At 41.8% G+C, this 144,179-nt stretch overlaps 6 protein-coding genes across 9 annotated transcripts; 3 read left to right on the forward strand and 3 right to left on the reverse strand.

Annotated features, from left to right (window-relative positions):
* Window positions 1-10,033: 10,033 nt before the first annotated feature.
* LOC117449469 (N-glycosylase/DNA lyase-like) lies at window positions 10,034-15,105 on the reverse strand. Its single transcript, XM_034087172.2, has 8 exons — window positions 14,724-15,105; window positions 14,543-14,654; window positions 14,052-14,419; window positions 13,269-13,448; window positions 11,009-11,187; window positions 10,774-10,921; window positions 10,610-10,659; window positions 10,034-10,525 (listed from the first exon to the last, which is right to left on the reverse strand). Exons 1-8 carry the CDS (start codon window positions 14,737-14,739, stop codon window positions 10,325-10,327), a joined length of 1,254 nt encoding a protein of 417 aa, XP_033943063.1. The 5' UTR covers window positions 14,740-15,105; the 3' UTR covers window positions 10,034-10,324.
* A 229-nt stretch (window positions 15,106-15,334) lies between these two features.
* On the forward strand, window positions 15,335-23,533 carry qars1 (glutaminyl-tRNA synthetase 1). The gene is made up of 23 exons (XM_034087705.1): window positions 15,335-15,542; window positions 15,878-16,028; window positions 16,223-16,332; window positions 16,413-16,488; window positions 16,579-16,643; window positions 16,762-16,815; window positions 17,178-17,241; window positions 17,342-17,416; window positions 17,535-17,620; window positions 17,716-17,802; window positions 17,880-17,979; window positions 18,069-18,147; window positions 18,233-18,472; window positions 18,575-18,667; window positions 18,767-18,904; window positions 19,108-19,195; window positions 19,290-19,436; window positions 19,567-19,668; window positions 19,776-19,868; window positions 22,368-22,495; window positions 22,583-22,649; window positions 22,730-22,855; window positions 22,953-23,533. The coding sequence occupies exons 1-23, from the start codon at window positions 15,432-15,434 to the stop codon at window positions 23,001-23,003; spliced, it is 2,331 nt and encodes a 776-aa protein (XP_033943596.1). The 5' UTR covers window positions 15,335-15,431; the 3' UTR covers window positions 23,004-23,533.
* An 88-nt stretch (window positions 23,534-23,621) lies between these two features.
* Window positions 23,622-32,932, forward strand: LOC117449275 (transcriptional regulator QRICH1-like). The gene is made up of 12 exons (XM_034086846.2): window positions 23,622-25,421; window positions 26,043-26,316; window positions 26,406-26,495; window positions 26,589-26,729; window positions 26,841-27,602; window positions 27,709-27,880; window positions 27,986-28,140; window positions 29,388-29,502; window positions 29,782-29,890; window positions 30,123-30,271; window positions 30,356-30,446; window positions 32,135-32,932. The coding sequence occupies exons 2-12, from the start codon at window positions 26,062-26,064 to the stop codon at window positions 32,319-32,321; spliced, it is 2,226 nt and encodes a 741-aa protein (XP_033942737.1). The 5' UTR covers window positions 23,622-25,421; window positions 26,043-26,061; the 3' UTR covers window positions 32,322-32,932.
* Window positions 32,933-33,473: 541 nt separating this feature from the next.
* Window positions 33,474-38,714, reverse strand: LOC117449276 (receptor-type tyrosine-protein phosphatase V-like). Its single transcript, XM_034086847.1, has 11 exons — window positions 38,641-38,714; window positions 38,054-38,115; window positions 37,719-37,818; window positions 37,538-37,628; window positions 37,362-37,438; window positions 37,101-37,235; window positions 35,562-35,684; window positions 35,270-35,430; window positions 34,655-34,790; window positions 34,160-34,221; window positions 33,474-34,030 (listed from the first exon to the last, which is right to left on the reverse strand). Exons 2-11 carry the CDS (start codon window positions 38,056-38,058, stop codon window positions 33,817-33,819), a joined length of 1,104 nt encoding a protein of 367 aa, XP_033942738.1. The 5' UTR covers window positions 38,059-38,115; window positions 38,641-38,714; the 3' UTR covers window positions 33,474-33,816.
* Window positions 38,715-46,589: 7,875 nt separating this feature from the next.
* LOC117449727 (periphilin-1-like) lies at window positions 46,590-53,018 on the forward strand. Of its 3 annotated transcripts, none has more exons than XM_034087581.2 (8): window positions 46,590-46,872; window positions 46,953-47,012; window positions 47,680-47,760; window positions 47,851-47,951; window positions 48,057-48,253; window positions 50,366-50,421; window positions 51,124-51,261; window positions 52,188-53,018. In XM_034087581.2, the coding sequence occupies exons 2-8, from the start codon at window positions 46,974-46,976 to the stop codon at window positions 52,368-52,370; spliced, it is 795 nt and encodes a 264-aa protein (XP_033943472.1). In that variant the 5' UTR covers window positions 46,590-46,872; window positions 46,953-46,973; the 3' UTR covers window positions 52,371-53,018. The 3 variants fall into 3 exon arrangements, with proteins under 3 accessions (XP_033943472.1, XP_033943473.1, XP_033943471.1); XM_034087582.2 differs by having other exon boundaries at window positions 46,590-46,868; XM_034087580.2 differs by having other exon boundaries at window positions 46,592-46,762.
* Window positions 53,019-54,182: 1,164 nt separating this feature from the next.
* On the reverse strand, window positions 54,183-99,279 carry LOC117448877 (prickle-like protein 2). Of its 2 annotated transcripts, none has more exons than XM_034086177.1 (9): window positions 98,857-99,279; window positions 67,437-67,621; window positions 60,151-60,264; window positions 59,898-60,035; window positions 59,184-59,387; window positions 58,187-58,373; window positions 57,403-57,557; window positions 56,387-57,179; window positions 54,183-56,300 (listed from the first exon to the last, which is right to left on the reverse strand). In XM_034086177.1, the coding sequence occupies exons 2-9, from the start codon at window positions 67,566-67,568 to the stop codon at window positions 55,336-55,338; spliced, it is 2,688 nt and encodes an 895-aa protein (XP_033942068.1). In that variant the 5' UTR covers window positions 67,569-67,621; window positions 98,857-99,279; the 3' UTR covers window positions 54,183-55,335. The 2 variants fall into 2 exon arrangements, with proteins under 2 accessions (XP_033942068.1, XP_033942066.1); XM_034086175.1 differs by lacking the exon at window positions 98,857-99,279 and adding an exon at window positions 78,997-79,050.
* Window positions 99,280-144,179: the final 44,900 nt, after the last annotated feature.

Here is a 144,179-nt window from a genome sequence, read left to right on the forward strand (position 1 = left end):
TACCACACATTTCAAACTGCAACAACGACAAGAAGGTGCTGGATAATAAGAGAGTGAAGCTCAAACAGAAAATGAACTATGACAGAGTGACAAGGAGACTGGAACCTCTTCGGGAAGGGGATGTTGTGAGAATTGAGGGTCCTGATTCCTGGACCAGGAAAGCAACTGTCCTCAGTGAAGTGGGTCCCAGGTCATTCACTGTGAAAACGGAGAATGGTCAAGTGCTTCGGAGAAACAGGAAGAGTCTGTTGAAGACTCAGGAGAACATTGAGGAAGTTGGTCAGGAGACTGAAAAGGGAGTTGAGGAGACATCAGACTTGCAACATAGTGAGCCTCCTTCACCTTCCCCAGTAACTGAAGCACCAGATTTGAGAAAATCCACAAGACATAGAAAACCACCTGACAGACTTATAGAACAGTAAACTGTTGACATGCAGTTATAAGTGACTTTAAGAAAAGAGCATGGTTGGCATTTATTTGATATTTGTGTCATAAGTTTTGTTAACAATAGATATTTTATTTGGAGTAAATAGCAAGTTAAAAACTGCTATACTTTCTTTACAGTATATTTAGACATTTTGAATGTTGAAAATGTTTACATTTGAAGACTGTACGTTCCAGAAGCTTTATAATTAAGAAATGTGTTATACTGACTTGTTTGGAAAGGGGATGATAAGTGTTTATGCTTTAGTTACAATGCACTATGTTACCACTAGGCGGCCGTATAACATCTATGGACATAGATGTTAGCAGAACAAGATGTGATGTGACTGCATGTTGGCTAATAAAGTTGGCTAGTAAAGCTAGTCTAAAGATACAAGAAGTCTTATTTATAACCAATAAGAACATTACAGGTGTGTGATTGGTAATGTGATTGTAAACCATCTTATGTATGCTGATGATCTGGCAATTGTTTCTCCTAGCAGTGCTGGTTTTCAACAGTTGCTAAATGTTTGTTCTGATTACGGAGTCAAATTTGACGTTAAATACAACGCTAAGAAGAGCGCTGTAATGATCTGCAGAGCAAAAGGGGATAAGAACCTTTGTTTTCCAACATTCTATCTGTCAGGACAGGTGCTGTCTGTTTGCTTTAACACTAAGTATCTGGGACACATCATCACAGATGAAATGGCTGATGATGATGACATGTACAGACCAAGCCCCCAGGAAGTGCGCCGGAGTCTGATGAGAATATTCGTGCTGGTCAAACGGCGGTACTACACTTCCTTTAGGTTGCTGGGCCCGGAAAGACTTTTTCCCATTGACTTACATGGGGAAAGAGTGGTCTGTAACTCATTGGATAATTTTTTTAAAACTAAATAAACTACCCAGTATGAACGTTTGTATAGCCCTTATTAAAAACATTCGGTCCTCAAGTTGTAAAATGTGCTAATAACGTTATTCTGAGAGTTATTTCCCTCGGCATTATGAACGCGCATCTAACCCACGGGACCGCGCCGCCCGGCACGTTCATGTTACGTGTTCAGCACTACATGAGTTTCTCTTTACCCATGGATGCACAATAACAACGGACCCATATCGCCTTACTGCCCACGGAGCTGTAATAATGGATATATTGCACATGTTTGCTGTAATTCATCATTTGTAAAATATTATACTACATGGGCTGTAGGCCTATGATGTAAATCTTGTACCGTAAATGTTGTATTAAATAAAAATTAATATTACCGACGTAGATTAACGTTCCTGTAGTTTCTTATTGCACTTGCAATTGTTTTAGTTACTTGTGGGCTACTTAACATGAATACACAGTTACTATCCTTTTACTCCATCACATTTCAAAAAGAAATAGGCTATTGTTATTTTAACTCCACCACTGTAATCCATCATCAGCTTTACTTTTTAGATAAAGTTTTAACTCACAATTGATCATAACAGGCTTCAACATACATTTTTATATATTACCAAGTGGTTTCATGTACAACCCACACAAGTATCATGCTAAATGAAGCTATGTTGCTTGGATATCACTAGATCCTGATGTCAGCGTGATATAACAGTACATAACGATTGATGTGTAATTTAGCATAATTTACTAGCTAGCCGCTAGCTGTTAACTGCCGCCTCTTTAATATAAATACAGTACCATGCTGTCATGAACGTGCGGTGCTGTTACGTTTACGCAAATTCAGGTGCTTAATGTGAACGAGCCTTTTGGGCGGCGTGGTTAAAGTTGCGCATGCTCTATGAGTGCACATACGGGTACTTCTCAGGCATGCCGGGTAATCTGTGACGTTTCGCTCTCTCAAAAGTTGGGCCATTTTGTCATCATGCGCCATTGAGCAACTCTCATAGGAATGAATGAGACCCCGCCTCCCACGCTGTATCCAGTTCTTATTATACATCCATGGTACAGACAGCGGCGTGTCTTATATACAAGCCAACATGTTGGCTAGAAAATTCTCTTGGTGTTCAGATAAGGTTAAGGTGAACCTCTTTAGAGCTTATTTCACTCCTCTCTATACTGCCCCCTTGTGGGTCAAGTATAAGAAGGCGAGCCTCCAGGTTGCATATAATAGGCTTGTTTGAGACGTGTTGCGGCTCGTCTCGAAAGTAGACGAGAATAGCCGATCGCAGCCAGGGGAGGTCTCAAAAAGCTTGCCTGAAGTTGGACAGCTCCAAGTCGGCTTCTTCTTCTTCTTCTTCTTCTTCTTCTTCTTCTTCTTCTTCTTCTTCTTCTTCTTCTTCTTCTTCCGTTTTTTTGGCGGATTGCAAACAACTTTAAGGTGCATACCGCCACCTCCGGAGTCGTCTTGACTCGGTTTGCATTTATAAAGAATGCACACATGTGTTTAATCGTTAATGTCAGATATGTACTAAGTAAATACATTTGTTCCTACTCAAGATTAGATTAAACTGTATTGTTATTGCACATATTACAGGTAGGGTGAGTTGCCCTAATGTGGGACACGCCCTAATGTGGGACACCTAAGCTCAAATGGGTGTAGGTCTTCCGCAAACAAATGAGAGTCAATGAAACTCTTACGGCCTCTACACACGGCGGCGTGCGTTGCCGCTTCAACGCTTCTGCCCATTCACTTTGAATGGGGTGACGTCACGATTCGCCGAACTGCATTGTGGGAGCAAAGCGTAGCTTCTCTCGCGGAGCTCGCTGCAAAAGTAGAGCAATGTTCTACTTTTGCGTATGAAAATCTGACAGTACAAGCGCTAGCCAATCAAACCGTGTGTATGTTGAGAGAGCCAGACCGCAGTTATTTCCCATATGTCAAAAAATGGAGGAGAAAATGATCGTGGCGGTAGGGAATATAGTATAGTATATTTAGCCAGCATGGATGTAGCATGAATGCTTTGCTTTGTATGTCCGGGGTGGGACATTCATGTGATTGGTTGTTGGTCGCGTTGCTCGCGTTGACTCCCCAAGCTCAAGACACGCCAAGCGGCAACGCACGCCGCCGTGTGTAGGGGCCGTTACGGTCCTAATCTGACAGTAGAAGCGCTAGCCAATCAAACCGCGTGTAAGCGGGGAGAACCAGACCGCAGTTCATTTCCTCATATTCCAAACGAGAAATTACGGTAGCAAATCACCCGGTTCTTTACGACCAGAACTATTAACAGGATACAAACCGGAGGAACCAGGCATGGAGGGAGGTGGCAGAGACAGTGGGTGAAACTGGTAGGTTTTCGCCTGTTTGGGGAGTTTATATATATATATTGCTCGCATAAAATCCCCCGGGTTTTTTGCTTTGTATGTCGGGGGCGGGAGATTCATGTGATTGGTTGTTGGTCGCATTGCTCGCAAAAAATCCCCAAGCTGTCAGACACGCCCAGCTCCAAGATTTTCAAGATTTTTGAAAAGCTGCTGTGTGGATGTACCGAAACACAAGCTGTGATGTCATGCGATCAAAATCACATGACTTCTCAAATGTCCAATCACAGATGAGGGTGGGAAAACCTTCAAACAGGAAGTACCCTGTGTGAAGACCACCCAAAAGGCCAGTGACGTAGTGTTTTGACAAATGTAATGTTAAGGTTTTCAATTTCATTTAAATAAAACAATCTTGGAAGTTTTTATCAGGATGTGTTTATGATATGTTTGTTCATCAGAACATAATATAATATGGTGTAAATATACTCTATATTTTTTATTTCAATCAAATGTTCCATCGTCCCACTTTAGGAAACATGTTTCGCAAAGTGGGACAGTATGATTTGCCTAATGTGGGACAGTTCTTCAGTTAGGCAAAAATGTGTGGAGGGGCATGGATTGTGCAAGAGCAATGGTTATTTACAGGGTTTTAGTCTACTAATGCATTATTTTAGATATTTAAGGTGATGGGCAAATTATATTAAATAATTGGGGGTCTGTTAAAATGGTATGACAAAGTCAGGGAGAATGTTAGGGATACAATGATGGCAATGAATTTAAGCCCAAATATTCATAGTAATTTAATAAATCCTTCCAACACACGTTTTATTCTATGCATATTAATGATGAATTGAATGCATTTTAGATCACATTGGCAAAGGAGAGAAATAAGACAGGGAGAGAATACCAGACACAGAAAAAGGCAAAGCAGGCAAAGAATAATGGAGGAAAGGAAGGTCAGGGAAGGAAACTGAATCAGTGGAGGTAGGACAGGATGAGGGCAGCCATAGAAGAATATGGACAGATCATTGAGGATGGTGGGGTTCCTCAGCTGGCCAGGCTGGCTTTCGAGGGTCAGGGATATACCCATTCAGCCCTGCCAAGATCAATGAGAATCTGTTCATGCCATCTCAAACATCTGAGAGATGCTTTCAAGAGACTCCAGTGGCCCCAGATGAGATGCTCTTTCCTGCACCAGCAACCCTGTGTCATCCTCCACATGATGATGATGATGATGATGATGATGATGATGATGATGATGATGATGATGATGATGATGATGATGATGATGATGATGATTCCTGCCATCCACACATGTGGGAACTTCTGGAGCAGACCCCATGCCACCCTCTGCATGATGCTGTTCTCCCCTCCTCAGCGCTCTCCACCATTGTCACCCCACCACCTATGGCAGAGGAGGTTGAAGTAGTGACAAAGCCAGAGGTCTCCTTCAAATCTCTGATTACACTTCCAGTAAGAGAACGCCCAACCACCAGCCACCAGAGGGCCAAACCTCCTTCCTATAGTTTGACTAGCGACAGCCATTTTGCTTTCATCAAAGAGAAAGGGGGAAAGAAAAAGGAGAAAAAGCAAAAACCTAAGGAGAAGAATACTGTAACTGCACAAGTGATCCAAGAAGCGTGTGCAATCTGCCAGCATGCATATGGAGACGGAAAGGACCCCAAGTCCACAGAGGAATGGCTTTCGTGTGCAGTCTGTTTCCAGTGGTTCCATGAAAGCTGTGCAGAGGATAACGGGGTTTTGGATGATGATGGCTCCTTGACATGCAAGGACTGCTTGTTTCCAGACATGTAATGTTGTAAGCAATTGTTTTAGGCAGGTTCATGTTTGTGTGTGTTGTGTTGCCTTCACATATAGGCTACCTGTTAAAGGTGTATGTGTTCCCTGTGAAATAAATTGTAATGATTTTAGATTTTAGTAACATTTTAACTTTTGTAATTAACAGCAGCATGTTGTAAGCAATTGTTTTACGCAGGTTTAGGTTTTATGTATTGCCTCAATGTTTGATATGTTGCCTTCAAATACACCTGCAGTTGTATGTGTTCCCTGTGAAATACAATTCAATGATTTTTGAAAACTATTAGAATCTATTGTTATTTGATTCTCACAAAAAAAAAAAAAAATTAACATCCACACCTATAAGCCTAAATGTTTTAACAACAATAACATTATAAATAGTAAAAGAGCTGAACATGGTATTGCACATTTAGCTTTGAGTGTTACTGACCTGAGATGTTTTATTACAATAATAAATAAAAAAATATATTAATTAAGGTGACTGAGGCTTTTCAACATTTCAGTGTCCCACATTTTGCACAGAACTGTCCCACATTAGGAAAAGCAGATTGTCTGAGACAACTTGGCACTAAGAGTATTGATATGTCTACCATTTCTTTTATGAGTGTAATATCTGCATTTCTCTTTTGGTTTGATTAGGACACATCCTGGGGATTTCAGAATGGTACTGGATGTTGATTTATTGTATTGGCTTCATATCGCAATATATTCCAGAAGTCTGAAATGCAAAAAATGTCCCACATTAGGGCAATTCACCCTACTGAGACAACAAAATGCAGTTTAGCTTCTAACCAGGTGCAACAAGCAGTAAAGTGAAAAGTAATGTACACAATAGACATATTTATATACTTTATTTGCTATGAGTTATATCTGAAGCAAATTATGTTTCTGAAGATGTGTAGTCAATTCCACCCTTCAATAGCATAAATGTGAACTCTCATTACAGGAACAATACCGGAAACAGACGTAGGAAAGATCCTCAGATCGCTGATTGGATGTTTTAGCAGCAATGCACGTTTTTAAAGATATTACTGATTTTCTTTGAATATAAGAATGTAAATACTGAGTTGAGAGAATAGTCAGGGGATGTGGGTGATGGGAGACACATCTATGGAATCACTATTTCAATAACTTACCATTAAATGACGGATATACCTTTCTGTCCGTGATGTTTTACAAATCAGATATTAATGTGTAGAAGTAAAACATGAGAAATAGTATAGCAATATCCTGTACAATTATGTAAAAACATGAATAAAACTATACATCTTCAGATGTTATACATAAGTGTCCTACACTAATAATACAAAGTTATTATTAGTATGTTGTGTGTACCTTGTGTGCACCGCCTAGTGGTTAAAGCACATTATTGAATTATTTGTGTTGAATAATGTTATTTTTGTTGAATAATATTATTTGATGAAAAAAATAGTACATACTTTCATAGGGGGAAAGTATAAGGTCAATGATAGAAATATAGAATATAAAAAATCAAGAAGATACTGTAAGTGAACTCTACAATAAAACAGTTTAGTGCTGGATGTACAAAGATAAATATGAGGATGTGCAAAACAGAAAAACTAATTAACCTTTATTAACACATTAAAGAATACTTTAGGTTAATGTCTTCTTTCAAATAAGAAAAAAGCTTTGGGGGTATCTATCTACAGATAAATATTAAGCCTGACAAAGTACTTAACGTCTAATGTATTGCTTTCCTGCTATGTTGAAGCACTTATTTTAACTAATATTATACACATTAATTATAATCTTATGTATGTAGATCAGGGGTGTCGAACTCAATTTCTTCTCGGGCCACATCAGCATCATGGTCGCACTCAAAGGGCCGGTTTTATATACATACAAAAAATACATATATAAATATTTAATATATTTAAAAGAATGTATTATATTACATTATTGCCGTCTGCATTGGATTATTATCGGATAGGGTAATAACTTAAGTCTCTTCAGTGAGAATGTCACAAAATGATTTAAAAAAATTCTGGAAAAAAAGTCAAAATAAAATAAGTGACATTTTGAAAGAAAAGTCCGATTCTGAGAAGAAAAGTCAAACTTGAGATGCATTGTGGGACATGTAGTGTATGGGCAACGTGCTTCTGTAAAGTAGCATGTAACCGTATAGTAAACATATTATATTCTTTGCAGGCTCTTGTGGGGCCACATTAAATGAAGTCACGGGCCGGATTTGGCCCCCGGGCCTTGAGTTTGACACCCCTGATGTAGATAGTATAAGAAATTTGCTGAATTTGACAGTGTAATGGTGGAAGTATACACACATATTGATAGATGTCTTGTAATGCACTGTTGAGGAACCTGTGAGCCAAGTTTTTCATTCATTGCATAACTACACTATAGTTGTGTATATGATATGTCAATGAACCTTAGAAAATCTTGAAAGGGATGTGCAAAATAGCAATTATATACAGTTTTTAATTAACTATTAGTAGAGAATAATGATTAATGAATATTTTATAGAGATCTGCAGATACATGTTTAGTCTTCTCAAGCACCAACTATCAAATATCTCTCACTTGACAATCACCTTTCCCTGAATTTGACTCAGGTGTAACTAAAGTCTGATTTAAGGGTTGTTTATATTTCACATCATTAATCAGAATCTGCAAAGTAACTAAAATAAATGTAGTGGAGTAAAAATACCAGATTATCATCTAAATTGTAGTGGAGTAGAATTACAAAGTAACAATGAGCTGTCATGTGGGTATATATTAATGCTGCCCATTATGGATACAAGCGATTTCCACCCATTTAGTAATTACATGTTTTAAATTTGTACACACCAATTTGTTTCCTATCGCTTAAACCTCCAGGGCTGTACACAGTTTAATACTGGCAACTTCTAATTTTGTGAAAAACGAAAATGTCTTTTAAAACTACAATTCCCAGTTTAGACGTGCCATAGAGAACATGTTGCGAAACACAATAGCCAGCATGTGTAGTTCTCGGGGGGCGTTCAAGTCCAGTTTTGAATAGTCTGCCGTGGTTTCGTTCCATTTCAAAGAGCTTGACGCTCTTGGCGCACTGCCACTCCAACATCCAATCCCAGAGCTTGAAGATTAATCACAGGGTTTGTCGCAAAGCGGACAGGCGTAGTCACAACAATAGCTGGGGATTGTGGGTAGTGTTGTCTCTTTGGCGCTCCACATTTCCGAGAAAACAAGTTGTTTCTCAGAATTGAAAGGGAAAAACACAAAAGCATTGTACACAATTTAAACCTATCAATGTCGTTTAATTAACAAAGGTAATCTGGTGGCTTTGTTGATGAGTAGTGGAGATATCACTGTCAAATCAATCGACAGTAAGGAGAATACTTACTTACGGGTGTACAAATCTCCGTTATCCAATGGGAATGGACGCTCACATTGCCTTTAAAAGCTGCCAACATAAACGTGTGCGGTGCTTCCATGAGCATCAAATACCGCCGTTGATGGGAATACATTGCAATCAGTTGAAAGCTCTTTGCGTCCGTTTATGAAGCTGAAGGAGCCTCGGCACATCCCAACTGCACGCCACGGGGTCCCTGACCAAGCGTCGCTCCTGGACGTTTAGGGAGTGAGAGTGTGTTGCCCATGGAGGTCCACCGGAAGGGGAGGGACTTCGCCACTCTATATGAAATCATGGAAGATAGTTTGTTTGTTTCATTCTAAGCTATCCAGCAAGGTTATTTTCATTTATGTTGTTTTTTTTTTGTACAGTGTAGAGTCTTGTTGTGATGAGAGGGATGGAGGTATTTAATAAAAACATTGCTCGCTGGAGAATAGCTACAGAAGTCCTGTCACAACTTAATCGGAGAGGATCACAGCTTGCCACGGATCTCGATGATGCATTCGGGCTGTGAGTAAACAACTTGTGTCTTACTTGTAGGCTGTCTGAAGGTATGGACAGCTATCAAAGCTACTAAACATCACATTAAGAATGATGTACAAATGAAAGTCGGAGACAAATATATTATTTGAAATGATTTATTCACGTTTGCAATGTTTTGAACAGACATCCCCAGTCATCTCATTGTCATGTTGTAGTCCTCGCTGTAAGCGTCCGGATATCGGCATCGCAACAACAACCTCACACACGAGAACTGAATGTGCATCATTAGCTGCGTTCACACTGCGGTACTTTTCCCACAAAGGTTCATGCGAACTTAGTTCATGATCGCGTTCACACCAAAAAGAGCCGGTACTAAAAGTAGTTCATGCGAACCTTTTTACTCGAACATTGTTCAACTTCTGATGCCAGAGACGGCGGAGACGGACCGCTCTGCTACCCACAATTCAGTTCGGTGAAAAAGCGAGGCAACGTGACGTCACCCCATTCAAAGTGAATGGGCAGATTGGAGTTGTCGACGCTGTCGACGTTGTAGTGTAGACGGGCCGTAAGTGATAGTATCTTGCAGAAAAACATCTTCCAATAAATCCTGACACCTAGAGGCCTCTTCTGGAAACATTTAGTAGTCTAAGCCACCATGAGAGTGGTGCCTTCAGTGGGCTTAATTTAAAATGCTAATCGGGCCTTTTTCTCTCAAAATACAAACACCAAAAAATAGCAGATATTACATGTTCTCTTTATTAAAAAATAAAAACACCTGCGTGCTGTATTGTACTGTAGCAGTGAAAGCATACGAAAGAAGACAAAAAAGGTGACAGTAAACAAAAACACATGTAGACCAAAACCCTGAGCAATGTATTACAATAATTTGTTTTGTATCATGTATATAAAGTGTCCATCAATTTCATTCTGATCGTTTTTTTTTTATGAAACTACACAAAATGTGTAGTAATGTGATCTGATGTGAGTCCTGCTGTATGAAGCTTGTTTACCTGATCGCACAGTGTGATTCTAGGCAGACTTCTTTGCCTTCTTGTGATGACCTGCCTTGGCTTTTATGTTCTTCACCGTATCAATTTTTTCCTTCTTAATTTTTCTTTTCTTGCCTGCTACCGTCAGTTCCTCTTCATCATTTTCCTCTTTCTTCGGCCGCTTCATATGTAGCATTTCTTTCAGATTTTGGAACTTTTTGAGGTCAGCGCAGAACAACACCTAAAACAAATAAAATACTTAGTGGATATATATCAGACTGATTAAAAGATACAAGACAGAAATTCACAGAGAGACAACACTCACCGACTGTGCCCAACCAGCATAAGGACCCCACAGTTTTCTGAAAAAATCCCCTGTGCAAAAATATTACATTTAAACAGAGTTTTCAATCAAAACTAACCATTCTATGATGATAATGAGTGTGACACTACAAATATTCTAACGAAGTGCATGACTATTTACCGTACCAATATCTCTATGAAGTTTATCTGTGATAGTCTTCTGTCCGTTACCAGATCCATAGTTGTAGTCACGTTTAGCAATCTGCCACACGTGAGTGTCTATGGGCACGGCCTCTGCCTTATCCAGGGACATCAGACAAACACAGTCTGCCACCTGAAGGAGAAACATTGCCTTAATTGTATCGAAATAACAAAAAAATATGAACTAAAGGATTATTTGTATTGCAGTATGCTACTCTACCTTGGTGCCGACACCAGGAAGGGTGCGCAACGCATCACGGGCTTGCAGATATGGGGCACTGCGCAAACCTTCAAGCCACTGGATCCCATGGGTGTCTAAAATCTGCTTAGCGCTCTGCTGAAGGAACCGAGCCCTGTACCCAAAACCAAGGTCCCTGAGCCGTGCCTCTACGCTGGTGTCTGCCAATTACAGAAAACAACACAAGCATGGTGACAATATGTAGGCAATGTAAGTATTCAGCTGCATGCCAGACCCTCCCATTTGACATTCCTGCCCTCCCCCAATAAACACGATTTTATTATTTATACAAATAAAAAAAAACTATATCTTTTTTAAAATTATAAATAAACTGTGAACTTTTATGCTACGATGTATGTGATGTCAGATAGTAACTAAAACAAAAAATCGCAAGGCTACGTCAAATAAATTCATGTGTCTGTTGTGATTTGTGATTCGTCCACATTTAGACCAATCACAGCGTCACACTCTGCCGCCTATTCTGGATTTGTTTATTGTGCATTATGTAGACTCCCATTTCTGTTTGAATTACAAAATGGACATCAGAAATTGGCTTAAAAGGTCTAAGGATTTATTAAAACGAAATAGCGATGAAAGAACTGCAGCCGATGGTGCTGCTGGCGACCCTGCACCTGCCATTGCAGCAACACGCCTTAATGTCACAAGCTTGACCTCAGCAAACCAGTACCACGCCAGCCTCCTCCTCCTCCTCCTCCTCCTCCTCCTCCTCCTCCTCCTCCTCCTCCTCCTCCTCCTCCTCCTCCTCCTCCTCCTCCTCCTCCTCCTCCTCCTCCTCCTCCTCCTCCTCCTCCTCCTCCTCCTCCTCCTCCTCCTCCTCGGTGCCTCCACTACAGACGCTACCTTGCACATCAACAGGTAGCCTACTATTGGGCCAGCAACCGCTCAACAGCCCCAGATGATCTTGGGGTTAATAAACCCAGCCAGGTGAAACTGGATCGTTATCCAGGGAGATTGTTTTCAGGAAAGAAGCGCACTTTTGCCGCTGCATGGCAAGACAACAGACCATGGCTTGAATATTCGTTAAAAGCAGACGCAGCCTTTTGTTTCCCCTGTAGACAGTTTAAAGTAAATACGTCTTCATCTGATGCGGCTTTTACTGTCAAAGGTTTTTGCGACTGGAAACACGCATTACAGACTGATAAAGGACTGCTAAGGCGTGCCGCATCAAAAGAACACATTTCATGTGAGAGTTTGTGGAGAGAGAGAGAGAGAGAGAGAGAGACAGACAGATACGCGAGGAAACAAATAAGGAAATTAGTACTTTGGTGCAGATCAGCTGGCATGGAACCGTTATTACGTTGATATTATAGCTTTTTTAGCTGTCAACCAACTCCCTCTCAGAGGTGACCACGATTCACTCTACAGCATGGCCGAGTCAGGCAGTGGGCTCTTCCTATCGCTGTTTGAGTATACGCTGCACAAAGATGCAGAGTTGGCCAAAATACTGGAAAGCATTCCCCACAGAGCAACATACACCTCTCACGACATGCAAAATGCCATAATAGAGCTAACAGCAGTTCATCGTCTCCGTCTCTACTATTTCTCTCCGAGTGCAACGATGAGGAAGCTGCCATCCTTAACCAGTGTGCCTTGCTCGTGATTTACCAGTGTTTGTGCTGCCACGCACACAATGTTTCAAAAGTGGTTGCTATGTTGCCCTTTATTTGTGTATGTATTTGCGATAAGTGTGTGTCTTTACGCAATGCTGTTGGCCTTGCTGTTTGATATATATTGTGCCGCAGGCCTGCAGCACATGACGGTTTTGTGTGCTCTCCCATGAAAATCATATGCCCTCCCTTTAGATTTGTTCTGTCGCCGGGTCTGCTCAGCTGCATGGAATATAGAGGCATTAGTAGGAAGGAATAAACACAAACAATGTAGTAAGTAACACATTTGGCATAACGTCTAATTTATGTACCACCCAGTAATCAACCATAGTACATCTTATTCATCTTCATGCATGCAACAGAGGCTGTTTGGTAGTGAAAAACGTGTTACATGTGGGGGTTGCATTGATGCTGTTTGTGAAGACATGTTTGTCTATTCTGCAACATGACTGAAGTTGAAAATATTGTGGCAATGCAAGAATAAAAATCAAAGCCTCCTCTTTGGATGTTCTACCATTGAACCAAAAATATAACAAAACTGAAGGGACAAATTATCTGAATATCATATATCACTTAGGGGCATAGGACTGTAGGGAAATATAATAATAGAGTACCTGCGAGCGCAGACAGGGAAGGAAAGTTGTGGTAAGAGGTTTGATCCAGTTGGCACAGCGGTGCACCCAGAGACTGACACAGCCTCTCCACCATGCCCTGGATACGAGTGATGTGATTGTTGGAGGTGCAAATGAAGGAAAACAGGCATTCTGTTGGGTCCTGACGCAGCATCCTTATACCTGGGGAGAGAAAAACACAGTGGTGAACCATCAGGGCTTTCAAGGTATTCAGAGAATACCCTGGAACACTCAGATAAAACAAACAAAAAATCGATTTAATTATATAAATAAAATGTTCGGCGGCGGGGGGTGGGTGTGTCTACAGAAGGTCCAGTTGTGATGGCCACGGTTCGCCACTGGAAAAACAATAGGTGTTAGGATAATTTATTTTGTCTTACTCAAAACACAACCACTGATAAAGTAAAGAAAATACCTGAGTAGAAGAAAAGAGAGACCTTGTGATGCTTTCTCAATATTTTTAGGTGAACTTGGCTCGAAATACGGGTACTGATTTGAATATTATTTACATTTGTGTTAGAATTATCAAGTGTTTTTATTTCCATATTACTTTCCAGTCATTATTGCAATTTAGCCCAGTTTTTTTGTTTGTTCTATATCTTTTTTTCTTTGTGTAGTACATTCTGTGCTGCATCTCTTGAATTAAGAATGCTTTACAAATAAACTGTATTATTACATTTTTTTTTTACTAACCAAATACTGTCTCTGTAAAGACCTTCTGTGTAATAAGTGTATAATGCATGCACGGATTGCAAGCACTCTGACCTGTGAAGATGTCTGCAATGTGCTTGAAGTGGTGGTCTGCTGATCCCCATTCTGTGTAAAGGTCCCCCAGCTTTACATTCAGCTGGAAATAATCCCTTAGCATCTCTTCCTCCTCCTTGGTGTCCTGATGCACTGGAGTCACAGCCACTGGCTCCTCTTCCTCCTTCTTCACAGCTTCTTTGAATCTGTTGTCTGACTTGTTTTCCAGCTGAAGAGAAACACCAGCTCCCTTCTTCCTGCCACTTGTCTCCCCTTGCCTGTCTAGGCTTTGGTAAATGTGGTACCAAAGAGTGTCATCTGTCTGAGTCAGAGTCCAAACCCTTCCTCCTATCACTCCTGTCCAGTGGCCTTCTGCAGTTTCTCTCCACCTGTGGGTAGAAATGAGTTAATACAAAGATACACACGAGGATTCCAACTGTATTAGGTCTGTCCAGCAAGTCTCATGTTAATCATGATGCTGACAGACTACATCTGAGCTAGACAAAACTTACCGGAAAGATTGTCCGCATGCAAGAGTAAGATCCAGACGCAGCTCTGACTTTGCACAGGCCAGAGATCTCCACAACTTCGCCCCCGATGACAGCACTGTATGTTTAGCCATACCTGTTGTTGGGATGCTAACAGTTAGCGTGATGACTGTTCAGAGGTAAAAACAACTGAACACAGACCTACCATAATGTCCGAGCATTACAAAACCAGTTAACTGTTATTCAGTATATGTGCCTGCTCGAAAGTAAGACTACACCTTAGTGTACAATAATTGTAAGCGGAGCTACAACTTCATTCATGACTTCAGTGCGCGGTTAATGTTTACAAAAATCAGGATAAACTTTCGCGGAGTTGTCTCAGCGAGCGTCGATCATGTTGGACAACAAAAACCTTACACCGCGTTACAAAGGCAAATGGGAAACGGGTCTGACAACTGTGAATTAATTACATTTAGCGATAGTATCTGTGTTCAATTTTAAGATGAATTTCTTTAACTTAATTGCGGAAGAAAATTGACAAAAATTTCGGTTTATGTCCAAAAACATAACTTTCCAAGAATAAAAGGAGTTGGGATTGAATTGACTGAAATGACAAACTGATGCAACATTTCACAGATCCCGGTAGCCCCTCCTACACTGCTCTGCTGTCAACACAACCGCTGATTGGCTCTCTCGTTCAAAGTGGGCGGGAAAATCAATCGAGCTCATTCCCAATTGGTCAAGGCTATCCGTGCTGCGGTTTCCTATTGGCTATTATTTGTGTTCTTCATTTTTACTTTGAGGTGTACAGGAAGTTTACCCCTCCCTCGCTCTGTCTCTCCTAGAAGGAAAGTCGTGTGTTGCGACGGCGTGTCAGATCGGTTCTGATCCAACCGGTTAATAAGGTGGAAAAATGGCGGATACTTTAGCACTTTTCACTTCCATAGGTCTCAGTGAGCAGAAAGCGAAAGAAACCCAAAAAAATGAAGCGCTGAGTTCCGTTCTGAAGGAGGCAATTATTCAGGTATGACCGGCTTTTATAGGGGAAGTGGATTTCCTGGAGAGACAGCTGTGAAATGAGACTTGCATTTATTTTTAAGCTAACTCGTAGTATCTACCATTTTTTATCATTTGTTTTTTGAAGCTGCTCTATTTAATGGTTTAGAGTTACCTACCATTGTGCACGTGTCTCATAACTTTTGAGTAGTAGTAGGTCATTTTTCTTTCATTTTCACATTCTTCAGGTTGTAGGCAGACACTCCTCCCAGGGTCAAGATAACACAGTCCATCTACAGGTCATTCCCACCTTTTGAACGATTAAACTAATCATTCTGATCTTTTTCTTTTTGTTTACAATAGGCCCATCGTGTCCGTGGGGCATCAGGAGTGGACAAAGCCATGGGTACACTGCTGTACAGTATGGCATCTCGCCTTAAAGACCCTAAACGCGTGGGATTTCTTTCAGACTGTATAGTTCAGAGCAACATCTGCACAGAGCTGCAGCTAGCAGGTACATTATGAGGTCTTTGACATGTTGCAAGCTGACTGGTCAACAAAATGTAAACATGCAACATTAATCACCTCTAATGGATTGTCATTTTTTCAGACTGATCCCTAACACAAGAGAATAATTGTAGAAGTTCATTGCTTTGGATTTATTAACCACTGTGCCTTCCTGCTTCATACATTTGTCCTTTTTTACAGCTGCACTGGAATTTGTTAAGAGTCACCCTCAGGACCCCATCAACCAGAAGGCGTTTGAAGACACATGTGGAGTAGGCGTGTTCATAACACCTGAGCAGATTGAAGAAGCAGTAAGTCCATGAGCTCAAATAAGTCTTTTTACTTGCTTTTCTGAGGGTGGTGTGTTCACTGACAGTGTGATCTTGTGCAGGTTGAGTCTGTGATCAAGAAGCACAAGGAAAAGCTGTTAGTGGAGAGGTTCCACTTCAACATGGGACTGCTAATGGGTATGATATCATATTTGCGTAGTTATGTTTGGACAACATTAAAGCTTTACAAACAGATAGAATATCTCACCAAGCATGTTTGTGTTGCAGGAGAGGCACGTTCTGCCCTAAAATGGGCTGATGGAAAGGTCATCAAAAATGAAGTTGACTTGCAGGTGTGTTTTAAAAAGAAAATATTGTTAGAGGTAGTTTTTTATTTTGATTGTATATTTGCTTCTGAGGTTTGGTGATTCTCACTGTATACTGGAACTTAATACGACTTTTGTCCTGAAGGTCCTACACCTCTTAGGACCCAAGACTGAGGCTGACCTGGAGAAGAAAGCTAAGGTAACACACATCAGAACATTTAGAAAAAGTTCAGCATTACTGGAAATGTTCTTACTTATTTTCTTTCTGCATCCAACTCAGTCAGACACATAACCTACATGTTGAATCACTGCTAAATTAACACAGCACTTCCCTTTTGTGCAGACTAAACAAACTTGATACAACAGAGATTAGGTTTGCTTTATTGGCCCTAGTATTACGATTTTAATACCTTTTTGGGTGGAGCCAGGCTAGTTGTTTCTTCTTGTTTCCAGTCTTTATGAAAGCAAATCATTTTATATTCCAAAATGTCTTATTATACTATTAGTCATTACTTGTACTCTTTGGATTTAATCTGTGGTTAATATCTAACTGTTTTGCAGCCTCAAAAGGTTAAAGTCGCAGAGAATGATATAAAGGCGAAGAAGGAGGAAGGGGCAGTGAATGGTAGGTGGCTAGTAATGTAGATTGCTGGTTGAAGTGACATTTATTCTTTGTTTGTGTCTGGCAGTTTGTTTGTTTTTGACTGTGCTTGTTGTTTTTTTAGCTGAGGTGAAGACTGGGGAGGTGAAGTCACTTATGGAGCAGCTCCGAGGAGAGTCACTGAAGTTCCATAAAACAGGTGAGAAGAAACCACCTGAACAATCAGAAGCAGAAGCATCTCTGCTAGACTCCGTGAAGAGCACATTTAGGGATTTACTTACCCAGTATGTTGATCACCCCTGCTTTTCATCATACAGGAGAGAACTATAAAAGTGAGGGCTATGTGGTCACACCAAAAACAATGGACTTGCTTAAAACGCACTTGGAAATCACTGGTGGACAGGTACAAACTTTATATGTGTTGCTGTGGAGATAAACACCCATCCTCTAAAATGATGTATATTGATTTTTCTCCTTTCCTTTTATAAATTCCTTTAGATACGTACTCGTTTCCCTCCTGAGCCAAATGGTATCCTTCACATTGGGCATGCCAAAGCCATCAATTTTAATTTCGGCTATGCAAAGGTACGTCTTTATTTCCTCTTGTAACCACCACGTAATATTGTGAAGCAGTTTCGTTTAAAATAAGTATTTTTCATTAGGCAAACAATGGAATTTGTTTCTTGAGATATGACGACACAAATCCAGAAAAGGAGGAGGAAAAATACTTCACTTCTATCAGAGACATGGTGGAGTGGCTTGGTGAGTTGGATGCAAACTTTTGTGATTCAAAGCTTCTATTACACTCTACATTCATAAAAGTTTCTTATTAATATTATTGTATGGCACAGGATATGAACCTCATGCGGTCACACATGCATCCGACAACTTTCAGGAACTCTACGACCTCGCTGTGGATCTCATTCGCAGGTGAGTGTATAGACTTTGTGTATATGTTGTTAAATGTGCACTAGCTGGTTAATGATGTTGTATTTGTTTATTTGTCTTCATTCAGAGGTCATGCCTACATTTGCCACCAGAAAGGGGAGGAACTAAAGGGCCATAACGCTCCTGCATCACCCTGGAGAGATCGACCCACAGAGGAGTCGCTGGTGTTGTTTGAGAGGATGAAGAAGGGGCTGTTTGCTGAGGGAGAGGCTACGCTCAGGATGAAGATCGTCATGGAGGACGGGAAGATGGATCCTGTGGCGTACCGAATCAAATACACGGCGCATCATCGCACAGGAGACAAGTGGTACGAGAACGGTTGTACTTTTACATTGAGATTTTATTTAAATATGTGCTTTCTCACAACAGGCTGTGTTTTTATTTACATGTTCCTTGTGTTTTTCTGCAGGTGCATCTACCCCACTTACGATTACACCCACTGTCTATGTGACTCTATTGAAAATATCACACACTCACTCTGTACCAAAGAGTTCCAGGCCAGGTATACATTAATGCTCTGATGTAGCTAAACTATGAAAGCATCTTTTTTGGAGGAACATATATGCATTGTTATGTTTACGGTCCTTTTTGTTTGTGATAGGCGTTCATCATATTTCTGGCTGTGTAACGCTTTGGATGTGTACTGCCCTGTCCAGTGGGAATATGGACGCCTAAACCTCACATACACCGTTGTGTCAAAGAGGAAAATCATCAAACTGGTAGAGACTGGCGTTGTCAGGTAACATTTATATTTCTTAATTACTTTTAAGAATAATCTGCCTTGTAATAAATGGGATGCAGAAACACTCAAGAAATAGAAAGCATTTCTTCACCAGTCATCTGATCAGATTTCTTTATGGGGAATTAGATGCTTTTTATCTTTTTTTTCATGTTACAAATAATCGGTTTGGTAACTGTAGAAGACATTTCTTCTAATTACAGTAACTGGGACGACCCTAGACTCTTCACTCTGACTGCGCTCAGGAGAAGAGGTTTCCCACCAGAGGCGATTAACAACTTCTGTGCCCGGGTATGCAGAATGGAATGAAGGATCATTTGTTGGGTGGAGGATAATTAAATGCATGAGAACGGTGCGGTAATGATATGTTACATCTGTTCTGCAGGTTGGAGTCACAGTTGCTCAGACTACGACAGAGCCCCACCTTCTGGAGTCGTGCGTGAGGGACGTGCTGAACGAACAGGCACCCAGAGTCATGGCTGTGCTGGAGCCACTCAAAGTCACCATTACTAACCTCGCTGAGAACACAAAGGTTTGTACATGAATTACTAATACAGACAGTGCACGCTAAACAGCACCCTAAGGACTTGTTATATTATGTCCTTTGCATATTTACAATCTTTGGTGCTGAATATTCCTGCGGTTGTCTTCTTCTGTCTCAGTCAGACGTACGAGTGCCAGACTTTCCTGCCAACGAGGCCAGGGGCAGCCACACGGTGCCTTTTACACGCACGATCTTTATTGAACAGAGTGACTTCAGAGAGGTCAGAGAGAAAACCCAAAATTATCCTTACAGTTTAGGTTGCAGACTTTCTTTGTGCAACTTTTGGATTGCGGACAGAAGTTGATGATGGACTTCTCCTTTTTGCAGGTGATGGAGAAGGGCTACAAGCGTTTGACCCCAGACCAGCCTGTAGGTCTGAGGCATGCTGGGTATGTCATCTCTGTCCAGAAAATCATCAAAGTAAGATTCTAGATATTCTGAGGTTTGGTCCAATTTGTTTATTCTGGTTGAAACATAGCTCATAGCCGGGTATGAACAAAAAAGTTGAAAGTACTTTACTTTAACTGTTGTGTTTTGAAAGTTAGAAATATGCTTGATTTGAATATAGTTATGCAAAGTACTTGATAATTAATGTAAACCGAATATTTTTTAAATGAACGGGTCAATAAAAGTCAATTGGTTTTGTGCAGTCCAACTTGATCTGGGTATTTTACATTCTTAGCAGTGTTTGCTTCAATTCAATTCAATTCAAGTTTATTTATATAGCCCAATATCACAAATCATATATATTGTCTCAGAGGGCTTCACAAATCAACAAACACAATTGACAATGTAAAAACAAAATGTGGAAATACCAATGAAAAAGGTACATAACACAATGACACAAATACAGTTAGAGTACAATAATTAAAATTCTATAAAACAAAGGGTCCATGAGGATGTTTACTCTGTTAATATCTTTACTTCCTGGGGGGTATACTACGAAGCAGGATTTTTGCTTAGCCGGCTAAATTCAGGGAAAACTCCGGCTTTCCGGTCCTACGAAGCTGGTTCTCTTTTTAGCAGGCTAGATCTCCATAATAATATATGCTAAGCAGCTAACCTGGTCGGGACCAGGTTAGGTTGCAGGCTAAGAGCTCAACTCAGTGAAAGCACCGCCTGCTGACCAATCAGAGCTCAGTGTGCGGAGTTTAAAGCGATCAAGTCATATTACAGGAGAAAGGAAATACAGAAAAACTGCCGTCGCAGGAAAGACGGCCGGCAAAAATCACCGACTGTGTGAACGTGAACATTAATAGAATATCACCTCTCATCTTCAGAGCAATCTGACTATTATAACATTAGCGTTAAGAAAGCTTACTTAAATATCGGCCACAACATAAGTAACCGGATCAGAGTACATTAAGTACAGTCCGCGGCATATCACTTCATAATGTATCATATATCTCCTTATCTGAGTCAGCTGAGCCGTATCTGGCCGTGCAACACTCACAGTGTCACATACTGTATGCAGAAGTATTATTTTAAGCAACACATAAGTTGACGAAACACTCGAGACAAATGTAATTGAAGTCAGATCGTGTTTTAGACGGGGCAGTGATATCATAAACCTGTTAATGTACGCATTCAAACACTTTTTCTTTTGCCAGCTGTATTCACCTTGCAGGTGCAGCTATGTGGCTTTGATCCTGGATAAAGTGTTTAAGTCATGGATGTTTAAAGTTTAACTTCTTCATTTTTGACTAGTATTAAAGTTCACTTTTCATTCAGGAAGTATGACGCTGCGCTGTCAGTGCGCTTCTCCATGTTTGTGATTGGTCGAATGCTCCAAATACCACCCCTTTCATGTGAACGCGCACCTAACTAGATAGGACACGGTTGGCTTGAGCGATCCACTTGATAACCAGCGTCGTAGTACAGTTTAGCGAGAGCGCGTATGTTTTGGATTAAGCCAACCGGCTAACTCAAACATATCCAGGTTAGGTTGAACCAGCTTCGCAGTATAGGCCCCAGGTCGGGACCAGGTTAGGTTGCAGGCTAAGAGCTCAACTCAGTGAAAGCACTGCCTGCTGACCAATCAGAGCTCAGTGTGCGGAGTTTAAAGGGATCAAGTCATATTACAGGAGAAAGGAAATACAGAAAAGCTGCCGTCGCAGGAAAGACGGCCGGCAAAAATCACCGACTGTGTGAACGTGAACATTAATAGAATATCACCTCCATCTTCAGAGCAATCTGACTATTATAACATTAGCGTTAAGAAAGCTTAATTAAATATCGGCCACAACATAAGTAACCGGATCAGAGTACATTAAGTACAGTCCGCGGCATATCACTTCATAATGTATCATATATTTTCTTATCTGAGTCAGCTGAGCCGTATCTGGCCGTGCAACACTCAAAGTATACTGTATGCAGAAGTATTATTTTAAGCAACACATTAAGTTGACGAAACACTCGAGACAAATGTAATTAAAGTCAGATCCACTCGTGTTTTAGACGGGGCAGTGATATCATAAACCTGTTAATGTACGCATTCAAACACTTTTACCAGCTGTATTCACCTTGCAGGTGCAGCTATGTGGCTTTTATCCTGGATAAAGTGTTTAAGTCATGGATGTTTAAAGTTTAACTTCTTCATATGTCTAATATTATAGTTGACTTTTCATTCAGGAAGTATGACGCTGCGCTGTCAGTACGCTTCTCCATGTTTGTGATTGGTCGAATGCTCCAGATACCACCCCTTTCATGTGAACGCGCACCTAACTAGATAGGACACGGCTGGCTTGAGCGATCCACTTGATAACCAGCGTCGTAGTACAGTTTAGCGAGAGCGCGTATGTTTTGGATTAAGCCAACCGGCTAACTCAATATCCAGGTTAGGTTGAACCAGCTTCGTAGTACAGGCCCCTGGTCCACATCCTCATAACATCTTAAGCTGACTTCACCTTTATTTCCCAGGATGCTCAGGGTAAAGTGGTTGAACTGGAGGTGAACTGCTGCAGTTCTGACACTGCAGAGAAACCAAAGGCCTTCATCCACTGGGTCAGCCAGCCATTAGTGTGTGAAGTGCGCCTCTACGAAAGACTGTAAGTCACAAAAACAGCTTACTGCCAATCGCAACCAATATTCCATGTTCAAAACTCGCTAAACCAAACTTCTTGCTGTCTTTGTAGATTCCTGCACAAATATCCAGAGGATCCGTCTGAAGTGCCCAATGGCTTCCTGACTGATATCAATCCTGTGAGTATATTTAAATCAACAGAGATGTTTTAATGAGTATAGAAGTGATGTTTAAGGTTTTTTCTCCTCTTGTCCTTTAGCTTTCCCTGCATACTATCAGCAGTGCCTTAGTAGATACTTCAGTGAAGGGAGCAAAGGTTTTGGACAAATTCCAGTTTGAGAGAGTTGGCTACTTCTCCCTGGACCCCGACAGTACAGCAGATAAGGTACAGTAAGAACAAAAATACTACAGCTGTAGTTCATTCAATAATGTATTTAGACATTTGGAAACATATTGGCAATGTTGTCTCTTTCTCCCTGCAGCTTGTCTTCAACAGAACAGTCACCCTCAAAGAAGACCCTGGGAAAATCTGATTGACTGAGAACAAGCCACACTTCCTGCTTCCCATGAGCCCACAGATACATGTCCACATTGTTTGCATCATTTAATGTGTAACAATAGCAAGGGGACAAACAGCTTAGGCTGAGATTGACTCAAATCAGATATTGTATGCCGATATCCCTAAACTGAAGTTTGGTTTGTTTTCTAAAAACAAAAATTATGTTTCTTGATTGTCAGCTGTGAAAACAACTTTCTGCAGTGTCACTCAGTCAATGTCAGAATCCATTTGAACTCTTTCTACAATAGCTGCAATAATATTTACTTACAGTGTTTGTCCTTTGATGAATGTATGCATCTTTGATCATTGTTCAAAAAAGACCTGATGTTTTTTAGGTTAATATTGCCTCTAAGCTGGTGTTACACAGAAGAGATGCTCACAATAGCGTACATGACTTCCTTGCAAAGATGGTATAACACTGCCAAACCATCATGTTTTTTTTAAAACTCAGGGGGTAACATGTGTCCTTTTGACAGGAGAAAATAATAAATAATGCCAAAATAACCTGCAATGTCTCTGATCATCTGAAGTTTCCAAAAATTATTCACACACCAGTAATCATTTAGATATTAAATCTAAAGGTAGAACACAGCTAAAGGTAATGTGTGTGCACTGTCACTGAGGATATCAGTAAGAAAAGTCTGAGAAACAGTAAAATAAATTAAAGTGATGTTTATTGCCAAGTCGATTTGAACATACAATAACAACTGTTGCTGCATTGGTGCCATATCATCACCAAATTAAATAAAAATATAGCAAGTATTGCAACAAAATCAAGAAACACAAATATTGAATATACGAAAATTACAATACAATGTGTACAATAAATCGAATCTAAAATGAAAGAGCTTTACAGCTTCCAGAAGGGGTATTCTTTTGCAAACACAAAGTATGCTGAAATGTAATGCGTGGGAATTAACCCTGAACTGCCCAAGGCTCACTTAGCACCAGTCAAACATTCAGCGCATCTCTTTGGGACTACCTTAAAAGATTGAGAATCCAGTGAACCACTAGTGCCCCTTTCACACCAGCGCCTTTTCAGCTCCGGCTCGGAGCTAGAGCCTGAAAAGCGCCGGGTTTTCCAGTTCACACCGGAGCTGCGCCGGCTCTTAGCTCCGGAATCCGCTTCATTTCCAGCTCCAAAAAATTGTCGGTCCAGAGGCAAGAGCTTTGGAGCTAAGAGGTGACGTCGCTTACGTCTCTCGTCGAGGCGTGCAGGAAACTAAACCCACCTCCCATGGGTCGACTGTTATGCCTGCCTACAAGCAGTGTGCTTATAAACACACTTTATAAAGTCAGGCAACACTAACCAGGCTTCGTGTGATTCTGTTTATGTGTGCCTTACATTGACCATCCGTTCGCTGTTATCCATCATTGTGGAGAGAGGCAGACGTGTTGTTTTGTATTATTGCAGCTATCGGATGCAAGTAGCCAGTTTAGCTTCGGTTGCTATGCTAACATCACCCGTTTTATACCAGAGAAACTTTCATAACAGCGTTGTGATACCAAACAGTGGAAATTCAGACTGACAGACATTCACTTAGGCTAAGGGAACTGGGGATATGCATCAGCTGCTTGTGTGAGTCGGACAGTGATACTTTAGAGCGGCCGCTGCAGTGTGAGCTAACCGGGAGCTAACGGGAGAATAAACTCCGTGGAAGAGCAGCACTGCAGCGGTCGGTAAATGCTGCAGAAACACATTAATAAACAATGAACCACGGCACTCTGGAGCAAAGTATAAGGTTGGAGAAGTCGTTATTCAATTTATTCTGGCTTCGTGTGATTAAAAGCAACACGATCATCGACCCGACGCAGTTGTTGTTGTTGTGAGCTTCCGTTGGGGAGCAAATCAGCGATGTAAACGGTGACGTCATGACGCAGCAAGGGCAGCTCTGGGGCGCCAGTGGGCGGTGTGCACAGAGCTGAAAAGGGAAACCGGAGCTGAATCAGAAAAGCTCCCGCTCGGAGCTAGAAACTGAAAAGCGCTGGTGTGAAAGCCGCATCGGAGAGTCTGTCCTGCATAACCGGGTTTTAAGGTGGTCTGACATCTACCTGATCTCGAGAGCTACTTTGCCTGTGTGTATCGCCTTGAACGGACTATACTGTCAACACCAGTTATCGCGATATCATCTGGTGGAAACACCGCGATAGCTCGACAGAGCTCCAACTCGCTTTCCGATTGGTCTGAGGGAACTGTTGTAAAATGGCGCCCTGTGAAATATGAGTGGTTAATAAAAAGAAAAACTACAGTCAGCGATCTTACGAAAATAAAGATAAATAAACAACACAGCAGCCACAGGGTGATGTCAGTATAGGTGTCCCTGTAAGAAGAGTGCAGTTTTTTGAGGACAGAGTAGGACGGGTGGGCGGCTCGAGTCTTTGAGGAAGAGAGGTAACGCGCCTGCTAATGTTAGCATGCTAGCTTTGGTAATAACATGTAGTCGGTGGAACGTCACAGACAGCAGACTAATCCCAGTGCCTTCTGGTTTTGCTCCACTTGCTACGGAGACATTGTGTTGTTGATTGTGCTCATGCTCGCATTATTACACAAACAGAGCTGTGGCGTGTTATGTTTTGCAAACAACACATGGCTAGTTAGCCATGTCTGATCTAGTTTGTTGTGTAGCTTCAGCAGGATGCATGCCATTCTAATTTCATTGCACAACTTGCATGTTTTCATTATGCAGCAGTTTCCTTCATTGCTTTTGAATACTGCATCGGATTTGGAAAGTGGCCGCGCTTTTGTCCCTGCTCGTACACAGTCAGATAGATTTAACCCTTTCGTATTACCCTCTGTCAGTGGTGTCACTGGGCAGTGATCTGTAGCTCTGTTTGTAAACACTGTAAAGTGTAAACTGCACAACATCACCCGTTTTTTGTTACATCAATAACTAAGCAGCTGTCTTCTTAATTTTCAAATGTATTTAAGTACATTTTTTTGATACAGACATAGAGCGTTGCTACGCCTACAGCTAATTAAAAGCACTTATTGCCTCTCATCCTGCCAATAAAGGAAGACACTGTCAGCAGCAATGAATAACTCCCTGGATGGTACGGGCTCCTATGAGGAGCTTGTTAGGCAAAAAGCTCGGAGCATCCCTCAGCATCGCATGAAGGAGTTCCTGGAGTCCTTGGCCAGCAAAGGCCCAGATGCCCTGCAAGAGTTCACCCAGCAAGGCGGAGATGCTACGACCACTACCACGACTATGGTCTACCAACAAGAGCCCAACTGCATCTACACAGACAGCACGGAGGTGGCAGGGTCATTGTTGGAGCTGGCTTGTCCGGTAAATTAGCGCACTAAATGGACACAAATCAATCTGTTAGCTATATCCATGAATCACAGCTCTCTGACAATGACTGTCCTGTCATGCAGGTTCAGGTTCATGTCCAGCCGCAGCAGCAACAGATACAGGAGTCTCAGCAGCAATCTGTACAGCAGAATACAGAGCAACAGATTGTGCAGGTTGGTACTTTTATTATACCTTTTGTGCTGTGTTAATTACTTGTTCCACTTAATTCTCTACTAACATTATTTTATCGTCACTATTTTCTTCAGGTGCAGATCCAGGGTCAGCAGCAAGGTCAGATGCTTGGCCAGGTCCTTCAAATGCCCTCTGGCTCCCATCAACAGCTTCAAGGTGTGACAACGGCACAGCTGATTCAGCCTGGGGAACTCACAGAGGAGCAGCACCAACAGGTACACATAAGCACACACAATCACAGTCAGCACCATAAGTCACTTTCAAATGTTGCAAATGGCCAGTTTGAATTTAGTTACCATCTATCATTTCTCTTTCTTATATTTTAGCTGCAAGCCCAGTTGATAGCAGCTGTTGCAGGAGGTCAACAGATACAAATCCAGACAGTGGGAACTCTCTCTCCGACCCAGCAGCAGGACAATGTTGAGAGGAGGGTACTGGGTACAACCGTTGCCACATCACAGGGAGCAGGGGTCCTCCAGCCAGCCAAGAAGCGCAAGGTCGACATGCCCATCACTGTGTCCTATGCCCTGCCTGGTCAGCAAGTAGCCACAGTGCTGGCTATCCCTCAGGGACAGGGCCAGCATCAGAGTTACGTGTCCCTGCGGCCGGACCTCCTCACTGTGGACAGCTCCCACCTTTACAGTGCTACAGGCACTATCACCAGTCCCACAGGCGAGACCTGGACAATCCCTGTTTATTCTGCTCCTGCTGGAGCGGGAGGCCGTGAGCAGGTCACCCATATTGCCATCCCCCAGGAAGCCTATGGAACAGTGCAGGTTTCAGGGCCAAACACTACGACAATGACAACAATGCCAACACAAGTTACTGTTGAAAATGACAAGCTGAAAAGTCAGACAATTCAGGCCGTTTCCAGCATTACAAGCTCGGGAGGAATGGGAGGCCAGGAAGAAGTGGTGCACACTCTGTCTGCAAACACGCTGTTCCCTACCCAGCTGATGAACGGAAACATCCACATCCCAGTGGCAGTACAGGGCTACTCCAACGCGACACAGTCCCTCATATGGGATCCACAGCAGCAGGTGCTGCACACCCAGGGGCTGTTGGGGCACGATGGACAGCAGCTTCAGGTACTAACACAGGTGTTATGTTGGACTATTTTGGCCAGATACACATATTGACTTGTGTTGATTGTTTGCATGAGGTAAGAGTGTTGGTGTGTTTGTGTCTCTGCAGGGTCACACAGTGGTAGCAGAGGTAGATGGCCAGCACCAGGTGCAGGTGCAGGAGCTGCTGCTGCCCGCAACCCTGAAGCCAGAGGAGGGGCTGGAGGTGTGGCGGATATGGGCTCAGAGGAAAAACGTAGAGTTGGAAAAATCAGACACAAACAAACTGGCTCCAATTGGCCGTAAGTACATTTTGACACTGTTTGTTGTAATGTTAAGACATTGATGTGTGTGCATTACCATTATCTTTTTCCTGTAAATCCTGATTTGTGTATTTTGTGTTTTAGGACGCCAAGCACTGCGTTTCCAGGAGGACTTGGTGTCGAGTGCAGTAGCTGAACTCTGCATGGGTCTCTCCTGCATGACCACAGAGGCTCGGGGGCTGGAAGAAGAGACTTATGAGGCTGATGTTCTCTACTATGTATTTCTGTGCATACAAAAAGTAAGTTCACTATGCCCCACAATCACACACAATAGGCGCTTTCACACCGGAGTACTTTTCCCCGTACTTTTCCCTTTTAGTTCCGATAGTTCCTTGGATTTTGCATTCACACCAAAAAGAGAACTTAGTTCATGCGGACTTGTCCCCCTTTTTCAGGTACTTTCCTGGGGAGAAAAAAGTTCAAATTTCTGATTGGCTGGGCGAATTGCAAACCACGCCCTGTAAAACTCGGAAAAATGTTGTGAAGCCGCCATTGTATTTGCTGGCATTAGCATTAGCCCAGCGCACCAACGGAGAGAGAATAACTTATGGCAAGACAAAAAAAAACATGGGAGCGGTGGAGTGATCGGAAGGCTTCAGTAGAAGCTGCTGGGAGTCCCAGCAGCTTCTACTGAAGCCAGTCTATGGATGTATAATAAGAACAGGATACAACGTCGGAGGCGGGGTCTCGTTCTTTCCTATGAGCGCTGCTCATTGGCGCATGAGGACAAAATGGCCCAACTTTTGAGAGAGCGAAACGTCACAGATTACCCATCTGTGTCATCAGCTGTCAGAGCTGAACCCCTATGTGTGCTCACAGAGCATGCGCCCCTTAAGCCCCGCCCCCGAGCTCCCACTCTCAGCTCAGTAGAATGAATGGAGACAGAAAATAAATCTAGATTCGGCTTTTAGTGCATTTTACAACTTTAAGGACCGAATGATTCTAATAAGGGCTATAAAATAGTTCATACTGAGTAGTTTATTTAGTTTTTTAAAAAAAGTATCCGCAGACTTACAGACGTCTCTTTCCCAATGTTAGTCAATGGGGAAAAGTCTTTCTGGGCCCAGTGATGTCAGGGACTGATACGGAAATTGTAGTACCGCCCTTTGGACACAACGAATATTTTCATCAGAGTCCGGCGCACTTCCCGGGGGCTTGAGCCAGTCCCCAACTCCGGGGACTTCGTGTGGCAGTATACGCCGTGAAGTTTTCGGCCTGCCAGTAAACCCAAAGCAGAAGAAGAAGAAGTGACGTCAGCGGCTTCATTTGCGTAATCTTCCCTCAGGGACTTATTCCGGTGTGAACGCGATCTGCTCTTTAGTTCCATGGGGGAAATAAGTGCAGGGAACTAAGTGCTGGGAACTAAGTACGGCAAAGTACTAGCGGCTATACACACTCATCCATTCAACATCCATTTAATAATTGTGGGTTCTTGATTTTTATGGAGTTTGACCACATCTTTATTTTCAAAAAATTTCCCCTGCAGTATTTGTTTGATAACGGCCGTGTGGACGACGTTTTCTCCGATCAGTATTACACACGCTTCGCTCACAGTCTGCACCAGATCTTAGAGCCTTGGAGATCATCTATCCACCCGCTAGGTGAGAACAGAGAGTGTTATCCACATTTTTCTTGCATTTACAAAGCCTGTTTTCTGGTAATCATATCAAATAATATTATCTCAGATAATATACACAGACACAAAACACAAACCTAGCTTGTTAGGGGTGTCACCAATCACAATTTTTATATTGGGAGTCGGTTTTTGACGTTTTTGGCACAAAACATTTACCAAGAAGTGTAATACTTTTCTCAATGAAATTCAAATAATTAGATAATTTCTTGGCGGGTCTTCATAATCTACCTTTACCTCCTGCCAGGTTACATTATCCCCAGTCATGTGACGGAGGAGATGCTGTGGGAATGTAAACAGCTGGGAGCTCATTCTCCCTGGACGTTGCTCACGACTCTTATGTTCTTTAACACCAAGTAAGTTTCTTCCATCCTCACATTAATCATACTGTTAAATTGACATCCAGTTATATTGTACATTATATACCTCATAGAGCAAACCTTAATTTTAAGACAAATAATTCTCAATCTACATATAAGCAAAATACAAATCTGCACAAGACACTCATTGTCATTCCATACACTTTGGGATACCAATTAACACACACTGGCCAAATCAGTTAATGTATATACATTATATTATCTCCAGGTATTTTCACCTAAGGACGGTGGACCAGCATCTAAAAGTGGCCTTTTCTAAGGTGCTGAGACACACCAGGAAAATTCCCAACAACCCCAAAGACAAGAGCACCAGCATCCGATACCTAAAGTCAACAGAGAGGTTCATAGGACAGAAAGGTAAACTTTCACACAATTGAATTTGTGATCAAACCCCATGTTAGAATGGATTTGTATATTGCTTTTGTACTTTTCTCTGTTCAGTCACAGATGACATGTACTCGGAGCAGCTGGAGGACCCAGAGAACCCGCTGCGATGCCCCATCAAGCTCTATGATTTCTACCTCTTCAAATGGTAAAAATATAAAAGTGTTTATCAGTCAATTGAACTGATTATGTGTTTGGAGGTGTACATTTGTTTTTATGTAATGATACATGAATCAAACAGTTCATCGCTTGTTGAACTGTATTAATCTAAAACAAATTAGTAATTCTTCTTAGTGCTGCCATGTAGTGTTTTCACTCTGGCCAAGGTTAAAGTTATCAGTCTACGATGAAAGCCAGAGTCTCTGCTGCTAAATTATGTATTTGTTATTGACATGGGTTGTAAAGTACACGTTGCACTCAAGAGTTCAAGTGGTTTGAAATTGTGAAAACCTTGTTGCTAAGCAACTGACAAAAACATAGATGTTTTATAATAACTAAAGGATTTTTTATGTTTTCTGCCTCAACAATATTCAGGAGAATAAGCAAACAAAATTATCTAGCCTTAGCTGCCAGCGTCCTTCACCACCTCTTAACAGAAAGAAAGTCGATCAATCATTGAACAATGCGTAAAAGGTTCAACAGCTATTTTGATTATTTCTTACCATTCACGTTTTATTTTTTTATGTTTCACATCATTGTATATATTTTTGGGGTTTGGACTGAGTCGGTCAGTCAGCAATTTTTCAGTTTTTGACTTAGTGTATATCACTTGATTAATATAGAATTAGTCACAGCCCTGATGGCAATAGGACAAACGAAACTCTCAAACACTACAAGTAGGCCTGTCACGATAAATAATTTTGTTGGACGATATATTTTCCTGGAAATTATTGCGATAAACGATAATATTGTCGGCACAGTTGTAAGACCATTTTAGACCACTGATATAATGATAATATATAATATAATTCAAGTACGTCCTTTCAAACAGAACTTTTTATTGAACATTCAACATAGATATCTATATATATTTATATATGAGCACACATTGTCTCACAAGCAAAAAAAAACTCCTTAAAACAACAGTCAAGTGTACAGTCCACTGTCCATACAAAGACCCAGCTGCCTCAACAGGCCATATCAAATCTCTTTTTCAAAGTTTTGTCGGGCAAATGCATCTTTGATTGTAAACTGTCGGGAAGGTGGGGGCTCTCCATCTCCAGCTGCCGTGTTTGCTCCCAGCTGGGAAAACGGAATGGGGTGGTTGTGCTTCAGGTGCAGTTTAAGGTTGGTCGTATTGCTAGCTTGTGTTGCTACCTTTTTAAAACATATGCGACATAACGGCTCATTCAAGTCCGTAGGTTCGCCTCGTTGATTTGGCTTAAATCCAAAATATTCCCACACCGGAGATGTGGAATTAGCTTTTGCAACCCATTCCATTTAACTTTAAATTCCCCTCGAGTAAGTCACACGTTGTCTCCTGCTTGTCTCTATATTATTAATTTGCACGCGGAGTGACCTGGCTGTGTGTGTGCCTCGCGGCGCGCCTGGCCAGCAGCCACAGCCTGTCTGGCTAAAATGCTGGTCATATCCTTATGTAAACAAACACGCATGTAAACGGCAATTTATCGAGGTCAGAAAAGTTATCGAGTGCATTTTTATTTATCGTACGATAATTCAATTAATTGCTTATCGCGACAGGCCTAACTACAAGATCAAAAACAAAACCATCATGACAGCACACCTTTTTCAAGAACCTCTCTATTTAACTGGCAGACAAATCTGATATGTTTGTGAATCAAGGTGTGCTCATGCTGTTCCCTGTGTCTCTGTCAGTCCGCAGAGTGCTAAAGGTCGCAACGACACCTTCTACCTGACTCCTGAGCCCGTGGTGGCTCCCAACAGCCCCATCTGGTACTCCACTCAACCAATCCCAAAAGAACAGCTGGAGCAGATGCTCGCCCGCATCACTGTCCTTCGGGAAATCCAGGAAGCCATTAACTTGTCTGAGAGCGTGCACTAGTTTGAGCTGGGACTTATAAATGGACTAAACTCTTTCCTTTCTCTTCACCCAGCCTTTGACTGCTCATTATCAGTAGTTTTGTACTCTCACACCCTCCTATGGTCTTAAGGGGTGGCATGTTTATAGTCATATGTGTCAGTGTATCATACATTCACCGACTGTACATACAACAGCTGATCATTTGTTTTATTGAGGCAACCTCTCAACCTTACCACATTTATTTTCTTTTTGTTTGGCCAAAGGATGTAGTGTGCGATCTTTTAATTGGACCTAAACTCGAATTTACATTTTATTTTAACTGTTGGTTCTTTTAACCAATTGTAATTCCCTGTTGTATTTTAATCTGTAGTATATGTCCTATATATTTTCACTGGGGTTGGCCTACGCTATGCTGCTCTCCATTGAAACCCTGCTTTGTTGCTCTTCTTTCCCTCATCTGCCTTTTTCACAGTTAGGTGTCCCAGTGAATACCTCAGTGGTATTAGGACTGCATTATGTAGCCAAACATAGGCTAAAGTGATTTTTTTAAGTTGTGTGAATAATCCCTTTTTTTTTGTATTTCACTTATCTGTCTTGAGCTCAGTTCACAATACAGCGAACTCTGAAGATCACTCGCTTTTTAGTAATTGTTGCGTGCTGTTGGACTAGCTTAGGAGCATTGAATCACTTCAGCAAACAGACTTTATTGCAATACAGTCTCGCCACTTGCCCTGCAGCTATTAGCACTTGCCACACGGTGGAGACGTAGAGGAAGGGAGAAGGATGTGACTTCTGCTGGACCCGCCTTCCTCACTCCTGTCCATCACAAACCCCAAAACGTACCCGAGGAGGGATCTATTGTATCATACATGTTTATTACCCGACAAATGAAAGACTCTTAAAAGAAAAAGAAGAGGGTTAGCCCTTTTATGTTCTATAATGCTCATAGCTCCTTCATGTACTGTAATGGTCTTCTAAGGAGAATGACAGTGCCTGTGTGTTTTTGAAACATGACCTTTTTAGTACAGCCACTATACCACCATGTGTCTGCCTTTTTAGCAAGTCCGCTATAAATTATGCACATGCATTCTTGAGTACTTATGTGTGATGTGAAATAATGCACAATGATTTCAAAAGAGGATATAAAAAGATATAAAAACAGTGCATTTTTCAGCTAGCTGTACACCCTGAGGATCTAACTGTGTGCATAGGGAGCAGCTTGATCATTGTGAATCATTCACAGAACAGGTTTGACCTGTCTGGCATGTTATGCCCTTAATATTGTCTTCTGGTCGCAAAAACAAAGTGCTGCGTCTGTGGTTTCTTTACCAGCATGAATTCGCATGTTGTCAGGCCGGTTTTCCACCTGCAGGGCTTGGCGTCACAAGCACAACAAGCTTTATTTCTGCAGTCTAATTCCTTCTGAGAAGCTGTATGAGGGCATGCATAGCGCTGTTTTTTTTGTTAACCCTTAGTCTTGTTTGTGTCTGTAGTATCGGCCGTACAGTTGGTGAGTTCAGAAGGCGTTTGATCCTTGATTAAACGATGAAGAAGAAGGCAGTAACCTCCTCAGTAGGTTCCCAGGGTTTAAGATCTGTTGCATTGCGGTCTGTGGTTGGTCTGATGGAGCTGTCTGTCGGTGATGGCGATGTCTTCTCCCACCGCTGCTCCCCCTTCCTGAGGAACTGTGTTGGTTAATATTTGAACTGGCTCCCTGAATTTGTGGCCTGCTGGGGAAGAAAATAACCATAATTAAAATGTCATCTTACATTACAATGACTAATTACATGCTGCCTGTGCTGAAATTTGATTTGGCTGGTGTGTTGGTGCTCATAGGGAGCTCATTTCTGTATTCTCACCGTGCTGAGCTCCCTCCACTGAGCCAGTGCAGCAGACACTGATGAACAAATATGTACTGCTCCTGAGTTCACACAGGAATGAACAGGTAATGAGACACTCGTGAGAACCAAACAGTAGAGCAAACTGTTAATGAGAATGGAGGGGGGGGGGGTTACCTTGGTTGGTGATTTGCTAATGGTTACACAAGCCAAAACATTGTTATGACAGAAAGTGGTCAAAATCTGATCAGCTAATTTTCAGACAGGTTTTTATATAAACTTGTATCATCTCTTAACACAGAGGGAACACATATTTATGTATAGAAGGCATGAAAAAGTGGATTTTGCATAATAGCTGACCTTTAACTATCTGCAAAATGTACAGAACTTTGTGATGGTTTGTTGCTGCTAATGCTTTGGTACTTTTATTTGGTAACATTTTGAACTTTGTTGCTGTTACTTTTACTTATTTTAACACTGCAGGTGAGTAAACCACTGGATCACGACTGCACCGACCTGATTTTGGACCATCCACATTCGATGTAGCCTTAGGTCCTCCACAGCAGCCCGGACATCAGGTTTGATGCCCCTCGCACACAGCTGCATCAGCCACAACAGCGTCACAAATGTCCCTGAACGCCCAACACCTGCACTGAAACACCATAATGCAGGATTTAACTTCATCATCATCTTAGATCCATCTGATTAACATGGTTGGTCAGTTATTAAATACAAATGACATGACTATTTTTGTAGTTTGTAATATTGGCATTTAATAGCAAGATTATCTGATCTGTATTATATTTACTCACTTTTGGTTTATTTTAAAAATAAATTGTTGACAATATTGCACTTTATACTGAAAAATGGACACGAAAAATTGAGATCCACAAACACTCTTTTCTCTTTAAACATCTCAAAATTGTTTCAATGCAAATGAAATACATTTTGCATATTCAGCATATTTTGTAATCCGATAACATAATCCACATTATATGTAATCCATTGCTGACAACCCTGGTTATTGATAAACCTCTGAAAGCTCTACATGGTAGACTGAACAGGGCACAGATTTTAAATAAGTCAGTAATAAGTTTCCTAACGAAGAGGGTGATGGGCTGGAGGTCTCACCTGCAGTGCACCACGGCCGGTCCCAGGCGTGGAATCGCTTCCATTTGCTGCCGCACATACTCAGTGAAGGCACAGAGAGAGGATGAGTCTTTAGGGATGCCCCGGTCCGGCCAGGCTGGGTAGTAGTAGTGTGTGATTAGCCTGTCAGTTGGACAATCTCTCTGAAACACAAACACTTTCCTTCAACCCAAACACAAAGGCTTCTCCTTCTTCTTTGATTGATCACAGTCCACAGCAGCACTTTAAAAGGTAAAAGGTACCAAAGGAGATGATGGATGTTTCTTTTGCTCACCTGTCTGAGCTTAATGGTGGTGACAAAATAATCTGGACCCTGTTTACGGATCACTGTAGTCACTTGGATCAGTCCATGATAAACTGTCCCTTGTTGCAGAGGCCAATACTTATCACACAGCACCTGCACACATAGAAATAAAGGTAATTTCAAACCACTAATTCAACAAGGTCCTTTTTAAAAGACTTGTAAGCTATTTACTGATAGTAGGTGTACGAAAGGAGTTATTTAGTATTGGAAACTCGCTTATTCACTTTCTTGCCCACAGTTAGGTGAGAAGACTGAAACCCCTCACATGTCTTTACGGGAAATATGGAGCTTTAAGAAGTTTAGCTATAAAGACTGTAAAGAGGGAAGAACAGCCAGCCTAGCTTTGTAAACAAGATTTAAAAAGCACAACCTACCAGCAACCTCAAAAGCTCACAAATGAAGTGTTTTGTATAGTTTAAATGACTTAAACTCTGGAAACAGGTTAGCTTCATCTTTATGCTAAGCCAACTACTTCCTCCGCTGTAGCTTCATATATTACTGCCTTCTTCCATATCCGTAACATTTCCAGACTCCGCCCATCCCTTTCACAATCCAGCACCGAAATCCTGGTTAATGCATTTGTCACATCCCGGATTGACCACTGTAATGCTATCCTCTCTGGCCTACCCACAAAACTACTCAACAGACTCCAAATCATTCAAAACTCGGCTGCCCGGATCATTACCTGTACCAAATCGTCTGACCACATCACCCCCATCCTCATCCAACTTCACTGGCTCCCTGTTCAGCACCGGATTGACTACAAAAACCTTCTGCTTACATACAAAGCCCTCAACAACCTCACCCCCACCTATCTCTCAAACCTCCTCCAGGAATACACCCCCTCCCGCTCCCTGCGCTCATCCTCTGCCGGACTCCTGACTGTCCCCACCTCCCGCCATGGCTTTTAGCTGCACCGCACCCAGGCTCTGGAACTCTCTGCCTCCACACATCAAACAGTCTGACTCCATCACGACATTCAAATCCCACCTGTTTAAACTGGCCTATACTCACTCTAAAACACATTCAACCTGCTATCACAGATCCCCCTCTCACTCCGTCACTCCACACTCTTGTCTTGCCTGTTTTATGCTTTTATGCTGCTGTATTTCCTTGTCGGTTCGATTAAATTGTGTTCCGTTTTTGTTTTAGCTGTTTTAACTTTTAAATGCACTGTAAGGCGACCTTGGGTGTCCTGAAAGGCGCCTCGAAATAAAACGTATTATTATTATTACCGTGGGCTATAGACAATTCCTTTAGAATAAGGAATATATATTTCATCTCAGGAGTCAGATGTTGCACACACCACACACTCACACTCACACTCACACTCACACACACACACACACACACACACACACACACACACACACACACACACACACACACACACACACACACACACACACACACACACACACACACACACACACACACACACACACACACACACACACACACACACACACACACACACACACACACAGAGAGAGAAAGGGTCTTTCTCACTATGTCCTTGTGTTTCAGAGCTGTCACCATAACGATTATCCTGACATTCTGCTCCCACACCATCCTCCAGAAGTCAGCCATGGTGTTATTCAAAGGACCCTGGGTGCAGATAAAGTCTCTTTCTGAACCTCCTCCCTGAAAACAGACACACATGCGTTAACAGATGCAGACAGATGTGAAGGCAGATTTACAGACAGACTCAGAGGTGGACAGCAGGAGGACAGAGTAATGAAATGACAGAGGAGGTGAATGGATTCTTACAGGGACAAAGTTTGCGTTGATGTAGTCAGTGTGTGGTTGGGAGTTTTGGACTGACAGCCTCACGCGACAGTGGTCATCTATAACCAGATGGAGAACAGAAAAAATAAGAAAACGTCTCACACACTGCAACAAATAGATGATGTAATCTGTTGTAGTGTGATAATGTAGTTACTTACATGGCAATATGTAGGGGTATCTGTTCTTTTCTCTGTTTGCCTCTAAGTCCCCTGCTGTAATGGGAAGTTCTTTGCCAACTAAATCTAGCTCCTTCAAAAAGTCAAGGACATCAGAACAAATGACAAATATAATAGCTTTACAAATCAGAAATCTGATGCAAGGTCATTTTTTTAAACTCACCTCAAACTCCTGTTTAAAGCCTTTGTTGTCATTGGCTGCATGTGCCTGGCATCGCAAACGAAACTCCTGCACAATTTGCGCTCTTGAGAAAGTTTGCACCCTGTGAAATATAATTGTCTGATATTTAACTATTTTAAGGGCATTTATAGACAATATGAAGTAACCGGCATAGAAAAAATAGACCTAATACAACTAATTGTAGAAATGTGGTCTGTTTTTTTAAAGACATCTTTAGTGATAAGCCTAACGGCTCAAAGACAAACTTGCATAATGTTTTGGTCTATTCATGGGAATCAGCCACAGACTCAAAGTTCCAACAAAAAATGGCGCCTTACCTCATGTCTTCTCTTGCTGTCAACCTCGTATTTTCATAGAAATGTAGCTGGACCTCCAGGTGCTGAAAGATGCCAGTGTGATTTCAGTGTTGATAGAAAAATACCAATTCAAGTAAAATGTTCTTTTAATTTGACATCAATAAATGTATTGGCAATTTATAAAGAAAATTGTAACTGAATAGCTCAGAACATTGTGTCAAACTCTTGTTTTCCCCTCCCCCTTTATGTTAAATATTTTCCTCCTGAGCAGAGTTATGTGAAAACAGAGGAACACACAGAGAAGCTGTATCACACATGTGAGGAAGTTAGTTGCCTTCAAAAATGTATTTGCATCCATGTATACCTCATGTAACTACACTTTCTTTATACTGGTTCAAAACAAAAAAGTTGTACATTGAATCTAATCTACAAACGTCTCCTCTTTTGTATAGTAGAAACGTTGGCATACTGTACCTGACGAGCACAACCCACATGGAACCCACACGGAACAATTAGTAAAACTGGCCCGACAAGATAGAAAACCTGCTCCAACGAGTCCTCAATACACAACACAGAGTCCAACTTCAGTATGAGGATTTCAGGATTACCTTTCCAAAGGGGCCGCTGATAAATGGTTTAAACCTGAAGAGAAACAGGACAGTAATACACTGCTCCAAGTCATCTTAAGGTTGTCTGGTTTTAATAATACTCAACCCTTTCCCTCTTTCTCCCTCAGGGCAGGGGAGGAGGAAGTGGGTGGAGAGAGAAACACTAAACCTCTGGGAGGGATGGCAGTACATGATGTTATTAGATACTCTTAGCACTAACAAAATGTAAAGTAACTCTAACTGACGCTCTGAGAATTAAACTCATGTTTATTCACACTTAAGGTGTTTACTAATACAGTGGACATTTGTGTCTTGTTTAACACATACAGCTGACAAAATTCATCAGTCTGTTGTCATACACAAAATGTGGTAAAATGGCACAAAGCTATAAATGAAATCTTTTTCATAGATTATTGTTCAATTGTGTCTTATTCTCTAGATTATCAGCACTTGATGATTGAAGAGAACACCTGCCTTGTCGATTAGTGAGTTCGTTGTGACACTACTTTGCAATGCTTTTTTGTATTTTAAAATCATTGTGGTTTTGTTTTCATTTTTAGAAGTCTAATTCCGTAGGAGCATGTCATCATTGACATTCAAATAGATTTGCAAAGATGTCAGATTTTACAAAACAAATATCTTTAAAAGGGAAATGTAGCATGCATGTCCCTCCTTGAGAGCTTTGAAAGGCGCCCATAAATAAAATGCTTTATTATTATTATGAATAAACAAATTCAGGCAGTGTCAAATCACAAAAACGACAGGTTTAATCATCTAAATGACAAGAAAATACTGTATTGTGTGATTAGTGTTAAATTGAGTGTTAACGTGTCTAATTCATGTATTATTTATTATTATATGATAATCCAAGGGCAAGTTGTCTAGCTTGTGACAGAGGTCAATCATTCTGAAAAATGTGTTACTATAGCAGCAGTATTATTGGTGTCTAATTTGTGAGATAAGGAAATTCCCCTATAGCCTGCTATATTTTTCACAAGACAGATATTCATATTCATATATATTCATACATGTTACTTGTTAGACGCTTTTATCCAAAGCGACTTACATACGCAATACTGTGGACAATCCCCACAGGGGCAATTTTGGGGTGAAGTGTCTTGCCCAGGGACACAACAACATGCTGACTGCAGTGGGGTTTGAACCTGCGCCACACACGTCCCTCATATTTGTACAATAAACCACAGTTGGAAATAATCTGCATAATGAGTACTTTTACTTTTGGTAGTTTAAGTACATTTTGATGCTAATGCATTTAAACTTTTCTTGAGAAACATTTTGAATGTTGGACTTTTACTAGTAACCAGGGGCGGTTCTAGGGGGGGCCAACACTGACTTTGGACCCCCCTGTGGCCCTCTTGAAAATAAAAAGTTTATGATTAAACGATTTCTTGGCTGACAGAATAGGCGGAACTCACGATATTTGTCATTCTAGTCGGACCCATTAGACCAGGGGTCTCCGCGTAATAGAGAGGCGAAGTCACGCCCATCTACTTCCAGCCCATGGGACCCCGGAAGCGAAAAATTTACATTGAATTCAATGGAGAGAGAAAACGTATCTTTTGATCCCGTTTGAATTGTGCCACGAACTACACATATGATGTTTGTCAATCTTAAACAATAAGTTCCATGTCAAAAAAGTCACATTTTGTCGTAAAACTGTTGAAATATAAGACTATGAAAAATACGCGACTACAAAGACTACAAATCCCATTCTGGCTCGCGTAAGTGATGTCACAGGCGATAATGCTCCAAGTGGTTGCGACTCGTAATTAAAGTGAAGAAGAAGAAGAAGAAGAAGAAGAAGAAGAAGAAGAAGAAGAAGAAGAAGAAGAAGAAGAAGAAGAAGATCTCATAACTGATTTATTCCCTTTATAAATAAGAGATTGCTAAAAATAAATTCACTTTTACAAGATGCCTGTGTGCTTTGTACCAGGTTGTAATCACATAAGTGATCATACCACTTGCTCATTCTATCGATTCCCGTCTGATGAAAGGACCAGGAGTCGTTGGATCAGACATATCAGGTAATACACATGTTGTGCATGGAACACAGTCAAGCTAGCTACATAGCTAGTAGCGAGCACGTTAGTTAGCATCACATTACTTAGCCTTGTCATTTGTATTAGCCTTAACATGAAATAAACCCAAATGTTAAACAGTAAGAGTAGTCATGATGGTAAGTATTTTGTGAAACATTTGAAGAGGAGCCTATCGCCCCCTCCACCAGGTGCTAAGGGGGCGGAAGGTAGGCTAACGTCACATTAGCATCTGCGATCTTTTCTACGTAATGCTATCTGCTCAAATGGTTAACATTGAACATTAAAAGATCAGGCAGTTCAGGGAGAGTCGAAGGAAGGCAGGCAGCTTTGCATGACATTTATTTATTTATTTATAGAAGGACCATGCATACAAAAACATTAATCTCAGCAAAGAGAAGAGATGCAATATGCCAGATTATAGCTAATAGCTCATTTCCATCTGTGGTCCATTCTTCTGGACGTGTTTCATTGTGATGATAGTGAGTCAATCTGTTTGTTGGAAAGACAGTAGTTGAGTGATTACTGATAGAACATTATTAAAAGAGATAATTATTCAAAGTGTTGTTACTTTAAAGTGTTGTTACTGACCTTTTTCTCTTTTATTTCCTTTCCCTCACCTGTAACTGCTGAGACCCTGAGGAACATGCACACTGGACTGACCTGCTCTGGCAACTTGATTTCCACTGTACGTAATAGTATTTGGTTATGGTATATTATTTATATACATCAAAGGCACAATGCACCCCCCAGAGACACACATGTATTGAGTGTGATATTTTGCATAGGTCATGTGAAATCATCTTTACATACTAGAAAACTGTAGGAGCGGCAACTTGTTTTGAAATTGAATTTTTAATATCCGATAATAAAGTTTATCTGTTTTCTTTATTCTTCTCTCTTCCCAGCTCCATCCATCACCATGCTCTGTTCCTGCAGGTCCTGCTTGCTAATCAATGCTCATATTTTTTTACACAATTACAAATAAAGTCAATGTATTGTATGACATGAAGTTGTGCTTCATTCGGAGTCAATAATAAATTCATTCTGCCTTCAACTGCACAATGATTGTGGACTGCACCGACATCCATGTAGCTGCCCCCCAGTAAGATGAACCAAGCAAAGAGGATCACCATCATGCCTAAGGACATCCAGCTGGCTTAAACTGACCTGAGACCAGCACACCCAAACACAACGGCTCTTTTAAGAGCCACCTACAGTTTCAAAGAGTTGCAATCCTACGTTATTATAATTATTAAACTGGTTCATGTATCACTTAGTTTACTGAACCGTGATGAATGAAAGAAATTAGTGAGGTAGTGGTTTACTGAAGTTACAAAGACATTAATATATGAGTAACAGGTCAGTGTAAACACAAGCTTCTGTCAATTATGAATCATTCAAACTATTTATATAAAAATATGTAATAAAGTTCTAAAACAAGTATTCGGTATATTCCTTGATAGCTTTTGGAGAAGGTTGTTTTTAAGTTTACTAAAATCTATCGTTTCAACAGTTTCACTTTATAAAAAGAGAACAGGTGAGTTCATTGAGTTTCTTATTCTGTCAGTAAATTATCCAAATGAAATGTTTATCATTATTTTATTCAACCCTAAACAAATTGATTGTACCTTTTTAATAATGACCTTACATGGTCGGCAAAGTTAAATTAACTTCAGAAAATCAAATCTGTTGAGAAAAAACTAATAAATGTTTAAAGATAGGAACTTGCCATCCCACTGAAGAACAGTCCGTAGAGATTTAAAGGCGTAGTTGTAGTTCAGTCCAACATTTAATTTGGATTCATTTCGCCAACAGGCAACTATTTTCATAAAGAATATATATATTTTTCAAAGTCAACTTTATTGTTGAGAGATCAAAAAGACATTTAAATAAAATTATACAATTTACAGATATGTATACAAATATATATATATCCTATATACACCATCATGTATAATGATGGTGTATGATGTAGAAGGGAGTGTGGTAGATAACAAGTAAATATAGAGTTACATACAGATCCATGTTACAGCAAAAGATGGAATAACTAAGAAGCACGCAGTATAATAATAATGACACCCCATCACACCTACGAAACACAACGCAGAGTCTGAGGGTGTTAAGAGTATGTTTATTTAAATGTCCTCCTCTCTACTGGCCAACACAGTTCTGCTGGGTGTAGAATTGTTCCAGGAGGAGGAGGAGATTTCCATGCCATGCAGGGTCTTTGGGGATGGGGATGATGATCGCCTCCTTCGTGGTCCACACAACAAAGTAGCAGAGACTCCGGTCTGTGATGTGCAGCTGCCCTTGGACCTGGTGCCAGTATGGGTGATATATGACCCACCCTCCTCACGGAGACAGAAGGATGGTAACTGGACTGCCTCCGCGCTGGTCATGTTCATGTCACCAAAATCCTTGAATCTACACACAGCAAATAAACTCAAATGACACAACGAGATGTAAAAGGAGATCACACATACAGTATAGACTATACTGTATAGTCGATATAAAACTGGCCGCTTCAATCTGAAGAGCAACTAAAACAAAACACGGGAGTGTACCTTGTTCTTGTGAACACTAATGTTATCCACAGCATACACAGAGACCACGAAGTTCTTAAGGAGAAAACTAGTTACTGAAACAAAACACGTTAGTGTACCTTGTTAGCTAATGTTAGCTAGCTGACATTAACGTTACACATTGCACTCATATTACTCACCGAAACCTTGTAAAGCCGGTCCCGCTGCTCTTACAGAACCGACTAACTCCCCTTTCGTGTATGTACAGCTCTCAACGTGTCCAGACTTGTAGTGATGTTCACCTCGTTTTATACTTTTATTCTCATTCTGAAAGAAACAGGTGAAATTTGCTAACGTGACGGCCATCTTTGTGATGGTGACGCGTATTGTGCGAGACCAGAGACCTGTAGTTCACTCAGCGGTTTCACACAAAAAATGTGTAACTTCACAGTTTTACGACACATTTTTATTTTTTTGACTTGCAAAATATTCTTTTAAATTGACAAACATCATATGTGTCATTCGTGGCACAATTCAAACGGGATCAAAAGATAACCTTTCTCTCTCCATTGACTTCAATGTATAATTTTACGCTTCCGGGGTCCCATGGAGGCTCCCGGAAAGGGAGGGACTTCGCCTCTCTATTTCCACTGGGACAGGGGGGACATGTCGAAATCCTGTTTCCCCCACTTTACAAATATGTTTAACGCAAGCAGCCTCTGTGAGCGAGTGAGACAGAGAGCGAGCGAGCGAGCTAGAGAGAGCACACCTTTATCTATTTAATATATTTGTAAAAAATAAAGTAAGAAATCATTCCAATGTGTACTATAAGACAGTAAAAAAAAAAACCCTGTGATCATATTCCAAAGATGTTTGGATTATTGAAAAAGTATACAGCTCCCTTTCATATGAGTGTTGAGAGCTGTATCCAGAAATTCATTTTGTGCTCAAAGTGCACCAGATTGATGCATTTAACTTCAAAATAAAAAATAAAAATCTTCCCGGGGGTGCATTCCCCTGGACCCCCCTAGAGGATGTGAGGTCCACCCCCCAAATAAAGCAGGTTAAAATAATTAAATTGCATACATTTTCTTTTAGTAAACACTGAAAACGGGGCCCACAGACCCAAACAGCACACAAAGGTTAAAGGTAAGCATATAATGATGTTAAAATGTGCTAAGTATAAGTATATACCGTATATACACTGCAAAAAAGAGGAGTAAAAGTAGATCACGACGTGTTTTATTTTTTGAAAGTAGCTCTCATCCTAAAAAAGGTTGGAGACCCCTGCATTAGAGCGTAGAAATTGTAATGTATCTGAAATAAATATGTGTAGTGAAACAAATACCAATAACTGTATTGCATTGTTTTCTTATGCGCAATTATTTCATACTGTCTTTGTCTTTTTTCGTCCTGCATTTATTGTGAGTTAGAAAATAACTGGCCCCAGCCTGGCCCCCCCACTCAAATTGGTCTAGATTCTAGAACCGCCACTGCTTGTAACAGAGTATTCCTCCACACTGGTACTTCTACTTTTACTCAAGTACAAGATCTGAGTAGCCTTCTTCCACCTCTGCTTGTTACAGAGTATTTTTACAATTTAGGATTGCTACTTTCACTTTCACTTTGGGGTAGGTAAGTTTGAGAAACCGGCTCGAGATACACTTTTTGTTATTCCATGGAACGCTCTTAACATCCCGATAGCAATGAATATCTTAAGTGCTTTGACAAAAAATACATAAAAAAACGTCATCTATGGAAGCCGTAGTACTGTAAAAAGTACAACCAATCATCTGAGCCGGCCCGGCTAAAATAACTGGATGGCCTACCTGCCTGTCAGCCTTCTATCTGTGCACAAACTTATCTCGTGCCCTCATTGGTCATGTGCGCATTCGTGTGTGTTGGAGGAGGGGCTCTGTAAGGAAGTGGCAGATTTTTTCCGGGTGTGTATTTTCAAATTCTAGTGCACTCGAGCTGGTTTCTCCAAAATTACCTACCCCACCTTTAAAGTGGACCTATTATGCTATATTGGAAACATATATTGTAGGGCCATATCTATACACAACATGTCTGAAGTTTTTTGCTTAAAATACCAAACAGATGACCCATTGTAGCCATGCCTCATACTGCTCATACCCCTCTTTTGCTTTGGGTCCTGAGCTTAAAAAAAAAAAAGAGATCCTGAGTTTAAAAAAAAAAAAGAGAAGGCGGAGCTAATGCCTGATCAGAATTCTACCGGAGATAAAGTTAAATTCTGCTGTGATAAAACCCCATCCTGTTCTAAACCACATCAAGGATTATTTCTGAAACAGTATGGAGCTCAAATGCGTTTTCTCTTGCGGGTTTATCACAAGGTGAGTTCCTTTTTTCATTTCCTGCTTTTTAAACACATACTCTACAGCAGTGGTTCTCAAATGGGGGTACGCGGACCCCTAGGGGTACGTTGGAGTACTGCAGGGGGTACGTGAGATTTATTTTATGATAATGAAAAAAATATATATATATTTTTTTAGGAAAAGTAACGAAGTTTAAGCAGCGTGGGTTTTATATTAACAGTTACACATATTTCAAAACACGAAGTATAATAACTGCAGTTGCCTCCCTGTCAGAATGACAGATCCTCAGTGAAGCACAAGCCCATGTTTCTCACAAAATTGTAAGTACAACTTATTAAAAAGATCAGATCAATGCACTAATGTCGTCTTAGTGTTATTGCATGATGCTAAAATTGGTTTGCCATGAATTTAGTGATGGATTGTAAACATTTGAAATTTAGCATTTAAGTGTTTCTCAGTTACAATGTTGTTGTTTTAATAAATCAGACACTGATGGTGCAGCGCTGTACTGTACCTCTTTATATAGGCATTTTGTCCCTAACAAATAGTGTTTGCGCTGATCAGGGGTTACTTGGCTGAATCTTTTTTTCAAAGGGGGTACATTATTGAAAAAAGTTTGAGAATCACTGCTCTACAGGTTAGCTCTGAGTGTTAGCGAGGCTTGCTAATGTAAACAAAGAGGAGATTACGTCCAAAACACGTCAGGCATTGTTTCTGATAGCAACTTTCTGTGGGTCTCCCATCTGAAATTACGTAATATCGGCAGCAAATCTGTATCCGCTCATTTCCCCCGTTTTTAAAAGATTTGCATACGGAGGAAAAGAGTAAGGGTTTTATCTTCTGACGCTGCGTGAGTTCCCCGATACACCGGGGACGCATACTATTTATGTATAAAAGACATCAAAAAGTGCATTTTGCATGATAGGTCCCCTTTAAGTAAAACATCTGATCTGAGTAGTTTTTCCACCCCTGCTTTAGGTGTCTATCATAGGTTTTAACCATGTTCTAACCAGTTTTAACCTGCTTGTGCCCAGGAGTTACGCTTCATTCCAGTTTCGTTTTTGATAATGCCTTTTATAACTGTAGTCTGAATCTGATTGGTGGCTGGAGTAAAAGGAAGTAAAACACATGTTGCGTTACTTTCCAGCGGAAGCCAGAGACACTGCAGCTCGTTTGACAACAATGTGAGATTTTCAACTACAAGGTAAAGCTTTCCAACTTGTCAACAAGGTGAGACAGGCTAATAAACCTCGAAGGGAAAGAAAAATGTAAATATTTCACTTTCCAGATGTAACGAAGAGATCAGTATTGTAAGTAAGTATTGTAGGTAAGACGCGCTTCCTGGTTTATCGGACCTTCTACAGAGAATAACATTTGGCGTGTCATTCATACAGATCAATCCACGACAGACAGAAATGGACCATGCACGACCACAAGACACACAGCAGAGCAAGGTAAATACACAGTGTCCTGAAATTCGCCCTGTGCTCACAGATTGAACACGGCCGGGTAACCCCCCTCGCCAAGATAAATCTACTTTCGCTTTCAATACATCAAAAATAAAGCTCATGAACTTTACTTAGCTTTCATTTGACTATAATTGCATTCACTGCTAACTGCACTATGACAAAGTGTGATTGTATGTGTGGTTTAGGAACACATTACTCTCCTGATATGTGGTTTACAATAGGCAGCTGAAAGTATGTTTCCCTTTATTCATTTAAAGATCCAGTATACTGTTTACAAACCCTGTGCACTTCCTCTAAGCACATTTCAATCTTCCAAAGAAATCAAACGTCTCAGCCTTAATATCTTTATAAAAATAATCTGCACATATTGTACATCTATTGGGTGTTTCATCTGTGAAATGTCTAAAAAAAAGTGTGGACATTTCCCATCATGTAATCCTACAGACCAAACCAAGATTATTTTCAATATACTGTCACATAAGATTACACATTTTAGTGTTTTTGCTTAAAAAATGCTTAAATTATTAATAGATTACCAAAAGTAGTTGGCAATCATTTTGTAATGACTTAATTTTGTCCGTTTAGTAATACTCAGACACAAGCTGTACTGCAACACCATAATAACTGTGATTAACATGTTTTATTTCCTCAGGGCACCATGTTGCGACCAAGGGAACACAGTGATGAATCGGCCGACAAGAGGCCTTCTGATGACTCTGCTTCTCCCTCTCTGGTACATCATGTTCTCACATGTCTCTTGAAACCCTTTTAGACTCGTTTTAGTTCCACGGTGTGATAAATAGTTTTACATCTGTATAAACAGGATAAGAAGAGGCTGATCAGAAGAGTGAGGAGTCCATCCAGACCGAGGGCGTGGCTGGCTAATTCTTACAAACCAAAATTTGGGGCGCGAGTCCAAAGACGGTAAGACTGACGGCTTGAGTACAGCAAGTTTGTATTTAGTTTTCCTCCCAAACATTCATTTACTTTTTGCGTTTTTCCCCCTCTCAATTTATGCAATTTTCAAAGGGAGGACCACTTCTACAAACCTGGCTTTGCAAACCAGAAGTACCAACACTTAAACCACCGGGGTAACTTTCACCGGAGGGGTCATTTCCATCCTAAACTTCACCAAGCCTCAGCAAGGGACAGGGAACGGGAGGAGAAGGAGCGGTATGAGCCGAGAGAAAGCGGTGAAGGCGGTTCACCTTCAAAACAAAACAACAGTAAGTTGGTGCAGCAAACATCTGTGAAAACTCCATTAATACACCAATTATACAATGTTCACTATTGGACCAACATATGTTTATTTATGGTTTGAATTCTACTCTTTGGGTTACAATTAAAGTAAATATTGATTCTACAACATACAATCATATTTAAGACAATGCAGAGGATACACTTTCCCTGTTACAATATAAAAACTCCCCTGTGCACAAAGTGAGGTTTATAAAGAAATGGTTGTCAGAGAGGGGTGAGGAAGAACTGAAAGACTATCAAGGCCTCAGCTCTTCTTTATACTCCGTGTAGCTTGTAATGACGAAGGCCTCATTGACCCTGAGTCAGGTACATAATCACTGCGAGACATGGACTTGATAAAACACACTTTTACAGACAACTGGGATTTTAGAGGTTAGGGTTTTCACACGCCTTTCATTTGCAAAAGGGTATGATTAAGATACAATTATAAGAACTGCTGTTGTAAAACTGCTTTCTTTTAGACTATGATTCTCAGTGGTGTTGGGCAATGTGTGAGGCTACAGGACTTTATTACTGATGAAAGGTCAAACCAGGCTATTGCCCATTTTCACAGATTGCACAGATTGTGTACTTGTACTTTGACCTTGACACTAAAGACGGTCCCACTGAGCCACAAATATGTCTTGTCGTTTGTTGTTGTCCATCAACATTTAGTGTTTTAATTAAGGGTTTTGCGTGATTCCTAATGCACCTTTAAGGGACCATTTACACTTACGACAGAAAATACCCACATTTCCCAAATTGTGAAACTACTCTAAACAACTAACTACTAAAAGTAATGCCTATGTTTTTGGGATAGGCTGTTGATAATAATTCGCGCCATTACAATATAAAGCACTGCATACATCCTGAACATAAACAGATATTTATATCCTGTAAATGAACATAAGAGGACGCCCTGCCTCTCACACACACTGGCTAGACACAATAGCAGAAGCACATACACACATATAAAACAGTTAAAACATACACACTTAAACAGATTACCCTAAACAAAAAAACTACAAAAAATGTTGAAAATGTTTGTTTTTGTTGTCATCCCTCGTACATGAATAATACACTATATTGAAAAATGCACGTCACAAGCTGCACAGTTTCACTGTGCACTTTATTAAATGACCATCAGGTGGCAGTATAAGCAAGCAGGCAGGCACACAAATGCACATTTTCATGGACACTTTGCATTACAAATATTTGGAGGGCATTTGGTGGTATGTGTTGGTTGGTAGGTAGTCACAGTGATGGCAACAAACCAGTGTTATATAATGCTGACCAAAAAGAAGCTTTTCCTGTTCTAAATAGATGGATTATGTTGTGAATGTGATGTGATGTAGTAGTCCATGCTTTATTCATTATATGTCCCAGGATGTAAACAGTGTAATTTAGTCATAGGTAGGTTTATTAGATACTTGAGAATTACTACTTGACTCATTTGTCAGTGGGAGTCTGGAAGTAAACAGTAGGGGCTCAACAATTGTTACAACCATGTTCCCTTGGTTTTAACACAAACTGTGAATGTTTTTGTTGATCTTTTCATCATTACAAAGTGGTTGTTTTTAAGGACTGAGCTGTTGGTACTGTATGTTTTTATCTTTTCTTGCACCCAGGCACTGTATCCGTGCGCACACTGCAGCACTGTGGAGGTGTGTGTTTGTGTATGTGTGAGTGTGGAACAGGTTTTTTGTGTGCCTGAGTGATGGTGCGATGATGGTGACTCATCGCTGATTTGTGTGTATGAGAGCGAGAGGGAGAGACTAGCCAGCAGTATGTAATGAGCCATAACAAAACTATTTCTTCACATAGGAATAGGCTACTGCATTCCATTAATACAACATTTCCTAATATCAGCAGGTTTTGCTTAAATATGTATCGATTGTTAGACCGTGATACTTCACGACAAAACAAAAACATCGCAGGAGGATGGAGAGAAAAACGAGGCCTTTAACATCAATGGTGGTCTAAAGATACACATATAAATGCTGTAGGGGCTTATAGGCATGGTTATCAGAAAAATAAGGCCATCTCTCCTTTCTCTTGCTGTGTTGTTGTGTTGACCCTGTGGTTTGTCTGTTTTCCAGCAAGCAGATCGTTCTTACCCAGACCCAGCTCCAGCAGGGACAAGGACCTGCAGTTTGTAAGTTCACGAGAAGAAAATAAATCTGCTCTGCTTTTCCCTTCACCGGTTTACCATTTTGCAAAAAAATATTGGTCCACCATTTTTTATAATTGGAATTCTTAAATATTTTCCATTTTAAGAATTGATGTAATATAGTGCTGCACTGTCTGAACCGTGCTATTGTGATATAATGTATGAAAGCTTTAATTCAAAATAAATATGTTTTTGAAAGGGATTTTCTGTCTTGTGAAATGAACAACCTGATGAGAAACAAGGGCTGCACCCTGTGATCGTTATTGATTCATGTGCTGATTTATTTATTTGGTCCTATTTTAGCTTAAGGCCAGTCTCCCAAGACGTTTATACTGAGAAATTGCTTTTTCTAATGTCTGTTTTTGTCGAGTGATATTCAGTTTAAAATTCCATTAAATAGTGTAAGTGGGTACACCATTTTTCTTGATCAGACAGCCACATTAATAAATCATTAAAAAAAAGCCAATTGCTTAAGGAGAAGTCATTTACATAATTTAACTTTTGACTACATATGCAGTCAGAACAAATTGTGCATTTATAATAACTTGTGTTACAAGTCACCATGTGGAACTTCACTTTAGTCATCGTGTGGCCATTAGCAGCACAGTCATCATCACTTCATCATATTGGTTTTTGGCCAGCTGTCTGATTACTACGATCCAACTTCTGTCTCGGGTTTTTCTTCAGGTTTATCAGAGCGACAGGAGCCAAAGCCGAGAGAGCAAAGAAAGAGAACGCAGCAGAGAGGGGGAGCTCCCTTCAATTGCGAGCCATACGGCGACACGAGACAGAGCCATTCAACACAAGAGGAGGGAGATAGATGAGGTAGAGGAGTGTCATTTCATAAACACACACCTTAGAAGAATGGTTATAAACAGATCGAGGAAGAGGGGAGATAAGAGAAGCTGGGATTAAAGACTGACAAAGAAAATATGTTGGAGCCGACAGGAGACAAGACAAGAACATTTGTTTCCTGTAGTCTAAGCATTCATTTTGAAATGTTATTATTGTCTTCACTTTTCTGAGAACTGACAAAAAACGTCTTCTCATTATTATGGTTTGACTTGATTTATGGTGTTTTAGTTTTCTAATTGAGCAAAAACACAACATGATTCTGTTTTTTATGCATCATAAAAGGCTCCGACACGTGCCTTAATGCGGTCCTCAATGTGACGGGCATCACATAATGCTCTGCTCATTGTGTGTGTGTGTGTGTGTGTGTGTGTGTGTGTGTGTGTGTGTGTGTGTGTGTGTGTGTGTGTGTGTGTGTGTGTGTGTGTGTGTGTGTGTGTGTGTGTGTGTGTGTGTGTGTGTGTGTGTGTGTGTGTGTGTGTGTGTGTGTGTGTGTGTGTGTGTGTGTGTGTGTGTGTGTGTGTGTGTGTGTGTGTGTGTGTGTGTGTGTGTGTGTGTGTGTGTGTGTTTCCACCCACTTGATGGAAAAGATAGTGTCTTGCTTTTTCATATCTCCATGGTTGCAGGATTATAAAGGTATTCGAGAAAAGCTGGTCAGGCAACAGGTAGCCGATGCAAACACTTCCACAAAGCTCAGCCTCCAGGCCAGGCACACCATTCTTTGACCGTGACTGCAGATTGTTAATGCATTCAGTGGTAATTGGAGATGCATGACTAGACTTCTCACTTCTCTCATTTGTTGTGCTCTCTTCCTTCCTTCGGCTCCAACACTTTGTCACTCTTCAACCATTTATCTAATTTGCCCTAAAACCATGAATGTGTGTGTGTGTGTCTTGCAGGTGTATTATCAGGAATGTGAAATGTTTGGCCTTGTGGCAAAGATGCTGATCGCCAAGGATCCGACGCTGGAGCAGTCCATTCAGTCGGCGCTGCAGGAGAACCTCAGGGATATCGGCAAGCGCTGTGTGGAGGGCATGGAGAAATTCATCGAGGAGTACGACTCCAAGGAGCTGCCTCACTAATCAGAGTCACAGACGTCCCAGCATTGATCCTATTGTTCCGAATCTTCTATCGTGTGATTGAACGCTGCTTTTGCTGTTTGTTTTTGTGTTTGCTTGCTGAACTTTAATACGTTTGTACATTGTTGTATGCTGTCTGGCCTTATGGTGAGCAGCACTGGTAAAAGAAAATGAATGTAAACTGTGATAATAATTTGGAGCTTTGATTTTTTTTAAGTTTGATGATTATAGTGAAAGAATACACTGGTTGTATCACTTCAAGTGTGCTTATAAAGAAGTCAGCACATTTATTTTGACATGTAAAACTAGCTTTTCAGAATATTAAATTGTATTTAGAAAATACTTTCAATGATTTATTAATGTAAATATGTGAAACACAATATCAAGTCATAGCTAACATTGTTGTTTAGGTTAAAGTATTTAAGTATTACTAGAATGACGAATAATTCCTTTTGATGCTTTTGCTTATTGGATTGTTATAAATGTCAGCTGTAAATAAGAAATTTTCAGCACAGAAATGCCAAATGTATTTTTTAAGTTACACTCCAAACTGACAAGTTATATTTTCACATGTAAAATGTTCTGCTCTTTTCATATTGAATTCCTAAAATGGCACTCAAAGATTCTACACTTAAAGTTCAGTTTACTCACCATGATAATGTTTTCTCAGTCTGTAAAAATGGTTTCATTATTTCATCTGTGAATCTGAAAGAGCTTTGTCAAGTCTAAAAATACCTCATGATGTAATTGACGTCATTGCAGCTCAGGCCTGGTGACTACAAATCTATAACAAAGTTTGTGTTACAAACTGGTGCTGTGGAGAGAAAGATTGGTGTTATCCAGACAGAGGGTCAAATGAGAGATGGTATCCAGTTGCATTATGGGAATTATAGGATCAAGTATTTTCTGAGCCTGACACATAACAAGTAGGATGTTATTTGCGAGTACCCCTTCAAATGAACAGATTTAGCTATCCATATGGTGAAGTTATGGTGTGTATCTGTTGGGCTCTGGTTTGATCACTGGCTAACGTTACAATAACATACTAGTGGCATGGTGGGTACAACGTTTTGGTCTAGACTAATATCCCAAAATTAATATTTGAATTGCCATGAAATGTGGTACAGACATCCATAGCGGATCTTAGAACAGCAAACTCCCTTGAAATGTTTAAAAGCAAATTAAAAACCTATCTTTTTAATATGGCTTTTAATTTGGGTTAACTTTCTATTGTCACTAGTATCATTGTTCATGTTTTACTGTATTTTATTTTCTGTTTTGCTTTTATTTTACATTTTTTATTTAGTTTTTAAAATTGTTTGTATTATTATTATTATTATTATTATTATTATTATTATTATTATTATTATTATTATTATTATTATTATAGTAACCAGAGAATTAATCATATTACACTTGATTAGTATTCCTCTAACTGCCAACAGGTCAAAATGTGTCCAGTATTTTGTTTAGGACCAAATCCGCAGACATCTTGGCATGTCACAGCAGGGAAAGCAACAGGTGTGATTGATCAAATTAATCACAACAGCTGCAATCCATTCAGGTGAGCCAGTTTCAGCTTGCAGGTATTGTACATGCAACTGATGGAACTGAGCCATGGTGTTGATTGGTCTACTCCTGCTATGGTGAGTCAAAATGGCTGCCTTGAATTTGTCTTCAGTTCACAAAGTAATAGTGACTTCTTTTATATCTCAGTTGAAGCACCTGCTATAAATAATATGCATCAAGGATATGGGGCACAGCCAATGTGTCACTCCAGCCGACCAATGAGAACAATTTATAGGTACAACTTGCTGGTTGTTCATTGAAGTACACTTTATTTTCATTATGAGACAACAACAACAAATCAACATGCAAGTCTCCCTATCTCTACATCATGTTATACAAATAATGATTCTTTAGTTACAAAATATATAAATATTTAAGACCATATGTACAGAACATTTACATTACTACATCCATTAATTTATTAAGTTTATTACTATATATACATTAAACAGGTTTTAATTCTGTAATATTCTCATAATTATTATTTGCATTTTTATGATTATAAGCATTATTTGTAATTATTATTATTATTATTATAATTCTTAATCATCTAAGGGTAACTCTCAAAAAAACAAAGCATGTTGCAGAAGAGAAAACGGGACCATACCTGACGTTACTGTGCCTAAATGTTCAAGGATCAGAGGCGCTCTGTCCTTGGTAAAGCATGGAGAGCCGGCTATGTAGAGCACAAGGTTCAACAGACTATTTGTACAAGGTGATAACAGGGCTAGCGAGCCAACACTATATTCCAGCAGCATTTGGATTCCACTGAGGTAAACAATGACATAGCTTGGAATCTAGCACGTAACTTTCACTATCCCAACACAATTTCTTGTTTGTCCACATAGAATACGTTTTTCTCTCCAGGGATTGTTGGATCTCTGAGCTGCGATAGTCAGATCGCTGCACTTCCACCATCTTTACTTCCCTTTTTCAAACTGTGAAGGAAATGTCCGATCTCTCTGTACCAGGGATTCATGCACGGACGGGCCCGGAGATCGTGTTATTTACCTTGACCACATTATATTTAGTAGTCAAATTCATCAGTACTTGCTGGTACCATCAGAGGAGTTGATCTCTATCATTGTAAACATTTCTGTTGTGTAAGCCAGCTGAGCTTCCTCTTATGATTAGATCATCCTGTGTAGGTGTACACAAACACTACCCGGTGTAGAGTTGTGTAAACTCACATGCACACAAAACTGGCCTTTTCTCTCTTCCAACCTAACATACGCACGCACGCACACACACAAAATTCACTCTCGCTGACAACTGTCTCACTCTCACCTTCCCACTCTCTCTGTTTCACCTTCTTTGTTGCTTTAACCGTCTCCTTACCTCTCATTCTCTCATCTCTTTCACTCTCCTGCTCATCCCCCACCATCCCCTTGCTCTATATCTAAGAAAGTATGCAGTTTTTGCTCTTCCTCCTTTGGCGGTTGTGCATCTGGCCATGAATCGGCCCGTGCACAGGTCCGTGGTGGGGAGCTATCCCAGAGGGACTGTAACGATGGCGCAGCTCCTCGTTGTTGAGGTAGCAAAGCTGCACGGGCCGAGGAATTGGTTCACCCAGGAAATAACCTTCATCTGCCTCAGACTCGGAGGAAGAGGAGCAGCTGGAGCACCATGGGTCAGCAGCCTCCATGTGACCGTCGCCCCAGCACTGACCACCCAGCCCCGGGGGTTGCCAGCCAGCATTTTGCAGGGTGAGATCAGAGGTGGTGCGGGGGCAGGGTCGCTGGGGCTGCTGTCTGTACCCGCCGGGCTCCAGACCGAACAACTCCCGAGCGGCGTTACCAGCGGGGAAGCGATCGTAATCCTCCTGGACGCGGCGGTAGGGCAGCTCCACCATCTGGGCAGGACGGTCTGCCACCAGGTGCAGTGCGTTGTCAGAGCGGGAGCGACGGGAGCGTTTGTGATGGCGGCTACTGCGGTGCTGCCCGTTGCCGTGATTTCCACGGTGGTGTTTGCGGTGTCTTGGTTGTGGTTGCTGCTGTTGCTGTTGCTGCGTCACAGGTTCCTGCCCGTTGATGCGTCTGCGGGGCATTCTGTCGCTCATTGGAGCCATCCGCAGGTTTCCACTGCTGCCCATCACCCCAACGCGACCTTTGCCATCGAATCCCAGCGGCTGTGGGCCATCCCAGTACTGCAGCGGGTAGCCGACCCTCAGCGGACCGTACATGTTGTTGTTGTAGGGCCGGGAGGAGGACAGAGACTCTGTGCTGTGGAACTGGACTGAGGAGCTGAGGGTGCCCATGTGGCTCTTTTCAGACACGTTCACACCCGAGTCTTTACTCAGGTCGGGCATGGAGAACCTCGACAAATGCTCCTGGCGCTTAGTGACCCCGTCCAGAGAGTTACCTGCTAAAAGCATAAATCATATGTCACATTACTATATAATTCAGCATTTAATCTCATTGAAACATACTGGATCATGTACATCAATGTACCTGTAGCATTGGACATAGTGAAGGAGTCCATGGATCCATGAGGAGTCTGTTCTAGAGGAGTGAGGGGCTCGTTGAAGCTCATGGCGTTGATGGGGTTCCTCCTGGTCAGAGGGGGTCTGCCGTCTCTCTGGAATCCATGCAGGCTGATGCTCCTCTTGTCAGAAAATCCCTGATTCTGGCTGGGCATCTCGTTGAAACTCATCTGGGTGCGAAGCTTGTTGGGCCTGAACTCATCCTGGCTGTGGTGGGTCCAGTTCTCGTTAAAGGAGTGGCCCCTCAAAGCAGCCATGGGAGTCCTCTTGGTATTGCCTTGTTCCTTCCCCCAGGAGTCAGGCCTTTTCCCTGGATTGGCAGCAGTCTGAGCTGGAGGATGAGCATTTGTGTTTGGATTGTAGCCCTGCCTCGGGTTACACTGAGCCAGCAGATGTATAGGTGCAGGTGTAGGTGTGGGTTCTAACTGGGGCCCCTCATACACGGCAGGGACGTAGGGGTCATCGCGGCTCATCCACACCTGGTTAAGGCTCGGGGCACGGCTTGGAGTGCGGCTGGGCGTGCGGTTAGGGGTCCTGCTTGGGGTCTGGCTAGATGAGAGGCTTAAACGGTCCATCTGGCCGGAGAGGGGTTCAATTTCAGCAGACAGACGGTCGGGCATGGGGGGGGGAGCTGACTGGCGGGGCTCGGCACTCCGCTCTGCATTCCTGCGCTCATTTTTGCCAATCTTGGTGCTGTGGCGGGATTCACGGGAACGGGCACTTTGGAAGGCAGAGTCGGAGGAGTCAGACTCATCTGGATCCTGATTGGTTCAAATAAAACACATTAGTACAATTATTACCTGCTAATATCTAGACATTAAGAATAGATTGTTTGGGCTTTACAGAAAATACAGGCAGAAGGGATGTTCATAATGGTCACAAGTGATGATTGTGAGACATTATCTTTCAAATGTTTTTAACCTTCAATGTATGTTTAAATGATCCAATAATATACAATCCCTAGTCCTGTCTTTGGTGACCCACCTGTCCAGCGCTGCAGGATCGTGAGCAGAAGATCTGCCCCTGCTTTGGCAGAAAGGGGCGGCCCAGCAGAGAACGCTTGCAACGGGCACAACAAAAGCACTCCTCGGTGGCGTGCCAGTGCTGCCCATCATAAGTCATCTGGCCTTGGTCAATGCCTTTGGTAAGATGTAAAAACAAATATAATTTTATAAGATAACATACCAGAAGTAGGTTTATTAGTAAACGCACAAGCAGTCCAGATAGAAAATGGTAATGTGATGGCAGCTTCTCCAATAATACTGAAAATGTTATTCTACAAAGCCTGAGCGGCTAATGAACCGCTGACCACAGCCTGATATTAGCCAGTATGTTGAGCTCATTTTAGTGAGATTTGCAATTTAGTGCTGAAATGGACTTGAAAAAAAAAGTATAAACAGAGGTTTTTTTCTTCTAAAGGAAAACATTTCTGTGCCCATACACAAGAATGCTCGATTTGAAGATAGCATGAATACATTTCAGCAGCCGTGCTCCCCAAGTAATCATCTTTCACAGCTTCCATCTGGATACTGCATGGGAGCATCCACTCTTTCACTGTTACTGGAGCTTGGGATGATAATAACCATCCACATCTCACTGCCCTGACTCCGCCTCCTCACAGCTGTGGCACACAGCCTTACAAAGCGGATAGCACCCACACTTACAATAAATGGCTGTTTGAGGTTTTCTATGTTAGAGTAGGGAAATAAGTGTCAATGTGTTTTGTTAACAGCTCATACATGTTAAGAGAAATAAACACATGCTGTACCTATGTGTTCTCCACATGCGTCACAGTACTCTGCATAAAGGGACTCGAAGCAGTTGCAGCAGTGTGGCCGTCCGTCCTTCATGATGTAGCGCTGGCCGCCGAGGGTGGTCTCACACTCGTAGCAACGGAAGTGCTTCATGTGCCAGTGCCTGCCCTCCGCCTCAGTGCATTCATCAGCAAAGATAATCTGCATAACAAAGACATCACAACAGCAAGAGATTCGATTAGATTCAATGATAATAAATCAATATTCTGGTTCTAAACTAGTTTTACACATATTAAAAAAAAATGGCTTTTAATGCTGCTATAAAAAGCAAAATCATCTGGATGATGATGATGATGATGATGATGATGATGTTGTTGTTGTCTGGCGTACCTTAGGGCACCATCCTCGTCTTATTATAATTTGTATAATCATTTTAGATGGCCACTCAAACTTAACATGCCACATATTGCATTCGCAGTGCAATTCCACCAATCTATTATAATATTCCAAACCTCTTAGATTATATTATTTGGATAAATTAAGAATTTGAGAGCATTATTGGGTAGAGCAGAACAGTTTTTTTCTTTATTTAAACTGTCTATAAACTTACCACCCATCAGAATCATCTTGTGACCCTTTGGAGGGTTCAAATATCGCTAAACTAATATTAGGGATCCAATCATCTAATAACAATCTAGACATTACTCGAATTTTCTTTCCATATCTCCAGCTGGCATAAACCTTGTGGGTTATCAGATAAACATGATGTGTCGGTCATACAGAACTATAAGTAAATTACCATAATTTGTATAAAAAATTCATGAAATGGAAATTATTATCAATATTATTATCATCGCGGGCCAGCTGGCCACACATATGGTTACTTTCAGAGACATGCCAAGGGTACTAAGGTCTTTTCACTCCAGATCAATTTCAATCACATCCAAGTCTCTGAGCTATGAACCATTCAGCCATGTCCAGCCCTGAAGGCTCCAGGCCCAGACAGCGCACCTCATCACAGGCGGTGCAGCGGGGTTTCAGCCTCTCCGCGTGGTGTCGGCCGCAGAAGATCTTGCCATCCTGGTAGAAGTAGATGAGATCCACCAACAGCTCCTCACACATGCTGCAGACAAAGCAATGAGGGTGCCAGACTTTGCTGTGCCCTGCCCTCACAGCAAAGACCACCATGTCGCCTCCGTTTATTTGACCACCGCACTGTAGGAGAGGAGACAGGGAGAGAGGATAGGATAGGAGACAAGAGAGATAGGAGAAGAGTTAAGGTAAATAAAGGAAGTAGAAGTCGAGAGACAATGAAAGGAAATTAGTTTCGATGATAAGAGAGGAAAGAAAAGAAGAGAAAGGTAGATGGAGGAATTAGGATAGAAGAGGGAAAGAGAAGAAAGACAATTAGACAAAGGAAAGAAAAGGAGAGAAGAGAGGAAAGGTTAAAAAGAAAAGGGATAAAGAAGGAGTGAGAGAAGAAGCCGAGAAAAAGATGAATACAAAATGTATGATTTTGATTTGATGAGACAATTAAAAGCAACCCAGGTAAGGAAAACCAAGAGTGTTATTAAAAAAAATATGCTGAATTTTACAGAAAGAAATAGAAATGCAATTTCTTGAGACAGAAATAAGTATTCTAAGTGTTTGGGATGTTCGTTGGTATCTTCAATTAGTAAATTGGAAGACAAAAGGGCAAAAAGGCAGGATGACTAGTTTTTTTACCTTGTCACAGGTGGCGCCACTGATGGTGAGGGGGAAAGGACGGATGTTGCCTCTGCCCAAGTTGTCCTTCTTCCGCTGGTTGCTGAAGATCTTTAGTTCCCGTTTCTCCTCCTCGTCCAACGCGTTACAGTAACGCACCTGAACAACAAAGTTCATCATCAGGAATCCTCATAACGTCAAGAAAACTTCTGGAAGTCATTTCAAAGATAAATATGTCAACAAAAATTGGAATTTTCTGTAAAAAAAGTTTTACCTCATTGTCATGGGGAGGCAACTGGTGCAGCAGCTGTTTGATGCGATATTTCTCTCCAGGGCTGTTTATATAGGGAACCTTTTCTTCGGGTAAGGAGTTATAGTACTGATGCACCTGAAACCAACCAGAACAAACATGTGGTGATCAAATATCAAACCTGAACTCACTGATGTTTGAGAACATCGGGGAGCAGAAACCTGCTGTAAAAAGAAATGTATGTATGTATGTATGTATGTATGTATGTATGTATGTATGTATGTATGTATGTATGTATGTATGTATGTATGTTTATAATGCCTTAATAAGATATTCTAGGGAACTTGTTAGTGACATTAGCATTCATTTCAAGTTGTGTTTCTTATGATGAATGTTAGTCTAATCTCATATCTGTTTTGTTTTCTACTTTGTAGTTACTTTGTAGAAATAGCTGATAAAAGCATTAGTGAACCAAAACAGGTATAGGTGGCTGAAAAATCCAAACAAAGAGCTGAATGATTTTCACAAAGACATATTTCAGTAGTCATATGATCCATTATTAAATTAAAGTCATTATGTTTCTATTATGTACAGCAAAAGGTAGGCTAATATAATATAATACTGTATGTACTGTATGTATGTACACAATCTACATTAATAAATGGAGACAGACCTGTGTAAATTAATCTGAAATTGCTTTTAAATGAATCCTGGTATTCGTGCATTTGTTTTTGCTTTGCCCTTCGCCCTTGGAAATTAGTGTCTGGTTTTTAAAGTGTGGCCCAATGAGCTCTGTGCTGCAGCTGCTGCAGACACAACCTTGAACAGCATCAGGTGCTTTACATTTTTCATCAGCTAATATTCACATTGCTTAAAGGAAAACTCCATGGTAGTGCAATTAGAAATCAGGACGCAGGAGGACTTGTTATCCGTGGCCTGAACCTCCTTTTGTCTTCGCATGTTAGCAGGGGAAATAGAGAAAGCCTTGATTGGGTTTGAGAAGTAAACACTCAAAGAAAGGAAGGCAATCTTGTCACTTGTGTCTGATTTTCAGCAAAACAGCACTGCACACAAAGTGGTTTAGTGTTCAGTGCAGTGTAAAGATCTATTTTTCTGACGTTGTTGTGATCTAATTTACATAATAATAGGGGTGGAGAGCGCGAGGGAGAGGGAGAGCATCTGAGTGCTGCCAATCAGATTCTATATGGCCCAACCATTTTTATACATATATTTTTTTAATACTATGTGCATGCCTTTTTATATAATAGTGTTCTGTTTTATTCATCTTTATGCTGCACTTGTAAAGGTCTTAAATGACATTCATTTAAACACAGACAGTGGCAGAATATCAGTTTTAGTATTATTAGATCTCAGCGCTGCCTTTGATACTGTTGACCACAACATATTGCTAGACAGTCTAGAAAACTGGGTGGGAGTTTCAGCAACATCTCTAAATTGGTTTAGTACCTACTTAAAGGACAGAAAAAACGTTGTCTCAATAGGCAACTACACATCAACTTTGACAAATATGTCATGCAGGGTTCCTCAAGGCTCCATCTTAGGATCTTTGCTTTTTAATATTTATATGCTACCTCTGGCTGAAATTATTAAAAAGAGCGATCTAAGCTATCACATCTATGCAGACGACACCCAGATTTATTTTTAAAATCACACCAGGAGACTATTCTCCAGTTAGAACACTGAGCAAGTGCATTGAGCACATCACTGACTGGATGACTCAGAACTTTCTCCAACTGAACAAACAAAAAACAGAGATAATTTTTTTTGGAGCAAAGAAGGACCGATTAAAAGTAATCGCAGAGCTTCAGTCGGCAGACTACAAAACCACTAATAAAGCAAGAAATAATGAATTTCAACAGCCACATTACAACAGTCATTAGGTCTGCTTATTATCACCTGAAGAATATATAGAGCAGTGGTTCTCAACTTGTGGTACGCGTAGCTCCCGCTAGTGGTACGCAGAAGAATCTGAAATCTAATTTTATTTTTTTTAATAATTTTTTGAAAAACATTGAGACAACATCTCATTTACAACGCTGACCTGGCCGGCCAAGAAGGCAGCAACGGTTCTTACACATAACACAGACATACAAAATACAGAAAACACAACTAAGTAAACAAAAGACGAAAAGCAGTCACTACATTGTGCACATTTAGGACAGTAAGAAAGGTACACTACTTATTACTGCGAGAGCAGCTGGTGGTAAGGGCCTCAGACAACTTCCATTTAAAACAGGCTATAGGGACAAGTGCCATCAGTTTGAGGCTTGATTGAATAACATTAATTAAAAAATAAATCATACTTCAAAATACTACAACGAATGAACATAAGCTTGAGATAATTGAAACTGTGGTTCAAATAAGTTCTAATTGGCTATTGTTGTTGTTAGATTTAGAAACAAATTGAAAGCGTATTAGCGTTGCTAATGACGACCATACTACCCGCGAACGATTAGCGAACGTTGCAAGTAAGCTAAAGAAAGAAGAAAGCTGAATGATGTTAAAAACATGGCTCAAAACGGGAGGTATTCAGAAGAATCAGAATCAGAAACAGGTTTATTGCCAGGTAGGTTCGCACCTACTAGGAATTTGACTTGATGTCACGGCGCATACATAAAATATATAAAACAAAAAATCTTTTACACCATAATAAAATACAGTTAAATAGCAATACAAATTAAATAAAGCAGTAATTTACATGTAAATAGAATGCTATGGATGAATTTTAGAATATAAACTATGAAATGTGAAATAAAAATATGTGCAGAAAGGAGTATGAACAGTGTATGCATTAATGTAATGCATATAATGTAGAGATGTGGCAGAGGTGAAGTGTCATTGGGGGGGCCGGGCCTTGTTTAAGAGGCCGGTAGCGGAGGGGAAGAAACTGTTCAGGGGGTGAACAGTTTGTGTCCAGGGTGGGAGGGGGTACAGAGGAGAATATTACCAGCGAAAGTGAACAAGTGAATGAGGAGGAGGTCATCAACCGAGCACAAGCGCATGCTCCGCAAGCAACGCAAAAGTGATGGAGGAGAAAAGTGACTCAGGTGACGCAAAGAATGGAGAGAAGGCTGTGACCGAGGTCAAACGCTGAAAAAGCACACACTTGTCCTTAATTGTTATCTTTTTTCTTTTCTTTTTTACTTTGCCACCACAGAAATGGCAATAGCAAACATCAGCAGACTGAAGATGAGCTATTAGCCCTTAGGCTCACCTGCTCCTGGAGGCTTCATTATTATTGTGGAACTGAATTCCCACATTTTCTGTTTCAATGTAGGTTGTTGCAGGAGGCCTACATTCACACTTTGGTATAGGAAATGACATGTGTGTACAGTTGTCATTTGTTGTGTGAGAATAAGTTATTATTTTGTTCTTTATGTTCTCACTTGTGGTGTGTGTGTGTGAGAGAGAGAGAGAGAGAGAGAGAGAGAGAGAGAGAGAGAGACTGCCCTTTGTACATATAGCTGTGGCTGACAATAGATAATGAACTGTGCATAGACTGTATTTTAACATTGGTCATATGGTGGTACTTGGAGAGCCAACTATTTTCTCAGGTGGTACTTGGTGTAAAAAGGTTGAGAACCACTGATATAGAGGATTAAAAAACTAATGTCACAACAGGACTTAGAAAAGCTTGTCCATGCTTTTATTTTCAGTAGACTCGACTACTGCACTAGTGTATTCACAGGGCTGACAAAAAAATCCATCAGAAAACGGCAGCTGATTCGGAACGCTGCTGCACGTGTCCTCACTAACACTAAAAGAGTGGATCACATCAGTCCGGTTCTGAAATCTCTACATTGGCTTCCTGTCGGCCAAAGAATTGATTTTAAAGTACTATTGCTAGTTTTTAAATCATTACATGGTTTAGGATCAAAGTATATTGTTGAACTCCTACATAATTACGAGCCATCAAGGTGCCTCAGGTCTTCTGGGACGGGTCTGCTATCGGTTCCGAGAGTAACAACAAAACATGGAGAGGCAGCATTTAGCTGTTATGCCCCGACATTCTGGAACAAACTTCCCAAATCATGCACGTCCGCAGAAACGCTTACTATTTTTAAATCGAGACTAAAAACATATCTCTTTGCCGCTGCTTTTAATTGAGATAATCATATTCGAACTACAGTATGCCTTTTAAACATGTATTGTATACCTGTGGTGTTTATTTTTTTATTATTTTATTATCTTTGCTTTGTAATGCCTGTTGTAAAATGCCATTATATAATGTGTTTTACTGTATTTATTTATTACTGTATTTATTCCTTTAGTCTTTTAATTTGTTTTGTAAAGCAACGTCTCGTGAGTAATGTGCAGTACCGGAGTCCAACAGAGAGGCAGCAGCTGCAGGACAGTAGCCTGCGTACTGCATAGCCTTCCCTGCCCTGAAGAATAAGTGATCCTTGGTTAGTGTGAAGAGTCTGCTAAATGCGCTCCGCAGTAGCCCCGCTGCGAGGCTCCAGCGAGCTGACAGTACATGAAGCGTGCCCCACTAGCACCCAGGGCCGTCCCTCCCTACACCTTGTGGAGGGGGCCTCATCTTGCGGAGGGTGCGGCGCACCTATGCGCTTATGCGGCGCAATTAGTGTGTGGCGTGGCACGGTTTCGCCGCTGCGAGGCTCTACTAGCACCCCCCCCCCCCCCCCCCCCAACAGAGAGGCAGCAGCTGCGGGACAGTAGCCTTCCCTGCCCTGAAGAAGAAGTGATCCTCGGTTAGCGTGAATAGTCTGCTTTAAGCGCTCCACAGTAGCCCCGCCACGAGGCTCCGGCGAGTTGACAGTACATGACGTGCTCCACTAGCACCCCCCCCCCCCCCCCCCCCCCGGTCAACATCTTCAAAATTCTGGGCTAAAAATCGCTGGCCCCCGAAAGTGTCTCTTGGATTAATTTTGCACGTCAGTCACTGCCATTTGAGGAGGGGGGCTTCTCCAGAATCTGCTTCTTCAACTGAGAAGAGCTCCGAATGAAAGGAAACAGATGAGAGTTAAGTGATAAGTATATCACTGTTATTCAATTTCAAACATGTGAATCTTATATAGGGCTGCTCCCCCTGTGTTAACACATTCTTGTATTTTTAAATTTAGGTTTTGTTAGATGAAAAAGGGCAATTTTCTCGAGTCCGAGGTGTCATCTTTATTCTGCTTATTTTGTCTGGCCAACAGTCAAAAATCCAAAAGTATTTAAGTAGAAGAGTAACAAAAATAGAAAGTATTCCTAATTGAAAAGATCAAGTGAATTTGTGCTTAGAAAAATTACTTAAGGTTAATCAGCTATCCACATTTTTGCTCCTTAGTTTAATGTTTATTGATGTATTGGTAAATTGACAAATAGTTTCAGCTCGGTTTGAAATGATAGAAAGCCCTATATCACCAAATATTGTATTCTACAGCTCTTGATGTCACCATCTGTCTGTATTTCCTGTTTTATTTTTTAAAGTGTTCACCCATCGTGTCATGTCTGTCATTACTTCCTGTCTGTGTTTTCCCTCCTGTTTAATTACCTGATTCTGTACACCTGGTGCCCTTGTGTTTTTCCTTCCCTCCCCAGCTGTGTCTTGTCTTGTCCTTGTTATTAGTCTTGCATGTATTTAAGTTCTGGTTTCCTATTAGTTGCCATCAGATCCTTGTTTGTCATTTATGGAAGAGGTCTGTTCATATTGTTTTTGCCAGGCCCTACTTTATCTAAATCACATGCCATTAAAGGTATCTCTGACTTTGACTTTTGTGTCCTATATTTGTGTCCACCCTGCTCTGCTTGAACCTGACACTTATGTTAACTTTTATGTTTCAATGACTCGCCAGCAAGAGGTGGCCACTTTCACCAGTCTGCTGCGTTCATGTGTGTTGGAGGAGGTGCTCTGTAAGGAAGTCTGAAGGAAGGGGCGGATTCTTTTCGGCTGTGTACTTTCAAATTTTAGTGCACTCGAGCCGGTTTCTGAAACTTACCTGCCCCACCTTTAACTATTTTAGTTTGTATTGGAAAATGGATCCTAGAGAGTCAGTAGTAAATTGTCCAGTCAAGTAATGTCAGTTACAAACGCATGTTTATGTCACAAAATGTAATATGTTCTGACAGCTCAAAGAACAGCACTGCTTGAGATAATTATTTTTCTTTTAAAGTCTGTGTCACACTAATAAAATTGTGCGGAGGGGAAACCCGAAGTGACAGGCTTTAAAATCATTATGTTTAAGTGCATTGAAAAAACAACAGACAGCTGTAAATGCCTGCATCCCCTGTTGGATGAGAGAGAATGCAGCCTCTTTCAGCATCCCGTCAAGATGGCTGTCTGGAGGGCGGCCTGTCATCTGTTAACAGAGCCCTAAGAATGCTGCCCTTACTATATAAAGACAGAGGTGTTTAAAGCCAATAACGCTGCACATAACTGTGTCTTATATCTTATGTAAAAAAAAAAAAGATTACGAAATATCGTCCTCTTGATGTGCACAATTGATTACATGGTCATGCATGCAATTAAAAAGGCATTTAAACTGCAAATTAGTCCAGACAGGAAATTGTGAAACCTGTATGCATAAACACATTGCCACACATTTCCAATTAGATTCAGCCAAACATTCAATGACTTAAATTGCTTCCATTCCTCTGGGTTTAGGCTTGCACGGATACACTAAAATACAGAAGAAATTGAGGCTGAGCATACCAAATCCATTTAATGGGAAAATAACAATATGGCAGTTCTAAAGTGATCTTTTCCTCTCATAGTTTTGTGAGAAATCATGTGAAATTAGCTTTTTTGTTTAGGGGGGGAAGGACTCCAAATAACCCTATGTTTTTGAATATATAACGTTTTGATTGATATGTGATTACATATTTTGATAGATGAAAAAGTGTGACAAAATGTGCTCAATTGATCTCATGGGTGTGATCTTGCATGGTTCCGACACAGAGTCAGCTTGAACACTGACAGATGAAAAATGTCCTTACAGTTATTCTTCCATGAAGCGCCTGACAGCTGAGTCTCATTGATTTGTATGTCGGCCCTGCCCTTCCCTCCTCCACCCTTCAACACTAATGGACTACGACAAATAAAACACCATCAAGGGGATTTAAAAACAGTAATGATACATTGTCTTGTTTTCAGATCAGTGAATTTTCCATTTTGGAAAATGCCACAGATACTTCATGTTCCAAGAGAGTCATTTTGAAAGATTTGCTTTAGTTTGATACAGTATGGTCTGGCTATGCCGAGAAAAAAGATGTCTTTGCTAATGCGGCACTTAGGAGCGACAGGGAGGGAGGTGTCTACTGGGCAAGTTAAATATATTGTGTACCTGCTCAGGACTGAGGCCGGGGGGGACCCAGGCGTATTCCTCCAGTGCACATCCAGAGTCATCATCAGAGGTGGAGTTCCTCTGGAAGTCGTACATCAGCTTGGTGATGGTCTTTTCCATCTCCAGAGACATGGCTGTCACAACATGCTCCTCTACACAAACTGCTTCAGTGGACACAGGTATTCCTGTTGAGGAAACAGAGGAGACACTGAGAAAGAGTCGGAGAAAAGGCTTCAAATAAAAACAGGGTATAGAGTGAGCACAAAGAGAAACAAATGGGGAGGTAGCGAAGTCTTCCTCTTATCAGAATTCCAGACTATGTGACATGTGCATGTGCAGATTTAGATTCACCTGTGGATAAACATTAGGTGCAGCAGAGCTAAATATCACATCAGTTGTTGAGACCTGTAATGCATTCAAGGTGCTTTAGGGCTGTAGTTGGGCACAGGAGGCTTTAAGGTAAATGGTAATGTCAGCAGGTTAACACTCATCTTAGTGCAATGTATTTGTATGCAGAGTAGCATTTAACACAAAGTACAGCTGAGGCTGATGGGAATGTTGTTAGTCATGCAGCTATCTGGTTATAAAAACCAGACAACAAATAGTTATACATCCTGCTGGTGGAGGAAAAGTTGGGAGATCATCAAGTTGTTAAGATTTATCCTCTGTTGACCACAAATATTTGTACAAAATGTCCTGATTTAATATCTAACTGTAAACATCTTACAGTCAAATGGAAATGGAGAAGATTGTGGAAATCATAATTTTGGATTTTTACAAACTTTCATGGCAATCTTCCTAAATAAATGTTAATCTGGACCAAAACGATGGACGACTGACTGATGGCTATAAAAAAAAAAACATATCATAAATTGAAAAATTATTGATTCGACAATAATATAATGCAGTACAGTACTATTACGTCTGGGTCTCTGTGTTTCATTAAAGCTCAGCTCTGTGTGTGTCTGCGCGAGTGAGAGAGAGAGAAAGAGAGCACCGGTACCGGAGATCGTTGTTGTTAGCTTCTGGTGCTAGCGAGCTAGGCTAACGGATATACAGAGTTTTTTCAACAACAAAGTGGAGGAGAGTCCTCTCCTGTCAGACTGAGAGACTCAGTGAGCTAAAGGACTCTCTCAGTGTTATCTCAGTGGGTCTCAAACGTTTTGGTCACCATTAAGGTAAACAATTATTTCCGAGGCACACGTTTATAATCATTATAGTTATAAAAAAATAAGAGAATAAATTAAAAACAGGTATGAAATACTATATGAATAAAGTTTAAAAGGGTGATTTGTAAAATATCCATAAAGAAATAGTAAATCTGTTTACAGTTCTGTTTCATATGGGTGTTGAGAGATGTATCCATAGATATCTTCATTTTGCTCTCAACGTGCACCAGATTGATGCATTTAACTTCAATATTTAAAAATAAATCATCCCGGGGGAGCTTGCCTCCGGACCCCCCTATGTGAGGTCCACACACCACCTAGAAAAATAGCACTTTACCCCTGCTTACACCTATATGCCTCGAGCCTTCATTGTAACTGTCACACTGTGTATTTGCGTGGGGAGTGTTGCAGTAGAACATTCCACTGTAGCGACCGGTACATTAATGGGAAACCCTAAATGTTTGAGCACCCTCTATGAAACGTCAAGTTACCCCACAGCACCCCCAAAATAAATATCTGGCGCCACCACTGAGCCTGACTTGTGTTGGGGGGGCCCGACTTTTTTTGTTCTCCAAAGGGGGGGCCTGACAGAAAAAGTTTGAGAACCACTGCCCTAAATCAACAAAAATCTGTAAAAACAATTACTTATGTAGTTCCAGGGTATTTTGTATCTATATTGCAGACACCGCTATGTGCATTCACTGCCTTTATTGAATGAATAGATTAGAGATTCAAATCAATCTTATCCTCCTCCTTCTTTCTGTCTGAGAGAACAGCTGCATACATTACTGACACATGAATAATTAACAGGTGCATGTATCGCCTCCACCACCAAAATACAAAAATGAAATACAACTAATTTGACAGACAACGAGTATATTTAATGATCCAGCACCAAGAGCAAGTACGAGTTCTGTTTACATTTCATGGCTTATTGATTTATAAGCTGATGAAGGGAGAGATATTAGAGTCAATTAGTGTCAAGTGGAAGGTTTCTGACAATGTTAAAAATGTACAGAAATGTGTAAAATCCATTGTGTTTAATATGCTTGCTGATGTTGTTACTGAGAAGATGCAATCTGATCAATGTGGAGATGCCAGCAAAAACAAAAGATGTGTTTCTGCAGGTCATGTATCAAGGTCATAGCAGTTAACTGACAGAAACATCACGGCATGGTGGTCGGTGAGAAAGTGTGAACGTTCCCTGATATTTCCGATTCAAAACAATTGCACAACACAGGTCCTTTCAAGCAGTTTCAGACAGCAACATCATTTACCGCAGATTAGAAAATCACAAGAAAAACAGAGCGTAAGCAGTAGCCAAGGAACAGCAGACATTTCCACAGCCTGAGCTAGTGAGTCAGCCTCCATCCAAGCAGAGCTGAGTACTGTTTATGTCTCTAAGATGGGTGCTGCTGATTTCTTTGTGAGGATGGATCACAGGTATGTAACCTTCAGCCTGTAGCCTGGCCCGAGGCTGTTATTCATTAGTGCACAGAGGCTGAGGGAGAGAGGGCCTGCTGGGAAACCTGCAGCCTGTTGCGCCAGCTAGACATCAGATAAAACGTGACCTAAGTTGGCTAAATGAAATCACATCAGTGAGCTGCTGACTAAAATGTAAACTACATTCCTGCATTAATATTTTGTTTCTTACCATCTACTGGGGCACTAGCCTTTTAATTGTATAGCTATTATAGTGATACATTTCACTTCACATTAGCATTATTACATTCAAAGGAATATTAATATATTTTGTGTATATTTTAATACACTTGTTAGATGAGAAGATTAATAACACTTATGTCCTTATGTTAAAACTACAGTCAGCAGCCGGTTAGCTTAGCTTAGCATTAAGGCTGAAGACAAGGGTCATATGTAACAACATTTGCCTACAAGCTCCTCTAAAGCTTACTAATTAACATGTTATATGTTGATGTTTAATCAATACCATGACTAAGTTGCTAAAAAACATATGTGATGTAAGTATAAGTAAGTAGTCACTGAAGTAAGGGACACAGTTAGAAGTGTTCTTGGTGAAAGTCATGAACTCATCCCTAAGTGTAACTTAAGTAGCACTTCATCTGGGAATCCAGCATCAAATGACACCCAAAAATAAGAAAAGTAAGATAACAAAACAACAAAATTGACTCGCGAAATTGGCATTTGTTCATACACCATTTGGTAATACCAGAATAGAAACACATAGACGTGATCAAAAGATGACAAATCTGACTTCCAGCTGTTCTATAATTAACTTATTTACATCTTGTATGTAGAAACGCTAGCCACAAACGAACAACTGGGTTCTGTTCAAATATAGAAAAGTGTACAGAGCTCACGATGAGAGAGGCTCTTGTGTTCACAGGCACAGCTGCTGTCTGTTGAAAAATGGCTCCAATCTGTATAAGCAAACTGCTCTTCATGCAACAATGTTTTGTTTTCTATGTTCATCAGTGTTGAATACACAAGATTCAATGTTTGCACATGACAGCTTTGGAGATGTTGTTCGAGGGAGTTAGGCGAATTGTTTTCCTGTTGCTTCCAAGGTTTGTGCTAAGCTAGGCTAATCCTGTTATGGATCTGCTTCTGACCCCAGAGAGGATCTCATCTTCTGCCTCCAGATAAAAGAGACTGTATTTTACACAGAATATTCCGCTAAATAAATAAGGTTTGTCTGTTTAAGATCGATGATGGCAAGGTTTTTAATTTACTTTGTCATAGCAGGAAACCACAAGCCATGGCAGCACATCACTCCCACCCTCATCCACCTCCACTGGTTGCCGGTCAAGTCCCGCATATCATTCAAAATCCTCCTCCTTACCTACAAGTCCCTCCATGCCCATGTCCCCCAGTACCTTACTACATCCTTCACCCACATGCCCCACCACGGAACCTGCGGTCTTCAGACTCTGGCCTGCTCACCACCCCCCGCACCAAACTGCGAACCTTCAGGGACAGAGCCTTCAGCGTGGCAGCCCCCACCCTCTGGAACACTCTCCCTGCGGAGTTCCGCAACATCCCCACGCTTGACGCCTTCAAAAGGGTCCTCAAGACCCATCTGTTCACCAAGGCCTTTGGCCCCTAATCTATTTGTTGTTTTTTGTCTGTCTGACTGGTTGTCTGATTGCCTTTTGTTTTGTTATGTTTGTTTTGCCCTGTTCTTCCTTGTAAAGTGACCTTGGGTCCCATGAAAGGCGCTATATAAATCTAAGCTATTATTATTATTATTATTATTATTATTAAGTGAAATGGATAACAACAATGATGCGCAGGCCATTGTTGTGCATGCTGTTGCGAGGTAGGGGTGTTTACAACCCAACTCCTCACCGCGTGTTGTTTTGACGAGTCCTGCTTGAAATCATAACAGGGAAGGAATTAGAAGACACCAGGATAACAGTTAAACAATAATCCATTTTAATTAAACAAAGTAGTAATAATGCAATACGATATAATATAATACATTACTTATACAATTCAAAGAGTCATATAAGCAATGTGTGGAGTACTCCCGCCCTTATTCACGCCCTGCGGACATCCTATCGTCTTGTCAGCGCATGAAGAGAGACCCAACCACCAGAAAAACATTTCCCTAATACAAAGAAGGGGTGGCGTTTCATTGGGGAGATACCAAAACGCTATCTCACAGGGAAATCAGCGTCTGGCAGCTTTGAAAGCCACAGGTGTTGGGAAGGCACCTCATTAAAACTCAAGGAAAATGTCCCTCCCATTTGTAAAACATATCGATGGTTTAACCCAGAAAACATTATCAGGGATAATCTTTACACTCCAAACAGAAATCACCCTTAATTCTGCATCTTCCTTCTTCACAAATAGCTTAAAACACTCTTTTGATAAACAGGTAAACAGTCAAAGAAAAAACTATTGTGCTCATCTATTTCTAACAAAAAAGGGAACATTGTTTCAGAAATCTATAAAAAAAACCTCTCTATATTGGAGAGGAAAAATGTACCTTTTGTTCCTTCAACTATTAACACACAGGAATGTATAAACTCACACATATACTTATTCAAGATACATAGATTTCCTTAAAACCTGGCCTGCCAGAGATCTCAAACAGAATTTCCTCTCCCCTGGCCCACTCACCCTGTGCTGCATACCTCGACCTCCCCCACTGCAATAAAACTTATTTTTTACAGCCCTTTGTCTCTCGCCATTTTAGTCCTCACATTTATGAAAGGATCAAAACAGAGAAATCACTATAAAACACAAACACAGGTATTGCTTGAACAGTATTCACTTAACTGCTACTATTTGATAATTACCAGGGAAACTCAACAGACCTCTTTTAGTGTCTGGAAATTGCAACAAGACTTTCTGCCCTTTTACATGTATCACAGTTCTTTGGTACAATATCTCACATCAATTTCCACAATGCTGACTCTGTAACATGTCTAACTGGGCCACTTAAATGAAATAAAGCCATGATTAATCTCAATAGTCATGCCTTTGTTTACCTGCTATGACAAAATGTCTGCCATGAAAAAGGTTTCTTCACTACAATCTTTTTGGGTTAAAAATGATGTGATAATGGAATAAGGGGAATGAAAATAAAGTAGCCAATTACTTGTGTTGTAAAATAGACTAACCCTCCGTGTCTCTATTAGTAAAGCCACTGTGAATAAATTCATTTCACACATATTGTTAGATGTAGGGGATGACAGCGTCCCTGTGTGCACCAGTGCCTCGATTAATGGTCCCTTCACACCCCACTTATTAAGATGTTCTCTGTGCATTGTTAAACAAAGACACAGCTTTAGTGTCAAACTGTTTCAATCTAATGAGTCGTCTTTACACCCTAACTTTTGACTGAATGCACATTGAGCTGGTACAGAAGGCTGCTGATGAGTGTGTGACTTTTTGACGTAATACTCACTCGCCAGGCCGACTGGTTAGTCATAACTCACTCCTCTGTTCTTCCCCAGCAACACGAGCAGAGAGGAGAGACAACTTGTGAACTTCTGTTTCCTGGAGGAGGCATACTTTCGGGTAATTCTTGCTTTAGAGAGAAGAAGTGGTCTATATTTTGTTTTGCTTTTTTTTTGTCGTTGTTTACTCTTCTGGAAGTTAACCCTTATTTATTCAAGCCACATTAACATGCTTTGGTAAACATAGCTTTACTAATCTGTACTCTTATGGTTGATTTTGCTGACTGCACACTGCCTACTTTAAGGTTAAATGTAAGTCACATTTAAAAGTCAGGACTTTTTTTGTGTTAATAGCCTAATATTTAATGTAAACAGTTTTAAAATAATTGTATTAACAGAGAAAGAAGGAGGATTACTGGAGAAACCACATTAAATCACTTCAGCAGAATGTGAGATATGGAAATATGGTAATTTTAAATCAGGGGGACATGAATATCACAGATCCAGGATAAAACTGACAGAGAGGCAGGACTCAACAGGATTTTTCATTGTGATTTTTTCTCTGCTACTTCAGGACCACAGACAGTGCCATGGATTTATCAATACACACTTAGGCTACTGATGTTCCAGTACCATGGTCGGAGCCACAGATTATCACTAGCACACACCCCAGTCAGATAAAGGATCAATGAGTCAGGCACAAGACTAAAATATTAAACGATACAACCCCTCTACCCCTGCACTCTCTCTGCTACTCAGGGATGAAGTGTGGGGTGGCAGGTTAACAAGGGGCCTTCATCATGGTTATTTTGATAACAGGGGGATTGTTTCCGTCCTCCATCTCACCACTTCAGTGATGGGTTTGGGGAAGAATCAGGGTCTGCAATTAATAGTGTGTAAAGGTCTACAGCATAAGTGGGCAATCATGTGCCCTGCAGGACCAAGATTGCTCGTTCTCTTCCCAACAGATCAATACAGTTTCCAATTAATCACCAGGGAGACTGAAAGGCTGCACACTCCCTGCCATTTGGTGAAATGTAGTCTATAATCATTACAAACATCTTATAATCAATTTTTCCTTTAAATGACAATGAAATCCTTATGAGCTTGGTTGATATCAAATCCATTTTGTGGCTCAGATACCTAAAAGCAAAAACTTTTTCTCAAAATGTTGTCGCACTGATCGACTGAACAACAGGCCCCTGGTGTCAAAGGGAGAGAGTGGATTTATCTTTGTCACTTTCGCACAAAGCGGCTGGTGGAGCTTGTCCTTGTATTGTAGGTCTCTTGGTGGCCTCCTTCACTAGTCTCCTTGTTGTACAGCCAATCAGAGGACAGCCTGCTTTGGACAGATTCACTGAAGTGCCATACTCCATTTCTGTCAAAAGGGAGTTTTGAAATAGCCTTCAGTCCGTTGCAGTCCTGATAGTGACGAGGCAAATGCATGACCTTTTAGATATAAACGTTCCTAGTTCTTATTAATCTAACTAACTTTTAAAAATATATGTTGATGGCACAGGGAAAGTAAAAAAGTGTCTGTTTCCACTCCAAACACCTACACACAAGTAATCTCCATTTAACTAATAATGTGACTTCTAAAGCAAAGTGTCTGTGATAACTTCTATTAAATAAAAGAGGTCAAACATTTTTTCTTTGGAATTGATAAAGAGATCTGTTTTCACTTTGAATGTAAAAAAAAAGTTCTGAAAGACGGGGTCTGCTGAATTTATAATTAGTCTCTTTAGCTGCTGAGTACTTTGCTTTTAGGTCAGTGTGATTAATGAATCTGTGCCTACTTGACACCTCTCAAATAATCACAGTCAAGTATCAAGTGTTTAGCTAGGCAGTTTAGATTTTACTTTATTATAATGTATTTGATAAAAACATATTACTTATTTGATTTGACAGTGACGATTGCTGTTTTAACAGGTGCAGGGACTAGAGGACTCCCTGAGCCTCGGTGAGGCAGCAGTCAGCCGACGGATGGTTGGAAAAATGCTGCAAGTTGCCGTGGCAACAGATTGGGGTGCAAAGTCTTGAATAACATACGAGTGTCTGAATAAATATATGATCATATTGATTTAACAATAAGAATACAAGCAGAAATAAACCATTAATATGTTTTTCTTTAAAAAAAACCTCTTTGTTGGGAAGCATGCATTTTTAGTGTTGTTTTTATTACAAACCAGGGTTATATAATATTTTAGCTCTAGGCATATCATGCTTTAAAGATCATAAGTGATCCCTGAATTTTTTCTTAATTTGCTTCTCCTTCAGTTAGATCCAATTAACAGTGTCTTAATTCACACATACATTATCTGAGATTAATCAACGTCTCTGAGCCAGAGGAGAGAAGATATTGGGTAATTGGGTGATTTTGAGAACAAAGAGAAGAGGCTCTGCGTATAAAACTCACAATAGTGAGAAAATAGTCTTGAACACATACGGTATCTGGAAACAGAAGGAGAGAGAGAGATAAACAGAAACAATAAATGGGCTGTGTATGCAGTGTTAAGAGCAACGCTTTTTCTTTTTCACGTGTCATGCTTCACCCACCTCCCTCCTTCCTCCTCCCATCCTCATGTGCCTCTGACAGGCTCTGTGTGGGTGTGCATGAGAGAAAGAGAAAAAGAGGGAGTGATGGAGAGAGAAAGCTCTTATTTATGTAAAAGCTGACATGAGAGGAGGTGCTCGGCTGAAGCACAGAGCCTGACCAAGGCTCTATTAACTCTTCACGGTGAGAGCATCACCCATCAAATCTACAGTGTTTAACTGACAGCAAATATAATGCAAAGCTGACTTTCAATGTCCTTATCTATTACCACCAAACAGCGAATCAGCAGGGATTGAAATAAATCCTCTGGTTTACAGAATAGTTTTACATTTTTCCAATAACCCCCTAAAATAAAACACGAAAAAGGAGATATTAGCTTATACTCCGAGTTATTACTGTGGGCTTTTAATGTGCATTTCTTATCAACGAAAAAACATTAGAGGCTTCTATCAGAAAAAAAACCTGGTAAAGAGTTTTACATTTAATGTACTCCCTCCTGCGCCCTCTTTAACACACAAAAGCCGAACAAAGGAGGATACTAATCGTTTCAACAGGTTCTTGGTTGTCAGCTAATCTCAGTGCTGGATGTAGGCAATTATTTCACTGTAAACAAACACTGTGTGGAATTATTATTCTAACACACAGTAATTAATCATCTGATCAGCCTGATGTGGGCTCTGCTGCAGGAATGTGTCAAACACAGTCGATCAGGATTCATGAATGCTGTTAACTATTTACTATGTTCACGAAAAACAACAAGCATAAGAGTCTATTATTTGTTACTTGCTCCTTTGTATTCGTTACAGCAGCTTTTTAATGCTTTCAACATCCTCATAGACAGCACATCTGATGAAATATTAAAGCCAGTGTACAGTGGGAGGTTTGAAGAATCTTACTAGATACATTAGCTGCTCGCTCTGTTTCTATGTGTGTTTTGTAGTGGTTAAACACACGCTCCTAATGTTAAAGAAGTGGTAGTAGTTTAGTTTGCACACAGGCGCCCTTTGCAAAATGTGTAAAACATCAAACACTTCAACAATATGCCCCCGGGAGGATTGTGGCAGGCAAGTAACATAATGCAACAGAGTACATAAAGGTCAGTCATTGAAAAAATTTAAATACTAATGTTTCAGTGGGTTTAGCAGGCTTCAGTATGGTGTAGCTCAATCGGAGCATAAAAAGACTGAAAAGTGTAGGTTTTTGTTGTCCTCTAAATGGACTGTACCACGTGTTTCCCATCTTTTGCCTATCCTCATTCACGTATCCATCCAACAAAACAAAAACATCTATCTAGTTTGACGTGCTTCCCTTTCTTTCCCTCTTATATGATTAACACTGAGCCTTTTGTGCCACTGATATTCCTCAAATCATTTTTAAAGCACTTCGAGTTGTAATTATCCAAGTGCCTCTCACAGCTTTAAAAACCCTTGCGTTTTCAAGTGATATTTATCAGATAACAGTTTTGCTTTTACAAAAACAAAGACGTTGATAGAACTGATATGCTTTGATATCTATTTGTTAATATTTCTTTCATCAACAGATAGTTGTTTCCTCTGTGTTGGCTTCAAGTGCTGCACTATGAAACCAATTTGTTGGCTTATCTCATTGCTCGCTAACATAATCGACTGATATAATCAATTTTATAGGACAGCAGATGGATGAAATCTGTTATCACCCTCTATACCTCAACCAGTGTCCTGATGCAAATGGATTTGAAATCGCTCAGCAGGTACAGTTTTGATCGACTTTCTGGGCCGACACACACACAAATGTAGTGTGAAAAATCTTGAGGTAAAACGATGTGATGTCCTTTGACAAACATTTGAATTTGTTTTCACAGAAGTGACACAACAAAGGGCAGTGGGCAGGATTGAAACAGTAAGCTACTGCTCCACTAACGCTGTGCTCCCTACTGGACTTACAACAGCTCCAAATGTCAACCCATGACCTTTTCGCCCTCCCCAGATGATCTCACAGTGATCCCTGAATTAATAATAAATGGTTATAGTCACACACACACCAAACACACACACCTCTCTAGCCTGAAACTTCGAGCAGTGTCTATCCCTTTCTCTCATAACGAGAGAATTATCTCACTCGGTCGGGAACGAGTGTGGCGGAAAACCTGTATACAGGATAATGGCCATGGAGCTGGTCGCCATGGAGTCAGGCTGGTTGAGTAAATACAGTAACCCTTGCCCCAGATATACACCGTGTAATGAAAGAGAAAATAACAGCATGGCAACTGAGTGAGAGGCTTGACAGGAAATATGTTATTCGTTAATCTAAATGCAGGAATACACATACAGGAGATGACAACGTTGGTGTATAAAGATGGAAGATACAATAGAAGACTACAAATAAGCAATTTTGTTGACAGATTGCTTCTCACCGAACAATATATTTTAAAATACAATCTTTCAGGCAAGTTCAGTGTCCTTCATTCCTCCATTTTGTTTCTTAATCCGCACAGAAGGGGAGGTGTATGTGTGTGTTTGTGTGTTCAATGGCTCTCTGAGGTCTGCATGGAAAATCATTAAGGACATCAAGGACTCTCGTGAAAACAGGCAAAATGCTGTCAGATCTCGTCTACGGATAAAAGCCAGGAATCAACGTTCTTTCTGTGAAAACCGAGATTCAGATTTGAACATTGGTTGGTTGTAATTGGCTGTCAATACGGCATCAAATACAGAATGATCCCATTTCAATAACAAACAGTTCTCATGTAGCGCCAATCAGCTCATAATCCAGTTATGAGGATTAAATTCTTACCGCAGCTTATTTGGATCAGAACTAACACGAAATTAATTGAAAGGGGGATGACCCTATAGGAATAGAGCTACGCAGTTCAGCTGGCAGAACAGACTGAGAAAAGCTCAAAGTGGGTGACAGTGCTGGTGATATAATTGGGAACATAACACACACTCCAATTGGCTGTCAGCATTACTCACGCCGCATCAATAACTGGAAGGACATTATTTTGACATCCTGAAGTTGTAGATCACAAAACTGTGGGACAAATTAACAACAATGATTAAAACAAACCAATTAAAACACACAAACACACAAAAGAACACACACACACACACACACACACACACACACACACACACACACACACACACACACACACACACACACACACACACACACACACACACACACACACACACACACACACACACACACACACACACACCGTGATGTGCTAATTGCTGGAGGTGTGTTCCTGAAATCCAAAGTAAGACTCTCTTACCTACAGATGTACAACATTTCACAAGGACCTGGAAAGCTGTAATTAAAGGGTGACACATCTCTGCTCCTCTCCCACTGTGTGGGATGGCCTGAAATAGAATTGCAGGGTTTCAACAGGCAGATCTGCACTCTGCACGGGCACCATCCTGCGTCTCAGCCAGGGAAACAGATACTGTGTTCAGCCTCCCCATCTCTGTGGGAATTTTACCAAATGATATGACAGACAGGCGTGACCAGGTATGATGACAGGCCACTAAGGGAGATCCTGAACACACACACACATACGGATCAGTTTCCAGCCCGAGTCATATGACCAGTGCGATCAGTGCAGCTGTGCATGGACTCCCTCGACGCCTGGTGATACCCAAACTGAAGCTAATTCCTGTTGTGTGGTGCCATTTACATCCTTTGCCTGAGGGTGTAATCTTTAATATGGCCCCATTATTATTCCACAGAGCCTTGTGTTGGGGGGTTCAAGTGTGCTATATCTGTGCAGGCGTGTGTTTACTGTGTGTGCATGTGCCCGTGTGAGTTTGCGTGAGAGAGGGAGAGCAGGAGAGTCTGTTGCTATGCATTTCTACACGTCCTCCCACTGGTCTCTTCACATGTAACATCATGGCAGAGAGGAACACATATAGTTGAGCCACTTTCCTGTGATGCAACAACACTTTAGCAGTAAAAGCCCTGAAAGCCTCAGCGTAGCGTTATAGGTCGGGCACATCCCTGGGTCGCCTGGGCCGAGGAAAAAGGGCTTTAACCCCTATATATTGCTTGTTGGCTCACCAGATTTCTAAAATGGATTCTCTGGGAAGGCAATGCTGTGTTTTTCATGGTTGAATGAGAGCATTAGGTTATCTTGCAGTTCAACCTGTTTTTGAAGAGTTAGGCTATAAGGGTTATTATGCAACCTTTGAGTTATGTAAAAATCAAAAACAAGGTGTATTTTAAAATATACAAATGTCCTCCTTTAGTAACATGTAGGGCTTCCACAAAGAAACCAAACAATAATGTCACTTTTTTTTGCTTTCATCCTCATACTCCTTTAGAACACATGACCCAATTTAGAACAAAGAGGCAAAACAAAGAAGGTTTTTAAATAACGCCACCTGACCTCCTCTCTTTGTTCTTGTCATAATAACTCAAGCCGCTAGAGGGATTTGTCGCTGGAACCGTAACAAAAAAAGCTGATGTAATTCTGGTTCATTAAAAAAAAAAATGCTCCCTGCATTGTGTGTTTTTCTTTTTTTGTTGGCAAGTTAAATTACATCTTGCCGGATAAGTTGAGCAATGACAATGGCACACATGCTGCATGATCCACTAACTGCTACATTGATACATTATAGAAGAGGTAATTTATTTCGGGCTAAGTAGAGAAAGCCAGCTATGACTGCTAACAACTTGGCGTCAATGTGACAGCACTGTGTGCATTTTACAATATCAGCACTCTCTACAGAAATAACGCTATGAATCTCAATGTCTTCCAATAATCATTCTTTTATGGCAGCAAACCTGCAGCAATTTTTTTATCTTGTTTTTTTTTAAGACCAACACAGAAGGGCTGACAAATATGCAGATGCTGCCTCATGGGAAGCATTTTACTGCTCTTCATGCATTTGTCATAAGTGCTGTGCATATAAAAGTCGTTTTTGTTTTCAGTCTGGAGATGAGTCTCCCTGTTCTTGTGCCATTTTGTCAATGGAACCATGACGGGGAAGCGTGAGTGCTATACCGGCAAATTGAAAACAAACAGAAGATGGACCCAAGAGGTTTGAACTGGTCTGAGAGTTATTTTAAACATTAATGTGCCACTACAAGTTCATACATTATTGTGATGTGAACAGAAGCACAGGGAAGAGCCCAAATGTGCACTGTGGTGTTTCTCTGGGGGAAATAATCTGAGTTCTCTAACAGAAAGTCCACCACCAACATTTATTTGCTACTAAAACCACCAGTGTAAAGCAAAGGAATCCAATACTGACTTTGTAGAGTTCGTTACAATGTAAAAGTATGTAAAGGAGCAGAGAGAGTAGCCAAAGAAGGCATGATTCATCTAACACCCTCCATCATTGTTGTAGCCCTTTTTTGAAAACCAGCGTTTTTGTGCAGCGACGCAATCAACAATAGAGATGTCATGACTCACGCCGTAGTGTTCCAATGCGAACAAAAACATATAAATTGACAATGATGTTACAAAAAGGGCCGACAATGAGATAGGACAAATCAATCAGATCTCAATAGATCAAGTCACAGCCAGACAAATATTCAGAGAGGAACAAATCTGCACCTCCATGACTGGACAACTGGAATTACAGGCTGGGAGGGAAATTATATTGGATAGCTACCGGTAAGAGTATGATTACATATACAGTAGATCAGTGGGCGCCACCATTATCTCTAATAGAGCCTGTTTTTTCATCTAGCCTCTGCCCTCAGTCACACTGCTAAAAGATGCTGCAGAAAAGTTCACCGACACAAACACTGGCTTGTCTCTGTGGCTGAATCAAGAATGGCATAAATAGATCGCCATGACAATGCAACAGGTGACAAAAAAAGACACCTGTGTGCAGAGGTGATTATTACCATTAGCCTAAAAGCCCTTCAGAGCTTCAGCTCAAAGCTGCAGACTTTATCACAAAACAAAATTAACTAATAAGAAAAAACTGGTGGCCATTAGCTGGTAAGTCTTTGCAGCTGAAGGGCAACGACAAGATGTCGCACCTAAATGGGTTACAGCACAGCAACAATGTGTGTGTGTGTGTGTGTGTGTGTGTGTGTGTGTGTGTGTGTGTGTGTGTGTGTGTGTGTGTGTGAGAGCTGTGGGCTGAGCCGAGGTGGGATAAGAGGAACAATTATGATATCCACTCATTTTGTGATAAGAGATGATTGGAAGAAATACATATAGTAGGAAGCTTAATAGAGGGTAGATAGCTGAATACGATTTGGTGAAAGAAAAGACAGAAAGCAAGACGGACATTATGTAAAGGAACAGAAAAAGGATCCAAGGATAACAATGGAGGTTATGAGACGAGAGGTTTGTTCCCGACTGAAGTATAAATGCCGACCAATCAGTGGCGAGGCCAACCGGGTTTCCATTTAGGGTGTCTATGTTTCTGGGTCACAGAGTTTATACTTTTAATACAATCTAGTGTTAGATATGCTAATTATACATGTTGAGGTGGAGATGTTAGCTTCTGACATTTAAGGGTTAGAGTAATTAAAAAAAGGAAAGATCAAACATTGTATCCAGTGACCTGGTAATAGATAATTAGAGAACTTCTAACTAAAGGTAAAAGGTTATTTTCTGCAATTCTTATGTAATTTCTCCTCATGTAACTTACTTATTTTTCTGCGTTTCAGAGGGAAATATTATACTTTTTACCCTACTACATTTAATTAATAACTGAAATAAGTTAATTTGCAGATTCAGGTCAACAACATTATGATATTATTTAAAATTAATATAACACATTAATGAACCCTGAGGGAAATCAACAAGCTAATGATGGATAAGTAAAATCATTTGCAATAACTCCTTAACCAGCGGCAACATTAAATTGATGCACATTAAGGTATTCATTTTAATTATCTGATAATATAATACATATCATTATGCAATAGGCAACTCTGCATAATAACTACTTTTACATTTGGTGGTTTGAGTATTTTCTGATGTCAGTACTTTTGTACAATTTGTATTGGTAGGATAATCTGGGGTACTGCTAATTTACTTAAGAGATCTTAAAACTTCTTCCATTAGTGGGTGCCAGTAACAACTTCCTTTAGCAGTTAAAAGCACAATAACCCAAATAAGACAACTAATGAATTCCCACGTGAAGTTTAATAAAGTATCCTGAGCTCATTGAGATTCATTAGCCCTTAATTGGTCTTTAACAATGAAGCTCTATGTCCAAATGCTTTAAATCTAGTTTAACATCTGCTCAGTGAAGCCTTTAAATTGAGCTCAAAATAGAAAGCTCTGTATATATTGTTGGATTAATAAGTGCTATTAAATAACACGTGTTAAAATAGTAAGATGTACTTAGCTTTTCCAAAACCATTATTGGATGATTTAGGGCTTGCCTGAGCGACTCTCTGCGTAAGCCATGCATGACACTGTCGCCAAGAGAGGGGGGGGGGGGGGAAGTCCCGCTGTTGGGAAAATCGTTAGCTTAAAACCTCAAATTCAATGACCTCCTTGTTACTGGATCTCCCATGATGCTCCTCTGAAAGACTTTGAGTTCAAAATAATTCCTATAACTCCTCCACTTTTGTAAAGTCAGGCATCGGGATCAGGCATCGACGGAACAACACAATCAGAAAACATTTAGGGAGCTAGCCCGGGAGCAGTGAGAGTAAACACATTCAAATCAAGCTTAAAATAAACAAAGGTCTCCACTTCAAATCAAACCGTAACATCTCTAGTGGAGGAAGAAGTACTCATATGCTTTGTAGTAAATGAGCAATTAAACAGTGTAGGAATAATCCCACTAAGTAGAGGTAGTCAAGTATAATCAGCTAAATGTATTTGAAGTGTACAAAGTAAGTAATTTGTTCTTCAAGAAAATGGTCACCTATTATGTGACATTATCAGATTGTTAATACTGATGCAATAATATGAAAGCCTTGTTTTTTTTAGATGTAAGTCAAGGTGGAGCTGTTTTTCCACCACCTCATATCGAGTTAAGTTGTTTACTCCAGAGCTTCCTAACCTCGAACGGTCAAAAGATAAATCTGAGGTTGTGATATGATTAATGGCGTAGGGAGGAGAAAGTGACCATTTGTATTCCGTTTTTCACAGTTTCTAATCTATGCTGTTTTGTGAAACATTGGATTTGAATTCTCAAAAAATTATTCATATGATGCAATCTGAGAAAAATCACTCTTTGGTTGAACTGCTGAAAAGGTCCCAAGGCAAACATTTTGGGAATTACTGGTTTAATCTTCAACAATGTGCTGTTTAAAAAAAAATGTGTGACATATAATAATAAATAATAATAATAAATGTATATTGTAAGTGCTTTTACAGGTGCTCAAAGTCGCTTTACAGAGGTAGTACAAAAAGAGAAGGACAACAATTAAATATAGTAAAAATCACATTAAAATCAAGCAATAAAACAACAATCACACATTAAAAGCCAGTTTGAAGAGGTATGTTTTTGAACGTTTTTTTAAGGTGATGAGGTCAGTGCAGTCTCTGATGAAATATACCTTTCATCAGATATATACCTAAAGTGGTCTAATAAATGCAGTATAGTGAAAACTACAATAATTCCCTCTGACCTGTATTAAATAAATAAAAAAGGAAAGTAATGGAAATGTGCCTGCCGGCTTGAATCCACTAACCTTAAAACTGAAATCAGAATACAGTTACAGAGCAGAGATATGTGTGCATAATACAGATTCAGGCTGTGTAGGCTATGAGCATCTCGGTCTTGGTTATGAGATGCAGGTGGTGCAGCATTGATGAGGATCAGCTGGTTACCCAAGGCTCTGCTCCAGAAGGTTGGTGACTTCGTCCTTGAGGTCGACGGCTGCTCCATCTCCCCATCTCCTGAAGCCCGCAACCTGGGTGTCATCCTTGACTCCACCCTTTCCTTCCATTCCCACGTAAAATCTGTAACCAAATCGGCCTTTTACCACCTAAGGAACATTGCCAGACTCCGACCGTCACTCTCGGAGTCGGTTGCCGAAACCCTGGTGCATGCGTTTGTCACCATCCGCTTGGACTACTGCAATGGTGTCCTGTTCGGGGTTCCCAACAAAACCCTGGACAGGCTCCAGTATGTCCAAAACTGTGCAGCTCGGGTCCTCACGCACACAAAGCCGTGGCAGCACATCACTCCCACCCTCATCCACCTCCACTGGTTGCCAGTCAAGTCCCGCATCACCTACAAAGTCCTCCTCCTTACCTACAAGTCCCTCCATGCCCTTGCCCCCCAGTACCTATCGGACATCCTTCACCCACATGCCCCACCCCGGAACCTGCGGTCCTCAGACTCTGGCCTGCTTACCACCCCCCGCACCAAACTGCGAACCTTCGGGGACAGAGCCTTCAGTGTGGCAGCCCCCACCCTCTGGAACGCTCTCCCTGCGGAGATTCGTAACATCCCCACACTTGACGCCTTCAAAGGGGCCCTCAAGTCCCATCTGTTTGCCAAGGCTTTCGGCCCTTAATCGATCTGTTGTTTTGTCTGTCTGACTTTTGTTTTGTTATGTTTGTTTTTTGCCCTACTACTTGTAAAGCGACCTTGGGTCCCTTGAAAGGCGCTATAGAAATTAAAGTTATTATTATTATTATTTTCACAAAGGAGGTGTAATAGTTAGCATCTTTGCTCCCATCATATCCTCATCTTATCAGAACCGTTGAGAGTGACGCAGAGCTCATGAGTGGAAAGCAAAGATTTCAGTCTGTGAAGTGATTTCACTGCAGCCTCGTGGGATGAAATATTTAATGGATCAGGCAGACAGTGTTGACTTTTTCTACATCATCTCTGGGACGCAGGGATCATTTACATCTACAAACACAACACAAGTTGCCTTGTTAAAACTTTAGCAATTAAATCAACTTAAATGATGCATTATGCCTCTAACTCTTTCCTTAAAAGCGATGGAAATGTTTTGGGGGTGATTGTACTTATTTTTTAGCACAGCTCTTGGGACAGTATTGTTGGTCTGGGGGTCCACAACTTTGGTCCAGAGAGAAACATCTCCACATCTTTTGGGGGGATCAGCATGACAAACTGTAAAGAAGCACCGACGTCATTTATAATTTTGGTTATCTGTCTTCTTGTGTCATCAGAAGGCTACCAGTGCTTTTGAGGGAAATGTCTTAAAACTACTTCATGACATTTTTCATCTAGTGTGCTTAGCAGGTCAATTAGTTTTGGGGGGATGTTATCATGCTGACGTCAACATTTAGCTAAAAGCAAGTTCTGCAAGTTTTTCTTCTCTCTTTGAATTCAACTTTATGGTATCTTGAACGGTTATCGACTAAACACTTTTTTTCGTCAATAATGTCAGCATTAAAAAGCTTCTTGAATCTGACAACTATAAATGGGGCGAAGCCTGCGAGCTAGTTCAGGCAGTCAACTCGAGCACTTATGCTGCATTCATACATAACGCCCCCTTGCCACTCTACAACCAACCAAACAGAGTCTCCTTAATATGCCGCTCTATTTAACCTGCCAGATCTCTCTCCATGCATTGCTTGCTGCTGCTATTGCTGCCTCCACTTTCTATTGCTGCGTTCATTTGCTATTGCTGCGTTCATGTTCCTGCTGCTGTGTTTCATGTTGCTGCTGCTTGCCTGCCGGTGCTGTCCTTGCAAATGTCTATTGCAATCTCCGACTCTGGAACCGAATCATCATACGCAAGAAGCCGTAAGAAATGCCTCATTCCCGAAACACAGGCTAGCTCAGAGCATGGTTCAGACGCCGCTGGAACGAGCCATAGCTCCCGCACGACACACATTCAGGTGTCCCTTCCGTCCTCATTTGGAGTAGCTTTTAATATCCTTTGGGCCAGAGGAAGTCCCGAGTTCTACGCCAGCTCCGGTAACAACCCCTTTCTTGTGTGTTAGCTAAGAGTCGCACTGTCTCTCGGTCGGTGGGTATTTAAACACCAAAAAAGGCAGGAGCAAGCTGACTCCGGCATTCCCAAAGTACCTGCCATCCTGTCCTACCTTCTCGAAGTAAAATCAGCGCTTGAAGCCTTTAATTGCACGATATATTCCCGTGAACAAACTCGATTTCCTCTACCTGCAATTTAAACAAATGTTTCTACTTCCGCGTTCAACCACGTTGTGCCGCTGACGTCACACTCCCGAGGATTCTGGGAATTGGAGTCCCAGATCCAGCCACGAGTTCTTGCTTCCGGCCCTTGCAGCAGCAGTTCCTTAGGAATCGCATCTTGGCAGGTATACTATTCTGCATAAGAAATGTTTTATTATGGAAATATTTGGCTTGCAGTAAGTCATATTTGAGGCAATTATACAGAAGTTGTATGTGTATAAGTATTTATACTAGGCCTACTATAAATCAATGAAATTAAAAACGGAAATAATTAATAATTTCCATCACGTGAATATGAAGGGAAGCTCGATACATTTTTGACCATCATTTTAGACTTCAATCTCCTACAGTGTCTTTTCTATGAATACCATGAATCATTCTCTGCCAAGCGGCCATGTACATTTAATCACCTACCAAAGAAGAGTTTTTCCTCACAGGAATTAAGCTCTACCTGCAATATCTGCCCCTCGCTGGGTGTGCCTCAGGAGGCTTCATGCTGCAAATCATTTCCAAGCTCTTTCTAATCACAGATGTTCGTCAAATGACCTTATCACAGGCTTAAATCAAGGTTTCTTAGCAGGTTATGCTGGCTCCCAGGGACCCATGTCTGTTGAAACCTGCACTCAAGACTGAAGTTTGCACTGAATGAGCCAGGAGTATTACACGTGCTGCTATTTAAACGTTTAAAAACACGACAGGCCCCTAGCCTAGTGCTAGGAGGAATTATTCTAGCAACGTTTCTTTATTGAGCCGTTAGTTCCTCACGATTATTCTGTTAAGAGTATTATTAACTACTAAAGATTTTTCCCGTTTCTTTGCTCTGTACAGTAGATGACATGGCAGGGAAAGCAGACATCCCATATGCCTTCTGTGGCATATATATTTTAAGGTTTTACAATCAAATGTGCATTTGGTTGCCATAGTAGCCCACGTTTCTTTGACACCTCATCAGAAGCATTATGCTGGATTCTCTGCAACACCTGCAAGCACCCCTTGGTGTCCATCTTTTAACCATTTCCTAGTTGTTAACTTTTCCAGATAAAACGTTTCAACAGCTAGGCCTACCTCTTTCAGAACAGGAACTGGAAGCCCTTCCACACATCTATAATTATCGGTATCATTCTCGATAGTGTGCTGATGGAAGCTTCACTGCCACCAGACAAGCTGTCCCGCATCAGAACAGCCATAATTACAATTCATGTTATTTATTTAGCGCCTTTCCAAATGTTCAAAGTGCTCTACGTTATACTACATATTAGACTTGTAATACATTCAATACTGATTACTGCCTTCAATTATGGTCTCCCACTGGTAGTCTCTCTAAAAGAGATGTTTTATATTTCTAAGGAACAAGCGCTAGCCTTTCTGTTCAAACCTTAAGGCACCATAGTCTTAGGTCACGTTCACACCTGCTTGGTTAGTACTATTGAATCGGTCCCTGTAGCGTTAACCCCTTGATGCGGTTCGTTGGATTGGTGTGGAAGCAGTCCGATACCTCTGCTCCGCCTAAAAGAGGTGGTCTCGGGTCGCTCGCTAGTAAACTCTGGAGACGTTCATTGCTGGTGTGACGTAGTCCGCATCAAAACATGGGAAACAACTATTTGCGCGTCATCACTTGTTTTGCTATCTATGCTGTGAACATCCAGTAACCTATAGGGTCATGCATTCATTCTGGTGACTGCTTACCTCACCGGTCCCCTGTGTACAGAGAAAAGGCAGTGGTACAATCTCATCAGAGCCACCTGTCATCGGTAAAACCTCCTCACTGCATAACGTCTCATTATGTGTTATAATGTTTTTAATGCACGTTGTCCGATTTATAATCCTATGCGCCGGCCACAGAGTCTGTTGATGTACTCCAGATTAACAGCAGTATGAAAATAACCTGCCAATGCTCCATGATGCAGGCTACTGTAGAAATTGCTGGGATCTGCATTTTATCCGCTTAATGTCCCGCCAATTGTTGAAAAAGCATCTCCGTACAATGACTTTAGTTTACAGTTCATAGTCTGTTTGAGGTTGCCTGGGTGAACGCAAACCCAACCTTCTGCAAATGAAACAATGTAATACACTTGCGTCTGGTGTAAAGACACGGAGTATTCGGCATGAATGCAACCTTAGAGATGGCTATTGCTCAGATCTTTGGTCCTTAGCCCCTCTGCGACGAGTGGAAGGTTATGTTCATTCTTTATAATGACCTTGCGGTAAGGCGCGGTGTCCTCAGATCCTCTCTAGTTACTTACAGATGCTGCGCCTTCTGCTGGTTCGGGGGATTTCACAATGAGTGGTTTGCCCCACCAGCTTGCCATGCCCTTCGTTCAACCAAATGACTCTGGATCTACACGTCAAGCCCTCAAGGATTTCCCATATTCTGCCTCCAACCAAGAGCATGATTCAAAGCATACAATTCAGCTTGGTACTTTATCTTCTTCTGTCCCAACCTCCTCTGTGTACTTATGCAATAGATATAATAGTTGTTCATGCATTAATTGTATTTTCATTCGAATCCTGCAATCTTCAAGTGCTAAGTATTAAGCCACGCTAGAGTTCATTAATTTGCTCCTCAAGGGCCTTAAGAAGGAACGTCCTCCACGCAATGATAAAGACTGCCTCTTAACTTTGCACCCGTGCAAATGTTAATGTATAAGTTCAGGCAAAGGGGTTTCACTATACATTGATAAACGTCAGATGCAGTTGTTATAGCTTTCTATTGGTTTCTCAGGTGGCGAATATACACAGACCTCTCACCTTTTAATCCTCAGCATAATCTCTCCCTTACTGAATTAACTTTGGAGATCAAATATACACACTTTTTGAAACATTCAATGTCTGACATTTCTGTTTGGGGAGTCAAGGAACCCCGAATAATCATTGCTAAAACTAACACTGTTTTCTTTGTCCTTTATCTTCCATGCTGAACTTCTCGCATCATTGCCCTCTGACACATGGGTTGGCACATACAGTCTATGGTTGGCACCCATGTTTATTCGATGGCTGCAAACCCAACGACGAGGGTTCTCCTTCAAGCTGCGGGGGGGGGGGGTCGGCACTGGTCACTTCCAGGCCTACACATAGCAGTCTCTCTAGGTAGTATATTCCCCTCAAAGCCGTGGTGCTTAAGGGGGACGGCTTTTCGGGCTGTTCCCGGGCCTTCACATAGCAGTTTCATTAGGTAGCATATATAGGTAGTATATTCCTCTCAAAGCCGCTGTGCTCAGGGAAGAATCGGCTCTGGGCTATTCCTCAGGCCTACACATAGCAGTCTCACTTAGTAGTATATTCCCCTTAAAGCCGCTGTGCTTAGGGGGAATGGCCACATGGCAGTTCGCCAGGCCCTCTACTTATCAGTCTTACATCACCAGCGTCAGGCTCGGGCTACGCAGTTTTGGGGGATAGTATCTAATCTCCACGCAGTTTTGGGAGTTAGTTATTTAATCATCACTCATCGTGCTATGTATATCTATGGAGTGATGATGCCCGAGCCTAGTCGCCAAACTCAACTATATGCTGCTTCTAATAAACATGTTAAAGGAACACGTGAGTTGTCTGATTGAAATGGGGCGAAGCCTGCGAGCTAGTTCAGGCAGTCAACTCGAGCACTTATGCTGCATTCATCCATAACGCCCCCTTAACACTCTACAACCAACCAAACAGAGTCTCCTTAATATGCCGCTCTATTTAACCTGCCAGATCTCTCTCCATGCATTGCTTGCTGCTGCTATTGCTGCAGCTACCTCTACGTCGCTGCTGCTTGCCTGCCCCACCACCACCCCAGCTTCCACCTGTAGGCTCGGGGGTTAGTTATCTAACTCATCGTGCTATGTATATCTATGGAGTGATGATACCGAGCCTAGTCGCCAAACTCAACTATATGCTGCTTCTAATAAACATGTTAAAGGAACACGTGAGTTGTCTGATTGAACTAGGTACAATGTTACCTTCTTGTCTGAAAGGGAAATTAATCCTATACAACTCTTGTTATTCCTCATCCCCCTATATGAACAATTTATTGAATCGCTTTATTCGCCATACCAAGATGGAAAATCCATTCACATATGAGAAAAAAATGCACTTCACACTTTTTTTCATTTATTCTGAATTGAGTTGAAGAGGGCTGCAGATTAAGTCATTTGAGAAGAAAAATGAAGCTGTGAAAAAGATAAATTGGATATTTGAAAAAGGTTTATATCATGATGAAAGTAGAAGCAATATAGTCTACTGTAAAATAAATCCCTTTATTGCTGTCATTTTAAGAATTGTTTATCTCTATAGTATAGCTGAGTGACTGCATGATAGAGAATCTGGGAGATGACACATATAGAGAAGCCCCCTGCTGGGTTTGGATCCAGAACTTCGGGGTATTTTTTCTTTTTTTCAGCTGCTTATTTTTCATCCCTGCCCTTTCCTTCTGCCATCACGAAAACCATCTCAATTGGTAAAATGCCTTTTTGGAGGTGACAAAGGGCAAGAAGCCTTCCAGAACTTGTATCTTGGAGCGAGGATTAAAGGCATCCGATCGAATTTTGCAAGAGATTTTGGTCTTTATTTTTCTTTATTCTTTATCATTCCCTCAATGTATATCTTATCTAATGAACTTATATTTAGTGGCATGTAATTGCTAATTGCGCAGTACTGTAGCTAATGATCAGTCGGGACTTTTTTTGGAATGTAACATTTTAAATGATTTAAAGGAAACCTTCTGTAGCTAAAATATTGTCGGACTGTGCATGCTTGATTTATTAATCAGTTGTAAGGCCAAGACATTTCATTTAACAGTTGGGTAGTGCAGCTGATCTCATTGGCTTTATCATCAAAGGATCATCCAAAGGAGGGTAAAGCCAACAAAAGACTGGGATATAAATGTGATTGGGTATATGTTGGACTATAGGGTACTGGGTACTATTACAGATCTTGTTTTCACACCCAGTATGCCTGTTAAACATGTAACGAAATGACGTCACAGTAAAATGATACTTGTTGAACGACGTCCTAAATTTGGCAGATGGAAGTGCTACTTCCCCTATCCATTTATATCATCCTTGTTTAAGCTTGTAAACATGAATGTTAGATGGATATAGCAAATCGAACTGTTCCTACTTGAATAGAGAACATGTCATTTATAATCCTAAATGCATGCCTTTCTTGTATATTTTCTTATTGTATTTGCATCTAGTGTGTACATGTAAATGGCTGAAGCAGTACTTCTGTGTGTGCGTACACGTTTTGTTGAGTAGGAAAATGCTATTTGAGAAGCCCAGTAATGATGCCATTAGTATGAGGATAGAGTGAAGCTAAACCTTGGGGGCACAGCAGAACCACAGATGAATCCTCTAGAGTTAAGCTTCCTCATATCGATCAGTGAGGCCAAACCACCACCAAAATTGACACCAACATCACCAGCAGCAGCTTTTACATCATCCTGTCTCTCTGCCCTGGAAATAATCCATTCACCTGCAGCCTCAGTTTGTCCCCGTCTCTCTCATATCCTCTCTGGATGTAACTTTTAATTTAGGGGAATCAGTCCTCTGACGAAGCATAAACCGCATATTGTTCTCCTAGTGATCCCTATCGTAAAGTCAGCACTTTCTAGCATACACGGAGATTGGTAGGAAACTGCTGAGGCGCACAGTGCCACGGCGCTAGACAAACGCTCTGTGGTGACTCTTGTTTAAAGCTAGAACTTAATAAATATCTATGCCTCTGTAGCCTCCTCCTCTACTTTACAGATCACCGTTTTATCTATAAAAAGTAAGTTTGGGGGCCATTTTGAACTGACGACCTCACAACTGTCAGGGGGAATGAGCAGAAAGCGAGCAGATGGCAGGAAGAGTGTGCCCAGATGGGCATTTTTGGCCAGAACAGCGAGGTTAGCGCAGAATCATCCTGACACTAAGTGGCAAGGAAACTTTAAAGAACCAAGATGAGTCAGAACGTTGGTGTTGATGAGTCCTGAATAATGTTGCAGAAAAGACCACAACTCTGCTTTGGGAACTATTACAGAAGTTGGCTATGATCGAGTCAGTGGGCTCAGCACTACAATAAGCTTTAATGAGCAAGTTAATGATTGGTTTATTCTTACCACTTAGGGGCTTTAATATGGCACTGGGGAGAACATTATTCATCCGACAGCAGCAAGCTGCAGGGAATCATCCAGGATCCACTTCAAGAAGAGCTTGATTGTGGGATAGACCAGTTGCAGGATAAATATTCACCTCTCACTCCAAGAGAAATCAAATCAAGCCGATTGCTTTCTCAAGCGTTATTTGGAGCTTGATTTACCTGATTTTCTCTGTGTATTTTTACCTAAGACTGCATCTTTTAGCTTGTGTGCAGCAAAAGTATACTTTTCGCTTGTCCACAGCCTAGATTACAAAGAAGAAGTTATCTGCATTCATTTGTTTTGGTAACATCTTTAAGCTATTTTCAAAACCATCATTACCCCCAATCCACTAACAGAATAGTTTGGTTAAAAGACAGGGCCAACTTATTGGAAAATCAATCAAGGTGGTTACTGAGTGCAGAAAGAGTAAAGTCAATAAAGGAGGAAACCCTCAATAGTCATTATTCGTAGCAAACGAGAACACTCGGTTACCACGGCTAACATTATTAAATATTATTTAGTAGTAAAACTGTAATTGTTTCTCTCTCACATCATCTGAAGCAATACTACTATAACATATGTGAGGTGGTTGTTCTTTCAGCTAACTCATCCTCACTCTTGAGCTAATCATGTGTTGTCTAGGTGTAGATTTTAAGGCCAAAGCTTTTTTTGTATACAAGCCACAGGTCTTATTGAGTAACTTGTTTTATGGCTTTATTGCCTCCACCAAAAAGGTTATGTTTTCAGTTTGTCCGTTTGCAGGCAATATCACGGAAAAACTAGTGGCCCAATTTCCATGAAACTGGGTCGAAGGGTACATGGGTCAAGAAATAATCCATTCAAAGTAGGAATCACGGGGCAGTTACGCAATTATCTTACACTTATGGAAGTGGTCTTCGCAGAGGTCTGCTCTCTCAGTGCTCTTTTAGTTCAACCTTATTCCAGCCCGATTCAGATTTCTTACCAAAAAAGGATAAGGGTGGCAATATTCAGCCTTTGTATTATTGTCATTAAATCCCTTTAAACAATATGTGTCATTCTGTCCCTCTCCAACTTCCCCATCTCCAAAAGCAACTGATTCCTGCTAAATACACAAAATAGGTCACCAATGTATACTTTTACTTTTCAATAAGTCTAAAAAATATCAAACATGGCCACTGTAGTTTTAGGAAAATGTTACAGAATTCAAAAAGGAGTAAATAGGTTATGAGTTGTTTTTCAGCAGCAGGATGGTGTATTAAAGTAAACCACACTGACCGTGTAGATGCCGGTCCCTTTTACAAAGTAAAAACCGAATCTGCAAGACTTATCCTTGAACAGTTTTCACTGTTATCCATTTTAGGAGGAGCTCAATGTGTGGCCAAGGATCCTTTGGTCTTTGCTGGGGATGTATTGAAACACTGAAGTCCCAGGTAGACACAGTTAAGCTCTGCTCTTTATTATCATGGTAAATCAGGTTTGTGCTGTAGCCAACAGAATACCTGCTGCTGTTTGCCCTTTTACAGTAGATCTTCCTTAGACAGTTTTATTTTGCCTGTTGAGATTCACAGACATTCTTTACTGCTGCTATCTATGTTGTAGCTTTATTCAATTGATAGGGCTGTGTCACACACTCTGAAGACAAATCAGCTTCTTAATCTTCCCTTTTTCATCTTGTGGCTCTTGATCGTGTGTGACAGTGGGGCTGGACAATAGTTTAAAACCTTGTGTTATCTACATGATATGTAAGGTATTACTACATTTGACAGACTATTTTGGATTTTAAACAAAGAGCATCATCTCACCACCTTAATGTTCTATACAATTCTAAGATGATTGACATTAACAATGTTTTCTAAGTAATTCACTCTGAAATGTGATTAGTTTATGGTATTATTTCACAAACGGTAAGGTTCTGGTTACTCAAAGTGAATCTCCACTGCTGTCTCCTCTGATATACATTTAGTGGATTTGTGTACTGGACAAATGTGTTTTTTATGCCGCATGTAGTCTTTGTAGTGTCACCTGCACCTTTGTAAGGAGCACCTGGTTGGCCCAAAAGCTCATTTCAATTTTGACTCTGCATTTCATCCATGCAATAAAAACATCTTTATTTTTTTTATTATCTTAAGAATCCCATTAGCTTTTCACAGGATTAGCTTATCCAATGAACAATCATTATTTTTGCTGGCGTCTACAGAAATGTACTTATTAAACTTTCAGTCTAAAATGTCTTTATCATCATTTTTAAAGTGTCAGATGTATTTTCTATAAACTTACCTTTGTTGTTTAGTTATGGGTGTGATAAACCACCAAGTCACATTTATTGTATCAACGTGCCTGACATCACAGTTGTTATCATCTGTGAACCCCCATTCATACATGCATACTTCACATATTCACAAACACACAACACCTGAACATCCGGTGCCAAAGGGGTACCTGGGACAGCGTCCTAAAAAAGTACTAGGGTGAGCCACTCAGGTCTCAGTGTGATGCCCAATCGGCTGTTCTCGTATTGTGAAAAGGCTGCTTATTGGTAATTGTCCGTGTTACGTTTTTCTCTTAGATGACAGTGTATGCTCTTTGTTCTGGCTGTGTCTTGTGACGGGTCTGCAGTGTGCTGTGTGAGCCTCGGCTGCGTCACCACTGACTGTAATGGCTGAACACTGCAGGGTGGAGAAACCCCAGCAGCCTACATTTACACCTTTTTGTTCGAACTGAAAATAAATCAAATAATCGGAGACATTTACTTTTGAATAGGATGAATTCCAATTGTGCTTTAAGCAGGTTAATAAATGTATTTATTGGAATCACTAGTTCCTGCTCTTCACCTCTGTATACAAAAACTATAAATTGTCAGATAACATTAGCTGCAAGAAACTTTTTGCAATAGCTAATTTGTGTGAGGTAGCAGGCTGTAAAAACACTCATGATATCAGTAATGTGTCTCTATGAAAACACTTTAAAAGCTTGATTTTCAGGGAGCCGACACATTAGACATCGCTGGTCTTCCCCATTACCTCCTGAGTAGAAACAAATTCCCATTTTAATTTAATCAGGCACCGTGGGATGAGCTCATGGGGACCTTCTTAGAATCGACTGCGATGCAACGCACAGGTTTCATTTCCTGTTCGGGAGCCTTTTATAGAGGCAGTGTTTTAAGCTACTGTACAAACTCCAATCACCATGGCAACCAGAGCAATCCCAAACAGGCAACAAAATGGATAAAAACTACAACACAAAACCAAAAAGACACTTGTGATGAATTCCTCTGTAATAACGGAAGCAAATCTTTTATCTTGCGCTTTTTTTTTTGAGTGGGAGGTCGACTGTGAGAAACGGTTACGCAGGGGGTGATTTATCCAAGATTTCTCTTTTCAATTCCACTTATTCCTTTCAATCCTGTCCGCCATCACTATTATTCTGCTTCATCAACCTTACGCAAGAGAAAGGTCATAGCATAGGCCTATCTATTATTGAATGACTCGGTCACGGATTATTACATTATTTATCACCTCAGAGTAGTCTCTAAACACACACATTGAGCCTCGTGTGTCAAATATGTTTAAGCAAAGATCCGTAATCTCTAAGGGTCAACCCAACGCTTAATTAGTAGACCAGTCAAGAGGCAGACAATTACGTCAGAATTATAAATAATGTCTTCGAAATTGAGCACAGTAAACCTCTTGACAAAACCTCCCTGCGCTATGTGGTTTGTCAGCGGGCAGCGGAGAGATTTCCCGTGTTCGTACCAATTGAACATGAATGGAAATGTAACTCTAAATAGCAAACATGTCCTTTGTGGGAACAGAACAAACTGCCTTTGTGTTGCTGATACGATTGTATAACATCTGACTGAGCCACCTGAACTGTCAACATATCGGGGGCCATAAAAGCAGCACAGAGGCAGAAATGTACTGTGAAAGCACCGCATGGGGCAGAGCAGCAAGAGCTCTGAGACACCCGCCCACCCTTCCTGAATCAGCCGTTTCTGTGGCGACCAGAGCGGAGGGGGGAGGGGGGAGGTGCGCGTTGAAAGTGAAGAGACAAACATTTGAAATCCAGTGGGAGAAACATGAAGGGATGGGTGGATGGATGGGGGGACAGATATATTGAAAGATGGGTGATAAAGGTCTGTGGCAGGGTCAATGGGGATCTGGGGATGATTCCTCAACATCACAGCCACTGACAGACTGACAGTCAGAGGCAAACAACAGCAGCATCCTCAGACAGAGACCAACCGGAGGGGATTTTTCACTCTCAATGGCAGCCCAGATCACGGTCATGGCTCAGGGATTTAAACTAGACACTGACAATGTCTCTCTGTGAAATCTCATTCGGCCATATGGTCCTATTCAAAGCCTCGTATTTCTCTGTCCTGTATGTAAGCAAATCGCACAGGCTTGAAATAATTCATGCCAGATTAAGACTTTGTTCCCAGGCAAACTTCAAAAAGAAGTGAAGCTGAATCAACAAGTGGTGCCCCGGCAGGAACAATTCTGGACAGACCTGCTGATTCCCTGTGGAAAACACTCATGAGCTGCCATTACACACTCACTCAGTACATTTTCAGGATGCAACAGTACAAGCGACAAGTGTCACACACTAACATGGAGGAGGAGAAGGTGCTGAAATCGGCAAAGTCGGATTCATGTGATAGATGAGAGGACAGCTGCGTATCAGAATAAAGATAAAGCTGAATCGGATGAATAGAAAAGCAATTAGTTATCAAATCAAAATAAATGTGATTGATTAAACCACTTGTATACATGCTGTCAAAATGTAGATATATGGGAAGCAAAATGTTCCTCATACCAAATGTACACATTGTCCTTTGACCATGATAATTCAGAAAAAAATGAACCTTGCAGAATCTTGCTTATTAGAGAGATCTATGATAAGATGTCAGCTCTATTTTGGAAATCAATCCACTATGGTGAAGACCTTATTATGTAACGGATTAGCCTTTGATTTGGGAATATTAGTATAGTCTTATGCCACAGTGATCGCATCCTGTCAATGCAACAACAATTAGGGATGGATGCAGTAGTTCTCTTGCGCAGTTGAGACAAAAGGCTCACACTGAGCTCAAGAAAAACAGTGTAAATCTGACATGTAAAGAACCGCAGATTTTGCTGTGCCCACACACACTACACACACTGAAATATATGCCCAATCTGCATTCCTTCAAATACCTTATTCTGCCTAAAGCGCAGCCCCTGAGATGGCACTGTCTTCATCGTGTTTTTGTTTTTTTCCAACTGTTTCCAAACAAGATGAGATAACACAAGCAGAGAGAAACGGTTCCCACTCCACCCACTTTCTCTTTTAGGTACACATGGATATACACAAGGGAAAACAGGGATGAAATCAGATCCTCTCCTATCAGAGACTTTTTTTACCCCCTGAATCCCTGTGGTCTTTTCCCCTCGTCAGTCAATGAGGTCTTCAAGCCTTCACACAAACTAACGCACATGCAAAACATGCGTGTAAAAAAAACGCCCCCACTCGCCACATCCCTATGCACGCGCAACTGAAAATCAATATGCCTGATTTCTTAAAAACTTTCAATCAATCCATCTTTGTTAAATCAATAAATCAGACATTTTTATCATCACAATGATATCTAAGTGTCAAGTCAAACGCTAATGAGAGGAGTGCATTATGACGCTGCTGAGACTCACCTGTTTGTGTGGCTGGTGTCAGAGTCCTGGTGGGTGAGGTGGAGGTTTGCAGGGATGGAGTCGCTCACAGTGGACACATACCAGAGGACTGACTCTGCTCACAGCGCTCTCCTCCTTCCTCCAAGTCTCAGAGACATACACCAGCTCTGCCTCTGCCGCCTCTCCCTCTCTGCCTTTCACACGTACTGTAGCAGCAGCGCAGGGAAGGCTGGGGGCTGCAGCCTCTGTGATCAGCACAAGTCTATCTCTCTTTCCCTCCCTCTCTCTCCTCCAGGCTCTGTGTCTCTCCTTAAGTCTGGCTACAGGCAGCAGTATCGGCTGCGGAAAAAGGCAGGAACACAGTGGGAAAGTGGTTAAAGATTTAGTTGACTCCTTCTGTAAGTATTTATGTTGTGTGTTAATGTGTGAGGACCAGCTTGCTCTGACAACAACAACCCACACAAGCCTACAAGCTTTTGGAGAAAGCTTTACTCCCGCCTCCTGCTCCCCCTTTTTTCACCACCACCTTAACCAACCCACCCATCCACCCACCCACCCACCCTCTCCTTGCCAGCCCCACACCAGCTTGTTGAAGTGAGTCATCAGTTATTGGCCAATCGTACGGTGGCACACAGCCTCCGATTAGAATAACATGAGTATTTATGCATGCCTGTTTTGAGGAGATGAAAATTAAATGGAGAATTGCCTGAGAGGACTTGTCATACTTTGCTCTTGGGGAGATCATGTGATAAATATATTAAAAAATATATATAAACAATTATGTCACAGCAAACCATTCCTCCACAATGTTCTCCCTTATTTTTTTCATATAATATTTAGAAAGCATTGCCTACAAAGCATACAGCATGAAGATATCCATATAAATGTGATGATAAATGCACAGTATACATCACTGCATCACTTTTGAGTTGTGACTCACTCTGCTATATGATTCATATGATCAAGGCTGTAGCCACATTGGAGTACAATAAGGTCTGACCTGCGGTAATTTCCCTGGGAAAATGAAGGTAGAGTACTAAAATAGAGCAGAAAGTCGCAGCTCTACCACCGTACTGTACAATCTGTAACTACGCACTGACCTGCGCCTCATACTCTGCCTGCCATGATAAGTGCCCTTCTGTGTAGTGAGGTGGGAGGAGGTATTTTGGGCGTTCAGCGTTCCAGAAGTTAAATTTGTTTTCAAGATATTTGTTGGAGTAAGGCTTGGATGGACATAAAGCTCCTCGGGATGAATCACCAATACAAACAATGAGCTATTGTGCTGATGAAAATTCAAAAGAGTATACAAATCCTGAGGATATAAGGCAACTACAATTCCCAAGAAGCATTGTGGTAAGAAACAAAATCACAAATCCCACACTGTCACACTGTCCTCCAAAGAAAAACACCAGAACCAGATGTTTGAGCTGTTAATGTGTTACTTTAAAAAAGGTACCCAGTGGAGTTTTTTCATCTGTAGATTTCTCTTTTAGTATTTCATATTACTCTGCTGACTTATTTTTGGTTTGAATTTGCCAAGAAAGCAGCAAAGCACCAGACCTCAAGGGTAAGCACAATGCGTTTTGGTGAGTAACACAGGATGACAACAGAATGACAACAGAATCTGACAACAAAGATTCCCAATGCAAAATCTTCTGATTTGAATCCAGTAAATTATCTTTCTAAACCTAACCAAGTAGATTGAGGGCTAAACCTGACCCAACCTCAACCATAATGAAAAATGAGGAAAAAAGCCAGATCAAAAACACTGATGAGGCTTGTTTTAAAGAGAATCACCCACAATGTATTTTGTCATTCAGTGTGTTTCTTATATTTAGTCCCAACATGTATCCTCACTCTGCTTACAAATGTTTCTTTTAATACTATTTTAAGTGCCTGTAGCTCCCCAATATTTCAGATTCAGAGATATTGGCATTATCAGTTGTACATGTCAACACATATTTTAAGCACTGTGATCATATTCACCTCACACACACACACACACACACACACACACACACACACACACACACACACACACACACACACACACACACACACACACACACACACACACACACACACACACACACACACACACACACACACACACACACACACACACACACACACACACACACACACACACACACACACACACAGTAGCCTATTTTAAAACATATTTCTGATTGTACAGAAAGGTATTGGACTGGTCGCAAAAAAATATTTTCTGAAATTGGTTGCAAATTATTTTACTATTTGAAGTCTACTGTTTACAGATCTGCTGTTTACTGTAAGTGGCTGTGACAGACCTCATCTATCTCTATTACTGTAAGCTTACCATTAATAACAAATGTTAAATTTGCTATAATTTGGTTTGATGGAAAGGATGTATGTCTCAATAATGTTTTATCAGACATGTGACACTAGACAGAACATCCTGAACTCTTGACCTATGCACATTATGCATTTTAGAAGGTGCAAGCAAAGCATAAAAGTTCCAAACACAATTCTAGGAAGGCGTTGTGGTTTTTGACACCTTGACAACGGTTGTCGAAGAAAATGAACACAGGATGCAGACTGACTACGTAAAGATTTGAACCAACTTCCTGGGCCAGCGAATCTTAGAGACAAGCTGTCCCTATTGTCTCTGCTAATAAATTAAAGTATAAAGTTTGCATATTTGAAATTAAATGTTTAAAGAAAAAAAAACTTGACATTGACAATGTGTTCTGCTTTCATGAAAAATGTTCATATTCCCTCTTGTTGAAAGTGCATATTATTACTATAAGTCTTTGTTTTATTTTAACTTTACATTTTTAATTGTTCATTAAGTAAAAGTTGAACATATGTGACCTCCTTCTCCCTCAAAGATAGAAAAGGGGAAACCACCTGATGCAGAGAGGGAGGAGCGAAGACACGATAGATAGAATGTATATTGGGAGGCGTGTGGCGCAGTGGACTAGTGCGTTGGTGTTCGGATCAGGGGAGCACAGGTTCAAACCCCACTGCAATCAGCAGTGGGTTCACCCCAAATTGCTCCTGTGGGGATTGCCCACAATATTGAGTATGTAAGTCGCTTTGGATAAAAGCGTCTAACAAGTAACATGTAATGTAATGAAAAATGATGTGTGAAGAGAAACGAGAAACGAGAGACCTTTAGAGCTTGGGGGGACTTTTTGGAAGCTTGATTTTGGGCCCTGGGCCAGGGCTTGGGCTCTTTTATGGCGCATTTCCACTGCAGCGGGTAGCCCCGTTTAAGCGTCCTTAATCGTCCTCAAGCGGCCATGCCAGTTTTTGGTGGCCTTTCCATATAGCGTAGCACCGGCTAGCGGGTACTTTTTCCCTCTTTTTCCAGGCCCCATAAAATCGTGGTTCTATCAGGCCAGGGCCAGGGCTGAACTAGTGACGTCAACACTCTCGACTGCTGATTGGTCAGAGAGAATTATCACAAGATCGCGCGCAAGATCATCCCTAGCGTCGCATATATATCTAGAAGCAAGCTTGCAGCATTTTTATACACAGCATTTTTGTAAACGGAGGAGCTACAAAAATGGCAACGTCAAAGAAAACCACACCGTGGTCGACCGAGGAGGTGACGACGTTCCTACATCTCATTGGGGATGATAAAATCCAGCGGGAGCTCGACGGAACAACTCGAAATGTGAAAGTGTTCCAGGATGTCTCTGCACAGATCGCCCCGCCTACACTGCGTTGCTACCCCAGGTCCTAAACTGTAAAGGAAATGCGCCACGGCCAGCGAGGCAGCCCGAGGCCTGAGCGAGGACACTAGGGACGCTTAAAAGGGGCTACCCCGCTGCAGTGGAAATGTGCCATTAGACCGCTCTCGGGGATTCACTTGTGAACCTGTTGCTTTTGTACTTGGACCTTGTTTCTTTGTAAACCTTTTGTATCATTCTTTTGTTATTTTTTGGATTCTTGTAAATCCTCTATTTTTGTTAAAAACTTAATAAAACCGGTTCGTACATTGTACATTTCGACCCAACTCCTGGTCTCTCTGGTGGCCTGACATTAGTTCATAATTTGGATTTGAAATAGTTTAAGGGGAATAGAAACCCTGCTAAGGTTTCTAAACTATAGTTTCATATTGGTTACTGTGGTTGATGTGGTTTTGATTGATGCTGAAATATGAAATATGCTCTGCTGATGTGGTAGTGTCACTGCTATGATATTAATGTTTAACTCTGGCTGTGTTTGATATTACATTTGCATTGTTTTAATTGGTATAACTGGGGATCAAAAGTGGGGGTTAGGGATTGTGGGTCCTGAAGCTGCCCTAATTACCAGGGAGTCTCCCAACGACACGGGGTTTCTCCTCCAGGGGCAGTTTAGATACTGCTCTGGGGTTCTACCAGCCCACCAACACCTACTACACTACACACTCCGTTTTGCTATCCTGGTGGTCGGACATCTGACGCTTTAGTGCCTGAAATAAATGATACGACGGGCAGCTGGTGTTAGAGGCCACGCTGTAAGTGCCCCCCATAACAGATTACGGTGATCTTGCGTGTAGATTCTTGGGGGTTTGTCCTAAAGGTAGGACGGCCGTTTTCCGGAGCCTTATCAGCACCGGAGCTCGGTATCGGAGACGACCTAGATATTAACGTTGGTTGTATCGAAGTTAGATTCCTTTTCACTATCCACACACTTCAGCAGACATTTGGTTTCTCTACTTGATGAGAGAGGGATGATCTGCTGAGACATTGCACTTTCAGAGTCTCTTTGCAATCTGTCTGGTCTTCAGGAGGCTGGATTGAGGTCAGAGGCCATTCGGAAAACTCATTGGTTGGGATGTGAATGCTGGGAAATACCTCGAAAGCTGAAAGTCAGCACTTTAAAAACCATTTGGAGTGTACAGCCACAACAATGAGAAACATATCAATGTCCCCAATCCTTTCCAACTGTGCTTTACATTTCAGATTGACATAGTTTACATAATAAATAACCTTACCAAATCTTTCCAACTTTTTACTTTTCAAGCTTCTAGTCTTGAAGTGCGACACAATTTGACATAAAAATGAAAAACATCCTTGGGACCTGATTCTGTGCAACTTCGTTCTTTAATATATTGACTATATAATATATTAACGATACATTTTGAAAACTGCAGTATAAATATCAACATAACATCAATTTGCCAATGAAAATCCACCTTCAAAACTGTTTATTGCTCCCCTCTGGCTGATTTTCTTTTCTTACAACAGCCCCTCCAAGCCATAATAAAGTACTGAAGATTATTAATAGATGTTTAATTTGAAATCTTCAATCACTGTTATTCGTCTTGATCGACATCCCGCCTGCTGAATTAATAGGTTATTTTTTTAAGGGTCACACTGGAAATCAATTGTGTCCGAGACAAGATTTTATTTGGTACGAGACTCACAGAGAATCAGATAAGATGGGGGATATCTGGGAATTGTGGGGCACATAACGCAATAAACGTAACTCAATAACAGTCACAAGAAATGGTTAAGAAGACTATAGACTGCGGTGGTCTAATGCCAGAGTCACACATATAAATTAATTTCTGTCATCTCCGTGCAAGCAGGGGATATCATTTGAGCCAAAGGGCTTGCAGGTGAGGAAACAAGTTGAAAGGACGGACGGTGAAGGAAAAGGATCAATAGCTGATTGCCTGCGAGGAAAAGGAGAAGCATGTGAGAAAAAAAACGGAGCCTTTTCCATGAGACTCAAAAGAACGCCGCAGTGAAGCTGTTAAAGTCATTTCCTTGCCACACATTTCTGTTGCAGCCCAAAAATAGACTACGCCATCAGATGATGATTATACAGCTGAGCCACACTCACTCTGAACATCCTATGTTTTCTGCTCAAACGTCCATTATCTACACAAAAAATTCTGGGTGGAGGGCAACATTAATTCATTATGGTACAGCTAACCAGATTTTCTCTTAAAGGAAGGGGAAGAATAAATGTGAAACTGAGCTATATTGAGGAAAATATGTCTCGTGTGATATGTCTTGATACAGAATTAGCTTTTGGTTCTTTGACAAATAGTTAAAATGTCAATCATAAAACAATATTATAAAAAAATCGAGAAAATAAAGCCTCTATATAAAGTACAAGCAAAACAGATACACATACAGTGGAATAATAATTACAGTGACAAGTGGATTAAGTAATCTGATTTTTTACTTAACTATAAGCACATACAACAATGTTACAATTCTCTGTTGAAAAATTAACATTATGCATGTAAAATCCTCCATGCACCGTATTTCATAAAATTATGATGTTAAATGTAAAATATCTACACTGTATAGAAGAAGAAAATATATGAGTAACAAAATACTAAATTACAATTACTTCAAATGTGATTTAAGTACATCATGTACATTTATTTAGATACCAAAGAAAAATTGGTTTAACATAAATAAGTTTAGGTGGATGAAACATCGCACTTAAGGTGTGTAACAGACTTTTAGCACACATGTCTCACAGCTCTTTATTTAAGAAGAATATTAAAGAAGTGCATGGCCCTATGAAAGACAATGAGGAGGAAAATGTTGTGCTTTGCGGCTTCTCTCAAAGCACCTTGTGAAGCAGCTCCGTCAAACAGAGAGGGAGAGATGGCAAGCCGACCGTTATGTTCAGCATGTCAGAGACTGGAAATTATCAACAGCAATGTGAATACATTACTCATCCTAATCAACTGCCTAATATTAATGTTTCTCTGAAGTATAGTGGAACACCTTTTTGAAAGTAAAGGTGTTAAAGAGACTTCATACTAATGAAAGGAAGCTAATTTTTCCTGCAGATCACCGTGCTGCATTTAAGCAGGCAGCCTTTTCCAATAAAACCTTTATTCACAATCATGCATTCATTAGGTACCATTGTACACCTTCAATAGCACATCACATCACTTGGCTGTGCTGGTAACAGATTGCATTCTTAAACGCATCATTGGACGATTTATACTGGGTTCTTTTGTAAGACAGTGATACGAGGAGTTCAGGGATCAAAAAGTGTCAAAAAAGGAGGCGATTCACCTGTCATATAAAGAAAAGCAGAGCTATTAGTGTCAGTGAAACTGGGCGTAAAGGTGATGGCCTGTCAGGCAAAAAAGAAACAATAAAAAGGTTAAATCCGATCCACAAGAGATTCTGACCATTATCTGTTTGTTACTCACAACCCAACTGGGACTTGTCTCTCTCATTTTGTGTTCGTATGTTTTCACCCGCAACACCACTTCTCTCCTGGACTCCCCTGAGGAACTCCACATCTGATACCAGCATACTGATGTTAAATGCTCTGAACCTGGGAGAGCAGTGTCCTGCCATACTCCAATTTAAGTAGCAAAGGATGTCTTTGCTCTGGGGGACTGTGAGTAAAACACATGGGATTTTGGTCTCCTCCATCACTGTGAAGTGTAAAGGTAAGACACAGCTGTCTTGCCTCAACCCTGAAGGTCTTGCTCTTAAAGAGGTGTAACTGTACAGTACGTGTGTGTGTGTGTGTGTGTGTGTGTGTGTGTGTGTGTGTGTGTGTGTGTGTGTGTGTGTGTGTGTGTGTGTGTGTGTGTGTGTGTGTGTGTGTGTGTGTGTGTGTGTGTAGAGAGATACAACACATCGCTGACTCCATGCCTGCAGACATATACATATTGTATATCTGCAGGTAAGATTCAGCTCCAGAGGGACAATTTGTTACGCTTCAATCGACAACTGACCCACAGTGCTGGGTGAGCAGTGATACGGAGGTGAAGAGGTCAATGGAGAAGGGAGATAATGAGGATGACAGTGATGTGTTGCCTCTATTAGAGTCTTTGTCATCCGTCTTGCCCTTTGATTTGATCACACAACCATTTATACCGCTTGATAAACAACACTCTTTCATCACTGTCACTGCGACAAGGAGGCCCGACACCCCGACGCGCTCCAAAGCATAAGCATATACAACATAACAATGAGTGACTTATTTCATAACAAATATGTAGAATATCTAAATATTTCCAAATAAATACAAAGAAAAAAGTATAATTTTGATTGCAAAATGTCCCCCCTGCCTTACTGCACTGCCCCCATGTGGCTAAGAATTTGCTTATGCAGGTTTAAATCACCCGAACATTTGGTAAACATAGACTGTTAGTCAAATACAATGTTAGTTATGACAACAACTGTTTCTTACAAAGCCTCTATGAACCAAGATGGGTTGTCAAGGTTTTGGTGTAGCGGTCGCACAAGATATAGCAACTTCATTATTCATCATGACACACTGGCATAACAATTATTTAACGTACACAATCAATGGCAAAGAAGTGGCTATGAAACGGTGATTAAAATATTCTGAGCACTACAGTACAAACCCTCCAAAACGTACAACTGTATCTATTTTTTCTTCTTCTTATTTGACCAATTTGGTCTAATAACACATAGGAATCCAAGAGTGGTTTTTTTGTCTTTCGCTGCTGTTACACTCATGTTTGGGTCCACACAGCACGAAAGCTTTGACAGAAAATACCCTCTGTGAAACTGCAACTATTCAGCTGAGAGTAGATACAATTCACACTATTGTTCAAAAGGGTGAAAGAACTGTCACCCCCTTCAAAGAAATCACAACAAACGCAAAGGCAGACATGAAAAATACTTATTTCCTCTGGGTGAAAACACATTTTGCTGCAGAAGATTGGCCTGAGACACATGTTGTGTTCAGTTTTGTTAGGTGCTGCTTTTTATAGTTGACCTTCTCCATCCAAACAAAACATCACCATTTCCATGTAGCACTATTTCGAGAATCCAAAGTGTGAATATTTACAAGACATCCCAAGACTGTGAGGGAGTGATTATGTCCCAGTGTCCCTTTTCCAATTATGATGCCTGCTGACAAAGGTCTGTGTTTTTTCCCATGTAAATATAGACCTCTTCGCTCGAAATCTAATAAAGATACAACCAAACTGTGTTATTATATTTTATACTATCTGAGACCCAATTGTTGTTGTCGTTTTACCAGTTTGTTACATTTTAACTGTAAGAATTTATTAAAGTACATTGCCATGCATTGATGAAAATATTTTAAGCGTCACCTATTTTCACCCAGACTGCTGGTACGTGCCTTTGAATAGTAGTTACTGCTGAAAACTAAGGCACTGAAATTAGCAGATTTAGAAGAATTAAGACAAAGCATTTTTTTATTATCCTTCTGTACTTTTCATGGTTAAGTAAAGAAAACACATAAGACCATGTGCAGTTTTTTTTACTTTGTTTTGTATTAGATTTAAAGATTTTCTGTATCTTTTCTTAATGATGGAGCCTCAATAGTTAACACTCGGTCATAACTCTTTAAACCTCTAAGAGCTCTCAGGAGATGAGCCATTGATTCCTTGGTGGCTCAATGCACAACTGCACAGCCACAATAGGGGAGAGGGAGAGTCACACAGCAAAGATAATCCCCTTTCATGGGCTAGAAAAAGCATCTGGATCACAACATACAATTCAAAAAGAAGATTTAGGTAGAATTAGATGGCTGCTTGTGCTAAAGCTCAGTATGCATAGCACATCAACACAAAATAACATGCAAATTAACAAAAAAGGTCACGCTTTAACCATTTTCAATCTATTCCCATCCATCATGTCCACATATTTTTATGTCCCTTTAAAGCCCCTGACTGATAATCAGCCCTCCACCAGATTGACTCCATGTAATAATGTTGAGAAGAAGATGTCAACCAGCAGACATTTTTATATGTTATCTTGCTTTATAGCAACTCCCTGCTTAGTGAGCTGTAATCTTCTTTCCTCAGAAGAGAACAGTCTACTGAGAGACAGTCACAGTACATTCACACAAAACTCAAACAGGGAATAGTCAGGTGTCATACTCCGCTCTGACTAGAAGGCCAGAGAGAAGAAGTGTGTCTTCATTGATTATTTAAAAACCCCTAGTGTCTGGGCCGACCTCACATGGAGGGGCAGACTATTCCAGAGCTTGGGGCCAGCTGCTGCGAATGCTCGATGCCCTCGGGTTTTGAGCCTGGTCTTGGGCACCATCAGCAACAGCTGGTCAGCAGACCTTAAAGCTCTGGCTGGGGTGTAGCGATGGAGGAGTTTGGCTATATAGGCCGGAGCCAGCCCATTTAGGGCTTTGAAAACAAATAAAAGGATTTAAAAATGTCGGTACCGAATTGGAAGCCAGTGTAGTGAGGCCAGAATTGGGGTGATTTTTGTGGCCAGTCAGAAGACGTGCAGCTGCGTTTTGGACTAGCTGCAGGCGTTTAATTGAGGCCTGGTCCAAACCCACATACAGAGCATTGCAATAGTCCAGTCTCGAGGTAACAAAGGCATTAATAACCCTTTCTAGGTCTTTAAAAGATAAAAACGACTTGGTCTTGGCCAATAGTCTTCTTTAAAAAAAGCAGGATTTTACTACGGTGCTGACCTGCTTGTCAAATTTAAAAGTGCTAGTGAAGGTCACTCCAAGGTTCATGACAGAGGGGAGGATGTTTTCATTGAGAGAGCCCAGAATATCAACCGGAGAGGCTGGAGGTTGGGGTCCAAAAAATATGACCTTAAGGTTAAGGAAGTTTTTGCTCAGCCAGGATTTTATCTCTATATCAAGCAGTCCATCAACTGCTGTAGTGAGTGTTTGACATTTGCTTTGAGAGGCAGATAGATCTGTACATCGTCGGCGGAGCAGTGGAAGGGAATATTGTGTTTAGTGAGAATTGAACCTAGGGGCAGTATGTACAGTAAAAAGAGGATGGGGCCCAGGATAGAGCCTTGGGCAACCCCACAGGTAAGAGGGGCTTTAGCAGAGGAGAAGGCAACTATAGCTGCACTGAGAAGCTACGGTCTGTCAGGTAGGACCTGAACCATGCAAGGGCAGAGCCTGTGATGCCTGCGGACTGTTCAAGGCGTGACAACAGGATGCTATGGTCCACAGTGTCAAAGGCAGCTGTCAGGTCCAACAGCACTGGGCTACCTAAGTCGGCGGCTAGGAGCAGATCATTAAAAACTCTTAAAAGGGCTGTTTCATTGCTGTGCATAGGTTTGAAGCCAGACTGAAACTTTTCATGGATGCCATATGTGGTTAAGAACGACTGCAGCTGGACATAGACTACTCGCTCCAGGGCTTTAGATAAAAAAGGTAGCTGGGAGATGGGCCTAAAATGTGTGACAATGGAGGGGTCGAGATTTTTCTTTTTAAGTAGTGGCTGCACCGCGGCATGTTTGAAGGCAGCTGGGACATATCCTGAGCTAAGAGAGGTGTTTATTAGTAATAAAATACTTGCTCCAACTGATTCGAAAACATCTCTGAGAAGGCGAGAGGGAATGCTGTCTGAGGTGCAGTTTGTCGGCCGCAGGTGCTTGACTACATCCGAGAGAGAAGAGAGGGATACAGGCTCAAAGTGGTCGAGGACAGCAGGACACAGAAAAGGAGCAGGACCTGGGGTAGCATTAGTGTGGGCTAGCCTAAGAGCAGATACTTTTTCGATAAAAAATGTAAGAAACTTATCACAGAGAGTATTCAATGGCACAATTGAAGAAACATCACAGGGATTAATGATAGAGTTGAGGACATTATAAATAACCTGAGGTTTATGGCTGTTTTTGGAGATTAACAGAGAAATGTGCTCTGTTTTGGCTCCCGTCTGGTAGTCGGAAAGGCAATCACGAAATATTTCTAGGGAAACATGGAGTTTATCCATTTTCCATTTTCTCTCTGCACGCCTGCAGGTGCGTCTGAGAGCACGAGTACAGTCATTGAGCCACGGCTCTGAGAGAATTTGGTGCGTCTAACCGTAAAAGGAGCAACAGAATCCAATATGTACATGTCGAGTCAAACATGGAGATAAACTCATCAGCACTAAAAGCACAGTTCACCTCTAATTTACAGATCAGGGAAGCATTAAAAACATCAGAAAACTGTGAGGCAGTCAAGGGGTTAATCGAACGCAGACGACGCGCAGGGGCACGTGATTTGACTCCTGCGGAAGGGATCGAAGTTGTAAACAGAACCGGTAAATGGTCTGAGACACGCATTGCTGCACAGATTTCCTCCACAGAGACAGACAGTCCAAACGATGATACTAAGTCCAAAGTGTGTCGCCAATTTATATTTTCTTTAACCTCCAGTGTATAAAAAAGATAAATGCACTGAATGTACACTGGATCTATGTTATTAACAACAATTAGAAATTATTATCATGCTCCTAATCATCTTTGCAACCATACATTACAAGGTCTGTGTACATAAATCCCATAGCATTTAGCACTTAAGGCATTACATCAACAGTGTGGCGCTCAGAAGAAGAGACTGGAACTGCCACATCCACTTTGGGTGGAAGTAATTAGATAAGACACTTAATGACAACATGTTGACTAGATGAGATCGGAACCACATGGGCACAGTGTGCAGTCTGCCCTCTAATCCCAACTATATGTTACCATTTCACAATATACAAGGGGCTATTAGATGTGTGTTGGCCTCCCGCTCTCATCTCTGGCCACAAAAGCAAGTAGTAGACCTCATAAAAGCAAAGCTATAAAGCCTCAATGTAAAACTTTAAATTAAAAAAATTGGTCAACAAACTGCAAAAACCGCACTAGAATAACTATAAACCTCTAAATGATGCTGAATAAATCTCTGTGCTGCAAACTACAGTAAAAAAGAAATTCACATCTGGGGATCAGATTGCTTATTTTATCATACAGCCATTTTCCTATTCAAGGAGGGCAGTAAATCACCTCTAATTGTATCTCATATGCAGCATGTGTTTAGAGACTGCAACTCCAACCCCCCAAATCCCCATGGTGAAAAAAACAATGCAGTGAAAGAATAATATGGCCTTTATACAACTTTAACTGCCTGTATGTTTAGTCAATTTTCAGCTATTATATAGGATACTAATGAAGTATGCTGAATTGATGAAACATATGAAAACCTATGTTTTCTATACTGCACTGCATGAACGGATGTGGCACATAAAAGATAAACAGATCAGGGAAATCATTTCTTTATGAGGAGTTATGAAACTCAAACTATTTGCATTTCTATTTCTGTCCGCTCTCAGCAAGTGTCCATGACTGTCATGGATTAAGGTCTTCAGATGTAACCTCATCAAGCAGAGGGCAGGTCACCCTAACATTGTTAGCTCGAAGTGAAAGGGTTGTATCATAATTCCCTCAATCATTTATCTTTTTCATTGAATTTTCTATTTTGGGAATACATTTACACAGGCAGGATTAACCACATTCTCGTATCCTCCTGTGGGCGTGTTAGGGTATAATTAGCAAATTATTGATTACATTAGCTGAAAAAACAACTTGCATCCAGATCAAAATGCTTTTTATGGAGATAAAACGTACTGAACACCAGAAAAAAGAATTGGGCTTGCATCATAAAGATAGGGGGTCAAAATCATCCATCAGAAGTAAATGGAATACCGACAGATCAAGGAGGCCACCCACATTCAATGTTATCTCCCGGTTTGTGGCACCCTTCCAGAAAGCCAAGTTAACTCCAGAGAGACTGCCAGATGTGGTTAAAAGCCACAGAAAAAGCAAGACAAATATTTGGGTAAAACTACATATATACTTCCACACTCAAATTAATAAACTAAAATAAGGTTGTGAAAATCGCATCAGCACAGCAACAGAAACAAGTTTAAGAAGGCTATGTGTGATGGATGAGATTAAGGATATTTACCAAGGCACACCCAAATGGCATCGTCCGGCGGGGACTTTAGGTGGCAGAAATCGAGCGCCCCCTCATTACCGCGTGTGTAACAGGTGCACACGCAGGTAAAACCGTTCGGAAAAGAAGGGACCGTGTTTTTTCCAACACAGCGTGAAAGTAAGGGCTACACAACTTTATGAAAGGCAAAATGGGGAACACGAAGTTTTTAAAGTGAAGCAATCGGATTGTTTTTCCTGCATCGGCGTGAAAGGAGGAGTAGAAAAGTAAGTTAAAACTTTACCGTGTTTGTGAGTAGCATCTGCTCGGATAAGTTGTTTGACAACATTTACCTTGTTGTTCTGCAGACATTTCCATATTTCTCAAATAAACTTTTACTCAGCTTGAACCATAGTATATTTATGGGCAAATGTATAATTGGCAGTCCAGTTAACATTCATTTTAATATTTATTAATATACATCCATGATTTTAACCTGCCTCCAAAGTTGTTGGCTAAGCAAAAATGATGTCCGGAAGTGACATATTGACTGCTCGTCATCAAAACGAAAGTGCGTAATTTTTCAATAAATGTTATTGTCCACTCTCCATTCCATTTTCATGTTTACCTTATAACACTAAATGCCAATTATTTCTTCAAAACGTTTGAAGTGTTGCAACATAACCTGCTGTAGTTTTCAATGTTTTATGAACAATAATGTACAAGACAAACCTATACATCCTCAATGTAAAAACAGTGCAAGATTGACATGAGTAGAGACTTAACTCCTTTTGCGTTTATATGTTGCTTATGTTGCATGCTTTAGTGATGCGATATCTTGCTGTGGAGTTTGTGTGTTTTTGTGCAATATTCGTGGTGTTTATTCCATAGGATTATTCATGTGGCGCCCGTTGTGGTGTCCATGGTCTATGGCTTGACTTACAGTAAGTCACAGCCTCTTTCTTTAGTGGCATTATTTAATTGTATGATAATGTTGTGCTCGGATGTTTATTGTTGGCTATTCTTTCTACATATGGTTGGACGATATAAAAATATGAATCGAAAGGAGAAAATGTTTTGCACATCAGTCAGAGATTTTGCCAAACTGTTTATATCTGTGTGATAGTCGTGTTTTTAAGGTGTATATACAAATCTGGACTCATAACTATTATCTCCCTTTCTTAATATTGTATTTTAAATATTAAATATTAGCAACTTTTTATAACAAAAATATCTTACAAATTAAGGTGCAGTACATTTTAGCAACCAGACATACAAACTGACTACATATTATAGTCTATGGTTCAAACTGTGTTGAACTACTCTATCGCAGTTAAGGAGGAATATGTTTGTTTGTTTGCGTCTCTCCTACAATATACCTTTGTTGGCAAATCTTGACACTTAACAATTATGTTTGACCAGGTATCTTTAAATGCTGAAGAGTGACTAAAGAGAATCAAATTCTTCATTTTTCTCTCATACTCATCAGCATCTAAGAATCCGTTTTGAGTGCTTGAAAAAAACTTTTAGTGAAGCCGTTGAAATGTTTTATTTTGTGCGAGTTGAAATTAAAGGACTGTACTAGCACTAATGCCCAGGCGGCTTCAAATGGCAGAGAATGGCTTAAGTGGAGATAAATCCACAGGCTACGAGTGTGCTCTTGCCGATTTTATTTCCTGGTGTGATGACAGTTTTCTGGATTTAAATGTCTCTAAAACCCAGGATTGATCATTGATTTTAGACGTCACAGGGATGTTCCTAAGGAGTGCATCATACACAATGACAAGGTAGAAATTGTCACATCATACAAATACTTGGGCACCATTTTCGATGACCACCTCAAATTTGATGTGAATACTGAATGTATTGTGAAGCGGGGTCAACAGAGAATGCACCTTCTTCGCAAACTGAACTCTTTCTCTGTCAGGCCTTTCATTCTTTGTCGTTTTTACCAAGCATTCATTGAGAGCCTTATTTGTTTTTCTTTTATCTGCTGGTTCCATAGCCTTACACTGAAAGACAGGACCAGCCTGAACAGCATTGTTAAAACCTGCTCCAAGATCATCGGCGTGAAACAGAGAGACTTAAATTCCTTCTGAACCAACAGATTCTGCGGAAAGCAGAGAGCATTCTGAACTCTCCAGGTCATGTTCTTTCACATGAATTTCGTCTGTTGCCATCAGGGCGTAGATATGCTCTACCTGATCAAAGGACTAATCGCTTTTCTAAATCATTCATCCCTTCTGCACTTAAAAAGGCTTTTAACTTGATTGTTTATTTATTTATTTATTATTGTGATGCTTTGAACTATTTATAGTGTAAATTGGAATTATCCACATCTGTGCTCCCGGGTGTATCTGTGTGTTTTCTTCTTGTATGTTCCTGCCTGTGTACATGACATAAGCTGCTGCTCATAACCAATTGCCCCTTGCAGGATTAATAAAGTTGTTGATTGATTGATTGATTGATCCTTTCAGATAAATACTCCAGAGACCAACATTGTAGTGTAAATACTAAGTAAAAATGTTAAGCAAAGAAGAATGTGTCATTTAAAGTGACATTACTTGTAGAGTTGCATCACAAAGGTTTTTGTACTCTTTTCTTGAACTCTTTGAAATCTTCACATAATCAAATGAACTCTATCAGATGGCTGTGATTGATGAAGGAACACATTGCTTGTGGTGCTGAGTTTGATGTACTTAATGATTTATCACAGTGCCTTTGCTGTGTTCCCCTGCCAAACCTTTTTTTCTATCATATTTGCTGGAACAAAACAAACATAGTGCACAAACCCGCCGTTAGTTGTTGCATGTCTGTTGAAAGCCAGGATAAGGCCAGAGTAAGGCTTGAATCAAAGCTGTGGTACTGGAAAGTGCTCATATTGTGTGTCTTGAATATTAAACTGGGCAGACTGGTACTCAGTAAGACACTGAGATTAGCAGACATGAGCAGACGGTTTGGCCATGATCTGTAAGACATTGTTAATTTACCAGACAGTGAGGAGCTCTGTCTCCTGGATGAGCACAGAGCTTTGGGAGGGTGGTGGTGCGCCAGAAGCTTCCTAGACAAGCAACAAACAAAGCAGAACATACAGATATTAAACTGTGCCACAGTAGAACCACAAGAAAGCAGGGATAAAGGACAGCAGTACCTAACCACTCTGTGAATGTGAATAACAACACTTACGTAACCGAGTACTCTACATGTTAGCATTTGGGTTATGGACTTCTATTCCAAGCCTTTGCGGGGATTACTGATGATGGCAACATCATCTAATAGGAATTATCTAATATGGGCCGTGTCATTAAGTAAACGGAAAGGATGAGAAAGAAGTAAAACAAATGTGTGTGTATAATATGTGAAAAGAAAGATACATACAGTATACATTGCAATGTGTGTACATTGTGTCTAAAATAGCAGGCTCAAATCTTTTAACAGGGGTTGAACATAATCATGAGGAACGACACAAGATGCTGTGCAGCTTTCAATTATGATAAGGTAGTCTTTCAGTCCACATGGATGCACAAATGCACACAAAGACACAGGCAGACACAACGTCACAAAAACAATAAATATTCATCTGATCCAGTTATGCTCAACAACCATACATAAATACATGAAAAATGTAAACTACATCATTTCTTGTTAGAACAAATTAGCATATCCTAAAGGCAGAGCTGGTGATTCAAGTGTGTGTGTGTGTGTGTGTGTGTGTGTGTGTGTGTGTGTGTGTGTGTGTGTGTGTGTGTGTGTGTGTGTGTGTGTGTGTGTGTGTGTGTGTGTGTGTGTGTGTGTGTGTGTGTGTGTGTGTGTGTGTGTGTGTGTGTGTGTGTGTGTGTGTGTGTGTGTGTGTGTGTGTGTGTGTGTGTGTGTGTGTGTGTGTGTGTGTGTTACTCACTTTAATTGTCTGGTGCAATGTTAATCCGTCTATTGTTTAATGCTGGATTAAAAAATAAATTTGTATTCCTAAATGTTTATCCAACAACCTACTGTAAATGTAACATCAGTTTTATTTTCCTATTTTGTCATTATGTTTGATTCTAATATTCAGATGTGTGTGTCCGTTTTCAACATGCATTAATAATTCAGGATTGCTTGCGTGAAAGGGAACTGGACCATTTATAGCTACAAATGGATTACTATTTTGTTTGATGGGGAAAAAAGGATGCTCCTCTCTGCATTCCAGCAGCAGAACATGCAAAGGGGAACACAACTCAGCACACATATCACGTTGATGGCTTGATGGCATATACATTATGCACAAGGCAAGAGATGCCAGTGAATGTATGACAAATAAGAAACTGAAGCATAGGGAAGGCTGAAGGCTGGGGTAGAGGAGGGGTAACCAGCAGCTAGAGAAAAGTGCATCACCAGACACGGCAGCAGTAATGACCAGCAGTGTGATCCTGCCAGGTTGTTAAAACCAGCAAGTGTGCTTTATTGTGGTCGGACTGTAACTAGCATTTCATTTTATTGTTTACCAGTCGAAGATATATTTCTTTGGGATCTAAAATGTAAACTTACAGATAGTATGTCTTGTACAGTTGCAAGAAAAAGTACGTGAACCCTTTGGATTCTCCACACATAGTGTTGTGTGTTCCTTCCAAACAACTCAACTTTGGTTATATTTCACACAGGCTCCGCCCTCTACTGGACTCTATGGGTACTACTCTCTATCATGCTGTGCGTGCTTTCACCTGCTGAGTTTACGTAAACGTAGCCGGCCAATCGGGGCGAGCCTACCTGAATGCGCGCGCAGGCCCAAAGTATATAAAGGCGGCTACACCCGCCGCACAATATCCTTTTTCTCTTCAGACGAGCTGACAACCGAAGAGTTAAACGAACGAAGATTAGAAGGAAAAATGGACTCGCCATTACTGGAAGCTCGGCCATGCACCTGCCCTGGTTTGATCGCGGACGCCGGTCTCCACCACCTCTGCTTAGAGTGTTTGGGGGACCAGGATATGGCCGAGGCGGTGCCATTCACGTCGCCATTCCAGCGGGGCGGATGGCTCCGTTTGTCGTTGTCGGGCACTTCCGGGTCCGGTCCATGGAGGTCCACCCGGTCCACCGCCCTAGGTGATGACCATGGCGGCGGAGAGCTCTGCTCCCAGCGGGCAGCAGGCTGGGCAGGGAGCTGAAAACAGCTCTGCCACGCTACCGCGTGACAAGGCGACTGCAAATAAACACGGGTGTGTTGGGCATCTCGCTCATTGCTGGAGATGCCCCCACCTCACCAGATCAGAGCGATTATTTGTAGCTTGATCGTGGCCGCCACCGTTGTCTGCCGTGTGATATCCCAGTGAGGGATCACGCCGCATGGCACTTTCCAAAAGGACCGTGGTGTTGTTGATCTCCCGGGCCGGGAGCCCCCGTGTTTACGGAAGGGCTCTTTGGATCGATCTCCTGGTTACGTGGGTGAGGAGTAGTCGCAGCGTGGCTGCTTCTTGCTCATCCCCAGAGGAAATAACACTGTCCCACACTCCCCGCCCCCTCTGTAAACTCCAGTATAGGAGCCAGCAGGTGTGCACGTGAGTGGAATAAACAGAAGTGCTGTCAAAACACTGTGCGGGTTCAAGAGAGAGTGATGTGTGTGTGAGAAACGCATTCAGTGAAAACGATTGCATTTATCCCAGAGTAAGAGTCATCTCTCTCTACATTTCCACTTTTCACCATAATGTCCGTTTCAAAGAGACGGCATTAGGACAGAGCCGCGGCCCTACTGGAGCGTGCCGCAGTGCGTTCAAGGACCTCAGTAGAAAATCGGCCCTTTTCTGTGTCAGCCCCCATGCCAAAACTCCCTTCTAACGGTACGTCCACACAGCAGCTTTAAACAAATCTTCCAACGCTTCCAACGCTTCTCTGCCCATTGACTTTGAATGGGGATGACGTCACTTTGCCTCGCTTTTCGCCGAGCTGCATTGTGGGGGAGCGAAGCGAAGATTTCCAGGATTTTCAGGATTCAAAAGTTGAGCAATGTTCAACTTTTGAAGCTGAGCTGGAAGCGTCAGCCAATCAAATCCCGTTTATGCAAATCTGACAGTAGAAGCGCTAGCCAATCAAACCGCGTGTAAGCAGGGAGAACCAGACCGCAGTTCATTTCCTCATATTCCAAACGAGAAATTACGGTAGCAAATCACCCAGTTCTTTACGACCAGAACTATTAACGGGATACAAACCGGAGGAACCAGGCATGGAGGGAGGTGGCAGAGACAGTGGGTGAAACTGGTAGGTTTTCGCCTGTTTGGGGAGTTTATATATATATATATATATATATATTGCTCGCATAAAATCCCCGGGGTTTTTTGCTTTGTATGTCGGGGGCGGGAGATTCATGTGATTGGTTGTTGGTCGCGTTACTCGCAAAAAATCCCCAAGCTTTCAGACACGCAGAGCTCCAAGATTTTCAACATTTTTGAAAAGCTGCTGTGTGGACGTACCGTTATGGAAAGGTTTGGCAGCGGAGTAGGCCACCAGAGAATACTACAGCTTCTTAGCTTTGGCTCCACAGCTGCTGGCATGTCCCCTGAACACAGTTTTGTGGGGAATGGAAGCCCCCACAAAAGCTGTGTACTCAGGGCCGGCCCTGACCAATTTGCCGCCCTAGGCAAGATTTTAGCTGGCCCCCCCCCCCCCCCCCCCCCCAAATGCAGACACTCACTATTTTTTTTTTTTTTTTTTAATATTTATTTGACAGGGACAGTGCACATTAATTGACATTTCTGTAACTGCTCCAGAGTTAGCCAAACGGGCTATTTTTCGTCTGTAGTCCCTGGACAGATGTTAAAAGTCATCCTAAAAACAAAATTTCACTTCAAATAACAGGTAAATACTATTAGTAAAACAACATTCAACAGAGATACTTATATTATGATAAAAGCATATATAAAAACATAAAAACTAAACTAAAATACAAGCATATATAAAAACATAAAACTAAACTAAAATACAAGCATCTATAAAAACATAAAACTAAACCAAAATACAAGCATATACATAAAAACTAAACTAATATACAAATTCACAAAGCAGACAGATACAGGTCAAGGCATATACACAGAGCGTTGTCATGTACAGATTGTGTCAGTGTTGACAGAGCTGACTTTCCACTAACCATGTTTTTAAATTAGATTTAAATAAACTGCAGGTGTTTTGTTCTCTAATCTTTACTGGGATTGAGTTCCACCACAGCTTTAAAAGAAAAAGAAGATTGGGTGAATGAACTCTTCCTTAATTGAACAACGCAGTCTCCTCTTGTTGCAGCTCTTGTTGACCTGTTACAGGTGTGCGTATGGTGATAAAATGTCTGAGCGGAGGTGAGGTAAGGCCGTGTATTATTTTGTACATGAGGCAAGCATTTGCATTTCTCATTACATTTTCCAGCTCAACAAGTTATATTTTGTGAGTATTGGGCAATGATGAGAATAAACTGACTTCTTATCTACTATTTTAAGTGTTTGTTTGTATAATGATTCCAGGGGTTTAAGAGTGGTTGTACAGGCATGTGACCAGGTTGTTAAGCAGTAGGTGATATGAGATACGAGAGAGAACGAGAGAGTGCATGCAGTTCCTGGTAAACCTCAAGTTGAACAGACTGAATTTGACCCTGTTGCAAACCTTTTTCACCTGAGCCTTAACATTGAGTCTTGAATCAATTAAGACCGCCAGGTATTTGTACTGTGAGACCACCTGTAGCCTCTCCCCGGACACAAACACATCTGGCTCAACGCAGGAGGACTTGGTTTTGGTGAAGAACATACATACAGTTTTAGTTTTTACTATGATTCCCACGTGCATGGTTGTGGCATGACCACAAAAACAAAGATATTGACACAAGATGTGTGCAACTGCATTTAGTTTCCTATCCATTTGAACATGATTTAAGTGGGGGGGGGGCTCCTCTAGGGGTCCGGGGGCATGCACCCCGGGAAGACTTTTTTTTTTTTATATTGAAGTTAAAAGCATCAATCTGGTGCACTTTGAGAGCAACATTAGGAGATCTATGGATACATCTCTCAACACCCAGATGAAACAGAACTGTAAGCAGATTTTCTTTTTCTTTATGGATATTTTACAAATCACTCTCCTTTCAAACTGTATTCTTGTTTATTAATAACATCTTTTTTGTACTGTCAGTATTTTATACCTGTTTTTCACCTGTTCTCTTATTTTTTTATAACTATAATGATCATATAAAGATGTGCCTTTACCTCACTGAGCTGAGGTTATCAGAGCCTCTCAGTCTTTCAGGAGAGAGCTCTCTAAAGCTCTCCCCCCCCTCGCGGCCGCTTACACAGTAAATTCCAATGTTAATAAAAGCACACAGAAGCTGTGTACGTTTTTTGGGAGTTTGATTTATTTTATTTTTATGGGTGCTGTACGCAATATAGGCGTAGTTCTGTTAGTATAAGATTATAAGATGTACTTTGTTGATCCAAAATCGGGAAATTGTGTTGTTATGAAATAAAAAAATATATTTTTTTTTTATTTCTAACTTTTTTTTTTTTTCAATTTTCGGCGCCCCCTATGGGTTGATGCGCCCTTAGCATTCGCCTATACTGCCTATGCCGAGGGCCGGCCCTGTGTGTACTGAGTAGAGGGGCAGGACACTGACACTGGGTTACTCACTCAAGCTTTGCAGCGTCCCTCCTCCATTCAGGGGAAATAGAGTCAAATCTATCATCCTGGGAGGAGATAGGTTTCCTTTCAACAGGAAGTCGAACAGAGGCCCTGTTGCATGAACGGTGGGTTACGTATAGTAACCCTAGTACTAGAGTGATGTGTGTGTTACGGATGCTGTTTGTCTGCTCATTAATCTGCCTGTGAGTGTTTTCAGCTGTGTGAGTGTTCATGTAAATGAGCTGTGTGGTTGCGCCAACATCATTGGCTGCCCATCTCCTGGTCCGCTTCTGAAGATGGGGATTGGATTGACGGCGTCCAATCGCAGCGCACAGCCGGCGCACACCTGCTGGGGAGGAGTATAAAGGCTGAGCAGGACAACACTCTGGAGGCTCTGTATTGTGTGACAGATGCCTCAACCCTCTCATTGTGACAAAGCCTTCGTTCTGTGATTCTGTAGACTGACTAGCAGTGTGTATTCTGTAGGGTTCTGTGCGAGCACACTGGTTAGCAGTGTGTCGTGGTATTCTGTGTTTAGTGTAGGGTTTGTGTGTGTGTTGCGTAGATCCAGGTTGTTTAGCTCCTGTAGAACCGCACTTAGGATAGTTACATTGTGAAACAGCTTAGACCCAGGTGATTAGCACCTGTAGACCCGCACCAGCTGTGTTTGCTCACAGTCCCGTTTTGTTATAGTTTGTTTCCACTTTAGAAGTGAGGTATTTTCTTTCTTTGGTATAGTACTGGGCTACTCTCTTTTGGAGACCCTTTTGTGAACTAGTGACAGCTTGACCCGTTGTTGGGCCAAGCTGTTTGTGTGCAACGTTTTGCTCAGTTTGCCGTTACAAATAAAACCACCGGTAACCAATACCAATTACAAACTGGTCGTGTCGTTTCCCTTTCTTACCCCTAGCAAAGAGGGAACGTAACAGTGTGTGTGAAAAATGCATTTAGTAAAAACAATGGCATTTATCCCAGAGTAAGAGTCATCTCTCTCCACAATTCCACATTTTCCCATAATGTCTCGTTGAGATCGGCAAGGCCGTTTTCATACGATGTTAATTGGACACCCATTATGAGGCGCGGCCCCCATGAGAGTGGCCGCGGTGCGTTCAGGGACCTCCGCAGAAGAACAGTGGGTTACGTAGTGTAACTCTAGTTCTAGAGTGATATGTGTGTGTAAAATGCATTCAGTAAAAACTAGTGCATTTATCCCAGAGTAAGAGTCATCTCTCTCCACATTCCACATTTCCCCATAATGTCCGTTTCAAAGAGACGGCATTATGACCGAGAGCGGGCCGCGGTGCGTTCATGGACAGAAGAAGCTCAGATTAATGCCTCTTTCTCTCTGAGAGAAAACAGCATTATGGCGGAGCGCGCGCTCTCACGGTGCGTGCCGTGGTGTATTCAGGGACCTCAGTGAAAAATCGGCCGTTTTGTTCTCTGAGTGGAAACGGCATTATAGAAAAACGGCCCTTTCTGTGTCAGCCCCCCATGGGTCAAACTATCTTTTATGGAGGGTTTGACGGCGGAGTTGGCCACCAGAGAGTACCACAGCCTCATAGCTGCGGCTCTGCAGCTGATTGCACATCCCCTAACACAATGTTATGAGGAATGGAAAATCAGTGGTGTATTAACAGGGCGGATGGACAGGACACCGAGACTGGGTTTTTCACTCCAGTTTTGCAGCATCCCTCCTCCGTTCAGAGGCATGAGAGAGGCAAATCTGTCATCCCAGGAGGAGATAGGTTTCCTCTCGGCATGTGCACTCTCAAGTCAGAGAGAAGGGGCACTATTCCCTGTACTTCCTGGTTCCCAAGAAGACAGGAGAATTCAGGCCCATTCTGGATCTTCAAATGCCTGCACCAGCACATTGCATGCAAGAAGTTCCATATGTTAACAGTTACTGGGACTGGTGCAGCCAGGCGATTGGTTCACAACCATCGACCTGAAGAACGCAAATACTTTCATGGTGAAAGTATTTGCGTTTTGCCTTCCAGGGGGTAGCCTACGAGTACAACAGACTGACGTTCGGCTACTCCCTATCCCCACGCACGGCTACGGCACTGCAACCGCTGCGGGACCATGACATAAGGGTGTTCTTTTATCTGGGCGACCTCATAGTCATGGCCAGGTCCAGGGAATGGGCAATGTTTCACAGCCCAATTGATCCTACACCTAACCAAGTTGGGTTGAAAAAGAGTTGCGGTCAATTGGAAGAAGAGCTCCCCCATACCTCACCAGCAGGTAGAATATCTGGGGGTGATATGCAGGCAGACTACGTGCCACCCTGACAGAAAGCAGACAGGCATCCCTACTGCGGGCAGTCTGCAGGCTGTGTCAGGGGGCGACGGTGACAGCTTTGATCATCATGCAGACTTTGGATCTCATGACGGCTGCTCACTCCGTAGTGCCACTCGGAGTCCTGCATGCACGTCGCATACAGAGGTGGCTTACCGGCCTTCGTTTAGATCTCAAGACACAAACGACGTCTGGTGATCATCCCCCCCTCAGTAGAGAGCAACCTCCGATTCTGGGGGTCCCCAGAGAATCTGCGGAGGGGAGCTCCACTGGGGCAAGTGACCTTCTATATCACAGTCTTTACAGACGCTTCAGTGACAGGATGGGGGAGAGAGAGAGCTGTAGGTGGTTGCTGGCCTCTGACAGAGGCTCAGCACAGCAACCGCCTGGAGCTGCAAGCAGTGATGCTGGTCCTACAGCACTTCAAACCCTTAATACAGGGCAAACATGTGCTAGTGAGGAGCGACAACCGCACCACAGTGGCGTACATCAACAGGCAAGGCGGAGTCCGCTCAATAGCCTTGTTGACCGCGGCAGAGAACCTGTGGTTGTGGGTTTCACAGATTGTGTTGTCTCTAAGGGCCCTGCACATCCCGGGACGGGAGAACGGGGGGGGCCGACCTCATGTCAAGAGGCGGACCCCTGCCAGACGAGTGGAGGCTTCACCCGGAGGTGGTGAAGCAGTTCTGGACTCAGTTCGGGAGAGCAGAGGTGGTCCTGTTCGCCAATCGGCGCAACAGCCACTGTGCCCTGTGGCAATCCGCCCTTGGGGGTGGACGCTTTTGCACACGAGCCATGGCCAAGGAAGCTGCTTTACGACTTTCCACCGCTGCACCTTATCCCCCCCTTCTGGATAGGGTGTGGCGGGAGCAGCTGTCAGTCATCCTAGTGTCCCCAGATCGCCGCCTGGCGCCGTGGTACGCGGGGTAACACAGATGATGGTGGGCCAGCCCTGGGCTATTCCTCAGGTCTGTCGCTGGCAGGCGCTGTCAATAGGGGCGTTACCCACTCTGGGCCAACCTCTCCAGGCTTGGCTCCTGAGAGGGACAGGCTGAGACAGGTGGGGCTGTCTGACAACGTTATTCAGACTATCCAAGCAGCAGGAGCAGAATCCACCACAGCCTGTTACAGGCCAAAAGTGGGCGGGATTCCGGCGATGGTGTGAAGGAAGGAGTCTAGAGCCTCTGTCATGCACGCTGGGCTCTATTCTTACCTACTTACAGATACTGGTGGACAGGGGGCTGGCTCATTCCACAATTAAGGTGTATGCAGCAGCCATTTCGTCCTGCCATGAGGGATTTGGAGGCAGGTCAGCCTTCAGTCAGCCGCTTATGTCGCGGTTTTTGCAGGGGGTCAGGAGGCAGCGCCCAGTAGTGCACGCCTCGGCCCCACAGTGGGACCTGCCGTTGGTGCTCGAGGCTCTGGTCACAGAACCATTTGAGCCCCGGAGCTCTCCTCCCTGAAAGCACTGTCATGGAAGACAGCATTGCTACTTGCTTGACTTCGGACAAAAGAGTGGGAGGGAGGGGGGGGGGGGTGTAAGCACAGTTAGTATATGTTTATAAAACGGACAAGTCAAATCAAGCAATCTGATGTTTCTTAGCTGTGATATAATTAAGCAATAGCTCACGACAGGCCGTGGTATATGCTCATTATATCACAGCTAAGGGACGTGGTTTGTCCCGACACGAAGCAATTCTTAATCGTAGGTCTTCTGTAACTCCGCGTCTGAGAACCGTTACAACTGTTACATTACGTCCGTAACGAAACTAACAAAGCTTAAAATGGAAACATTTAAGGTTAACTTCGACCTCCGGGGTGGCCTTACTATGGAGGAGTGGATTGAGCAGTGCCTATCTCCAGAAAAAAAAAAGCACCTAAACGACGACAATGCTGTCTGTCTAATATGTTCTCTAGCTGTTATTGTTGTTGCATAACAACCACCTCGCACTATGTGTTATGCAGAAGGCAACGGAGGGACTATTTTATTTTGAACATCATTATTTAATAATAAAAACTATTTAAATTGGAGTGTGTATATTTCTTTCACATTGCCAGCCACACGTGGTAACCGTTTTATAAATGCAATAGCTCACTTCAGGTCGTGATATACGAATATCTATACAATATGGGGTTGTCGATATTCCGCTTCGCGTCGGGCCGAACCAAGCCGTAGCACAACAGTGCTGGAGCAGAACAACAGTCTGGAGGAAGAAGTGGGCCGGTCGGAAAATTCACTAGCAATCCCCCCTCCCCCCGTTGACAATTTACAAGCGATAACGAGGGCCGGTCGAGATTCCCGGGCTGATTTTTAGTCCCAGTACGCCACTGAACGTAGCTATTATGTAAGGTGCTGGTATATATATACTAACTGTGCTTCCTAAATACCACGCTCTTGAATAAAGATAGGGAATAACCCCCATACACGGCTGCCATTAGACGCACTGAACAGCTGTTTGTGTGCTTTGGGGATGGTGTGGCTAGAAAAGCTCTCTCCAAGAAGCGCCTAACAGGATGGCTATGCGGGTGCATTACACATGCCTATGGACGGGCGGGGAGAGCCCTCCCCACTGGGGTCCGTGCGCATTCTACACGGGCTGTGGCAAACAGCCTTATTCAGCAGCGTGAGTGTAGAAGATATATGCACGTCGGCGTCTTGGTCTACGCCAGGCTCCTTCATAAAATGTTATCTCCTGGACATGTCTGGCTCCTTCTCGTCGTCTGTGCTTGCAGAGGCAACGCATGACTGGTGAGAGGGGGGGTGGCTGTGGGTCAGCAGGTGTCTGACCCCCCCCCCTGGACATAAAGCACTTGTGTTTTCCCATCCTCCTGAGGGACTTGGGAGACATGGTGCGCAATCAGCCCCATACAGGGCTGGAGGCAGGCTGGGAGAGCCTTCCTCACTATTGTCCATGCCCACTCTACACGGAGCGTGTGCGATCGTGGGGGACGTGGTGCACTTATGTTTTCCCATGCTCCTGAGGGACCTGGGGAACATGGTGCGTGGTAGGCTCCAGACGGAGTCTCCGCACAGATCGTTTCCATGCACACTCTACACGAGGTAAGCGTGTGTGAGTGTGCCTTACAACCGGATGGGAGGAAGTGGGGATGCAATGGATGTTAGCCAAAAGCCGGTCAGGGACGGTGTGGTGGGTCGATGTTGTTGGATGACAGGGCGTGTATACATCGGGGCTCCGCCCACTGTACCCATAGAGTCCAGTAGAGGGCGGAGCCTGTGTGAAATATAACAGGGGGTTACATATTGTAACCCTAGTAATATAAGCACAGGGGGCTCTGTCTTTCCTAGTCAGCTCGTCTGAAGAGAAAAATGATAGTGGGCGGCGAGTGTAGCCGCCTTTTATATACTGTGGGCCTGCGCGTGCATTCAGGTAGGCTCTCCCCGATTGGCCAGCTACGTTTACGTAAACTCAGTAGGTGAAAGCACGCACAGCATGATAGAGAGTAGTACCCATAGAGTCCAGTAGAGGGCTCCGTTTGTGGTTAGATAGCTAGGGTTACAATACGTAACCCCCTGTTTCATCTGTCCACAGAATATTTTGCCAGTAGTGCTGTGGAACATCCAGGTGCTCTTTTGCAAACTTCAAACGTGCAGCAATGTTTTTTCTGGACAGCAGTGGCTTCCTCCGTGGTGTCCTCCCATGAACTCCATTCTTGTTCAGTGTTTTACGTATCGTAGATTCGTCAACAGAGATGTTAGCATGTGCCAGAGATTTCTTTAAGTCTCGAGCTGACACTCGAGGATTCTTCTTCACCTCATTGAGCATTCTGCGCTGTGCTCTTGCAGTCGTCTTTACAGGACGGCCACTCCTAGGGAGAGTAGCAACAGTGCTGAACTTTCTCCATTTATAGACAATGTGTCTTACCATGGACTGATGCACATCAAGGCTTTGAGATACTTTTGTAACCCTTTCCAGCTTTATGCAAGTCAACAATTCTTAATGGTAGGTCTTCTGAGAGCTCTTCTGTGCGAGGCATGGTTCACATCTGGCAATGCTTCTTAAGAATAGCAAATTCAAAACTGGTGTATATTTTTTATAGGGCAGGGCAGCTTCAACCAACACCTCCAATCTCGTCTCATTGATTGGACTCCAGGTTGGCTGACTCCTGACTCCAATTAGCTCTTGAAGAAGTCTTTAGCCTCGGGGTTCACACCCTGCACTGTGAATGTTTACATGGTGTGTTCAATAAAAACATATAATTGTTTGTGTGGTATTAGTTTAAGCAGATTGTGTTTGTCTATTGTTGTGACTTAGATGAAGATCAGAACACATTTTATGACCAACTTATGTAGAAATCCAGGTAATTCCAAAGGGTTCACAACTGTATATTGTCCGGCTCAGTCAGTAGGGGCTTGGACTGGGAGCTGTAGGGTCGCGGGTTCAAGTCCCCGAACAGATGTAAAATATGGAAGTGTGGACTACTTGGAGAGGTCCCAGTTCACCTCCTGGGCCCTGCCGTGGTGCCCTTGAGCTACCCCCCACTCCTATTGCTCCCCGGGCAATGTGCAATAGCTGCCCACTGCTCCTACTACTAGGATGGATTAAATGCAGAGAACAAATGTAACTGTGTGTGCTAGGGCTGCTCGATTATGGCAAGCATCATAATCTCGATTATTTGGGTCAATAATTGCTATCACGATTATTAAAAACGATTATCCATTTACTTTGAAAACATCCATTTATTGAAAAAGAAATTTGAACAGTATGTTTTTAACAGTTGATTACCCTGAACTTTAAGTATAATTCAACTGAAAAAAAAAAAATGAAATAAATAATCGTTTTATTTCGATGATGTTCTTTTCATAATCGTTGCAAGCCAAAATCGTAATTGCGATTAAAATACGATTAATTGAGCAGCCCTAGTGTGTGCTGTGTGACCATTAAAGAGGGTTCAATCCCTCCAATTCTATATATTGTAAAGCTCTTACTGGCACATTTGTGATTTTGGGAAATTATTGTAGTCATATTTCAGAAAGTAATTACAAATATTTACGTTTTTCCAAAGCTTTTGACGAATAAACATTAACAATGTTTCTTTTTTTAGACCCTATTGGAATTCTAGTAATGTTTTTGCATTTGTTTAAAGAAGATCTCTGAGGCTTGACATGGTAAACTCACCCATCATGCCAGACAGTCCCCCTGCAGCCTGTTTCTCATGTACTGTATTCAATTCAATTCAAAACCTTTATTTATCCAGGTAAAATCCCATTGAGATCAATGATCTCTTTTTCAAGGGAGACCTGCAGCAGTAGGTTCCACAAGAAGACATAAAAACATAAACAACAGAACAACAAAAGGACATCATACAGCAAAATGTACAGGGATTACAATTGACATATTTAACCACATGTACAGGTACCAACAGCATCTGATTTTGTAGCATCCAACCGAGCTTTAAAAACATGTAGTGGTACTAGCTTGGTAATTTTCCATTATTTTTGCAGACTGTTCCATGTTAGTGGAGCTGCACATCTAAGCTTTCTTCCCTAAGACAGTCCTAGCACTTGGCACATTTAATAAAACCACAGCATGCGATCTCAGGCAATAAGTACTTTCAATTCGCAGAGAGATCAGGGAGCAGATATAAGATGGTAGTTTATCCAACATGGCTTTGTAAATGAAAAAGTACCAGTGACTGAGCCTCCGTACAGTAAGTGATGGCATAACCTCCTTGGTATACAGGGTACAGTGATGCGTAAGTGCTTTACAATTTGTCAAAAATCTCAGTGCACTGTGATACGCAGCATCTAACTTGCTTAGGTAATTGGCAGGTGCATTCATATATAACAAATCCCCATAGTCCAGCACAGGTAAAAAGGGCACAGTGACTAGCCTTTTCCTGGCCTCTTGCGAGAAACAGGACTTATTTCTGTAAAAGAAACCTAGCCTAACCCTCAGCTTTTTAAGCAGGTTATTTACATGAAATTTAAAAGTGAGACAATCATCAAGCCAGATACCAAGGTATTTGTAACAGGTAACCACTTCAAGTTGTATTCCTTGCGTAGTTACAATATCCCAAGCAGTCTCCGGTGTATTTTTAGCTTTAGCTTTAGAATAGAGCATTACCTTGGTTTTATCCACATTTAAAAGAAGCTTAAGCTCAGAGAGCTGAGCCTGAATAATGTTAAAAACAGCCTGTAATTTAACAACAGCCTCGTTAATCGAGGGACCTGCACAGTACATCACGGTATCGTCCGCATAAAAATGTAAGGTTGCTCCTTCGACATTTTCACCTAAACTATTAATATAGATAGAGAATAATAGCGGACCTAAAACTGAACCTTGTGGTACACCATTAGTGATGTTTAACCACTCGGAAGACATTGGGACCTTTCAGAGAGGTAGTTCACAAACCACCCCACTGCATGGATATGCCAATACTGACCAGCCTCTGCTTCAAAATGCGATGATCGACAGTCTCAAAAGCTTTGGATAGGTCAACAAATAGAGCTGCACAACTCTGCTTATTATCTAAAATACTCGTAATATCATTTACCACTTTCATTGTGGCAGTGATGGTGCTATGTTGGTTTCTGAAGCCTGACTGATGTTTAGACAGGATATCATTTGTACATAAAAACTATAGGTTACTTACGTAACCCCAGGCCTCAGAGTAACATGAAGTGAGATGTCTCACTATGGGATGCGCCTCATCGCGGAGCAAACCGAAGCATCAATCTCATTACGCCAATCCTGATTGGCTGGTGATCTTGACGTCAACGTCAGGGAAATCACCCCCTATAAGTAGCCTGCGCCATGACGCATGCGTCATTCAAAATAAGCACCTCTTCTCGCTTCACCATAGCAAGGAGGGCCGTCTGGTGAGACATCTCACTTCATGTTACTTTGAGAAATGGGGTTACGTAAGTAACCTATAGTTCTCATTCATAACACTCCGTTCGATGTCTCACTATGGGATATTGTAGCTCCCTTATTGCCAGATGAGCTTATCTCGAAGATCACCGATCAACCAGAATTTAACAGGTGGAGTCCCGACTCAACAAGGTGCCCAGCACTGCTCGGGCCACGCTTGGAGCGGAGACGTCTAGCCTGTAAAAGCGGACAAAAGTGAGCGGCGAAGACCAGCTTGCCGCTGCACAGATGTCTTGGATGGAAACACCCTTGAACAAAGCCCAGGATGTAGCCAGGCCCCGAGTCGAGTCAGCCCGCAGACCCGAAGGTGCTTGCAGATTCTGACTCGTATAGGCCAAAGCAATCGCCTCAACGATCCAGTGGGATACCCTCAAAGCCCACATGGCATGCAGCAATAGCAGCCAGGTACACCTTGATCGTGGAGAAAGCTCTGTGTCTTTCGATCAAGTCCTGTAGAAATGATAAAATCACCCCGACAGGACATTGAAAAGAGATGTGTCCTTCTTGAAGGCACCACTCCTCAAACACCCTCCACTTACAGTCGTAAAGAGACCTGGTGGAGGAAGCTCTCGCACTCTGAATAATGTTTATCACCTTCTGAGGGAGTCCCACGGTATTCAGATTGTACCACTCACGGGTCAGGCCCATAGTGCCCCGCGCTCTGGGCGTGGGTAAAGGATCGCCCCCCCCCGCCTGAGACAATCTGTCCCTGCGTGGTGGGGGCTGCCATGGCTGCCCGCACAACAGCTGATATATCTCCGCCATCCCGTATTTTGCGGGCTAGGGTGGAAACATCAGAGTAAGTGTGTGGCGTTGCTCCTTCACTCTGGCCAGAGTTGGGGGTAACAGAGCCAGGGGTGGGAACACGCACAGAGGACCCGGAGGTTAATCGTGTACGAGTGTGTCCCCGCCTAACAGTGCGTTTAAATCGTGCATTAAAGAGAACAGCTGTCATTGAGCATTTTCTCCTTTTGCGAACAGACTTAACGCGGCTCCGCCGTAACGCACCCACAGCGGACTCCCGATCCTTGGATGAGGAGTCCAGTCTGCATAGAGTGGTGCACCTCTGGACAGTAATTCTGTCCCGAGGTGCATAACTCCCGGTACCTGTGTCGCTCTCAGAGAAAGGAGACGTCTGCCGCTCCAAGGGATAAGTTTGTGTGCCAGTGTGTGTGACTGGAGACAACGCAACCTCCCCTGGCGGTTCATACACGATATCGTGTTGTCTGTCCTCACGAGGACATGGTGTCCTCTGAGAGAAGGCAGGAAGCGTTTTATGGTGGGGAACACCGCTAAAAGCTCCGGGTAGTTTACGTGTGCCCGCTGGAGGTCTCTGCTCTCGGGACCTCTCACCGGGTGACCTTCGTAAATACCTATCAGCCTGTCTGACCTGCGTCCGTGGTGACCACCTTCTGTGAAAGGACAGCACCCGTAGGTGCGTCCCGCACTAGAAAAGTCGGGTGTAGTGCCACTACGCATTACATAATAACCAAAACTCTTTGTTTTATTATGAGGCCCATGTTGAGTGGGTGCTTTACGAGGACATTTGTCCCCGTAATCTGACTCCGCTCGGTGGGCATTATAGATAAAACCCTTCTTTCTAGGAGAGAGAGAACCTCTCTCTCCAGAATATGGGTTGACTCTCTCTGGGTTTGTGAAAACAGATAAAGTATAACTGTTTTGAGAAGCCCAGGCAGATGTCGTGAGTATCTCCTGCTGTATGCTCCTTAGAGCCAGCTGAGATGTCACGTTTACGGCTCCGGCCGGCACTGCGCATGCGCGTGACGGAGGTGCCCTTTCAGCTCCGGCCGGCACTGCGCATGCGCGTGTCGGTGGTGCCTTCACAGACCCGTCTATTATCCACCTTTTGAGAGAGGCCGTAGCTGCTCTCAGAAGGGGATTTATAGTTAACGGACTGTTTATTGTTTTTCTTTTCATTTTCTTGAGCTGCGCCCTTGGCCGAAGCCTGGATGCGTCAGCGGAAAATGGTTTATTTAAACAACAAAGATGTGACATGTGTTTTATGCGGACTTGTGGATGACGTTGAGGCATCTCTCGAGGCGGCGGGAACACATTCACGGAGGGGAGAAGGAGGGGCTGTCACGCCGCTCGCTTCTTCCTCCTCGACTGCTGGCCGAAATTCTGGGTTGGCTGAGCCTGAGCTGCAGCCGGAACTGGAGATTTTCTCGGCCAACTTGCCCTTGTCTCCAGCCTGGGCTGGAGACTCGGGATGGGCTGCGACCTCTGCGTCTTCGGTGTTTTAAACCGAGCAGAGTTCGAGGCAGCTTGGGTGTCGTGAGTATCTCCTGCTGCATGCTCCTTAGAGCCAGCTGAGATGTCACGCTTATCAATCAATCAATGTTTATTTATATAGCCCAATATCACAAATGTTACATTTTTCTCAGTGGTCTTCACAGTGTGTACAGAATATCAGTATGACAATACGACACCCTCTGTCCTTAGACCCTCACATCGTACAAGGAAAAACTTCCAAAGAAAACCCAGTTTAAAGGGAAACATGGGAGAAACCTCAGGGAGAGCAACAGAGGAGGGATCCCTCTCCCAGGACGGACAGACGTGCAATAGATGCCGTGTGTAAATTGAAAAGATAATACATTTGCAACATAGGTAGTCCAAATGTTTGGAAATGCATGTGTGTATAATAGGAAGATGAATCCACGAGGATATCCATCCCGGACCACAGCCACGACTCAAGATCCAGCGTTCGCGATCCAGGACACAGGACCGCAGGATCATCCATGACCCCGGATCCCACCGTATATAGACACCAAAAAGAAAGACATTTGGGGAAGCTGGGTTAATCGGAACATGAGAGTACACAGGTATAGACAGAGAGAAGGAAGAAGTAAGATGTCCCCCGACAAACTAAGCCTATATCAGCAAAACTAGGGGCTGAATCTAATCAGCCCTAACTATAAGCTTTATCAAAAAGGAAGGTCTTAAGCGCACTCTTAAAAACGGATAGGGTGTCTGCCGCCCGAACACAAACTGGAAGCTGATTCCACAAATGTGGAGCTTGATAAGAAAAGGCTCTGGCTCCCATTGTACTTTTAGAGATTCTAGGAACAACCAACAACCCTGCATTCTTGGAACGCAATGCCCTAGTAGGACAGTAGGGTATAATGAGTTCTTTAAGGTAAGATGGCGCCTGCCCATTAAGGGCTTTGTAGGCGAGAAGAAGAATTTTAAATTCTATCCTGTGTGCTATAGGGAGCCAGTGTAAGGCAGCCAGAACAGGAGTAATGTGGTCCCTTTTCCTAACTCTGGTTAGTACACGAGCCGCAGCATTTTGAATCAGCTGAAGCGACTTGATTGACTTCTTGGTACTCCCTGATAATAAAGAGTTACAATAATCCAGCCTAGAAGTAACAAATGCATGGACTAGTTTCTCTGCATCGTTTTGAGGCAAGATATGCCTGATTTTTGCAATGTTACGTAGATGGAAGTAGGCGGTCCTTGAAATTGATTTTATGTGGGCGTTAAAGGATAAATCCTGATCAAATATAACACCAAGATTCCTTACTGTCTCACTGGAGGCCAAATTAATGCCATCCATAGTTAGTATATCTTTAGATAATTTGTTTCGTAGATTCTTCGGGCCAAGTACAATAACTTCAGTTTGGTCGTGTTTAACATCAAAAAGTTAAGGTCATCCACGTTTTTAAGTCCTTAAGGCAGTCTTGAATTTTATTTAGATGATTAATTTCATCAGGCTTGATTGATAAATATAGTTGAGTATCATCCGCATAACAATGAAAGTTTACAGAATGATTCCTTATAATATTGCCTAACGGAAGCATATATAATGTGAACAAAAATAGGTCCGAGCACTGAGCCCTGTGGCACTCCATGGCTAACTTTGGTTTGCGTGGAAGATTCATCGTTAACACGTACAAACTGAGAGCGTTCAGATAGATAGGACCTAAACCAGCCTAAAGCAGTTCCCTGTATGCCAACTAAGTGCTCTAGTCTTTGCAATAGGATATCATGGTCGATAGTATCAAATGCAGCACTGAGATCGAGCAAAACAAGAATAGAGACAAGTCCCTTGTCTGAGACTATTAGAATATCATTTGTGACTTTAACCAGAGCTGTCTCTGTGCTATGATGTGTTCTAAAGCCAGACTGAAAATCTTCAAATAAATCATTGTTTTTAAGTAATAACACAACTGTTTTGCGACCCGCTTTCTTCAATAATTTTTGAGAGGAACGGAAGATTAGAAATAGGTCTATAGTTGGCTAAAACCTCTGGATCGAGGTTGTGCTTTTAAGAAGCGGTTTATCACTGCTACTTTGAATGATTGTGGAACATAGCCTGATAATAAAGACATATTCATAATATTTAATAAAGAAGTGCTAATTAATGGAAAAACTTCCTTCAACAGCTTAGTTGGAATTGGGTCTAACATGCACGTTGATGGTTTAGAAGAGAGAATCATTGAATGTAATTGTTCAAGGTTTATGGCTGAAAAGCATTCTAGTTTACTATCTAGTGTAATATTAGAACTTACGATTCCGGGAGCTGTTGATAACACTATACTGGTCAAAGGCAAGAGGTCATTAATTTTGTTTCTAAGAGTAACAATTTTATCGTTAAAAAGCACATAAAATCATTACTACTGAGTGCTATGGGAATAGAAGGCGCAATGGAGCTGTGGCTCTCTGTCAGCCCTGGCTACAGTGCTGAAAGAAATCTTGCATTATTCTTATTCTCATCTATTAATGAAGAGTAGTAGGCTGCTCTCGCTTTACGCAGTGCTTTCTTATATTCATTGAGAGTAATATGCCAAATTAAACGAGATTCTTCAAGTTTAGTGGAACGCCATATCCTTTCAAGTTGTCTAGACTTTTGCTTTATTTGCGGGTTTCGGCATTATGCCATGGAGCTAATCTATGTTGTTTTATTTTCTTCTTTTTCAAAGGAGCAACAGAGTCTAATTTTATTCGCAGCGCATCTATAGCACTATCAACAACATGATCAATTTGGGGTGGTGTACATTTTGTATAAGTTTCCTCCCCTACATGCAGACATGCTATCGAATTAAGTATTGGTGGAATCTCTTCCTTAAATGTGGCTATAGCACTAACAGATAGGTTTCTGCTGCAAGAGCTTTTGACTAATGCTTTGTAGTCTAGTAACAGTACTTCAAAAGTTACTAAGAAATGGTCGGATAAAGCAGGATTATGCGGTTCGACTAATAGTTGCTCAATTTCAACACCATAAGTCAGAACAAGGTCGAGAGTGTGATTATAGCAGTGGGTTGGTTTATTTACACTCTGACAGAAACCAACAGAATCTAATATAGAGTTAAATGCAACAGTAAGGCTATTTTTATCATCGTCAACATGAATATTAAAGTCACCTACGATAATTACTTTGTCTGTTTTAAGAACCAAAGTTGATAAAAACTCAGAGAATTCTGATAATAATTCTGAATAAGGACCTGGTGCACGATACACTGTAACAAATAAGATTGGCTGCAAAGTTTTCCAGGTCGGATGCGTAAGACTAAAACGAGGCTTTCAAAAGAGGTATAATTTAATTTTGGTTTAGTATTGATAAGTAAACTTGAGTCAAAGATTGCTGCAACTCCACCTCCTCGGCCCGTGCCTCGAGCAATATGAGTGTTGACATGGCTGGGTGGAGTGGCCTCATTTATGCTGACATATTCTTCATGTCTCAACCAAGTTTCAGTGAGACAGCATATATCAATATTATAATCTGATATTAAATCATTTACCAATATTGCTTTAGATGCTAGAGATCTTATGTTTAAGAGACCACATTTAATCTTCCTGTTTTGTTGCACTGTAGTAGTTGTTACATTTACTTTTATTAGGTTATTATGTATGACACCTCTATTAGGTTTTACCTTAAATTGTCCTTGGGAAGACACACACACCGTTAATATTGGGTTCGGGATTCCTATGGGTGACTGCCTAGGAGAGAGCGCAGAGAAGCGTGTAAGACTGCGACTCTGCCTCCTGGTCTCAACTCCAGTTTGTCATGGATTAAGTCCACAAAGCCCTGAAATGTTTGCCGAAATGAGATCTGCACCTTTCAAAGTAGGATGAATGCCGTCTCTCTTAATCAGACCAGGTTTTCCCCAGAAGGCTGTCCAATTATTTACGAAGCCCACATTGTTTGCTGGGCACCACCAAGACAACCAGCGCTGAAATGATGACATGCGGCTATACATGTCATCATTGATCAGATTGGGGAGGGGACCAGAGAAGATTACGGTGTCCGACATTGTTTTAGCATAAACAGCTTACAGCTCCAGCCGGCACTGCGCGTGGCGGTGGTGCCTTCACAGACCCGTCAATAATCCGCCTTTTGAGAGATGCCGTAGCTGCTCTCAAAAGGGGAGAAAATTGGCGGGCTGCTTATTGGTTTTATTGATTTTCTTTTCATTTTTTTGAGCTGCGCCCTCGGCCTGAAGCCTGGATGCGTCAGCGGCAAATGTTTAATGACAGAGGAATCAACCAACGTGTGACATGTGTTTGTGCGGACTTGAGGATGGTGTTTAGGCATCTCTCGAGGCGGCGGGAACACATTCACGGAGGGGAGAAGGAGGGGCTGTCACGCCGCTCGCTTCTTCTTCCTCGACTGCTGGCCGAAATTCTGGGTTGGCTGAGCCTGAGCTGCAGCCGGAACCGGAGATTTTCTCGGCCAACTTGTCTAGTCTGGCCGCAGTGCGCTGACACACGGCTTGCAGGTCCATGCTTAGACAGGGCGAAGCTGGTGTGCTATCGCCCGGGAGAGCAGCCATCGCTCCCGGCTTTGCAGCCTGAGCTGGTGACACGAAGATGTCGTCTTCTTGCTCGTCCGAATCAGACAGGAGGAACTCAGAGGCATCCTCTAAGTCCTCCATGTAATCCAATTCTAGGACATCTTCCGCGGGTGAAACCATGGTGAGGTCCAGCCGGGAGCCCCAGCTTGGTATAGCGTGGGGCCCCGTTCCCGCGTCCTTTGCCGCCACCGGGTCCCGGCCTGATATGGCGCGGGATTCCGGTTCTGCGGTTGCCGCTGTCGATGAGCCCCAGACCGACCCAGTGAGGGGCTCCATCTCTGCGGCGGACACCCCCGTGTCTTGATTGCCAGCCGGCAAACCAGTGGACATGAGGGGGTCCTGTCCCGACAGGCTAGCTTGTTGTGCTAACCTTCGGCGGAGGCTCTTCATAGTGAGGCGGGCACAGATCTGGTGTGAGTCTGTGCCTGACACTTTCAACACGCAACCGCAGCGCCGAGCCTCCAAATTCCTGACTCCTCTGGTGTGAGGGAGAGAGGCGTCCATCTCGTTCGCCGTGAGGCGTGGAGAGGGCCCGCTCGTAACAGGTACGTCAAGAGAAAAAAAGTGTTACCGATCTGTCTTTAATCCGTGGAAAAAAGGACAGCGTGGGTCTTATTTCTCAAAGGATATTACCTGGTGTGGTAATATTCCTGTAATCCTTTTCTCCTCCGTGAGAAGAGAAAAGAAAAAACGTCCTCGCTACCGTGGTGTCGGCAGTGAGGGAAAAAAACACAAGCTGGCAACGGGTGTGTTGCTAGCTTGAGAATCAAAACCTTACCTTAATTCCAGAGGAAGAACGGCGGGGTTGATTATAATACTAACTGGTGTGTTAGTACTATACTCTTCTGTGAGGCAGAATAGGGTAGCCGGCTAACGCCCGTCGACCGAAATTAGCTTTTGGTTCAGTCTGTGGACTGTTAAGCTAGCCCGGCTACCGTTAGAGATGTGCTCTGAAGCGAGAAGAGGTGTTTGAATGACGCATGCGTCGTGGCGCAGGCTACTTATAGGGGGTGATTTCCCCTGACGTTGACGTCAAGATCACCAGCCAATCAGGATTGGCGTAATGAGATTGATGCTTCTGTTTGCTCCGCGATGAGGCGCATCCCATAGTGAGACATCGAACGGAGTGTTATGAATGAGAACTCCTTTACTCACTAGGCGTTCAAGAACCTTAGCCAGAACTGACAATTTAGAGATGGGTCTATAATGGTTTAATAAGGTGGCCTCCCCTCCTTTTAGTAGTGGCAGGACATAAGCTGAATTCCATACTTTTGGGATTTTGTTCGTGCTGAGAGAGAGGTTAAAAAGAGTAGTAAGAGGTGGAGCAATACAATCTGCAGCTATCTTTAAAAAGAAAGGTTCTAAGTTGTCCGGACCAGCCGGCTTTTTAGGATCTAGCTTGGTTAAGACTTCACGAACAACATCAACAGTAAAAGGAGTAAAACTGAAAGGGTTTTCCAGACCACATTGTTCTGAGTCACCGACTGTGGTGTTCACAGAAGCAGAGTTAGTGAGAGAATCAAATAGAGAACCACAGGACACAAAATGCTCATTAAAACAGTTTAACATAGTAGCCCTATCCGATATAGAGCCAGATGCTGTGGTAAGGCACGGAGGTAGCTCATTACGGATATCACCGGTGGATATCGATTTTATGGCTTTCCAGAATTTTCTAGGGTTGTTCAGGTTCTTTGTGGTAACTGACAGATAATACTTAGAATTAGCACTTTTGACATGTGAAGTGAAGCTATTTCTTAGCTGCCTAAAACGCAGCCACTCTACCTCTGAGCCTGATTTCCTAGCCTTTGCCCAGGCCTTGTTTCTCTCATGTAGGAGACTAGATAATTCAGCAGAAAACCAAGGATTGTCTCGTCCCTTCACTCTAAATGTACGCAGGGGTGCATGTCTATCTATAATTTCCATACAACCAAGATAAAAATAAGACCATGCAGTCTCAACATCAGCACACAAATCGATTTTTCCCCAATCAAACCCAAACAGATCATGCACAAAACCCTGCTCCACAAAATGTTTTATGTCTCTCTTGATGATAATACGAGGTTTAACCTTTTGGACTTTTGTGTCCCTAATTGTGGCTACAACACAGTGGTGGTCACTCAGATCATTCGCAAATACTCCCACAGCTGAGTATTTATAGGGAATATTAGTTAGAATGAGATCAATTAGGGAGGATTTATTTGGGGACTTAATATTAGGGCGAGTAGGACTGTCAACAATCTGAGTAACATTTAAAGAGATACAAAGGTTTTTAAAATCCTCTGATACTGCAGTTAACCAGTCCCAGTTCAAATCTCCAAGTAGCACTATTTCCTTGTAGTCTAGTTGCGATAAAAGATTTGCTAGCGAAGACAAGGAGTCTTTGACAGCTGAGGGGGGTCTGTAACAGCCCACGACCATAACCTGTTGACCCTTTGCCACTTCTATATTTAAGGCTAAAAATTCAAATTGCTTACTGATAGATTTGGAAACTAATGTGGATACACTGAACTTATTCTTAACATAAATGGCAACGCCACCACCTTTATTAGGCCGGTCGGTACGATACACATTATAACCATTTAAGGCAACGTCAGAGGCCAAAATTAGATTTGTTTAGCCATGTTTCTGATAAAACAATGACGTCAGCGTCAGTCGAGCTCGCCCAAATATGGACAAAATCTAGTTTACCTAACAGACTGCGCACATTCAAGTGGATGAAACCCAACCCAGATCTAGCTTTAAAATCAGCAGGAGTAGCGATCTGACTACTACTACTGGGCGGACCAGGGTTAGGTAGGAACAATAGCAACCTTAAGTGGATTGTTGGAGATTGAGGGAAACCAAACAATGTCTGATTTCAATTAAAGGCACAATGATTATGATTTCCCTAAAAAACAATGTATGGGCTCCTGCAAAAACAACCCTCCCAACCATAAAGGAATACTTCAGCCCCCCCCCCAGCAATTGTGAAGCCATGATGACGTTTTGATTATTCAATTAAATGGGGGCAACATTTAACAACTGCAAAGAATAAAGTGATCATGCGTCTAGATAAATGATAATTGGATTTACTGCACACCTATCTTTTGAGATTTTCTAAACTAATGTTTAGATATCGTTTTACTGTTGTTAAGCATGACTTCACTTTCCTTCAATTCATCAAGACTTTTATCCTGACCACATTAATAATCAGCTGTAATAAAAGATGCTAGAACCCTACAGAGTCGATAGCATGGCTGCAGGTTAGGTCTTGTTATCCAGCAACAGTAAGGTGCTGAGTGTGTCCAACAGGTGCGTGGAGCCTGAGAGTGCAACTGGAAAGTAACACTTTTATATATCTATAAAATCTGCTCTATTTATAGCATGTTTTGATCTTCATGGATTGATGCGCTTCCTCACCTACATAAGATGGTAATGAAAACAAAGTTGCTCAAAGCAAATTCCCTGTGGTCCAGTTGCTATGCCAGTTATCATACCCCCCCCCCCCCCCCCATGTAATTCAATAAACAGGCCTGAGGCCTTCTGCTTCTACAGGGAACTCTGTTTAACTCTCACACCTCTATCAGACTGTAGCTGAAGATCCTCAGACCTTCCAGAGCTAGCTGGCGTGATCACAGTGAGTTGGCAAAACTTAAATTCCTCTTGTCGACGAAAAAGGATTTGATAGTTTTTACTGCTATCTCTGATATTGAGTCAACGAGGAGGATACACTTTTATTTTTCACATATACTTACAAAACATGCTCATACTTTAGGCTAATGTAATGGTATGTCTTCAGAGGAGTCAAATCAGGTTGCCAAGCAAATGGGTTTTAAAGCCTTTGTAGCCTATTCCCAGTCACATCCCTCAGGAGCTCAATCCATCATCTGCTGATCTGTCTGTGAGTCTGCACCAGTCCCTCCCTCTCATTAAGGAAATTAAAGCCTTAATTGGAAATTGTGTTAATTCTCTGACATGTTTGAAACCCTATCTCCCCTTCACTTTTACTAAATTGGAAACACACTTGACAAATTTGGGGCGGCAGCTCCACTGATGCATATCTGATGTTTTCATCTTCGCCCACTTTCAACAATAGACGCCTCATTATGAGCCTAATGATTAATGCCCAAAATAACTTGGAAGCATGCTGGTTCACCAAAACTAATCTGTGTTGTAAAACTGGACCCGAGAAGTGGCTCGTTGCTCTAACAGTCGCACATGAATAACAAGATGATTTAGATGACTAGTACAGAGGCATAATAAATGCTTCATTCATGTCGGACACAAACACGATTAATATGAATGCATCTACACAGATGAGCATGTGCCAGCTTCAAACACCCCAGCTGTTTTACATATTATTCATGCCCTTTGACTTGTCAAAGCCCTTCTTCTTTTGACCTGTGATGTCTACAAATTAAACATGAAATAGCGTCCTCATGCTTTGAGCTGTGTTTCTCTTGTTTAGGCTACAGAATGAATAAACAGTGAAAACAGAGAAGAGCTAGATGCACCCTTGCCACTACAATACACTCAGGCAACAAATTCGATAGGCATGTTTTCAGCACGTGAACGGTCAGGCTGGATGTAAAACGATTTTATTTTTTTTACATTGAGCACACAGGACACCACATTATGGGTATTGCCTCTACTATGATTCTGTCTTAACAATATATTAGAAATAAAAATCAACTTATGCATACAAGGAGTTAAATAATAACATGTACAACTATTTGTGTGCATCGTGCATTTGGAGGCAGTGAGATACCAGTGGCTAATGGCAGTCATAGATGCATCTGTTGTAATAATAGACTCTAATTATAGTAAAAAAAGATGATTAAAATGAAAAGAAGCTTAGTTTAAGAGCAGTACTGCTGTCAGGATTTGGGGTGTGTTGTCAGTCTTGGAGGCAATATCTTTTTGGATACACAAGACTACAGCTCTGCCAAATCACTGCTGTATGCTGGATGTGTTTTGTGCAGTGTTTATCAATCAGTGGACGGTTTTGAACCAAGGTTTCCTGTAGAGCTAAAATCAGGGGAGGACTGGGACTACAAATCAGCCCGGGACTCTCGACCGGCCCACTTCGGTACCGCCGGCCCACCGCGGTGCTAGTGACTTACCGCAGAGGTAGACATTAAGGGTAAAATGCCACTGGCATTATATTATCATTGGCCCCAACGTTGTAAACACTGGCCCGGAGCCTTCGTCCAAAAAGAAATCGACTAATAATGAAGAAGATTAACACATGTTTCAATAGTAATGTATGCACAAACTACATTACTACTTGTACTACAATATTTGAATCATCAGTTCTTCCTCATTTTCTTCAATTGTTCATATTTGGTTTATTAAAATAATGATATTGTGGTCATTGTTAAAAAATGTCTGCTATTATTGTGAATATTACTATTTGTATAATGCGCTTTCTGCCTTCCTGTCATTAGGAGTTAGAAATGTAGAGTAGATTAGAACCTTCATTATCCTAAACTGCTGGGACATTTCCCTCGAGCCAATACCTTTATATTGTCTACTCTTCACTTACTTGTCAGCATAGGTCGGCATTGATGTACAGATCCGACAGAAGACCTTGTTTATATTGGCATCATATTGAGAGGTGCAGTGACGCGTCCTAAGACCAGGAAGTAAGCTGCTGGTTCCCTCGACAAAAAGCAACGGGATTTCTCCACAGGGTTTTGGAAAATAGCTGGAAATAAGGTCTGTGGAAAACAAACCTGTTAGATAAATGCACGTTTTGTTCAGCCGGATAATCTCCACATGTCTACTCTACTTTTATAATTTTCGAATCATAAATCTAATCGATAGATTCTAAAAGGGTTTTAGGATGCGTCACTGCACCACTAGAAGCCAACTCCATCGATCAAGCTGAAACTTTCTCTCCCTCTTCTTCTCACGTTCCCTGTCACTCTCCTTTAACTCCTCCGGTGACTTTCTTTTATTTGAAGATAGTTTTTTGCCCGGCGCTTGGCCGGTTACCGCTGGTATTAAAAACATTTTTGGCGAATGGTTAGGTGGCGCGATAGTCTGTGGTGAAGGAGCGCACTCCCGCTCACGGGAGCCTGCTCGCGCTGCGCTCCGCAGCAAACAGCTGTTTGCGTTTCACCCAACAACGACAACCGACTCACGGAACGCTATGTTGTCGCGTTAATAAACGAAACAATTTAACTAAATTGCTAGTCAAAATACCAATACCACAGGACAATGATTTTAAAGCAATATTTGTAATGGCCCGAGCGGGCAAGTGGAAAGTACGTTATGCTGGCCTAAATAGTGCTTCCGGGTCAGCGGGCCATTTATAATACCAAGCCCTGCTGGTTACCGGCCGGCCCACATCGTCCAACCGGCCCACTTCAGTACCGGCCCATCGGGATTCGTCCCGAACGTCCCGATGGCCAGTCCGCCCCTGGCTAGAATATAAGTGGATGTTATGCTCACTAAATAACACATTTAAGAGATAAAGGCCGCCATTAAACCATCATTTTCATCCACGATTAATCTGCCGGCAGTTTCCTTGAATAATATTAATGCTATCAGAATTGTTTTCTCCCGCATGAGCCCGCATGACTCAAAACTAAAATGAAAAAAATCTGAAAGGACTGAGTCGCTCACCCTCAAAGGTGGGACACGTTTTCTGAGCTTTGATGCGTTTGGCTTTGTTTATCAGTGGAACACCAAATGCTAGCTGGATCAATCACATCCTGGGATTTAGCCCTTTCCCGGATTGTTGGAAAAGCATTTATGGGTGTTGACTGAGAATCAGCTCAAATTAGTAGCTTGGGATGTGATCTAAGCCCAACCTGGCTGATGTTGGCACAGGTTTAATGACTAATCTGGCATGGGTTGGGCAATCAGGAGTACTGGATTCAACTACATTGCGGTTACTTGGCTACATGTGCGCACCACATTAGAAAGATTCAGGTTGAACAATGAAAGTGGCTCTTTAACAGAGCAACAAAAGTGAGGGAGACAACAAATGTGTCCGTACAAGCCTAACAGGAAGACAAAAGCCAACATGCTGGGATCAATTCTGACCGGGGTGTTTGTCTCACTATCTATCATGTTCTAGTTTACTTCC

Source organism: Pseudochaenichthys georgianus, chromosome 7 (genome assembly GCF_902827115.2).
Source record: "Pseudochaenichthys georgianus chromosome 7, fPseGeo1.2, whole genome shotgun sequence".
Classification (NCBI taxonomy): Eukaryota; Metazoa; Chordata; class Actinopteri; order Perciformes; family Channichthyidae; genus Pseudochaenichthys; species Pseudochaenichthys georgianus.

Bases quoted from the DNA above. Each gene is read 5' to 3' on its own strand.
- qars1 (XM_034087705.1), top strand. From the start codon at position 15,432: ATGGCGGATACTTTAGCACTTTTCACTTCCATAGGTCTCAGTGAGCAG. The intron at 16,029-16,222 runs GTACATTATGAG...CCTTTTTTACAG, and splicing joins CACAGAGCTGCAGCTAGCAG to CTGCACTGGAATTTGTTAAG. The intron at 16,816-17,177 runs GTAACACACATC...ACTGTTTTGCAG, and splicing joins ACCTGGAGAAGAAAGCTAAG to CCTCAAAAGGTTAAAGTCGC.
- LOC117449276 (XM_034086847.1), bottom strand. The intron at 34,222-34,654 runs GTCGGTGCAGTC...GTGTGAACTCAG, and splicing joins TGTGGATGGTCCAAAATCAG to GAGCAGTACATATTTGTTCA. The intron at 34,031-34,159 runs GTGAGAATACAG...TTTCTTCCCCAG, and splicing joins AGTGGAGGGAGCTCAGCACG to CAGGCCACAAATTCAGGGAG.
- LOC117449469 (XM_034087172.2), bottom strand. The intron at 14,420-14,542 runs GTAAGTTTTGTC...TTCTACCCACAG, and splicing joins GCATGCGGACAATCTTTCCG to GTGGAGAGAAACTGCAGAAG. The intron at 13,449-14,051 runs GTCAGAGTGCTT...TTCTCTCCCCAG, and splicing joins CATTGCAGACATCTTCACAG to GTATAAGGATGCTGCGTCAG.
- LOC117448877 (XM_034086175.1), bottom strand. From the start codon at position 79,021: ATGTCCTTCCAGTTATTGATGCGGC. The intron at 60,265-67,436 runs GTACACAATATA...GGTTGGTTTCAG, and splicing joins CCGGCCTCAGTCCTGAGCAG to GTGCATCAGTACTATAACTC. The intron at 58,374-59,183 runs GTGCGCTGTCTG...TTTGTTATGCAG, and splicing joins GCTGCACCGCCTGTGATGAG to ATTATCTTTGCTGATGAATG.
- LOC117449275 (XM_034086846.2), top strand. From the start codon at position 26,062: ATGAATAACTCCCTGGATGGTACGGGCTCCTATGAGGAGCTTGTTAGG. The intron at 27,603-27,708 runs GTACTAACACAG...GTGTCTCTGCAG, and splicing joins ACGATGGACAGCAGCTTCAG to GGTCACACAGTGGTAGCAGA. The intron at 28,141-29,387 runs GTAAGTTCACTA...TTTCCCCTGCAG, and splicing joins TATTTCTGTGCATACAAAAA to TATTTGTTTGATAACGGCCG.
- LOC117449727 (XM_034087581.2), top strand. From the start codon at position 46,974: ATGGACCATGCACGACCACAAGACACACAGCAGAGCAAG. The intron at 47,761-47,850 runs GTACATCATGTT...CTGTATAAACAG, and splicing joins ACTCTGCTTCTCCCTCTCTG to GATAAGAAGAGGCTGATCAG. The intron at 51,262-52,187 runs GTAGAGGAGTGT...TGTGTCTTGCAG, and splicing joins AGAGGAGGGAGATAGATGAG to GTGTATTATCAGGAATGTGA.